The 121,505-nt window shown below is 53.6% G+C and overlaps 29 protein-coding genes across 29 annotated transcripts; 17 read left to right on the forward strand and 12 right to left on the reverse strand.

Annotated features, from left to right (window-relative positions):
* Positions 1 to 1,327: 1,327 nt before the first annotated feature.
* On the reverse strand, positions 1,328 to 2,977 carry BZA05DRAFT_412988 (uncharacterized protein). Its single transcript, XM_051485154.1, has one exon. The coding sequence runs from the start codon at positions 2,774 to 2,776 to the stop codon at positions 1,775 to 1,777; it is 1,002 nt and encodes a 333-aa protein (XP_051334794.1). The 5' UTR covers positions 2,777 to 2,977; the 3' UTR covers positions 1,328 to 1,774.
* A 533-nt stretch (positions 2,978 to 3,510) lies between these two features.
* Positions 3,511 to 3,946, reverse strand: BZA05DRAFT_422778 (uncharacterized protein; the record flags this gene model as incomplete). The annotated part of the gene is made up of 2 exons (XM_051485819.1): positions 3,511 to 3,788; positions 3,859 to 3,946. 2 exons carry the CDS (start codon positions 3,944 to 3,946, stop codon positions 3,511 to 3,513), a joined length of 366 nt encoding a protein of 121 aa, XP_051334795.1.
* A 338-nt stretch (positions 3,947 to 4,284) lies between these two features.
* On the reverse strand, positions 4,285 to 8,642 carry BZA05DRAFT_380346 (uncharacterized protein). Its single transcript, XM_051481910.1, has 8 exons — positions 8,067 to 8,642; positions 7,922 to 8,010; positions 7,693 to 7,863; positions 7,617 to 7,641; positions 6,974 to 7,558; positions 4,993 to 6,917; positions 4,629 to 4,937; positions 4,285 to 4,572 (listed from the first exon to the last, which is right to left on the reverse strand). The coding sequence occupies exons 1-8, from the start codon at positions 8,561 to 8,563 to the stop codon at positions 4,328 to 4,330; spliced, it is 3,846 nt and encodes a 1,281-aa protein (XP_051334796.1). The 5' UTR covers positions 8,564 to 8,642; the 3' UTR covers positions 4,285 to 4,327.
* A 1,133-nt stretch (positions 8,643 to 9,775) lies between these two features.
* Positions 9,776 to 10,294, reverse strand: BZA05DRAFT_211427 (uncharacterized protein). Its single transcript, XM_051479615.1, has one exon. It carries the CDS (start codon positions 10,192 to 10,194, stop codon positions 9,871 to 9,873), a length of 324 nt encoding a protein of 107 aa, XP_051334797.1. The 5' UTR covers positions 10,195 to 10,294; the 3' UTR covers positions 9,776 to 9,870.
* Positions 10,295 to 11,054: 760 nt separating this feature from the next.
* Positions 11,055 to 11,739, forward strand: BZA05DRAFT_412992 (acyl-CoA-binding protein). Its single transcript, XM_051485155.1, has 3 exons — positions 11,055 to 11,293; positions 11,377 to 11,448; positions 11,499 to 11,739. The coding sequence occupies exons 1-3, from the start codon at positions 11,207 to 11,209 to the stop codon at positions 11,604 to 11,606; spliced, it is 267 nt and encodes an 88-aa protein (XP_051334798.1). The 5' UTR covers positions 11,055 to 11,206; the 3' UTR covers positions 11,607 to 11,739.
* Positions 11,740 to 12,928: 1,189 nt separating this feature from the next.
* Positions 12,929 to 14,723, forward strand: BZA05DRAFT_412997 (uncharacterized protein). Its single transcript, XM_051485156.1, has 4 exons — positions 12,929 to 13,410; positions 13,472 to 13,560; positions 13,612 to 13,782; positions 13,836 to 14,723. The coding sequence occupies exons 1-4, from the start codon at positions 12,983 to 12,985 to the stop codon at positions 14,576 to 14,578; spliced, it is 1,431 nt and encodes a 476-aa protein (XP_051334799.1). The 5' UTR covers positions 12,929 to 12,982; the 3' UTR covers positions 14,579 to 14,723.
* A 1,370-nt stretch (positions 14,724 to 16,093) lies between these two features.
* BZA05DRAFT_380351 (uncharacterized protein) lies at positions 16,094 to 20,425 on the forward strand. Its single transcript, XM_051481911.1, has 5 exons — positions 16,094 to 16,820; positions 16,878 to 17,048; positions 17,099 to 19,585; positions 19,644 to 19,746; positions 19,803 to 20,425. Exons 1-5 carry the CDS (start codon positions 16,298 to 16,300, stop codon positions 20,263 to 20,265), a joined length of 3,747 nt encoding a protein of 1,248 aa, XP_051334800.1. The 5' UTR covers positions 16,094 to 16,297; the 3' UTR covers positions 20,266 to 20,425.
* Positions 20,426 to 21,043: 618 nt separating this feature from the next.
* Positions 21,044 to 23,066, forward strand: BZA05DRAFT_432142 (tyrosyl-DNA phosphodiesterase-domain-containing protein; the record flags this gene model as incomplete). The annotated part of the gene is made up of 3 exons (XM_051486216.1): positions 21,044 to 21,308; positions 21,366 to 21,744; positions 21,796 to 23,066. The coding sequence occupies 3 exons, from the start codon at positions 21,044 to 21,046 to the stop codon at positions 22,841 to 22,843; spliced, it is 1,692 nt and encodes a 563-aa protein (XP_051334801.1). The 3' UTR covers positions 22,844 to 23,066.
* Positions 23,067 to 34,461: 11,395 nt separating this feature from the next.
* BZA05DRAFT_449457 (cutinase) lies at positions 34,462 to 35,268 on the reverse strand (the record flags this gene model as incomplete). Its single annotated transcript, XM_051487361.1, has 3 exons — positions 34,462 to 34,718; positions 34,771 to 34,848; positions 34,899 to 35,268. The coding sequence occupies 3 exons, from the start codon at positions 35,266 to 35,268 to the stop codon at positions 34,462 to 34,464; spliced, it is 705 nt and encodes a 234-aa protein (XP_051334802.1).
* Positions 35,269 to 37,577: 2,309 nt separating this feature from the next.
* Positions 37,578 to 37,904, forward strand: BZA05DRAFT_449458 (uncharacterized protein; the record flags this gene model as incomplete). The annotated part of the gene is made up of 1 exon (XM_051487362.1): positions 37,578 to 37,904. One exon carries the CDS (start codon positions 37,578 to 37,580, stop codon positions 37,902 to 37,904), a length of 327 nt encoding a protein of 108 aa, XP_051334803.1.
* A 1,812-nt stretch (positions 37,905 to 39,716) lies between these two features.
* On the forward strand, positions 39,717 to 40,118 carry BZA05DRAFT_449460 (uncharacterized protein; the record flags this gene model as incomplete). The annotated part of the gene is made up of 1 exon (XM_051487363.1): positions 39,717 to 40,118. The coding sequence occupies one exon, from the start codon at positions 39,717 to 39,719 to the stop codon at positions 40,116 to 40,118; it is 402 nt and encodes a 133-aa protein (XP_051334804.1).
* Positions 40,119 to 40,861: 743 nt separating this feature from the next.
* On the forward strand, positions 40,862 to 41,167 carry BZA05DRAFT_422787 (uncharacterized protein; the record flags this gene model as incomplete). Its single annotated transcript, XM_051485820.1, has 1 exon — positions 40,862 to 41,167. One exon carries the CDS (start codon positions 40,862 to 40,864, stop codon positions 41,165 to 41,167), a length of 306 nt encoding a protein of 101 aa, XP_051334805.1.
* A 656-nt stretch (positions 41,168 to 41,823) lies between these two features.
* On the forward strand, positions 41,824 to 42,177 carry BZA05DRAFT_422788 (uncharacterized protein; the record flags this gene model as incomplete). The annotated part of the gene is made up of 1 exon (XM_051485821.1): positions 41,824 to 42,177. The coding sequence occupies one exon, from the start codon at positions 41,824 to 41,826 to the stop codon at positions 42,175 to 42,177; it is 354 nt and encodes a 117-aa protein (XP_051334806.1).
* Positions 42,178 to 44,817: 2,640 nt separating this feature from the next.
* On the reverse strand, positions 44,818 to 46,530 carry BZA05DRAFT_449464 (uncharacterized protein; the record flags this gene model as incomplete). Its single annotated transcript, XM_051487364.1, has 2 exons — positions 44,818 to 45,348; positions 45,667 to 46,530. 2 exons carry the CDS (start codon positions 46,528 to 46,530, stop codon positions 44,818 to 44,820), a joined length of 1,395 nt encoding a protein of 464 aa, XP_051334807.1.
* A 386-nt stretch (positions 46,531 to 46,916) lies between these two features.
* BZA05DRAFT_422790 (uncharacterized protein) lies at positions 46,917 to 47,951 on the forward strand (the record flags this gene model as incomplete). Its single annotated transcript, XM_051485822.1, has 2 exons — positions 46,917 to 46,967; positions 47,610 to 47,951. 2 exons carry the CDS (start codon positions 46,917 to 46,919, stop codon positions 47,949 to 47,951), a joined length of 393 nt encoding a protein of 130 aa, XP_051334808.1.
* A 776-nt stretch (positions 47,952 to 48,727) lies between these two features.
* Positions 48,728 to 49,138, forward strand: BZA05DRAFT_449466 (uncharacterized protein; the record flags this gene model as incomplete). Its single annotated transcript, XM_051487365.1, has 1 exon — positions 48,728 to 49,138. One exon carries the CDS (start codon positions 48,728 to 48,730, stop codon positions 49,136 to 49,138), a length of 411 nt encoding a protein of 136 aa, XP_051334809.1.
* Positions 49,139 to 49,751: 613 nt separating this feature from the next.
* On the forward strand, positions 49,752 to 50,111 carry BZA05DRAFT_422792 (uncharacterized protein; the record flags this gene model as incomplete). The annotated part of the gene is made up of 1 exon (XM_051485823.1): positions 49,752 to 50,111. The coding sequence occupies one exon, from the start codon at positions 49,752 to 49,754 to the stop codon at positions 50,109 to 50,111; it is 360 nt and encodes a 119-aa protein (XP_051334810.1).
* A 497-nt stretch (positions 50,112 to 50,608) lies between these two features.
* BZA05DRAFT_380357 (S-adenosyl-L-methionine-dependent methyltransferase) lies at positions 50,609 to 52,449 on the reverse strand. Its single transcript, XM_051481912.1, has 8 exons — positions 52,285 to 52,449; positions 52,171 to 52,223; positions 51,992 to 52,114; positions 51,676 to 51,925; positions 51,523 to 51,602; positions 51,257 to 51,455; positions 50,974 to 51,191; positions 50,609 to 50,899 (listed from the first exon to the last, which is right to left on the reverse strand). Exons 1-8 carry the CDS (start codon positions 52,318 to 52,320, stop codon positions 50,857 to 50,859), a joined length of 1,002 nt encoding a protein of 333 aa, XP_051334811.1. The 5' UTR covers positions 52,321 to 52,449; the 3' UTR covers positions 50,609 to 50,856.
* A 2,206-nt stretch (positions 52,450 to 54,655) lies between these two features.
* Positions 54,656 to 55,805, reverse strand: BZA05DRAFT_413003 (uncharacterized protein). The gene has a single exon (XM_051485157.1). It carries the CDS (start codon positions 55,789 to 55,791, stop codon positions 55,009 to 55,011), a length of 783 nt encoding a protein of 260 aa, XP_051334812.1. The 5' UTR covers positions 55,792 to 55,805; the 3' UTR covers positions 54,656 to 55,008.
* A 2,442-nt stretch (positions 55,806 to 58,247) lies between these two features.
* BZA05DRAFT_360362 (uncharacterized protein) lies at positions 58,248 to 59,936 on the forward strand (the record flags this gene model as incomplete). Its single annotated transcript, XM_051481490.1, has 8 exons — positions 58,248 to 58,303; positions 58,362 to 58,373; positions 58,444 to 58,547; positions 58,600 to 58,707; positions 58,769 to 59,218; positions 59,308 to 59,443; positions 59,510 to 59,728; positions 59,798 to 59,936. Coding segments are annotated over exons 3-8 (1,128 nt in total), but the record flags the coding sequence as incomplete, so codon positions are not given.
* Positions 59,937 to 62,104: 2,168 nt separating this feature from the next.
* BZA05DRAFT_344868 (ankyrin repeat-containing domain protein) lies at positions 62,105 to 63,289 on the forward strand (the record flags this gene model as incomplete). The annotated part of the gene is made up of 2 exons (XM_051481149.1): positions 62,105 to 62,860; positions 63,176 to 63,289. Coding segments are annotated over 2 exons (870 nt in total), but the record flags the coding sequence as incomplete, so codon positions are not given.
* A 1,655-nt stretch (positions 63,290 to 64,944) lies between these two features.
* BZA05DRAFT_344849 (uncharacterized protein) lies at positions 64,945 to 65,772 on the forward strand (the record flags this gene model as incomplete). The annotated part of the gene is made up of 2 exons (XM_051481148.1): positions 64,945 to 65,185; positions 65,243 to 65,772. Coding segments are annotated over 2 exons (771 nt in total), but the record flags the coding sequence as incomplete, so codon positions are not given.
* A 3,240-nt stretch (positions 65,773 to 69,012) lies between these two features.
* BZA05DRAFT_211619 (ankyrin repeat-containing domain protein) lies at positions 69,013 to 70,893 on the reverse strand. The gene is made up of 2 exons (XM_051479617.1): positions 70,459 to 70,893; positions 69,013 to 70,396 (listed from the first exon to the last, which is right to left on the reverse strand). Exons 1-2 carry the CDS (start codon positions 70,737 to 70,739, stop codon positions 69,055 to 69,057), a joined length of 1,623 nt encoding a protein of 540 aa, XP_051334816.1. The 5' UTR covers positions 70,740 to 70,893; the 3' UTR covers positions 69,013 to 69,054.
* Positions 70,894 to 71,409: 516 nt separating this feature from the next.
* Positions 71,410 to 72,405, reverse strand: BZA05DRAFT_211611 (uncharacterized protein). Its single transcript, XM_051479616.1, has 4 exons — positions 72,047 to 72,405; positions 71,705 to 71,906; positions 71,546 to 71,646; positions 71,410 to 71,488 (listed from the first exon to the last, which is right to left on the reverse strand). The coding sequence occupies exons 1-3, from the start codon at positions 72,281 to 72,283 to the stop codon at positions 71,597 to 71,599; spliced, it is 489 nt and encodes a 162-aa protein (XP_051334817.1). The 5' UTR covers positions 72,284 to 72,405; the 3' UTR covers positions 71,410 to 71,488; positions 71,546 to 71,596.
* A 3,135-nt stretch (positions 72,406 to 75,540) lies between these two features.
* BZA05DRAFT_344843 (uncharacterized protein) lies at positions 75,541 to 77,959 on the reverse strand (the record flags this gene model as incomplete). The annotated part of the gene is made up of 6 exons (XM_051481147.1): positions 75,541 to 75,922; positions 75,983 to 76,604; positions 76,665 to 76,838; positions 76,906 to 76,998; positions 77,061 to 77,421; positions 77,489 to 77,959. Coding segments are annotated over 6 exons (2,103 nt in total), but the record flags the coding sequence as incomplete, so codon positions are not given.
* Positions 77,960 to 82,203: 4,244 nt separating this feature from the next.
* BZA05DRAFT_413020 (uncharacterized protein) lies at positions 82,204 to 83,415 on the forward strand. Its single transcript, XM_051485158.1, has 2 exons — positions 82,204 to 82,651; positions 82,710 to 83,415. Exons 1-2 carry the CDS (start codon positions 82,464 to 82,466, stop codon positions 83,245 to 83,247), a joined length of 726 nt encoding a protein of 241 aa, XP_051334819.1. The 5' UTR covers positions 82,204 to 82,463; the 3' UTR covers positions 83,248 to 83,415.
* Positions 83,416 to 85,362: 1,947 nt separating this feature from the next.
* BZA05DRAFT_360374 (uncharacterized protein) lies at positions 85,363 to 88,014 on the forward strand (the record flags this gene model as incomplete). Its single annotated transcript, XM_051481491.1, has 7 exons — positions 85,363 to 85,413; positions 85,471 to 85,766; positions 85,835 to 85,842; positions 85,900 to 86,073; positions 86,123 to 86,753; positions 86,802 to 87,443; positions 87,558 to 88,014. Coding segments are annotated over exons 2-7 (2,007 nt in total), but the record flags the coding sequence as incomplete, so codon positions are not given.
* An 8,892-nt stretch (positions 88,015 to 96,906) lies between these two features.
* BZA05DRAFT_449477 (uncharacterized protein) lies at positions 96,907 to 97,356 on the reverse strand (the record flags this gene model as incomplete). The annotated part of the gene is made up of 1 exon (XM_051487366.1): positions 96,907 to 97,356. One exon carries the CDS (start codon positions 97,354 to 97,356, stop codon positions 96,907 to 96,909), a length of 450 nt encoding a protein of 149 aa, XP_051334821.1.
* Positions 97,357 to 101,501: 4,145 nt separating this feature from the next.
* On the forward strand, positions 101,502 to 102,385 carry BZA05DRAFT_439730 (uncharacterized protein; the record flags this gene model as incomplete). The annotated part of the gene is made up of 4 exons (XM_051486546.1): positions 101,502 to 101,556; positions 101,806 to 101,946; positions 101,982 to 102,115; positions 102,187 to 102,385. 4 exons carry the CDS (start codon positions 101,502 to 101,504, stop codon positions 102,370 to 102,372), a joined length of 516 nt encoding a protein of 171 aa, XP_051334822.1. The 3' UTR covers positions 102,373 to 102,385.
* Between the last annotated feature and the right edge of the window lie 19,120 nt (positions 102,386 to 121,505).

Consider the following 121,505-nt stretch of genomic DNA (forward strand, 5'->3'; position numbering starts at 1 on the left):
GGTAGTCCCCGAATCATGGAAACGAAATGCGAATGAGAGACGGAGAGAGAAAGAGAGAGAGAGAGAGAGAGAGAGAGAGAGAGAGGAAGGTGGTTGGGGAGGAGAGAACGACTGGTGGCGACGCAAAAACTCACCTGGTGCTGAAGCTGAATCGCCTTTGAGTCACTATTGAGGCTTGTCGCTGCCGCAATCGAGGCATGTGATGTCACTCGAGGCGAGTGATGCATAGTGACGTACCATCGGAGAAGTGCGGCACTCTAGCCGCATAGACCAGCTGACACTTCCGGTGGGTATGGAGACTCTCCTGTTAACTTACGACGATGAATAGACTCGAGGACTAGATTTTTTTTCCCGCACAGGGAACTCGGAGTATAACACTACGATCAACGGGATAACACAGGTCGAGCCCGTGATCCAGTCCCCTCCTCAAGTAGGCAAGCAGTGCAGGAAGCCTACTCGGTCCGTCACGTGTCGACTGCCCAATACCCAATGCCCATATACCGGTATTGAAATCATGGCGATGTACTATAGAGCGACGATCGGCGCTTTACTCAGTCGAAGAAGCTCCTTGCCGGTACTGTGACTCAAGAGTAAAGCCACGTATCGGCATCAGCCTGTCGTATCCAACTACCCCTTCCTCCAGGTTTCTCCAGCTCTTGGCTTAGTTACTGTTTATCTCGCTCGCGGTTCCACTAGTAGTTCATTAATTCACTACTATGATCCATCCCTCCGGTCCTACCTACCTATCCATGCTGTATACGCCGTTGATTCCCTCAGAACTACCCATGGACTGGCGCCCCATGCAATTACTTACATAGTCACAAACCACCGCAGCGGAACGGGCCGTCCATACCTAGTCGCTCGTTTTGCGCCGCTAGATGCAGATCCTCCAGCACGCGGCGCGGGATCTCCGCCTAGGTAGAGAAAGCACGGTACTCTGCTTGGCAGGATTCGGCCTATCGTCCGGAAAAAAAAAGCTCGGATTTTCACCGGTACGCTATATTTGGTTTGTAACTTTGTCACGCGCTGGTGGTTACGCCGTAGCAGTGTGATGGTTGTCTATGTTTCCGCACGCGTGTGTGTGAGTTGAACTACGGAATTGTAAACAGCGAAATGAGACACCAGGAGAAAGGAAATATGAGATGCCAGAAGAACTAGCCGACACGCCCGCCCGCCATCTAGTCGTGATACCACTTTTCAATACTCCATTACCCCATACCAGATACAATTGTTCGTTTTTATAGGAGATAGCTGAATGTCCAATTCAAGTAATGTACATCGACATAAAGAATCATGAAGCGCACACTCGACTAGAAAACAAAAAAAAACGGGTTTAAGTAAACAAGTAAAAAAAATATTGATTATAAAGCAAAAAAAAATAATGTCAGGCCACAAAAAAGCAAAGACATGCGCACTCAGAACGGATTAAAAACTCCCGAGAAAAGAAACCCCGAGAAAATCAAACACCCTTGCGGGCCTGACGTTCCTCGTACTTGTCCGTCAACCTGCGGACCTCGTCTCCATGCTTGACCGTGCCAAGTATGACAGCAGGATTATTGCCCGCGACCTCATTGTACCAGTTGCTCCTCATATCCGCGTATTCCTCCCTCACTAGTATGAGACCAATGGCGGCTCTATTGTCGCGCTCCATTCTGCGCCACTTTCTCTTTGCCTCCTTGGCGTGAAAGGCCTTCCAGAAAGCCGCCTCGGTTAGGTCCAGCTGCTCGTCGGTGGGCCGCTTAAGCATCAACCCCGTTTGCGTGAGCACCACACCCTAGTCCTGACGCATGTCGGCCCAGAACGTCCTGGCCGCCTGCTCGCGGCTTTGAGCAGAATTGTTCTCATCCATGGGAACCGGCCTGGCCAGTATATAGGCGCTCCTGGCCGCACAGATGAGATCGGCGTCGAACCCGAACTTCTGCTCGACGTAGGCACGCACCAGGGATCTCCTCATATCGCCGTGAGGGCCGTGAGGGAGATACACGAGCAGCTCGCTGTCTCGCAACCCCCACATCTCCTTAGCCGAGCCAACGTCAATGATGTCGTACAGCTCGTGCAGCTTCTCATCGCAGGGGCGGTAGCAGCGGATGCTCTCGTCCATCGCTGCGAGCCGCGACGACGGCATGAGGCAGTATCTGCACCGTCGTGCGAGCCACCGGATGAGTACATTCCGGAAACAGTTATCTCGAGCCGTCCTAAATGGTGGCAATATAGGTTTACGGACCCTGGGATCTTCGGCTGCATTGTTGAGGATGCGGAAACAGCGAGTCTCTATTAAGTGGTATAGGAGCCGGCACGAGCTGGAGAGAGCTACGAATGGATGCGAGCGGATGTTTTCGACGTGGACTGGAACGAGGAACTCGAGGATATTATAGAGGATCTCATTAGGGAATGCGAGGAGCGTCAGGGTTGGTTTCGGCGGAGCTCTGGTGAAGCGCAGGGGTGATGTCGAACGTCGTATGGCGTCGGTCGAGAGTGGCACTGGGGCTGGTGCGGTGAAGTCACTGATGGAGGGTAGTGAAGTGGAGGGCCAGGCCGATGTCGAGGGCACTCCGGTAAAGGTCATGGTTGACGTCGAGGTCATTCCGATGAAAGAAATGGCTGACGCCGAGGGCGTTCCGGTTGAGGAGATGCCGGACATCGGAGTGAGTGCGGGGACGAGCTGGCAGAGGTCGGCGGTTCTTGGGATGGTTCGGTCAAGGGTGCGGCTGGGGCCGAGGGAAGTGGGGGGTTCGACATGGCTGATATCGGGGGAAGGCGTGGCTGATCCTAGCATTAGCGAGCAATGGTGACGGGAGATTTAGCGGTGAGAAGCGGCTTGGTGGTGTCGTAATATCGATGGTGTAATATCGATGGTGAGGTCGATGTGAGAGGATCGATGATGGGAAATGAATAAGAAACAGGATAACGGTAGGAGTGGTAGGAGTGGTAGGAGTGGTAGGAGTGGTAGGAGTGGTAGGAGTGGTAGGAGTGGTAGGAGTGGTAGGAGTGGTAGGAGTGGTAGGAGTGCTAGAAGTGGTAGAAGTGGTAGAAGTGGTCGAAGCGCTAGCGTGTGGAGCAGGTTGAATGACCGTTGGCAGGTGGATGAGGTTGAATGGCGTTGAGCGGGAGACTAGAGCGGGCTTCATCATAGATGCTTCAAAGTTTACCTCTTTCTGACTTTCGCAGCACTGATCACACACAACCACCATCTCTTCGGCGGCAACTTCCGACCCATCGAGAATAACACCTATCACATGATGACTGGGAATAATATCGGCACACACACATTTTATGCGGTGGTGGGCATACATGGACGGCGTGGATAACATCCTGCGAGTCGAGTCTGGTGGCGATCGTGGATTTGTCTTTGTGCACCTTCTGCACGCGAGATATGTAATAAGTAAATAGGCATCTAGTGCATAACTGAGATGCGTCGCGACGAGCTCGAAAACATACAAAATCATCGAGGATGGAGTTACTCGCGATACATTTGAAAAACGAAGCAAAAAGATAACAGCTCCTGAAGACCTAGGCATCGTCCTCTATGTCCCCATCCTCTTCCATGTCCTCATCCATGCCGGAACCCACCGCTCTGTCCGCGTCCTCATCCTTGTCCTCTCCCATGTCCTCGTCCTCGTCCATGTCCTCCTCACCACCTCCTTTGCACTTCTCCTGTTCCTCCATTTTTATATCCATACCCCAATCCATCTTTACCGTCATCGGTATTTCAATGTCGATTTCCGTCTTAATCTCTATATTCATCTCCATCTTGATGTTGAGTCTTAAGTCGTTTTTGAGGCTTGCCGCTGCGAGCGTCGAGGCATACAATGTTGTAATACCTCAGTCATCTGCTTAGTTACGGTAGAAGGTACGGACCTTCACCCCTACTTCCTACACTGTCGAGACCCTCCTTCTTGCATAGACACAATACGATACATCTCTTAACCATCATATTCTTCACCATTTCCAACACACAACATCACACGGACTACGAATGACTTTGTGTGATGTGATGCCCGAGATCCACAGAGCAGCGGGTGATTACGACAGCTTGGATTTCGTACATATACTCTATTAGGAGGCACCCTAAGTTTCATTTCTACGGGAGGTCATGTTGCCTATCGCTAACCCGAGCGGCGAGCCGTAGCCGACAAGTACAGGGTCAGTAGAGCTGGCTACAGTGTTCTACATAATCCAGTCCCGTCATGAGGGGCCGAGGGCTGCTCAGGATACGGGGCAATGCACCACCGGATTCTTAGTTCCAATTCTTATCGATTGCCGAATCGAGCCAGGATATATTACAGCTCCATCGGGTATAAATAAAAAACACAATCCCTCCACACAATCATCCAACAAACCTCTCCCAACTACCATCACCACAGAAAAGGCCTAGCCCGTTTTTTTTATTCCCCCTATCCGAAAACTTGCAGACACGGCCATCCTCCTCGGTCACATCTGCCGCTAGTCTCGTCTCTATATAGACGGCGTCGCATAGAAAAGGCCTCTCTCCAAAGTTCGACCGAATTCTAACCCCCGGATTCATCCGAAACTGGCAACACACCATTCCTTTCACGCCCGTGACCGTGGCATCTATTTCGACGTCAGTCATAAGCTGTGTCACGTAACTCGAGTGAAACCGGACTTACCGAGAACCTTTCCGTCGCAGGTAAAGAACGCGATGTGGTTGATGAGATCCACAGCACAGCCGACGACGCTTCCCTTTCCGAACGTAGGCCAGGTATGTTTCGAACGATTCTTCTTGGCCGCGATGGTACCGTTGGCGGAGTAGCAGACGGCGCGGGAGTTCTTGTTGTAATCGGTGCACGCACTGGACACATCCAGACCGACATCCTCAGTGTCCTGAGGGTCCATCTCCTCGATTATGGTTTCGAAATAGAAATAGGGAGCTTGGGGTGGAACTGGGTGGTTGAATCTGACTATACACCAGGGTTCGTCTAGGAATGTGGAATTAGTAAGCCCACTCGTAAAGCGATGGTCAGGAGAACTAACCCGGCGGAAGATATGCGCTGGACCCTTCAAACACCACGCTCGACCGCACACACCCCATATGTTCCCGGATAGGTCGCAACTTCCAGCCTGAAGGCTTCTTCACGAGTGGTTCGATGCCTAATCTTGTGTCGGCAAAGAGGGTGAGATCCATCGGTTTGTTGAGAGAAGTGAGCCGCGTGACAAGATCTACCGTCCAGCCGTGTTGATCGGTGGACTGCGCCGGAACACCGCGTTTTATGAGTTCGTTTACCACCTCGAAATTATCGCGGCCCGCTGCCAAAACCATGAGATCGCGCAGCATTTTGTCCTCCGGAGAAGGCTTGTAGACGTCCAGAAGCACCCCAAGTGTCTTCGGATGTCCGCGAACTGCTGCTAGCTTGATACATTCGGGGAGCGCACCAAAGGAGTTATCTGCATAAGCCATCATCGGCTCGAGAAACTTGTAGTAGCCCATTCGAGCTGCGATGCAGGAGACACCGAGCAGTATATTACGGGCCCCCGGCTCTTTGAAGAGTATCTCTCCATCTTTCTGTAGAGTGTTCTTGGCGCTTTCATGAAAATTAGAAGCCACAGCATAAAAAAGCTCATACGCGGCGGTACGGGCTCTTAGTGACCCCGAACAATCGAAACCCTCTTGCATGTACTGTCCCCCTCCGTGTTGTCTCAGGAGTTCAAAAATCTTGCTTTGGCAAGCCACTCCCGCCGATTCGAACGGAGTGAGTTCGATGGAGCTGCGCATGCTCTGGTCGGCCCCAGCCTCGAGGCAGAGCCTGACTCCTTCAATGCTGGTGATGGGTGTGTCTGCTGCAAATTTCAATGGCCAGTTGCCGTCTGGTGTGACGCGGTTCACATCGGCGCCGTGCTCAATCAGGAATTCCACGAGGCGGAAGTCAGGCGGACCATTGCGCTCGGTACAAACCTTCACTGCCACATTCAGCGCCAGCCAGTGCTGGCCAGCCATGGCGTTAACATCCGCTCCTGCGTCAACGATCAGCCGGGCAACCTCGAGGCTACCAGCTGTACATGCAGCGCTCAGGGCATTCCCATAGCCCGTAGCTGCCGTTTTCTCGCTCGTATTCTGTGCCCGGACATCGCCGACACCTTTCGAAAGAAAGTACTTTGTGACAGAGTAAAGACCCAAGGCGCAAGCATAGACCAGGGGCTTTTTTTCGCGCCGCTGATCTTGGGAAAGATAGGCGTTTATTCCTTCTGTAATGCGGTTGTCGGAATAAAATCTCAGGGCTTCGTAGGCTTCCATCCATGCGTCAAAGTTGCCCTCCATGTCCTCGTCTAGGAAGAAACGTTCGACAATGGAGAGAAATGACATGTCGTCGGCGTCCGTATGCCCCTGCGCGTGCGGACCCCAGTATTTGGATGCGTACTTGTAGAGAGCCCATGTATCACATCGGCGTGCCAGCTCTTCCTTTTCGCTGCAAGGACCGTCGCGAAAGAGATCGAGACAGAGATATGTTAGGCACAGCTTTGCCAACTGGATGTTCGATTCCTGCGTGTCAATGAAGTAGTCCGAGTAGGGTCCTGTCTTCAATTCGCGAGCGACGAAGAACTCCTTGACCGAAAAGTGACCCAATGTCACCGTGTCAGCATTGATGTCCAGTTGCACAAGACTGCCGCATATCTCGATGACGTCTTCGGGATCGTTGAGGAATGTTTCCGGATCGAGTTCCGTATCCCCAAGCTCGATGGCAATCCCTTCAACCAGCTCACTCACACTTAAAGGACGAAGCGAGCAGGTCAGCCATCGGAGTATCCGTAATGCGAGGTCTTTGTCATCGTCCGATATCCCCCCTACAATCCTCTCGTAGGTTTCGTTGAGACCTGATGGGAGGCTTGTGAGAGCCTTCTTGATAGCCTTATCGTTCCGGAGGCCGGCGATCTGATCCAACTGACACTTTGCCCAGCGAAACCTGCACTGAGTGATAAGCAATGATTACCGCAAGTGAGCTAAGACAGGATCACGTACATGCCATCCGCCTGTGAAGAAATGGCAGCAATAACTTCCTGCTTCGTCGCTCCCTTGAGTTTTCTTCTCAACTTGTTGTTTCGCTCGCATTCGTCCATCACAAACGAGGTGATATCCTGTGAGTTGACAGACGCGTCGATGCGTAACTTGGGAACCTCAGCGAGCTCTGACTTGATGTCGACCTCGTCTCGGCTGGTGATCAGGAGACTGATACCTGCCAAGCGATTAAACTCCATCATGGTCTGCAAGATCTTCGTACGAGCAGCAGGCTCACACTCATCGAGACCATCAATAACAACACGTGTCCGGCCGAACGCCACTTTGGAGGCTGAATTCAACAAATATTCCTTGAGAAAACCTTCAAGCGGTGGACTCATATTGCTTTTCATGAAGACATCCTGAAGATCGGGTGGCATGTGATCCGGGGAATAGGTCTCGACGATCTGCGCGAGGAGTGAACCATAGATCCCCGCTGGTGTTTGCTTCTGGACGTCTCGATAATCGCAGTAGAAGTAAATGGTCCTGGTTGGGCACTTATTTCCCATCTTTTGCTCTTCCTCCAGGAGGTGATCGAGGATTATGGAGCTGTGAATGTCAGCATCACGGAGACTTATCAGCGGTGGGTTCGCAGCTCGGTACGTACGATAGTATACTCTTTCCGGTCCCAGCTACGGTTTGTCAGATAGAACTCGGTAACCAGCGGATGAGGCCAATCCTACCAGACCCATGCAACCACATCACCGGGTTTCTCTCGGTCTTCCAGAGTTCAAAGGCTTTCGAAGTAAGGAACCACAGTCCCGTTCCACGTTGCTGAAGCTCGCGCGCAGCTAGATGATTCTCTCGTGGATTCGCGGGAGAAAGCCATGCAATGACCGATCGGAAAGTTTTGCCTTTGGACAGACAGTTGTTATCAATCTGAACTTTTGGGTAGAATAAGGAGCCACCAACTCATTTGCTCTTGTTGCTTTGCGATGCGCTCAGATTCATGAGCAAGCCGCATCACTCGTACCTCTTCGATTGCCTGCTTCAATGCGATGCTGATACGAGCACAGTCAGTATTCCGCATCCCGACGGTAGAGAGTGGATAACTTGCTTGTTCTCTCGCTGCATCGCCAACGAAAAAGTATTCTTATATCTCTCCATTCGAGCAATCCAATCCCGGGTGTCCTGCTCTTTCAGCGGCCATTTCAAAGCTCTCCCCAACTTCCTTAGCCTGCTCCCGGAGGAATCCTGTTGTTTGACCAGGAAGGCATAAAGCTCTTCCAGCTTGCCGTTGCACTCTTCCAACGTGCCTATCAAGCCACCAGCGATGGTCGAAGCTTGCCTCCCGGATTGCAGCGAGGAACACAGCGCCGTGAAAACTCCGCTTAGCAACGTGATCTCGGAGACGAGCAGCTGTACCTCCTCCGGGACACTGCTGACAGCCTGCCCGTATGCAATACCGAACTGGATGATTTTGCTGGCGATCTGGCAGATGCTGAAGCCGCCGAGCGCGATGGAAAGGGGGTCCATGATCCGGGTGGTTCGATGGTTCTGGAATTCGGTTATGGACTGGCATTTTTTTGGGCTGTGCCCCAGGTCATATATCATTGCCGGCCAGTATGCCGTGTATAACAAAAGGATGAGAGGGGTATCCAGTACAAGCCAGCTGCGGGGGTATCTGGAGTGGATGTTTCACACCGGGTGGTGTGCGCCTGTAGCCGCCCACTCTAGCTGCATGTCCTCTGTGGCCTGGCGGCAGTTTGCTGCATGCGCGAACACGGACACTCATTAGCGCAATCGAGGCGACCTGGCGACGCCGCGACAGGGGCGCCACCTTATGGTCTATGATAGGCTTCCTTCCTTCCTGATTATTTTACTGCCAGCGAAGCGGACAATCACTACTGGATAAATGCCCTCCGATTGGCGGTGGACAGCATGAATTCCAGACTAAAATTACATATTTCGTGGTCATGCTGTGCTCGCAAAGCTCAACTTGCACTGCAAAAACTGGCGACGATCCCACGTAATCGCGACCGTGAGTGGATAGCTGTAATCCATCGCATGTTTCGGCGTCTGCGAGTGGCCTTGGCCTGCATACCAAGAGTGGCTAGTCCCACACCCTGAACTTTCGGGCAGACGCGAGGATCCACCCGGCCACTATGAGCGAGTCGACAGGCATAGTCATAAACTTCCATCTCACCCATCAAATTATCCACCAGCTCGACCACTATCAAGCGTTCGTTCCGAAACACAGCTAACTTGATAACTACCTATTCCTATTGGGTCTCTTCTTTGCTACCTATCGATCCAATGGCACCGCCTCAGTCATCATCACGAATAGACTTCGACAATAAAGTTTTTGATCGACAGGGCCACCCCACCCCACAAAGTGAGCTCGTACGCGTCCTCATCGAAAACCATTCCCAGAGTGTTGGCATCGACACCCATCAAAGGCGAAAAGAACCCCGCTTTCATTCTGCACGCCCCCACCCCCGGATTTGGCTAAACCATGATCGCCGAGGGAACCACCAACTATATACACCCGGGATCCCTCTACCGTCCATCGCCGCCTCCGGCGAACCCTGCGACATTCCCGGCACGCCACAGAGCTCCAGCACGTGCTTGAATAAGAACAGTCATTCGCGCCGTTGTCCGCCTCGGAGAAGCCGGCTTCCTCCTCACGTAGCCCTCCGCCATTCCCAGCGCGCAACACTCTCCTGTTAAACAAGCAGTCGATGACGAATGGGAGACGGTGCCGGTGGGATCTGGGAGGAGTATATCTTGATGATTTTCACAACTAGCTAGCTCTGAGTGTCTACAATACCCAGAAGCGGTGCTCATCCTACTGGAAAAGGGAGTGGCGGCTACACATTCGGTGTTTTGCCAGTCGAAGCGAATCGTGTTAGCTGTGTGGACTATGACCCTATGCTCGAGTCGTTAGTACGGGGGATGGAATCGAATACACCAACAAACTGCGCTGTGTCGTCGCCCCTGAACAGCAACATGATCTTCGTATGATGCGTTCCGAAAGCTTCGGGCATGTAGGCGGCGACAATCCTCGCGTTCCGAAACACCTTTACTTGCTCATCCATTATCCATCCTCTTCCTCCACAGATCGTCCGACTCCAATTCCCATGCGCGAATACCGCCTTCACGTGCCTCGCGATATCCTCATCAAATTGCCCCATGACCCACGCGATATCATGCATGTAATTGAGCCGCCATACCTCGCGTAGCATCACGTCGCCGAGTATCGGAGTATGCCATTGATGCCGACGTAGCTTGTTTTCCGAGTCGGTCGATCGCGGATACGCGTGAGACGGAAGGGCGAAGAGACTGTCTGCGTCGACGACTCGGTGGCAGCTGCCTTCGTTTCGGTAGCAACAGTAGTGGTTGAAGACTTCGGTTCGCCGCGACGGAAGCCAGCGCTCGCGTCGGGTTAAGCGACACTGAGGTCAATCACTTGCTTCGACGCAGTCGTTTCGCCGGCTAACTGTGGACGAAGAAAGTCGCGAAGTCTGTCGCTCTCGTCGTCGAACGTGGCAGGATCCGTGGGCTTGTACACGTGTAGCCGTCGCCGAGCTCGTGCGGGGTGATTTTGCGATCGTACGAAGCGAGAGAATGGAGGCTGGAAGTGCCATTGACCTTGCGGGGCTTGTTGTTGGGGGAGATGGCATCGCGGCGTAGTTTGTGGATGGGTTAACGAATGAGGGCGTGAGAGTAGTTGCGCTGTTGAGGTTGAATGGGAGCGGGTGACCGGATGAATTCTCGGAGAAGCGTGGAAGAAAAGCGATGACGTCATTCGGTACCGTCAAAATTCATCAACACGCTTCTTCGCCAACCACAGCCAAGTCATCGCGCGTTCGGTGTTGCGACTGGCCGGGCGAAAAAGCGGCCCGTCTCCTGGAGAGGGCATATCTCAGCCCTCAGAATGTCCCAACCAGCAATATGTGTCCGAATATACATAGGAAAATCGATTGCGAGGGCCGAAGAAGCTCTTCACCTACATATTCCTAAGATTGGAGTAAGTCAAGCCAAGAGCTTTAGGATTGTCCACGGCCAACCATGTGATACGTGACCATGCCCAGCTCTGCACCTGGCCAAAAGCAGTTTAGTCCGGCGGCCAGCGTACGACTTTCCCCGCTTCTCCGCTGTCATCGTATAAGAACCCCAGCATCCCATCCCGTCAAGCTTCGCGTCTCCATCTCTCCGAACCCATCCCGAAAGCAAAACCTCACGACCTCTTACAACATGCCCAGTGGTTCCCCCGAATTCCAGCAAGCTTGCGCGGACGTCAAGACGCTAGGCTCGAAGCCTAAGGACGTGGTTCAGTTGGAGGTACGGATGTTTTGCTTCGTTCTGCTCAACCGTCTCGTCTCGTTGTTAGCATGTATCACGATCTGACGCGTCCTATATTATAGCTCTACGCCTTGTTCAAGCGAGTGACCGTGGGTGATGTCACGGGGAAGGAACCGAAGCCTGGGTTCACAGACGTACGTGTTCCACCGTCGCTCCTACCACGCATCCAGCTGACATGGCACAGTTTGAAGGCAAAGCCAAGTTGGCCGCTCGCCAGAAAATCGCCGGGATGTCCGAACAGGACGCAGAGAAGGCCTACATCGATCTCGTCAAGAACCTCCTCAGCGCTTAGAGTACCGTGTTCGCGTTTGTGCCCATGAGGCGTGCGATGGGGACATGTCTGTGTTAGTTATATAGGAAATACACGCTCGTGCGCGCTAATAATATGGCTTCTGGTCCTTTCCGCAGCTATACATGCTACCTATTCCCTTGTCCGGTAAGCCTTGGAGAAGTCGTCTTACTTATCGCACGAGTGTCGTCCCCGAGTGATGGCAAGGCTATCGTCATGTGATGCCCTGTTGCTCGTGGGGTGTACCCCACCGGTTCGAAGAGGCGATGCACTGTCCGTCCGTGGCGTCGACTGTTGCTCCGGTCTGTTTCGCTCCAAAGAACTCGGCGACATCGCGATCGCCAAACATGAACAATGAGATTTTCTTGGAAGAAACGTTCCTGACTCCTGGCATGTGATGGATTCTCGCAGGTGTCATTCATGTGAAGACCGATGACTTTTTGCCAGTAAGTCAACTGCGCCCTGCGGTACGACTGCAATGACGCTCCCACTCGGTTACCAGTACCACCGTCGCGCATTTGAGAACAGCAAAGTCTTGTCACTGTCATGTACATAGAATCGTAAAGTATACATCATAACCTAATGTACTCTATATACACTGCCGGTACCTGGGTTTTCCGGTACAAGCCTGGCTATGCGTCGTGGCGCCGTCCGCAGCGCCGCCAGCTGGCAGCGCTTTACTCTAACCCTGGTGGCGTGGCACGTTTCAAACAAGTTATCGTGTGGCTATGATTGGGGCGCAGGTTTATCCGGACCCCAGGAGTTGATCATCTAGATTAGATTCGTGGCTCAGCGAGTGTCTCGGCCACTAGAAATGTCTTCAGTTTAGCTCAGCCACAATCCGATCATGATAATCAGCTTAGACCATCCGGCCCTCGGGTACTCTAGTTACTGCCTTAGCGGTGTATGCAACCGATTTCGACTGTTTCTCGACTTTACAAACAACAAATTCGACGTCATACACTGTTCTCAGGCATCGGAAGCATGGCTCAGATGCACGCAAATGTGGGGTTCTCTCCGTGCCGATATATCTTCAAGCGGTTGTGGGTCGAGCCTTTCCTGTAATGCCCCCAGGAGCGCATTTTACCCTTGTTCGTCACCCCTGGCGCAACCCGCAACCGCTCTTATAAAGCCGATAGGAAGCTGCATTTACGACCGGCAAGACGGATACGGACAGTACACGTGCTGTATACTGGGTTTGCAGTGCCACCAGGAGAGTGGGGCTGCAGCTGTTGATACACATCCGGTTTTATATTGTGGTCATCAGCCACGGGGTACATATTAGTTAGGTATTGCCGGGAGCACTGCGGCGATTCTTATATAGAGGGGTGGACCTGACGGAGGAGATTTCTCGTCACGTATTGTCGTTAACTATCGCCATGGCGGAGACCTTCTCGCTCGTAGTCAACATCATTACCCTCGTCGATGTCGCCGCACGCATCGTGGCGGCCGGAAGCGCCTACTCCTCCAGCGCGCGCGGCCACACAGCACAAGTGCGACTGCTCGTTCAAGAAATAAACACCATGAGCGGGGTATTAACCGCCGTCAGCACGACACTGCAAAATAACGACGTCTCGCCGCACTCCACGAAATTAGCAGCCCTCATCGGAGGCCCGATAGAGGAGTGTACGACTCAGCTTAACGACCTGCATCTGTTGCTCATCAAACAGGTGACGGCGAGGCTCTGGTGGAAGCGCATGGGAAAGCAGTTGAAATGGCCGTTGAAGGAGAAGGAGACTATGGGGTTGATAGAGAGGATTGGGAGGCTGCAGAGGAGTATCTCGTTGGCGCTGCACGCCGATGATCTGTAAGTGACATCCTCCCGCTAACTCCGGCGGTACGGGTCGAGCTAAAATAGCATGTCTCAGAGGTTTTCGGGGGAGTATTTCGACACATTTGGTGGAAATCAGAAAGGAAGAGGAGATCGCGAGGCAGGAGAGGAACCAAGCGAGACAGCGTATGTTTAGCCGGCTCCACGGATCTGGCGCAGTAACTGATCCCCCGACAGGACGGAAAAGAACCGAGGTCCTCGCATGGCTATATCCTCAAAGCGAACCGCAAATCCACGATTCGGCGAAACGGCGGCATCTGCCTGGATCCGGAAAATGGTTCTTCGAGAGCGCCGCCTTTGCTACATGGAAATTAAGTCCACGATCCTTCCTGTGGCTCCACGGACATCGTAAGTTGACTTTCCACAGCCGACCCAACCATCTTGCTGACCTACCTCCGAAGCGGGCGCTGGAAAAACAATCCTCACCTCCATAGTAATCGATAACCTAACCCCCAACCTCCAACCGAACCAGCAACTAGCATACTTCTACTGCTCGCCCACCTCGGAGCCAGTCCATCTCTACGGCTCGCTGATCGCCCAGCTCCTCAGCTGCACGGACTCCCTCCCAACAACCATCGTGGAACATTACGACCGTAACTGGAACCACCGTCCCTGCGCCGACGACCTGAAAGACATGCTCCTGCGTCTCCTCGCCGAAGCCGGAACACAAGGGAAGGAGACAACACTAATAATCGACGGCCTCGACGTTTTTTCCCCACACCAGGACCTTCTATCGACGCTCTCGGACATTCCCGCCTCCTCTCCCACCTCCAACTGCCGCATTCTCGTTACCAGCCGCATCGAGGAAGAAATCGAGTACGCCTTCGAGACGCATACCCGAGTCGCCATCCAGCCACACATGGTCAACGACGAAGTCGGCGCCTTCGTCAAGAGCGAGGTCGAGCGCCGACCGACGCTGAAGCGGCTCAACGCCAGCCTGAAGCAGGAGGTGATCGCGGCGGTCTCCCGCGGCAACTTCGGCTGGGGATGGGCAGTCGAGAGCATAGATATGGTCGCCCGTATGAGAACGGATGGCGATGTGAAGAAGGCTATCAAGGACATTACTAGTCGGACGGGGTATAGGGATAATAGGGGGAATGGAGGCGGGAATGAACCGATTGGGGAGATACCGGCTATGGCGTAATTGGAGGATTGGATTATAGGCTTTGCATTGCTGGATTTGGGGAACCGGGGCGTTAAATATTTACATTCATGATATATATACCTATGTTTTTGTTTTTCTGAGGGTATCAGCCAGTGGAAATCTCTGCCAGTGTCTTACATCGGTAGTCCCGTCGTCCGTGTTTCACCACCAGACAGGACTGGACGGACTACTTCCAAGCAGTCCGCCGAAAACACTGGACTACACTCCGAACCGGACTATGTACTACACTTCCGTAGCCAGTGCTGCGCATGTTCTTGGACACACTGGTGGTGTTCCACCCTGTAGGATCTAGGGCGCCTCCCTGCTGTCCACCTGACCTCGATCCCATCGCCTGCTTCCCGGGGCCTCCCTTCGCCTCGTCCGTCCGTGTAACCGTGTTCCCACTTCCGTTGCGCGCAGAGCGATTTATAGGCCCTTGGTGTTCTTGCGCGGAGGCGTGCAGGAATGGTGGCGAAGAGGTCCGCCCCGCTATTCCTATGTAATACGCCGTGCCTCGTACTCCGGTATGTACATATTCCCCCAAACAACAACCTTGGGTTTCTCCACGGCTTCCTACAGATCATTACAAGGGTATTCGGACAGGCTGACTTTGTGGTTCCCCCCCGGCGGCGGGCTGAGGCATGGCTGATGAGAGTCCCGACTCCCCAGCACCGTGGTCAGCTCGCAACCACTAATAACCAAAACTGAGGATTGTCGCTGGTTATCCTGCTTAACAGAAAGAGTAACTGCTTGAGGTAAGAGGAGGAGTGACGGTCAGTGGTGGTGGCGGGTGGTGATAATTGAGAATTCATGCAGTTCCGATTTTTCATCAGGCTGAACCCCATGCAACGATCTACCGGTACCTAACAATTTTCGAATAGATACCTAGGGTTTCTGCTCATTCTTCCTAATCGCACCGCCAACACCATGTTGCCTATCCTTTTTCTTGGGCAAGATACCAGTACTGTAATGCGGAGTGGTGACTCAGATTAGACCTGATGCGGTCGGTCAACGTTGAACTGTTTTTCTATTGTTTCTATTCGTTCTATCTGTCTGTCTTGCTTCCTTCTTTTCATCATCATCATCATCATCAATGAGTACCCACACAATTGATCAACCTTTGTGTCTCATCCCGCAGACCAAAGTCCAAAGAAGCGCCGGAGCTATCCTTCAATCATAAGTAGTACGGAGGTGCTAATCGAACGACATGGTACACTTACGTGGATACAAATCCACGACCAACGACGCCAGCCAACCCACCACCACTGAAACGCCAGCAGCCCACCAGGGGCTGCAGGCTGCAGCTGCCGACCCACAACCTGAATCAGGCGTGGTTTCCGTCCTACCGAAGCGACATCCGCCAATCCAAAGGCGAGGCACATCTATTTTTGCTACCTGCCCGGCGCCTCGTCGTGAGCCATCTCGCTGACTGGCCAATGCCCGCATGCGCATACCACCATATAGGCCGATATGCAGGCGGCAATGCGCGTGCCCTCCCTCCCTCCCTACCAGCACCTCGCGCATGTAGTGCGACGCAAAGCGGTGCCGCGTGCGCGCAGACGAGCGGGCTTTTCCTTCGCTGCTTCAATTAAATTGCGCGCACAGAAACGCCGATATAAAGCAGGATGCCCGCGCACTGCCGTGGAAGCGTCGGCACAAATATCACCGAAATCGCCACCTCCACCGCGTCTGTCGTCGTCGTCGCTGTGCGAAACCATCATGGACCCGCTCTCCCTCGCCGTCTCGGCCATCACCGTCGTCCAGGTCGCCGCAAAGGTCATCTCGTTCGCCGTCGCGTACGGAAAGAGTGTCAGCGCCCTGCCGGAGGAGGTCCAGTCGCTCGTGTCCGAAATCGGGCTGGTCTCGAAGGTCTTGACGAATCTGCACGATACGCTGAAGGGCATTGCGGCGGACGAGAAGACGGGACTGGTGGTCTCCAAGACTGATTTCCTCAAGCCGCATATGGATGAGTGTCAGGAACAGCTGCTGGTGCTCGCATCGTTTTTGGAGAAGGGCCGCAGCAAGAAGGCTCGCCTGAAGAATTTTGGGAAGAGGTTGAAGTGGCCGATGCAGGTGGCGGAGACGCAGGAGTGGATTGTGAGAATGGAGAGGTTTAAGGGGAGTTTCTTGTTGGTTTTGGAGACGGAGAAGCTCGTCGTGAACAAGAAGATGTGCAGTGAGGTGGTGGATATTAAGGTCGCTCAGGAGCGTGAGAGGGCCGAGAGACGGAGGGAGAAACAAAGTAAGACTACTCATTTTGAATGCTTGATGCGACAATTTAATCCTAATACGCATCAAGTCCAGAACTATCGAGATGCCGTCGCATGGCTCTCGGCGGTGGATCCGAGAGAGAACCACGACGCCGCAAAGAAACTTCAGCAGAAAGGCACAGGGAAATGGCTTATAGAGTCCGCCTCGTTCTTCGAATGGAAGTCGGCCGACAGATCATTCATGTGGCTGAGTGGCGGTGGTATGTTGCCCTTCCGAATCGGCCTGTTCCTCAAGCTAACATAACTGCAGCGGGCACCGGCAAGACGATCTTGTCATCACTGATCATCGATGCCCTGATAGCCGAAGGGATCCATAAACCAATATATTTCTATTGCGATTTCAAGGACATCGAGAAAATGACCAGAGCCGGAATCTACGCATCTCTGACGGCACAGATCCTGGCGCAGAAGTGGACGGAGCTACCAGCCCACTTCGCCGAGTACTACGAGAACAACAAATCGAAGCCGTTCCACGACTGGAGTCTTCGGGAACAACTACTAATCTTGATCGGGATGATGGGACGGGGGAGGATTGTGGTGGACGCTCTCGACGAATGTGCGGTGGATGTGCGCAGGGACGTGTTGATGACACTGGGGGAAATTTACCAGAAGGGCCAGATCAACGTGCTCGTCACCAGTCGCGACGAAATCGACATCAAGCTTGGCGTCGAGATCATCGGGGGATCAAAGACGTGTATCAAGGTCAAAGCTTCGGCGACGCAGAGCGATCTGGCACTATTCGTCAACGGGGAAATCGAGAGGAATGGCACGAAGCTCGCGCGGCTCAAGGAATCGACGAAGCGAGAGATCGAGGCGACGCTCACCGGTCAGGCCGACGGGATGTTTCGGTGGGCGAAATGCTCCCTGGACTACATTTCGCGAATGCGGAACGATAAGTCCATCAAGCAGGCGTTGAATTCGCTACCGCCGGGGCTGAACGAGACGTACGACCGAATTTTGGCACGGATTTTGGACACGGACCGGGCGATAGCGATGCGAATCTTTAATTGGTTGACCTGCTCCCAACGACCATTGCTCGTCGCAGAGGTGGTGGAAGCAATCAGCATCGAGCTCGGTAGCAGAAGTCTAGATCGAGACACCCTCCTGAACGACCCCGAAGACTTGCTCGATGTTTGCGGCAGCCTGTTAGAGATCGACCATGATGCTGGGACCGTGGTCCTGGGTCACTTCTCGGTGAAAGAATATCTCACGTCTCTCGGATTACGCAATGGCAAATACTCGGAGTACTTTGTCGATGTCAGGCTCACAAACTTTTGTCTGGCGAAGCTGTGCGTAACCTACCTATGCTTTGAGGATTTCGCCTCTGGGCCCTGCGAGAAGACAGCCCAGTACGAGGAGCGCTGCCAAAGTCATTCCCTGTACCAATACGCGGCTCATTACTGGCCGGAGCATGCTAAGGAGCACGGTGATATCGACGACGAACCGTTCTTATCAATCATGGAACACTTTTTCCTGGGGCCGGGGATGGATGGGAATTTCGAGGCGTGGATGCAAGCGCATCATACCAGTTACCGTGAGCACACTCAGTACCTCACCAGTGACCGAGGTCCGGGCAATCGACTAGTGTATGCGGCACGCTTCGGTTTATATTCGACTGTCCTGATGATGCTCTCAAAAGGCCATGATCCGAATACAATCTGCGAGTACAAAGGTCGGAAGGAACGTGTCACCAGAGTCCGTGAAGGCCACTGCGGCACACCTTTAATTGCCGCGGTAGAGTCGGGGAATATTAAAGTAGTCGAGCTACTGTTATCGAGAGGCGCGGATGTCAACACGGTAGCCGGGAATCCCGGCTCAGCCATCAACATGGCCATCCGACATGGCCGACGGGATGACTATGCCTTGATGCGATATCTTCTGCAACACGGAGCAGACGTCAACCACAAGGCACCAAATGTGAAGACGCCGCTCAGCAGGGCCATCGAAACACCCTCGCTCGAAGCTACGAAGATCTGCCTCGAGGCTGGGGCGGATGTGAGCGTGCGCTCCAATGATACCGATGATCATTGCATGCTGGATCTTGCATGCTTCTACGGCGGTCCCCAGATCTTCGATTTGCTATGGGAACATGGTGCCGGAGAGTATTCTAGCCCTCCTACCGAAACCAAGCCCACACCCGGGATAGACGGTTGGTCCCTTTTTTACGCCTGCTGGCCGAATTTCTTCGAAACCGCACAAAAGATATTGGAAAAGAACGGAGACAAGCTGTTTAAGGACCCAACTTGGATGGAACCATTGCTGTTTGTGATTCGCTCATCTGCCGCCTATGGGTATTACAAGTTCTTGGAACAGTTGATGGCATATGCCGGCACGTCTTCAGATTCGTACACGATAGCCCTTCAAGAGGCAGCAAGAAATGGGCGCGAAAAAACGGTCGGCATGTTGCTCGATATCGGCACCAGCGAGAGCAATCGCGGCTGTCCTTTGGTTCTAGCCGCAGCAATCGGCAACCGCAAGACAGTCGGGCGGTTACTCGAGGCTGGAGAAGACCCTCTGGCGCTAAACGAACACGGGTGGTCAGCACTACTCGCTGCAACAATACACAAACAGCCCGAGATCGTCGAGTTGTTCAACAGCACCGGCAAGTACCTCGCAAGCGGGGAATCTTCAGCTCTACCGCCGACTTCATGGCAGATATCTACCAAAATGCTTGAATTTATCGAAGTACCCTATCCGAAAGTTGAATTCGAGGGCTGGGAGGCCCACTCACTACCTGGTTCGTTGCTCTCCCCACCCCGAACTAGGTGTAGCTGATTACTGACACGACGGTTTAGAAAACACGCACAAGTACGTGATCTACACCGACCACCCTCTTGCTCCCCGGACTGGCTATTGCTACTATGAGATTACAATTTTGGAGGCTGGCACAGATTTCTAGTAAAAATCTCTTCCCTGAATGCTGTATCCTCATTGCTTACATACCTGTCTCACAGTTTTCAAATCGGCCTCTTCAGCAACCTCGCCCATTACGAAATCCATGACCCAAGCGTGGAATCGCACATGCCACTCCGCTCTCCTTCCCGCGCACTGAGCTATAGCCATGAAGGCGAAATAAAGGCAAGGGATACCAGCAGTTCCGATAACCCCACGCTCTCGGCCGGCAGCGTCATCGGGTGTGCCGTGAACCTAGAGCTAGGACTCGCATACTTCACTTGCGACGGAAAGCTGGTGGATGTTCCCTGCGGCAATGTCATAGGAATGGTTCATCCCGCCATTTACATCAGCCCCGGGACAAAAATCAAGGCAAACTTTGGCGAAGAGAAGTTTCGGTTCGATACGAGTGTTTTGGAGACGCTGGACTACGGAGTTGAGCCGAAGGTGCGGTTTGAGATTGATGAGGACCCAGTGGAGCTTATGTACGACTTTAGGAGGCCGGTGAAGATGTACATTGGATGAATGGATGCGGATTTAGACCTTTTTTAGGCGGTGGATTTGGCGTTTGTATATTTGATGTTATGATACCTGTTGGGCTTTCGACGCGATTTGGATGGGAGGGGAGGGTGAGGGGGCACACTGACACGCCCGAGTTTGGACTTTGTATAATAATGAGGGATAGGTCTTTTAAATAGAGAACGTGTATGCACAATACACACATGCTTAGTGTTGACTCGTGGGAAGACCGGAGTGATGAAGACCTGAGAGGCCTGCATCCATTTCGCACCGACTGATAACAGCGCGTAAGAAGATAAGATCGATCCGATATGATTGACGCTCAGACGAGGCTGTGGCCGACACACGGATGGGGTTAGGCAAGAGTCATTGGCCTTAGGTCAGCATGTGCTCGCGATTCGCGAAGGGAGGATTTGGGTAGCTCGCTCCTGGTTGAAAATTGATCCTGAAGTCTTTCCGCTGAACAAGCATCCCTACCGGTATTAGCGCCGTGAAGACCCCGCACCCTGCAGGCCAAATTGTTTTTGTCTCCATTCTCTTTCCGGCGCTTTCAATGATGGTTTGGCCGCAGTCGTCGAGCTGCTGCAAGCTGCAAGCTGCGGTGATGGGCGTCGCTCGCAGCGCGTTCGCTACCCGACGTCATCGCATCGCTCGCGACTTCTCGACGCGACATTCGACCCTCGCTAGTCCCATTCACTGCGATCACCGTCACCCCCACTCAACACCATTGCAGACCCCACCACCGGCTCCACGTCCTATTCGCTTTTTTACCCACCACGCCGCAATGTCGTCTCCCTCCCGATCCAAGCGTCGCAAGGTCGACGGCACTCCCAACCCAAGCTCCCTCGCTTCGTTCGACCGCACAATCTCCCCACCCCCGCTCGACGACGATTACAACCCCACCGATCCGGCCACATTTGACGACAAGAACGACAAGCTTCGCGACTTCCTTCGTCCGCAGCCGGGTGGTGAGAAGAGTGCGCCGAAAGAAGTCATCGATCTCACTGTCGACGAGCCCGACGCGAGGGACGCAAATGGCGCTGGCTTCCGTCACGGCGTACCGGAGTCATCATCTGCTACCGTCACTGCCAACAACAGAGCCGCAGTCACCGCCGAGTCGTCGACGCAGACCGTCTCTTCACCCTTCCGTCTCACGCGTATCCGCGGTCTACCCAACTCGGAGAACAAAAACACGGTCGGCATCGATGACATCCTCGGCGACGTGATGCTGCGCGAAGTGTGGTTGTTCAACTATATGCACGACATCGAGTGGATGATGGAGCAGTTGGACGAGGATATTGTCGGACACGTCAAGGTGGTGTTCGTCCATGGGAACTGGAAGCTGGATGACCCGGGGAGGCACAGGATGGAGGAGCAGGTGAAGGCATTCCCGAACGCCAGACTCGTCGCTGCGTACATGCCGGAGCCTTTCGGAACGCATCACTCCAAGATCATGGTGCTGTTCAGAGGCGATGACACTGCGCAGTATGTCTCCCTTGCAAGCAGCCCCCGTGAACCCGCGTACTAACTGCACAGAGTCATCGTTTACACTGCCAACATGATATCCTTCGACTGGGAGAACATGACACAGGCCGCTTGGATATCACCTCTGCTACCCCTCGGAGAATCCAAACCGCCCTCGCCGATCGGCGATGCCTTCAAGACCGACGCTCTCGACTACTTCTCTGCGTATGGCAAAGCGCGTACCGGAGTATTAGTTGAACAACTCAAGAAATACTCCTTCTCCGCCGTCAAAGCCATCTTCGTCGGTTCGGTACCTGGTCGTCACAAGACATACGAGGCCAAATGGGGCTGGCCGAAGCTGCGCAAGGTCCTCTCCACCATCCCGAGCACCTCCGACGCCGACAAAACGTCCACGATCTTTGCGCAATGCTCCTCGATAGCCACGCTCGGCGTGAAGGACACCTGGCTCACTCCCGTCCTCTTCAAAGCCATGTCTGCGTCTGCCAACGTGGACACTCACCAACCGGATTACGGAATAATCTTCCCGACGGCGCAAGAAATCCGGGACTCGCTGAACGGCTACGGCTCCGGCAGCTCTATCCACCTGCGGCTCGGCTCTCCCGCGCAGGCAAAGCAGCTATCCTACCTCACCCCGCTACTGCACCACTGGTCCTCCCCGCCACTGCCGGGAACATCCGCCTCCCCCTCCACCCTGGCGGGACGCGACCTTGCGGCTCCGCACATAAAAACGTACATACGCTATGCCAACACCCCCCAGCCCGCGACAACGATCGACTGGGCCCTCCTCTCCTCCGCAAACCTGTCGACGCAGGCTTGGGGCGCCGCGGAGAAAGACGGCATGGTCCGTATTTGTAGTTACGAGGCTGGCGTGCTAGTGCACCCTGGCCTCTGGGGAGAGGGGTTTACGATGGTGCCTGCTTTTAGAGAGGATACGGTTAAGCGTGTGGGATGGAAGGGCAAGGTCGTCGCCCTCAGGATGCCGTATGGTCTGCCCGTGCAGAAGTATACCGAGAAGGATCAGCCGTGGTCGCCTGGCTTGCCGTATAAAGAGCCGGATTGGATGGGCAGGAGGTGGGGCGGCGAGTGGGGCGGTGAGTGAGAGGGGTGATTGTGGATTTGTGAAATTTGTGATGTGCCGATGGGATGTGCCGATGCGATGTTGCACGGCGTGTGGACAAGCCAGCGAGTGATAAGGTGGAGATGTGTTTTTTTTTTTTCTTTTCCGGAATAGTGCGGGGTATGTGCTTCTTTCGCCTGGTAATGTCTGGGCTGTAGTGGTTATTGTGGGGATGTGGGATGTGGGATGTGGGATGTGGGATGTGCCGGCCCTCTCTGCCGTGAAGTTCACCGCGAGGCAGCTTGCTTCCTTGGGAACATACTGTACAGTTCTCTGCACAGATCCACTAGACTCCAGTTCATACTTACGCGCTATCATCCCCAAAACCAATGTAGTGCAGACCATGATCGATTGAAAAGCCGCCTCCTACCACTCACGGGTCCCCATGAGCAGACTGCAGTTGCTGCAGGAGCAGGTTACCGGTACCGTGGATAGTGAAGACGACGTCCCGACCACCGCGCCAAGGCCGGAGGCCGAAGCACACCCGCACATGGCCGAGTCCTGATTACCGACCAGGAGTGAATCTCAACCGTAGCGGTAGTGTCTTGCAGTACCGGTAATGCCGAGAACCCATGGTACAATCACGTGAACGGTGCGACCGATGAGACCGGCCATGCTGAGAATTTGAGATGAAACAGTTGCGGCCGTGAAGGTGAAAGAAAGATTAACGGATACCGTACTTTAGGTAATCTGTATGTAGGAGAGCAGGAGAGCAGGAGAGCAGTCAGGGCAGGAGAACAGTGAGGGCAGGAGAACAGCGATGCGCATGCTTTCTCACTCGGAATTTCTTATTTTATCTACGTAGAAAGGTGTTCTGCCGCCGACTGCGGGACTCCACCAGATGGCCTACGAGTCTACGACGCGGAGTACGCAGCCATCTCATTGCTTCGGGTTTGGCTTGCACTTGCAGAAGGAAGGGGTCTGGGAATCTGGGAATCTGGGAATCTTAGGAACGAGAAGAGTGCTTAGAGTGGAAGTGGAAGTTGGTGGTTGGTTGGCGATTGGGTTAAGCACCGCTGCCACTACTAAGCAGCCTGCAGGGTGGTTGCGAAGATTAGGCTCTGCGCAGGTTATCAATTCTTCCAGGACTCTGAGGACACTGTGGATGGGGATGTATTATTCTCGACGGGCCGGACGTCGTCGCTACGAAAGTCTGTAAGAGGTGAAGCATATATCCCTTACATGTCCGGCGGTAATATATTTGTTCGACCTCACTAGCTTGGCCCGTTTTGGACTGGCGCACGAAGGTTGGCAATGAGTGATATCAAAAGAATTCGGCAAGTGGGCTCTTCCGCAAAGCCACATGTGTAAATTAGTGCAAACAGGCTCTCCAAAATTATGTATCTAGCCGCGTATATTCCCACTTCTCTTCTCCCGAAGCTTCTCTTAACATTTGAGCGTGTATGCATACCTAGTATCTGATAGAGTCCGCCGCCGCCCTCGGTGTAGCAGTAATCGCCGGTGGCCAGTTTGGAACATGGCTGCCTTTTTGTAACTCGAGTCCCGGCCCGATAGCCTCTGTATCAGCGCTGTTGCTCAGTTCTCCGATATTGGAACCGCGGTTGTTTGAAGTACCGTGGGTTAGAGGTGGGGACGGGGTAGTGTTCTACATAGACCAGACCGGTCGGCCAACCGGACGGGTCGGTCGGGATATATCTCGACCTGACCATGGCTTTGGCCGGTCGGGATGTAACCCGAACGACCAGACCTTGCCAGGCTCGGTCGGCCCAGGTCGGCCGACGTCGGGTTAACTGCTAATCCTATCAGCCGCAAAAAAATCCTTAGTTTCTAGCGGTTTTTAGAGCATTTCCGGCTTCAAATGTTGTTTCTTAGCCGGACCTATCCCGACCCGACCTGAAAATTTGTGCTCGGGATATAACCCGACCGACCAGACCAAATTTTTTTTTAGTCGGGATATATCCCTACCGACCAGACGAGAGTTTTTTTTAGTCAGGATATATCCTGACCGACCCGACCATACCCAAATTTGGTCGGGACTGGTCTATGTAGAACAACTGCTCTAGTCTCCCGCTCAACGCCGTTCAACCTCATCTACCCACTAGCGCTTCTACCCCTTCTACCGTTATCCTGCTTCTTCTTCCTTTCCCATCATCGATCCTCTCGTACCGACCTCACCATCGATATTTCGACACCATCGATATTACGACACCACCAAACCGCTTCTACCCCTTCTGTCACTTCTGTTTCCGGAACGTACTTATCCGCTGGCTCATAAGACGGTGCAGATACTGCCACATACCGTCGTCGCGGCCCGCGGCGATGGACCAGCGCATCCGCTGCTGCCGCCCCGGCGACAAGAAGCTGCACGAGCTGTACGCCATCATCGACATCCGCTCGGCCGAGGAGATTTGGGGGGTGCGAGACAGCGAGCTGCTCTCGAATCTTCCTCACAGCCCTCACGGCGACATGAGGAGATCCCTAGTGTGCGCCTACGTCGAGCAGAAGTTCGGGTTCGACGCCGATCTCATCCGTGCGGCCAGAAGGCCGGATATACTGGCGAGGGTCGCCATGGAGGCGAACAATTCGGCGCAGAGCCGCGAGTAGACGGCCAGGACGTTCTGGGTCGACATGTGCCAGGACTGGAATGTGGTGTACTCTCAAATGAGGTTGGTGCTTCAGCGGCCCACCGACGCGGAGCTGGAACTGACCGAGGCGAGGTGCTGGAAGGCCTTTCATGCCGAGGTGGAGAGGAGGAAGTGGCGCAGAATGAAGCGCGAGAATCGAGCCGCCATGGCCTCATACTGTGGATCGAGGAGGACGCGGAGATGAGGAGTAATTGGTAAAATGAGGTCGCGGGTAATAATCCCGCTGTCATGCTTGGCAGGGTCAAGCATGAAGACGAGGTCCGGAGGTTGACGGACAAGTACGAGGAACGCCAGGTACACAAGAGTGTTTGATATTCTCAGGGTTTTTTTTCGCGGGTTTTAATCCGTTGGGAGTGCTGATGTCTTTGCGGTTTTGTGGCCTGACATTATTTTTTTTGCTTTGTAATCTATGTCTTTTTACTTGTTTACTTAAACCCGTTGTTTTTGTTTAATGGCGGGCGGGCGTGTCGGCTGGTTCTTCTGGTATCTCATATTCAGGCCTGGAAGTCGTCCGTCCCGTCCGTCCTAGTATATGCCCGGACGAAACAGAATTTGTCGGGCCCGGAATACCAAGGACTATAGGGCTCCTGGCAAGCCGGAGGACGATTGGGGCCCATTTGGGCCTGGAAATTTTGGCGGTAGTACTAGCCTGCGGCAGTGGCGCAGTGGCGCAGTGGTGCAGCAGGCAGGAATGACGCAAAGGAGTTGGCAGCACGGCGAGAATTAAGGAGTTGGCAGCCCGGCGAGGAATAGAGGACTATATAGGAAGTAGACGGCCAAGGAGACACCTCTGCCGGCAGATCTTACACTATATGCATGTCCGTTGCTCGCTGCTCAATCCCGTGTCCGATCGGATCCAAAATTTTCACTGGCCAAAATTTTCCGGATAGCTGGCACCGTACACTTAGGCTCCGTTCATCTCACCATTATCTCATTATGTGGATGTGCCAAGCACGTAGCGCGACATAATGCTTTTAGCATTATGTCGCTTTATGTCGTTTCAGCGCCCAGACTTCTGGAGCACCGCCACATCTACTGAGGTGAACTATTATGTAATAGGTCCTGGAGCCTCAAATGCGATGGAAAAATGAAATGGATTACGCGTTTCCACTGGGAATCTCGCGGATTTACTCAGTCATTTCTGTTCGGTGACTGGAGTCATTCCTGTTCATTGACTACAGCCACTCCTCCCATTACTAGAGTCATTCTTTCGATGACTCTGACTGTATGAGTTGATTGACTCTGGCAATGCTTCCCGGATGACGCGTGTAATAAAAACCATTGCTTCCATAGTCTTCAGCTTCCAGAAGTTGCAAAATCTTCCGAAGAATCAAGTTTCCTGCCGAGACAGGAGTTTTTGCTGCTCTAGTTGTTGAAATATATGTACTCTCGTTGATTTTCGCGTCATGGTGGTGGTGATGGTAGTGGTTGAAGTTGTCGATGGAGACTCCCCCCCCCTTTTTTTTTGTGTGTGTGTGTATGTGGCGCAGCCCTACTTGACGCAATAGCGAGATAATGGGTTGAGATGAACACTTGTTACCTCAAATTTTTAGTGAAATAATGGTTGTCAACTTTGTGTGGTAGCAGGATGAGATAATGGTGAGATGAACGGAGCCTCAGTAGCAGCCGCTTCCGCACTAAGAATTTGCGGGCCCCATGGGGCCCCACTCGGTCCCCTGGCTTTTTGAACCTAGGACAGACCCGAGTCGTGCGGCCAAATTCTCGTCCCAGACGAGACAGCGCCGCTGGGCCCCAATAGTCTTCCGTCCTAACGGACTATTCCCAAGCCTGGAGATAAGTAACGAGAAGAGAAGAGTGGATGCGGGAGTTGGCCGTTAGTAATAGTGGTAAGCGCTGCTGTCCCTCCTACATTCACAGCAGCCTGCAGGGTGGTTGTGTATCTTAAGGTCTGCGCAACTTATCACTTCTTCCGGGACACTGGGGATACTGTCAATGGGGACCGTGCCGTAGATATGGTGGGAAGAGACTGTGGAAGGTGAAAGGGCTTAGGAAGCGAGCGGCATGTATGGATGGATCTATTACTGGTGTAAAGATACGTTGGTGGGTATCACTGTAATTGTCACTCGTCAGGTTCGCCACGCATTATCAGATTGGTCACCATCTATCGCTCGCAGAGCGGGTGATAAGTCATGCGTCACCCCCGGAAATACTGGGAGAAACTAAAATGGCTCAAAGAGATAGGGAGTAATATCTGCCGCTCAACGGGAGCCAGACTCTGTTAGTGGGATACCTACACCTACCTATATAGATTACCTAGTACGAAGCCTCGAAGTCAAACAGTCCGGCACATTCTGACCAGGCAGCAGGCCAAACTGCCTCCTCATCTGCGAACCTGGGATACACAACCGATATACCGAACTATCGAGCTCGACCTCGAGCCTGTCCTCTCCCCCTATTCATACATAGCACCGACTGCTCTCCTCTAGAGTCCAGAGTCTAGGGTGCCCGCCTCGGAGACTCGTCACTCGGAGGTAAGGTTTGCGCTCGACAGTGGAGATACAAACTGTAATCTGTGAATATAGGTAGGTATTTGCTGTTGGCAATCTCTTACTTACACCGGTGTATTGATGAATTAGGAATTGTTTTCGCGCGGGAGAGTGGGTCCAGTCCATCAGGAAGCAAAAATTCCTCCAGTAGGTACTAGGTAGTCGGCTGCGGATTTACTCAGTGTCGCGATGACGATGTGTGCGATGAGAACGGTAGTACGGCTATCCATACTACCTGCCATGTATGATGTTACGTGGGTAGTGGGTACGTCGTCAGATGCACGTTCGAACATTGTGTTTATGTATTCATTGATATCAGGTGGCCAATCTGCATAATGGAAATATCCACCCTGTTCATACAACCCATCCGCTCTCTCAACTTTTTCGTTTCTTGACTAAACCCCTCCCTCAACTCTTCCGGAGCCTTGGCCCTTCCGTTACTCAACGGGCTCCCTCATCTCTTCCATGCCGTTGCCCATCCCTGCCCCTCCCTGCCCCGCCCCCGCAGCTGGGTCGCCAGATATCCAGTCCGGGACAACCCTGCCCTATAGTCCATAGCTGGACTGTAGATCAGGCGGCCAATTGACTGCCCTGGGCGGGGCCAGCGGGGCCGGTGTGCTGTCCACGGAACTGCCGCGACGGCCCCGCTCCACAGTCCACAGGTGGACTGTAGTTCAGGCGGCCGATTGACTGCCCTGAGCGAGGCCGGCAGGGCCGGTGTACTGTCCACGGGACTTCCAGAACTTACGGGGCTACAGGCGGTCGCGACCGAGTCCTTGACGACCTCCTGCAAGGTGCGCTTAGTGTATGAGATCAGATGGGTGCGGGCGTGCGGTTGTACCTTGGCCTTTGGGCGAGGGGGGAACTGGCGACATTTGCTGACCGCGTTCCAAACGAGTTTTGAATCGTTGGGAATGGTTGACATTTGTCGCCGGGGGTTGACGATGGTCTGTTATTGCGCATTCGTAGTCACGCGCGGTGAAGGCGGTGGGGTTATCGGCGATGGTACATACCGTCTTTCAAGACCGACCGAGGTTTTGTTGGTGGGGTGTTGTTGAACTATTGCAAGTCAGTAATATAAACACGATGAAGGCGATGATGGTTGTCTTACGATTTGGAATGACCAAGTGGTGTTTGATATTTGTTGGCAACTTGGTTGTGAGTGAAGAGCAGAAGATAGATTCGGAAGATGAAGACGAGGAATTTATAACGGATTCGACGCCAAACCCCTCAACACCATCAACTTAGCCCTACAGCTTACATGCGGGGCTCAACTAGGGCGGTTACCCTCTCCGTATTTGAAATTGGAATGTGTGACAAACCGGGCATGTGGGCGAGTCATACCATAACAACCACCTTAGCCTTACCGCGATTCCTTGAAATCTTGGCCTTCCTGGCCAAACTCACTGCCAATTTCGCAATAGAGGACGATGTTAACGCTGACTCGGAGCAGGATGGAGAAAAGAACCACAAAGGAGGATAAGAGGAGCAGGACGGTATTCAAAACAAGGAGGCGGAGGAGCCTTAGTTCCGAGTGAGCCTTGCTTCTTTCTGTATTCCTTCAAATTTATCGAAAATAAAAGCGTCCGCAATGACTTTGTACTATTCTTGTATCCTTTGGAGCTCGTCGTACTGTGCACGACAGGTATGTAGCCTGACCAGATACCAGTAGTTGTCGCACGCTTGAAGCGGTTCGTTAGTGATACTCGGGAGTACTATAGATTACACCTCCGGCGGGCGACGGCCGCGGAACGGAAAGATGCCTACAATGTTGAGTATAGGGTACATACCACACACCGTGGCATGTGTGGGGTTCATATCTCGAGGGAGGGCAACCCGGGTCGAGTTGGGGTCCAGAAGTTGGGGTATATGAGGAACTCCTGTAGATAGACTTTCCTCTTCAGAAAACACCTTTACATCTAACAACCACCGCCGTCTCCTACAGCATGAGTGTGTACACTACTCATATACTACTACTAACACTACATAAACTTTGATAGTAGCAAGCGGAGGATGGCCTTTTTTGAATGAACGAATTCATCCCTGCCACGGGCGACGGGCGTGGGCATGCTGTGGCTACTCTATCACTATAGTAGCACGGATTCGGAAGGGATCCGGCGGGCGTGCAGCTGGCCTAGACTTCTTCGCTCCCGAATCTCGATGGGTACATACAAAATCCAAACCCAACCGGCAAGGCAATGCATGCGGGCCGTTTCGCCGTATGTAGATGTCTTGTCTTGCCTCCTCCGTAAACTCATTAAAATGGTTGGATCGTGGTCGGTAGTCAATAGTTAGGCGGTAATCCTGTGCCGACACCTCGCAGATCTGTGCTTTCACGGGCCTAAAAACGCAGTCGTAAAGCTTCACAGGTGTCAGATACTACGAAGTCGTCGCTAGATCGGCGGGTCTACCTATAAAATGTGAAGCCATGTCCGTATGTAATGGGCACGTAGTAGTACTACTCCTTCGTCGCTGTGTTAGCCCTTGGCAGAGCTCGAACGTGTTCATAACCGCGCGTAGAAATCGACAGCACGGAAAAAACCCGCGTGGCTTAACGGTCACGCACCGGGCGGAGTTTGCTGGACACCGGTCCAGCTATCGGGGTTTCCAAGCCAACCCCACCAGGGGTGGTGAAGGTTTTTTTTGCTCGTTTGGCGGCCGTGGTTCGAGCCCGGGTGAGGCACAGGTTTTTCACACGCCGTTGTTTTTTTGGGTTTGATTATCGTGAAATTAGGCCTTAATAGGGAACGACAGATTACAGGTCGGTTTCCACCCGACTGTCGCCGCCCTCTGGTCGCGAGCTCGGCTGTCTGGCAGGTGCTTAAGATTATGCGGGAGGGAAGGCGTGGCTGATGCTAGGAGTAGCGAGCAATGGTGACCGCAGATTTGGCGGTGAGAAGCGCTTTTGTAATATCGTGATATCGATGGTGTCGTAATATCGATGGTGTCGTAATATCGATGGTGTCGAAATATTGATGGTGATGTCAGTACGAGAGGAACAATGATGGATGGGAAAGGAAGAAAAAGCAGGATAACGGTAGGAGTGGTCAGCGTGGTTGAAGCGCTAGCGGGTGGATGAGGTTGAATGGCGTTGAGCGGGAGACTAGCCACACACAACCACCATCTCTTCTGCGTCGACGTCCGGCCCGTCGAGAATGATACATATCACATAGTGACCGGGCTTAATATCGGCACACACACATACAGTAGCAAAAAGTAGGGTGCGATTGATACGGAGTGAATACCGCAATCATTTGAATACCGAAGAACTACCAGGTTTCAACTTTCGAGTTGAATACGGAAGTAGACGGTTGCAGCGACAATAAACAGATCCAACCCTCGAGGCTGAGCTGGAAACGATCGGAGTTTTCTCTTGTGCTACCGGCACAAGTTCTTTCCCCCTTCCTCCGGGGGCCCAAGTCGGGTGAGAGCCGACTTGCTCTCGGTGGATGGTCTCTCCGAAACCGGGTGACAGACGGTTTCGTTTTGACAAGGAATAACAAAACAAAGAAAGCATAACTTCCGAGTTATTCGGCGCGTATAGCCCGGTCTACTATCCACCCAGGTTATACGTGGAGGTTTTCTTCTTTTGCTGCGCGAGAGCAAAGGTCTTTCCTCCTGGCCATGCATGTCATGTGTGAAACACATGCCACATGCGTGGCCAAGGCCCATGTCTCCGAAAACGGGCTACAGACGGTCTTGGACGAGCAAATAAATAACCAAAGAAGCATAACTTGGTCTACTACAGCCCCAAGTTATACGCGGATAACGTGGTTTACTGCCCTCCATGTTTTACGCGGAGATCGTCTTCCTTTCAGAGTAAAGGTCTTACCTCCTGGCCATGCATTAGTGAGATGCATGCGCCATTGGCCAAATGTTGTTGCTCTGGCCGCTGTGCGAAGGAACGACATTTGACTTGGGGTGCCAGTCGTTACGGGGCGGGGTAGCGGTGGGCGTATGGTGGATCCTTGCCTGAGAACTAAATCTACTCCGACAGCTGGCGCATCGTTTGCTGTCGGGGACGACGCGGTCACGATTCTTGAATGTCAATCGCTGCTCCCGTTGATACTTTCTTTTTTGGTTTATTCATTGATTCTGAGTGCGGAGTCATGAACTGATCTCATCAAGCAATTATCAAAATCCATTTTGTGTCCATTCTACCAATCATTCAAGAAGTAGTATCATGGCCAACTGTCGATGCTAACAGCTGGGAAGTGGAAGCGGATATGTACCTCATCTAATATGATCTACTAATATCGAATGCAATCCAATGATAATTAAACTTCACCCGTCTCCCTGGCGAAGCAAAAAAAGCCAGCAGCGCAGTCAAGGCGTGTCACGTGATGACCACTGCCGAGTGCTATCCTGTGCTCCGTAGCCACCCCCGGGGCCGGCGGGTGGCTTACAAATCTTCAAGAGCTTCAGTGAATACAAACAGTCTTCCATCCAGCCGTGTTTGAGCGAGGAGCTTTCCCTCCCTCATTTCCCCTCGCCGATTGCATGGCCTATATATAGTAGGAATATCAGGGTCAGTCAGACAGCGAAGGATGGCGAGGCCAGCACAGTGTACTATCAGTCCAATTCTGTTACAATCACCGACATAAGCTCGTTTACTAATATCCAAAACTTTATTACTTTGTGCAATTACTGTTAACTGTAAGTTCCTTTCTTCATCGGTGGCTACGAGGCCTGCGTGGTCGCTACGCCTGCGGCTCATGTTGGCGCGACGTGTTCATAACCGCGCATAGTAAATGTTCAGCACTGAAAATACCTCGCGTGGCCGAGTGGTCACGCACCCGGCGGAGTTAGCTAGACACCGGTCCAGCTTTCGGGGTTTCCAAGCCACCCAACCAGTGTTCTACATAGACTAGACCGGTGCGCCGACCGGACGGGTCGGTCGGGATATATCTCGACCCGACCAGACCTGATTTTTTTCTGGTCGGGATATACGCCGACCGACCAGACCTAGGCTTTAGTAGGTCGGGATATATCCCGGCCAACCAGACCGTGCCAGGCTTGGTCGGCCCAGGTCGGCCGACGTCGGGATAACAGAGAAGCTGATCAGCCGCAACATTTTCTGTCATAGTCGTGCGTCCGGAATGTGTCAATGACGACCACAGCAATGCTGGAAGTGTTGGGCGTCCGAAATGTTACTATAAATGTCGCAGAAATGCTGGCAGACAACAGGAATGCTGGCAGAGGGATGGGATGATTGCGGCGACTCAGGCGGATTTGAAGGAAATTGGGGAGATGTTGGCTACCCTATGCGAGGACGATCTAGTTTAGATAGGTGATTGGAAAGGGTACAAATTTCAATGTGTATACTTTCTTAGCCCGACTTATCCCAACCGACCAGACCAAGTTTTTTTTGGTCGGGATATATCCCGACCGACCCGACCATACCCAAATTTGGTCGGGACTGGTCTATGTAGAACACTGCACCCCACCGGGGGTGGTGAAGGTTTTTTTTCGTTGGGGGCTGTGGTTCAACCCACGGTTTCGGCATGGGTTAACTTAACGATGTACTACAGCGATCACTCGCCGCGTGAGATCGCGTGCGCTCAGCTTGTACCCGGACTACTGTGATACGATCATGCGTTCGCAACGACTTGACCAAGAACTTGCCGTGAACGTAATCTTTTTTTTGCGAGAGAATAGCTTGGTTTGGGTTCCAGCTCGATTCCGTAATTGAGCAACTCTGGATTTGTGTGCTCGTAGGTTTTAGGTGCCTATGTTAGCCACGTAGGTATGATAGAGTATATACGCAAACTATGATTCGAGTGTGTAGCGGGAGTGGCCCGGGGCTCTCAGCTCTAGTGCCCTCCTCCTTCTCTCGCCTCCTCTCCGCCAGCCTTTGCAACGATAGCCCAGCGGCAGATAAGAAATAATCAGGTGCTGGGCGAAATCGAGTGACCTTGAAGGACCGCCACGTGACGATACGGAGTCCGGTCACCTAATAGCCCATGTTATCACTCGTTTTGACATAGGCTGACGAAGCAGAATATGTTTCAAAGTGGAACACCTTGATATTAGATTCGCCCGCTGTGGTTACTACGGAATATTCTTTATCCGGTAGGGAACTGGATAAGCCAATAAACACCCTGCAATCCTCCGGCCCCACGGATATGGAAATCGCCTGGGGCGATGCCTACCGGAGGAGCTGGAAGGGGCACCTCCTTGATACCGATAATTATTATCGTGCTCTTTGCAGGTCTTGCGATCCGGTAGTGCTGCTAAGTATGTTCCTGCTTCGCTGAAAGGTCAATGTTTCTGTTACCTCATCAAACCGATTTGCATCACAGCTATCTCACCACGTTTCAGTCGCCAGGTGGCAGTTTGTACGTTCCATCTAGGTAGGTATTCACAATCTTATCGTCGCCCGTATATACTGTTATACATATATCGAGGTAGCGCCACAGACCAGTCTGCAGCGATCCCACCCCACCCAAATCGACCCTACACCCACCACCCCCGGCTATCCACAGCCCTAACCTCCAATCTTCTCGACAACCCACCTCGCAGCAGCCGTGCCATAGACCGTAACATACATCAGATGTGCAAGGGTATTCAAACCCGAGTCGCAGAAGGTATCTCCAGAGTCGCAGTAAGAACGGAAGACGCTGGCGTACGACTCGCAGCTCTGGTCGCTCGTGCGAGGGAACAGCCCGCTGCCTGTCGACGTCCCCACGTGGTAGGTTTCGTCCTTGGTGTGGCGGGGGTCGCCCATTTGCAGGACTGCTACGACTGCGGGAGGTTAGCGGGGAAGAGTGAGGAAGGGAAGGGAAGGGGGACATACCCTTCGACGTGAGACTGGAAGCCATCGGCTCGGTCTTCGCGCCGATAAGCAATCCGCCGCCGCCGCACATAGCATCGCCTGCCATCTTGTTAGTCGTCTTCCCGACCGCATCCGCATTTACTACTTACCGATTATATGCGCCCCCTGCGAGTACCCCATGAGCACGATCTTCGCGTCTGGGCAGCTAGCCGCGTACGCCGCAAACTGCTTCTTTACCGCCGCGGTCCCCGCCTGCGAGGAGGTGTCATACGGTGACAAAAGCGCGGGGTAGTCGATTGCCTCCTGCGTCACCGTCTTGCTCGAGCTGCTAATCACTGCCGCTGCGACGCTGCCGATTACCCCATCGCCCGCCGCCTCGGTGGAAGCGCGCGCTACGAGGATGTGGATATCGCTGCAGGACGTATCTGCTCGTGATATGAGTGGTGAATGTGGCACTGCCACGGAAAGGGTCGAGAGCGCGAGGAGGAGGGGGAGGAGGGTGGGCGTGATGAGTGGCATCGTTGAGGTGGGCTAAAGGAATGAGTGAATGACGGTTGATGAGGTGGAATGGATATGCGCGGGATCCGTCTGGTATTTGTAGCTTTCCGTGAAGCTCCCGGTCTACTAGTAATGACTGCCCAGAGATGCTGCGATGCTGAGGAGATCGCGCGGTCCATTGTTTCAACTCCACGCCCTGAACCTACCGTTCCATAGCTTTGCCGGAATTCCGTGGACTTCCTCTGGAACAAACGGCATCCGTATGCATCGCCAGCATATTCCCCATTCCAACTTCCAACTTCTGGTATGTACCATTACCCCGCCTTAGAAAAAAAACCTAAGCCTCAACCTTGGCGCGACAGATATATTGCGCGATTACGTCCTACAGGCTACACCTCATCTATTGCACGCTCGATCGATTGCACGCGGGGTACCTGCAGGCTGCAAGGAAAAATAAGCCTTTTCGCCCGCCAGCCCGCACCACCGGAGATGGTGCGACATCCGGTGGGCAGGGGCATCTCTCGGTAGCGGGGCCGAGACTAAGACAGAGACCAGTGGCACTTCGCCGAGGCATAATTATTGCGCTAGCGGTAAGCCGCGGCTGCGGAGGTTCACGTAGAGTGCGGATGACGACTCGCGAGCCAGAGGTCATACATATACGGGAAATGAGGCGAATCTGACTCGCCAGTGGATGCGTATCCCGGTGTCCGAGCCGCTGGGATTTATTCCCCGCTGATGGAAAGGGCCCGATACCTATCGTATGTACAGTATCTGCCATGATCTATACATAGTAAGGTCGAATGCAATGATGATTAGACGAAGGAAACAAATACTTCCCCGGGTAAATGTTATCCGGTGATCGGGCAGGGTGGTCTCATCATTCCTGTCTCATCTCATGGGTCACGGTGGAGTCGGGATCCGAACAGGGGTCGACTATCGGGACGGGGATCATCGGTGATGCATAATCCAACGTCACCGTAACCAACCCAACCATAACCGTAGGGTGGGGGACGAGAGATAGAGAGTGAATCACGCGTACCACGGGTGAAGGGATGCAATCATGCAAATATAACAGTAGAGTAGATGACCGGAACGGCGGGAAGGAGCGAGACAGGATGCTACTATCGAGTCACGTTGCTGAGGTTGCGAACGTGGCCGGCATCCGGAAGAAGCGGAGCAAAGCGAATGAACGTTGCTGACATATGCTATTGCAGTTTATCTGTTTCGCCGCGATGTCATGGCATGTTCCGCACTTCCGATTGCGAGGTACATATAGTTACATGCATATCTGCAGGCTCTTCACGGCGATACTATCTACGCCTACTAAACGATTGCAAGTGCGAGTGACGGCGTTCCTGCAACGCATCATGATGGATCACCGATGAACCCTCCATCACGAAGAACAAGAAACGCTTTCGTTCATCACGACGCAGATGGTATTAAATACAGCCGAGTGAGCCCGACTCGGCGGAAAGGCGGACGAGAGCCTCTGTCCCGACAGGAAGCCGGTACTTAGCAATAACCTTATCCAAACCCCGGGTTCCGTATTTCCGACACGTGCCTCACGAGTCTTTCTCGCTCCCCCGACATGTCACGGGTGATGGCCGGACAGAACGTACTGGAGTCAACTGCAGTTTACTGCCGGACTGCAGGACCCCGTTCAGCAAAACCACAAACGGGACGGATTACGCTTTTCCCCTCCAACAGGCGAAGGAGACTGGAATGTTCCGGTCCAGTCCATCCGGACCGAAATAAAGTATGTGTTCTAGCCTGCCGGGCAAAATGGGTTTTTTATAAATAGACCGGCCCGCGGGGCAAGCGACTTGTAGAACACCGCACATAGCCAGCCCTACTAGGTTACCAAGGGCTTGGTGGCTGTGGCTCGCGGCAGCGATACGCAAAAAAGTAACATGCGTTCACGTAGAATATAAAATTTAGTTTTATCCTACATACTGGAGTCCATGGACATAAAGAATCAGAGCTATCGTACGGAACTACCCGCGGCTCCGCGGTTCTCCGGCGTCACCCCAGCAGCCATCACTCGGGATAGCGAGTGATGCTAGATGCTTCACCGGCAGCGACAAGCGTTAATAACGACTATCAACGGCGATTCAACTTCAGCACCAGAACCGCGTGGGTTATCTAATCTCCACGCGAGATCTCTCCTCCTCAACTTCGTCCCCCTCTTTCTCTCCCTCTCTCTCTCTTCTTCCTACAGGTAACACAACGAATCCCACGGTCGACAACCCCCCACCGATCAACAAATTACAATTATCTACTACAAACCGTTCGAATCAACAACCTCTACAATTTCCCCAACGCCAGATACAATGGCTACCCCTACCAGCCCCACCATCGAGACCGCCAGCCCCGCCTCTGCCTCGAACCACAAGGTCCTCGAGTTCTTCGCTTCACCAGCCGAGCTCGTGGATAGTTTGGTCGGCGTCGCAGCCGAGGCTGCCGACACCGACGATCGGATGGAGATGGACGTGGAGATTGAGATCGAGAAGGGTATCCAGATCGACATCGAGATGAACATGGAGGTGGAGATGGGGATGGAGGAGAAGATGGAGGATATGGACGAGGACGAGGACATGGGGGAGGATGAAGACGAGTATGAGGATATAGAGGCGGATTCGAACATGGGCGAGTACTAGGAGGAGGACGAGAATATGGAGGAGGCATAGGCCTGAGGGAGCGTTTTTTTCTCTTTTTTTCTCTCAATATTACCCCAAATACCCCTGTCAAACATATCGAATCGGTTACTTGACATGTCTATAAACAGGGCGGTAGGCCTCTATATATACACCTCCGTACGTTGCCGCTAGCGGCCCCTCGTCCGGTGGCGCCGCCCCGGCCAATGTTCTACATAAACCAAACCGGTCGGGCCGACTGGACGGGTCGGTCGGGATATAACCCGACCCGACCAGACCTGATTTTTTTCTGCTCGGGATATATCCCGACCGACCAGACCATACCAAATTTGGTCGGGACTGGTCTATGTAGAACACTGGCCCCGGCGCCCCATCGGGAGCGGCACTACCCAACGGCCACATCTCTGAACATGGGGGAGGACGAGGACGAGGACGCGGACATGTAGGTGGGTTCCGGCATGGACGAGGACAGGGAAGAGGATGAGGACATAGAGGACGATGCCTGGGTCTTCAGGAGCTGTTATCTTTTTATTTCGTTTTCAAATGTATCGCGAAAACTCCATCCTCGATGATTTTGTATGTTTTCGAGCACGCCACGACGCATCTCTAGTGTGCAGAAAGTGCAGAAAGATAAATCAAGGATCCCCACCAGACTCGACTCACAGGATGTTATTCACGCCGTGCATGTATGCCCGCCACCGCATAATATGTGTGTGTGCCGATAATATGCCCGGTCACTGTGTGATATGTATTATTCTCGAGGGGCCGGACGTCGTCGCCGAAAAGATGGTGGTTGCGCGTGGCCAGTGCTGGAAGAGTCAGTAAGAGGTAAACCATCTGTCAAGCCGTCGACGTCTAAAACATCCGCTCGCATCCATTCGTCGCTCTCATTTATTAGTCATTACATACAGAGGTATCGTAGGGCCGTATCCAGCTCTACTAACCCTTGGCATGTCGTCCGCAACTTGAGGCACCGATACGCCACATGCGTTCGTGTAGAGGCATATAATGAGTACCTCGATATCTTGGCCTTACTGGCGGAACCATGGGCTAGTTTGGCGAGCGAGAGCGCCGACGCTGCCGCCACCGATGAGGAAATGATGAATGGCGAGACGAGCCACATGGGAGGCGGAGAGAAGGGACAGATGATGAAAGTTAAGGCTCACAACAGGGCGGAGAAAATGGAGGAGGACGTGGACATGGAGGAGGGTGAGGAAGAAGATGAGGCCTAGTAGGGCGCCGGGAGCAGTTATCTTTTTCTTTCTTTCTTTCAAATTAATCGCGGACTACTACATCCTTAATGATTTTGTCTTCTTTCGAGCTCGTCTCGATGCACCCCAGTTATGTACCAGATAGTTGTAGGGTCGTAGCTAGCTCTACTCACTATGTACCTACTTGCAGGCTGTGTGTTCGAGACGGCTTTACACAACATGCGTTGCTGTAGATATGAAACTCTTGGCCTCTGCTTACAAACCTGAAAAGGCTTACACACGGCAGGCAAGCTGTCGTAACTACCTGCTGCATCGTGGGTCCTAGGGCGGCGCTGCATGCGCATCACTCGCCTCGGGTGACATCTGATGCCGCCACGGTAGCGAAAAGTTTCAATTACGACTCAACGGCGATTCAGCTTCAGCACCTCGTAAGATTACGCTTCGCTACTACTAAATCTCTCCCCCCCAAATTCTTATCTCTGTCTCTCTCTCTTTTCTTCCTCCTACAATCCATCCGACGATCAATAACACCAACCGATCAACAATTGTCTACTCCAAACCATCCGAACCAATAACCTCTGCAATTCCCTCGCCGAGAGAAACCATGGCCACCCCTACCACCCCCACCATGGATACCGCGAGCCCCGCCTCCGCCGACAACGACAAGGCCCTCGAGTTCTTGGCCGGACTGGCTGAGCTCATGGATAGTATGGCGAGCGGGAACGGAGCCGAGGCTGCCGACGCCGATGAGCAGATGGACATGGACATGGACATGGAAGTGGCGATGCAGCTGGACTTTTGGATGGGGATGAAGATGGATACAGATGTGGAGATGGGGATGGAGGAGAAGATGAAGAAGATGGAGGTCACGGCGGACGACGAGGACGAGGAAATGGGGGAGCAAGAGGACGAGTACGAGGACACTGAGAGGGGCGCGGGCATGGACGAGGATGGGGACATGGAGATGTGTGCGCACATGATGATCAAGGACATGGAGATAGCATAGGGCTTCGGGAATTGTTGTCTTTTTTTTTCTTCTTCCAATATTACCATAAATACCCGCATCTTCAATGACTTTTTTTATATCCTTTCAATCTCGTCAAGAGTGGCGACGCCGCGATAGTTATTTACCAGATACATGTAGTAGTTACCATAGGCTTGTAGCCAGGTATAAATATTGAGATGCCGACCGCGGTCCGGCACCGATATGCAACATGCGCTCCTGTAAAAATGGAAATTTTGGTTTCTCCGTGCTGGAGTATTTGTCCGAATGGAGGCTATCGTACTTACCCGCTGCTCCGTGCTTCAAAAGACAGAGATCATCAATTTATTTCGCATACCTCCTATCTACTTAGCCACTATGCGCTTTGTTTTTTCTTTTTGTTCTTTAATTAGGTACACCGCGCTTCTCCGGCAGCGCTTCACAATATATCACTTACAGCGAGTGACATCAAACGCCTCGACGGTGGTAGCGGCAAGGCTCACTAACGACTGAACGGCGATTCAGCTCGAGCACCGAGTGATTTGTCTTTTCTGCACGCGAGAGCTCTCCACTCCAACTATCTCTCTCTTCCTCTCTCTCTCTCTCTCTCTTCTTCCTCCTACACCATCCATCCGACGATCAATAACCCTCGACGATCAATAACCCTCGACGATCAATAACCCTCGACGATCTATAACCCCCAACGATCAATAACCTAACGATCATCAAATCTCTACTCCAAACCGTCCGAACCAACGACCGTAACAATGGCCACCCCTACGACCCCCACAATGACGACTTTCGCCTCCACCTCCGCCTCGCCCTGCAACGACAAGGCCCGCGAGTTCCTGGCCGGAATGGCTGACATGATGGATAGTTTGGTCAGCATCGGAGCCGAGGCTGCCGACGCTGATGAGATGGACATCGACGTGGACATTGAGATCAATATCAACATGGGGATGGACATGTGGGTGGACGAGAAGATGGATGATATGGAGGTCACCGCGGAGGACGAGAACGAGGACATGGGGGAGGGCGAGTACCAGGACGGAAACATGGAAGTGGAAGCGTGAATGGATGGGGACGAGGATATGGAGGTGGATGCGGACATGGACGAGGTCATGGAAGAGGCATAGGCCGGAGGGAGCTACTTTTGTTACGTTTTCAATATTACCATAAATATCCGCATCTTCAATGACTTTTTTGTATCCTCTCGATATCATCACCTGTCGCAACGCTGCGACAGGTATTTACGAGATTTACAGTTGTCGTAGGCTCATAGCCAGCCATAGTAGTGACCATAGATATGCGGGCTGCGGATCGAGACAGCGATACGATACATACGCAATACGTATTCCGTAAAATTGGCATTTTTGACTTCCTGTCCTGGAGCACTGGTGCTGAGTCCAAGCTGTAGTAACTACCTGCTGCATGGATGTGGTTCTCCGAGGGCGCTGCATGCGGCATCACTCGTAGCGAGTGACATCACATGTCTCATCCCAGCTGCAAGCCTCAATAGCGACTCAACGGCGATTCATCTCTAGTACCGAGTGGGCTTTCGCTTCGCCACCACTAGATTACTCCCTTGCAACTTTAGTTCTCTCTCTCTCTCCCTCCTACACCATCCATCTGACGATCAATAACCCCCCACCGCCACAACAAAATTACAATTCTCTACTACCAACCATCCAAACCCGCAACCTAGACAATTCCCACAACGGCAGACACAATGGCCACCCCTCCCTCCTCCGCCATCCAGACTATCGCCCCCTTCTCCGCCTCCAACGACAAGGCCCTCGATTTCTTGGCCGAGCTCATGGATAGCTTGGTTGGCGTCGCAGCCAAGGCTGCTGACGAAGATGAGATGGAGTTGGACATGGAGAATGAGATAGGCATGGGTATGGACATCGAAATCGAAATGAACATGGAGATGGGGGTGGGAATGGAGGAGAACATGGAGGATATCCAGGTCAGGTCGGGGGACGAGGACGAGGACATGGGGGAGGACAACAACGACGACGAGGACAAGGACATGGAGGAGGAGGAGGTCATGCAGAAGGGCGAGATAATGAATGAGGCATAGGCCCGTGGGAGCGTTTTTTTCTCTTCTTTTTTCAGTATTACCATAAATAACCGTATATTCAATGACGTTTTTGTATCCTTTTGATCTTATGATGAGTCGCAACGCCGTGTCAGTTATGTACCACATACATACTAGTTAGTTGTTATCATGGGCTCGTAGTCAGCTCTGCTCTACTCTTGTAGATATCCTATTCTGTCGGCACTCTAGTCTCGGTTCCCCTGCGCTGGCGGTGTGTGCTTGCGCGGCGGGATATTGGGCAGTGTGGCCGGGATCTGGTGTTCTCTCTCTCTCTTTCTCTCTCTCTCGTTCTCTCGTATTTCATTCCCATTATCCGCGGGCTACCGCCGCCCCGGCTACGTTCCATTCGATCGGCCTAGTTTAGCCGACTTCAACATCAATCGCGGCGGCGGTGTACACCCCTTCACTCTTCCGCCGCCGATAAATAACTCGTGGCGATTGCGATTGCGAGATACATCTTCAGTTTATATCGCATGTAGCCCTTCTAGCCTATGACGGACTGGCACTCCTTCCCTGCCCACTCTGGCCGGCCGGGAGTTGAGACCCCGCCACCAGCCAGCACGATGTGGCGACGCTGCATGCCAAACCAAAAACACCATACGGAGCTGCACCCAGGAGATTTAGGTACCTACGTACTTTTCTTTATTTCTTACTTCCTCGTAACGAGCGCAGACACAGTACTGTACTGCTCCGCGCGTCTCCGGCGTCACCTCACACTACAGCACTTGATGCGAGTGACATCACATGCCTTTTGGCAGCGACAAGGTTCTATAACGACTGTCAATGGCGATTCAGCTCTAGCTCCGAGCGTTTTGTCCTTTGGCTACTCGCGATCCCTCCTCCCAAACCCCCCCCCTCTCTCTCTTTCTATCTATCTCTTTTTCTTCCTCCTACAACATCCATCCGACGATCAATAACCCCCACCATATAACAATTCTGTACTCCAAACCGTCCGAGCCAACACCCTCAACAATAAAATCAGCGAACTACACAATGGCCGGCACCATCGCCCTCAGCATCAAGACCGCCAGCCCGGACGCCGCCGACGCCGACAACCAGATGGACGTTGGCATGAAGACGGACATGGACATAGAGATGGGCATGGAGATGCACATCCGGATGGGGATGAAGATGGATAATCGATATGGAGATGGGGATGGAGGAGAAGATGGAGAAGATGGAGGTCATAGCGGTCGACGAGGACGAGGACATGGGGGAAGAAGAGGACGAGTACGAGGTCATGGACGAGGGCGAGGCCATGGAGGAGGGTGTGGGCATAGACGAGGGCGAGGCCATGGAGGAGAGTGTGGGCATGGACGAGGAGATGAAAGAGGTATAGGCCTCAGGGAGCATTTTTCTTTTTCAATATTACCATAAATACCCGCATTTTCAACGAAATTTTTGTATCCATTCGATCTCGTCAGGAGTTGCGACGCCGCGGCAGTTATGCAGCAAACAGGGCTGTCAACCGTCCGTCCGGACTACAGTCCACTAGTGGACTATAGTCCCATCCCGTCCCGGGCAGGCTATCCAGAGAACTGATCCATTCCGCCCGGAGGATGGAATGCCTGGATACCCGCCAGGTACCTATAAGTACCTAATAGCACTAGCGTGCTATGCTGACTACTAGTTTGCGAAGTAGTATGACCACCAACAGAATTTTCAGACTCGAGCAGAATTTTCAACGTCGTCAAACAATCGACCTCAGAGGATAGAAACTGCTGTTAGTAGGAATAGGGATGACGTGAAAGTTCTGTACCGTGAGAGACACTTCGAAATGGAGCCGCACAGCCACACATCCCCACACCGGCGCCACTGTGTAGCGCCACGCCGCTTGCATTGTCCTAGTGTTCCAGTCAATTCCGGGCCCTGTAGGGTATCCGTCCTCATTTCTCCAACCCGGAAGACTGTAGTCCCCGGTCTCCTTAGCCCGACTAATTCCGTCCCGGGCCGGGCAACCTCAAACACGGACGGGACGGACGGTTTACAGCCCTGCGGCCGATGCGAGGAAGTTGGTGAGGAGGATAAGCAGTGATTGGGTGTGGAGCGGAAGCAGAACACAGTGGAGAGACGCCACCGGGGCTTTCACCTTGACTGGCCAGGGCGGGCAGGAAACGGAGTTCGTGGGTTCGCCATAGTCTAGATACGCGGCATGCGGAATAAAACAGAAAGATCTCACTCTCGATCACAACCAGCAGTTTCGACCCACGACGAATTCGCGCCGGATAGTCAAGCCCCCAGCCACGACTGCCTAGAACTACAAGCAATCACGAAGAACGGCACGGTTTTTTTACTTTTTTACTTTTTTTCTGGATTTCTATTTAAAAAAAAAGATGACAGACATTACACCCTTCCATAGTCTCCTTGTCCCACCATTGGAAAACCTGGATCCGCCGGTCACTAGGAAAAGGTATGGACTCAATTGCAACTACACTCGAGCCTGGAAAATACTCGAGGCAGAGGGGAAGGGGGGAAAGGAATTATCGAGGAAGCAACGTAGAAACAAAAGGAAAATGAGGACCTACCTTACAAGGAGGCCATATAGACCTCCTCGAGCCGCTGTCTGACCTCTTGCAGCCACACACGCCCCTCTTCCAGCGTTGCCAACATGTACACCTCCGCCTAGTGTCGCAGTTGCTCCAGCTGCTGCCATCGCTGCTCGCAGAGCCAGATGAAAGACACCCCACCCATACGAAGCAACTCAGGCTGCTGCTGAGCCCACAAGACCAACCTCTGGTACGTCTCCAGCAGGCCGGCCTCGCTCTGCGTGTTGGCCACAGCTAGTGCCTCTGACAGGTAGTCGTATTGAAAAGAGACAATACGCTCGTACTCACGCTCATGGAGCTGGTACTCCTGCAGAAGTTGCTGCCGCAGCGTCATCAGAGGGGCGCTGCTAGGTTCCGGCTGCTGTTGCGACTGCCGCTGCAGCTCTTCGTACCGTCGCAGCGCTTGGACCTGCCGCTCCCCGTAGATCATCAGACCCGTCTCGAACTGCTGCTGTTGCTCGGTCTGGGTGAGGAACGTCGGAGGCGCGGACGAGATCACTTGCTCAGGTACCGGTGACTGTTCCCTCTGAGATTGAGCCTTCAGCGGCTGTGGCTGGACGGGGGTAGAGGCTGGCCCGGGAGCAGAAGTAATCGGCGCAAATTGCACCTAAGCCTGGGCCAGAGCTTCGGCCTTCGCTTGCGCGATAGCGTCAGCTGTTGCCCGCTTCTTTGCCAGAAGCCGGGCCTTCTTCTGCTCCGCCTGGACTCTGGCTTGCGCCCGAGCCTGAGCGTCAGCATTTGCTTTCGCAATTCCCTCAGCTGTGGCGTTTGCCAGCCTCTGCTCGTCCGCATCACGGGCAGGTTCCCGAGCTTTGGCATCCGCTTATGCTTGGGCTTGGGCAGAAGCCCTCGCCTTTGCATCAGCTTCCGCCTGAGCTCGATCACGAGCCTCAGCTTCCACCTATGCCTACTTCTGGCGGGCCACCTTATCAGCCTGTGCGCGAGCACGAGCCTCAGTGGCCGCCTGAGCCTTGGCTGCCGCCTCTTTCTGGAGGTCCATTTCACGGGCCCATGCCCGAGCCTTGGCCTCTGCTTCTGCTTGGGCTTGGGCAACAGCCTTCGCCCGCACATCCGCTTCCGCCTGTGCCCTAGCACGATTGGTCTCAATTTCCTCCATTGCCTGACGCTGGAGCTCAGCATCACGAGCCCGCGCTTGAGCCTGAGCATCCGTTTCCACCAGAGCTTGGCCAAAAGGCCCTGCCCTCGCATCCGCTTCCACCTGCTGCCTAGCACGAGCCTCAGCATCGGCCCTGCCCATGATCACCGCTTCCGCGAAGTTTCTTGGCTTGGACCTTGGATTGATCTCCCAAGTCAAGATCTGTCTGAAGGCTCCGAGGACTTTCGTCTTCGTCGGCTTCGACAGATCCGTCCGCGTATCGGCCATCTTCTTCATCTGCCGAATCTCATCTGCTAGCAGTGCGACAGCCACAGTGTTCCCCTTCTTCCAACAATCTTGGGCGGCCACCACGAGCTCTTCAGCCCGCTTTACCAGGCCCCTGTCGCGCAATTCGGTCAAGGCCGGAGGTGGGGAAAACCCAGAGACCGGCCGACGCGAATTCTCCGCGTGCGGTAACTTGGCGCCGTCTGGATCCTCGGTCGCCCGTCTCTTCGACCCGGTGCTAGCACCAGGGTGGACGGCGTGACCGGGACCAGGAACGGACGCAGGTGTTGCTGGGGGGGCAGAGGGGGGAGGAGGAAGAGGAGGGGCTGGGTGTTGACTTGCCGTCCGGGACGTCCACTTTGCGGGTGGATCCCCTTCAGGTTCGTCCGTCGCAGTTCTTTTGAACATGGTGGGGGTGGGGGAAATGTGTGGAAAAGTGAAGATTGTAGATGGTGGGGGGGGGGAAAGTGGTCAAATGGGTGTGCGATGTAGAGAAAAAAAGAAGAGGAGAGGAGGGGTGGGGATGGGGCTTTTTATAGTTGAATCTGCTATCGGCGAAAACCTGTTTTCGACCTCAACTAGCCGTTGCAGCCCTTCATGTGCTGTCACTCGACACCTGAAAAACTATTTGGCCGACAGTCAGATGACTGAGGCCACGTGGAGCAAGATCTCCATGCCCTAGAGAGGTAGTAAGAAATGCATCAATGTTCACATTGATGGCAGCAATATTCTCCCGCTATTTGTGGACAGTATCATGATAATGCCTGCCGTGGCTGGAGGCACCGATACGCAACATGTCAAACTTTGGATCGGCGGCCAAGCTTAGGCGGCGCCTCAGTTTTGAAGTGAGGTCTCGCCGCGGATGATATTACGTTCTTCTTTTTCTCGGTATCAAATAAGGTATCTCCTCCTGTCTACCGAGATCATCCAACGCAACATGCGCTCCTGTAGAAATGGAATTCTTGATATCTCCGTAATGGAGCATTTGTACCGAATGGCGGCTATCGTACCTACCCGCTGCTCGGTGCTTCAAAAAGTAAAGATCATCCATTTATCTCGCATACAGCCTAACTCCTTAGCCACTATCCGCCACTTTTTTTTTCTTCTTCTTTCATTGGGTGCTCCGCGCTTTTCCGGCAACGCTTCATAATGCATCAGTCAATGCGAGTGACATCACATGCCTCGCCATAGCGACCAGCGTCAATAACGACTCTCAACGGTGATTCATCTTCGACACATGGTGAGCTTTTGCTTCACCGCCACTAGACTTCTCCTCCCCAGCTTCCTCTCTCTCTTTCTCCCTTTCTCTCTCTCCTCCTCCTCCTACAGCATCCATCCGACTTTCAATAACCCCCCACCGCAACAACACAATTACAATTATCTACTACCAACCATCCAAACACACAACCTCCACATTTCACCAAACGCCAGACACAATGGCCACCGCTACCACCACTACCACCCACACCATCAAGACTTTCGCCTAGGCCTATCCCTCCAACAACAAGGCCGTCGATATCTTCGCCGAGCTCATGGATACCTTGGTTGGCGTCGGAGTCAAGGCTGCCGACGCAGACGAGATGGAAATTGACGTGGAAGTTGAGATTTATATGGGAATGGTGATGGAGATTGATATGAACATGGAGATGGTGATGCGGATGGACGAGAAAATGGAGGATATGCTGGTCAAGGCGGAGGACGAGGACGAGGACATGGCGGAGGATGAAGAAGAGGACGAGGATATGGTCGCGGGTGCGACTATCGACGAGGATGAGGACATGGATGAGGGTGATGATATGCACGAGGGCGAGATCATGGATGAGGTATAGGCCTGAGGGAGCGTTTTTTTCTCTTCTTTCTCAATATCACGATAAATACCCGCATCTTCAACAATTTGTTTTGTATCCATTCGATCTCGTCACGAGTCGCGACGCCCCGCCAGTTATCTGTCAGATACATACTAGTGTTATCGTGGGCTCGTAGCCAGCTTTAATCTACTCTATATATCCTGATTCCTGGCTGGTCGGATCTCGAGTCTCGGTTGGATCTCCAGTGCGAGCGAGCGAGCGAGCGTGCGTGCGTGCGTGGGGGAGCCCGTCGCGCCTGGCGCGACAGGCGTGTAGAATACGAGGTACTTACAAAGTAGTTATTGTAGCGCCGCATGCTTTCCCGTAAAAATTGAAATAGAACTTTTGGTTTCTCCAATATATAGGAAGGTATGAACATACGGAATCCAAGCTGCCGTACAGAACTACCCACTGCTCCGCGCTTCTCCGGCGGTGCTTCACAATGCATCACTCCAGTCGAGTGACATCACAAGCTCCTTCGCCGCGACAAGCCTCACTAACGACTTTCAACGGCGATTCAGCACCAGCACCGATTGATTTGTCTTTTTTCTAAGCCCGATCTCTCTTCCCCAACTTCCTCCCTCCCTCCCTCTCTCCTCTTCCTCCTACATCGTCCATTGCACGATAAATACCCCCGACGATCAATATCCCCCAACGATCGATAACCGCCAACGATCAACAACCCCCGACGATCAACAATTCTGTATCTCAAACCTTCCAAACCCACCACCTCTGCATTACAATCCGCGACCGAAACAATGGCCACCCCTAACAACACTACCATTCCCACCGTCAAGACTTTCGCCTCCGCCTCTGCCTCGCCCTCCAACCACAAGGCCCGCGAGTACCTGGCTGGACTGGCCGACATGACGGATAGTTTGGTCGGCGTCGGAGGAGAGGCTGCCGATGCCGACGATTGGATGGAAATCGACCTGGAGATCGAGATGGCCGTAGGTATGGAAATTGACATCGCGATGGATATGGAGATACAGATGGGGAGGGAGGAGAAGATGGCGGATATGCAGGTCACGGCGGACGGCGAGGACGAGGATATGCGGGAGGACGACAACGGCGACGAAGACGAGAACATGGAGGTAGTTGCGGGAATCAACGAGGATGAGGACATGGAGGTGGATGCGGGCATGGATGAGGTCATGGAGGAGGCATAGGCCGGATGGAGCCACTGTATGTTACTTTTTCAATATTACCATAAATGTCCGCATCTTCAATGACTTTTTTTTTTCCTTTCGAGCTCGGCGCACTGGCCGCGAAAGTTATGTAAAATAACAGATCCTTACGAATTAGTTATTGTAGGCTCGTAACTAGCTCTACTAACGATCGACTGATCGGCAGCGGCTGGAGGCACCGATAGGTGCGCAACATGCGTTCCAGGTGAAGAATATATAGAACCTCTGCTTTCTCCGAACATACACGAAACTATGTACATACGGGACCCAAGAGACGTACAGAACTGCCCGCTGCTCCGCGCTTCTCTGGCAGCGCTCCACGATAGATCACTCCGCCCGAGTGACCTCACATGCCCCCACGGTGGCAGCAGCTAGTGTGAATAACCATTTTCACTGGCGATTCAGCTTCAGCACCGGGTGGACTTTCGCTTCGCCGCCACTAGACTTCGGCTCCCCAACTTCTTTCCTCTCTCTCTTTCTTCTTCCTCCTTCACCATCCACCAGAAGATCGATAACCCTCCACCGCCACAAAATAATTCTCTACTCCAAACCGTCACAACCCACACCCTCAATAATACAATCAGCGAACTACACAATGGCCAACATCACAGCCCCCACAACCAAGACTTTGGCCTCCGCCTCCGCTGCCAAAGACAAGGCCTTCGATTTCTTGGCCGTGCTCATGGATAGCTTGGTTGGCGTCGCAGCCGAAGCTGCCGACCCTGACGAGATGGAGTTGGACAAGGAGACTGGCATCAATATGGAGATGGGGATGGAGATGCGGATGCAACAGAAGATGGAGGATATGCAGGTCGCTGCGGTGGAGGAGGACGAGGACATAGGGGAGGATGAAGACGAGGACGAGGATATGGAGCTCGGTGCCCGCGTGGACGAGAATCAGGATATGGCGGTGGGTGAGTACATGCAGGATGGCGAGGACATGGAGATGGTCTAGGGCTTCGGGAGTCGTGATCTTCTCTTCTCTCTTACAATAACATTACCATAACTGTAATCTCAATGACTTTCTTTGTATGCTTTCGATCTCGTCACCAGTCGCGACGCCGCGACAGTTATGTACCGGTACATTTACTACCTGTGTAGTAATCCCATGCTCGTAGCCAGCTCTACTCTAATCTGGATATCCTAGATATCCGGTCGGAACTAGACCGTCGAGTCCCGGTTCCCCAGTGCGTGAGTGCGTGTGCGAATTTTACGCCGTGCGATTGGGATCCGCTGATCTCTCTCTCGTATTTCGTTCCCATAGTTCGCTGACTACCGCCATCGCGGCTGCGTTCCGTTCGATCGGCTCCACTCCAGCCGCTTTCAACCGCACATCCCACCACCTCCGCCGCCGACCAATGACTCCTGGAGCAAGCCGGTTCCCCGCCGGCCAACGAGATCGAGAGAAAGCGAGTGATATTCCCGGAGTTACACTGTTATAAATCGCAATAAGCGCCATACAGGTAACAGCTTCATGTTCCGATTACAGCTATACTACCCAGCCCAACGAGGTAGCCAGCCACTGCAGCCTATATACTAAACGCACGGACAACCGGTTCGTATATACAGTCTCCCGCCAGCGCAAAACTGGGCAGCGCAAGAATAACAACCGATGGGAAACTATCCATTGTACAAAAAACGATCCACCCAATTGCCCACCGACGCACCACCGGAATCGGTAGTGGTCGCTGCCTACCAAGCTACGTGCCGCCTGTCTCCGGTTTCCGGCCGATGACGTGCCACCTGTGTCGTACGGTTAGTCTACGCGTAGTAGTTTGGTGATGCGGATGGGGGCGGGGGCGGGGGAGGATGCATACATAACCTGATAAGCGTGAACCTTCCTACTCTCGACATCCGCCTGGGCGTTCTTGCACATGTTCATGACCGTATCCGCGCTGAGGCCCAAGAAGCGGGTCATTGGCGCCATTCCGTAGGACTCAAAGCCGGTTGCACTGTTGAGCGCACCAATGAAGCCGGCCCGTTTCATCTGCGGGTTTTTCGGCCAGCCGCCCCATGGCTGTTTAAACTGTTTTACCTGGAGACACGGGATGTGTCAGCTCGGTGGATAGGTAGCCACGGGGGTGGCTGGTGCAAGCTTACGGTGACGTCGACGAACCCCGCCTCCTCGACCATACGCTTCAGCCCGTCGCCGGTCGGCTGCATCAAGTTCGCGATCGAGATCGCCTTGACGAAGTTCGTCATGTACGTTTCCAGCGCCGAGCCTTTGTACGAGTCGTCGTCGCAGTACGTGTGCGTGCCTATCTCGGCTAGCTCGACGTATCCGCCTCGCTTGGTATGACTGGCGCGCACCCGGTCAGCAGGGGGGGGGGGGGGGGGAGGGGGGGGGGGTGGAAGTGACGACGAACAGGTACATCTGCTCAAGATATTTCCGCCAGTCCCGGATGCTCTGCGCGACGTTGCGCGAGTGGATGAGGTCGAAGTAATCCTGTTGGAGTTAGTCAGTCGGTTGTCGGGGGCGTGATTGGCAGCACGCTGCTGCGGTCATGTGTAGTAAATACCTTGCGGAAGGTCCACTCCCCCTCGAGATCGTCGACTTCGAACCGGACGTTGGGTACCACCCACTCGGGCTGGATGGGGCTCAGATCCACACCGACAACTTCCGCCATTGGGAAGAACTCTCCGGCATCCAGCGCCCAGATACCCGTGCCGGTGCCGCAGTCGAGGATGTGCTGGGGATTGTCGCCGATGGGCGCCACGAAGAGCGAGCCCTTGAGCAAGAGCAGCTGCAGATGGTGGTACATATCGAGACTTCACCAGCACAGATTTAGCTGTGCACTACTGACGACGGGGCGCCAACGCACTGGGGGTACCGACCGGTCTTGCTCCGTCTCGTCGTTGGGCAGCAGGTACTTGCCCTCCTGCAAGCGGTGGTAACGGCGGCCATTCTCGTAGACGTAGTCGACTATGGACGAGGTTATGCTGTGTGTGGAACTCTCGCTACGGTGCGTGTCAGTCGTCGGATTGTGCGGCTCTGGAGTTAGGTGAGAACGTACAGGGTGGAGGAGTAGTCCGAAGACGAGAATTCCGGATCGGTGTCGACTTCCAACTAGACACCGTCAGCGCCACGGACAGCACGGGTACCTCACGTTCGCGACAGGTGGACATACCGGTAGGTGATCGGCGACGTCTGCTGCTGCTGCCATATTTGAGAGAGGTGGTGGAGGTTTGGCGGATTGTAGGGTGGGGGGAGGGAGGGCTTCGGGTATCCGGCGGCTAACAAGGGATAGAGACCGATAAGTGAGGACAGAGATGAACGGCACGGCGGCAACAGCGTACTTATATATATATCGGGGGGGGGGGTGGGGGGGGGGGGGGGGGGTAAGCGCAGCCTACCTTCCTGGGAGGGATGCGCAGGACTACGCCAATTCCGATCCACGACGGTGCCGTGTCGTGCAGCATGCAGCATTGATAGTGGTTCCCGGCTTGGCGGTCCAGATACCGGGGCAGCGCCACACACCTGCATATGACGGCGATGGGGGCGTGGAACAGACTTTTTGGAGCGTCCTCCGCGTGTCCCCGTGGTACTCTATATACAGGCCAGCCGTTTCGGTGCGTGTCTCGACCGAATGCCTTTGTCTCCAGTCCACAGTCTTCCCAGATCGGCGTGAGCTGGAGTAAAAGCAACTGTCTTGGTGACTGCACGTATGGGGACCAGTGCAGCAGAGAAATTCCGGCTGCAGTGCTGGTAGCGGGTGAATTTTCGCATCGGATGTTCTGCCGCGGTTTTCAGGCAGTGCCTCACACAACATCACTCGCAACGAGTGATGAAATATGCCTCGACGCCGGCGACAAGGCTCAATAACGACTAGACGGCAATTGAGTTCCTGGCATCGCATGATCTTCACACCCCCCTTTGTCTCTCTGTCTTTCCGTGTTTTTCTTCTTAATCACCACCGCCAAACGCTCCAGACACTAAGTAAACACCACACCGAGAATGAAAAAAGCGAAAACCACCACTGCGAGTCTACGGCAATTGTCACAATCTCAAAGAAGGCTATTGCTTCCATTCCTACCACCTCCACCCCCACGCCCACACCCACTACCGGCAATAACGCCACCCTTGAGGCAAGCAGAAGCTCCCTCGACATCTTTGATTTCTTGGCCGAGTTGAAGACCTGCTTCAACTCTCGAGGACGACGAAGATGACGTCGCGTCAACGAGGACCAACAGGAGGACAACTGTGTAAATATATTACCATGATTTATTTGGGTCGCAAGCAATTACTGATTAAACAAAAAACGTATGATCCGTGGGCTGTGAGCGATAAAGTGCTACATAGTGGAACGGACTGCACAGTGCACCGTGCGCATGGACGGCGCAGTGCGGCCGAAAGAAGCTTAACGTAGGTAGGCGGTTGACCCTTGCTCGGCAGTGACCACATCACTCCATACCGGTACTTCGGTACGGTCTTCCCCGCGGATCGGCGTACACTGGAGAGCGGTCGGTAGATACATCATACATCATAATTCTTTACCCAACTCAATCTTATCCTTGCCACGTGGGTGCCACACGGCGGTGACGGGATGAACAGATACCAAGATCCTCATGCAGCACAGCGTAGTAAACGTAGGTACTGCACCCGTCGGAAATCTTTTCATCCACCCCGTTCTTCTAGACGTTCGTTCCCAGCACTGCGCAGTCTTCAGTCTCCCTACTAGATACCACGCTTCTCAGCTACAGGCCTGGTAATCGTCCGTCCCGTCCGTCCGAGGCTGTGCCCCGGGCGAGACGGAATTTGTCGGGCCCGGAATGTCAAGGACTATAGGTCTCCGGGCAAGCCGGAGGACGACCGGGCCCCATTCGGGCCCGGAAACTCTGGCGCTAGTACTAGCCTTGGGCAGTGGTGTAGTGGCGCAGCAAACAGGAATGAAGCCAAGGAGTTGGCAGCACGGCGAGAATTAAGGAGTTGGCAATGGGTACTCCCGTATGCGATCTGATGCAACATTTTCACCTGCCAAAGTTTTCCAGATAGCCGGCACCGTACACTCAGTAGCCGGCTGCTTCCGCACTAACAATTTCCGGGCCCCAATAGTCTTCCGTCCGGACGGACTATTCCCAGGCTTGCTCAGCTATGCGGTGACCGGTGCGAACCAGCGCTACATACCAACGCCAGCGGCTCGCTAAGTGGTTCGCCAGCGAGGTGTTAACTAGGACAAACCCTATGTCGATGCTCCACCGTGCAGAAGCGAAGCAACGACTCCGAGGCGCGGCGCGGCCCTGAATGAGGATTGGCAGATGGGGGCTAGGGCTGCGTACTAGCAGTGGGCATGGCCGTGGATAGGGACTACTACCATACGCCACGGGGCGTGCCGAAGAATTTTCGGCGAAGGAATGTTTGATTTCGTCGAGCAACGAGCACCGAGTGACGTCAATGATCGATCTCTCTCTCTCTCGCGCGCACATGCGCTGTGACAAAATAAATGCCATCTCTAAACGGAAATCGCAAGGTCACATCGAGCTGAATCCAACCGCCCGAAAGCTCCCCTTTTATTCCCTCACTCCTTGCGTAAATATGTTCCACCGAACAAAAAATGCAGACAACAACCAGTTTTCCATCCATAGCATATCACATCCCCAGCCACCGCAGCCACTCGGGCTTTGCCGTTCCTACCTCCTGATACCGCAGAAAGTACACAGAGAACGACCATGCCAGAGTCAGAATCTCAAACGCCGCCCTCCAAGTTGAAAATGCTTCGTTTAATTCCCATCTCTGATATATCGTGTCCACCTTCGGCAGCGGTACGTTGTCGTACACCTTTGTAAAATCCAGCGCCGGCCTCATAAAAAGACACATACCAACTATATTCGGGCTCATGTATCTCTGGAAGCCATCAAAGTCCAGAAAAGATAGATGACTTACCGCCATCCACCCCCATGGGACCACGACCGATTTCAACGTAGGGACATCCCAGTCCCGAAAGTTTATGGCGATCCCACAGAAACACCAGGCGACCATCAAAGGAAAAGGTACTAGCGCCCCTTGCTCCAGCGGATATCGGATGGCACTTTCTACACCGATGCTGACGGCGATAATCGCGAGCCACCAGAGAACATCCAACAAGATGCAGTCCGCAATTGTCGACACACGCCGGAGGCACTCGTGCACCTCCTCTTAGTGTATGGAGCTTGGACCGTCTTCCACAGGAACCAACACCAGCAGGCCCTGAATCGCCATCCAGGGGAAGATATACATGAACCCGCAAGCGACGAACGCTGGCGACCCCGAAACGACGCATATTTTGGCGAATATGAAGGCCACCGGGATGAACGCGAGGGCCTCGGTGCGGCGGACCTTGCAAGTGACGAACTCGTAGTCGATGTCGCCGCAGGAGCCGTCGGAGTCGGTGTAGTTTCCGCTGCGGATGAGGAGCAGGGCGCCGGCCGTTGACTGATAGGGGCGTAGGGCCCGGCGGAATCGCGAGTCGCGGCGGTGGGCCGATCTTGCTAGTTGCTGACGTCGTTTGTGTCGTCCGCTGCGCCAAGGTGGAGAGCGAACATCGCTGCTGCGGGGTGGAAGGGTTGCCAAGGGCGTAGGGAAGGTGATTCCTCGCGTCGGCAAAATATTCTCCGCGGAATCCAGACGAGGCAGCAGATGATGATCGCCAGGTCATCATCGGCGAGATGGGCGACAGCGCCAGCAGCCAAGCTCGATTTCCCGGATACAGAACCGACCCGTGCGGCTGAGTCAAGGAATAGGACTAGAGCGCCAAGAAGGTCGAGAACACATTGGCCTTGGAGAGGACCGGGGGTGTGCGAGGTTCGTCGGGTTGCGGGACGGCTATTCGATTCGAGGCGGGATCGACTGGGCGTCCCATAATCACCGTTTCTTCCGTGAGGACGATCGATAGAAGAATGGCACAGCATAAGAGAGGCCGAATGTGCTCCCGCATTGTGAATGTTGTCCGTGCAGTTGATGAGGAGAATAAAGGGGACCCTTGGGTGCGGAGTGGGCGAGGCGAGTGAAGGTTTCCTTTACTTCACGACAATGGAAAGCAAAGGGCTGATAAAGCGGCTGAAAGCGACTGAGCCTGAAGAAACATGGTGTAGATGAATCATGATAGTTGATTGGGTTTGCTCCCCCCTACGGAAGCACTGGAGCTGCCCCAGCCACCAAGCTAAGTCTGTATTGGCTCCCCTGACAATGACACTGCCGGCAACGATGTGTTTCCATTCAAACCGAATAGACTTGACAGACAGACAGGCATCGTCGTGTACAGTCCCAAAGAGCACAGACTTTCACTCTTCACTTTGAGGTTATGATTCTGTGGTATACTATGGTACATATTACTTTCTATTCTGTGGCTGCGGTGTTCGAGAGGTCTACATGTGTGGTGTGGTGGTATCGTAAGGGCGAGTGGCGATAACTTTTGACCTGGTATTTTAGTATAAAAGATTATGGGACATTAGAAGGGCTCCTAAGCTAGGTGGAGAACCTTGATTGAAATCGACACACAATTCTAACTCGTTGTGGTTGAATACCTAACACCGTATGGGAAAAAAGCAGTTGGTGTTGACACTGGTTGTCACGCAATAATTTTATATGAGGGCCCCATACTTTTTTGAAACACTCGATTTTTTTTCCGCCTCGTGAAGGGTGGGTTTTGGTTACTTGAAACTGGGCATTTTTGGTGTAAAATGGCCCCTATTCAAAAACGTTTGACCCAGGTTGTACTTTGTTGGATGGAAAAGGCAAGATGCGGTAGATAAGATAAAGAACAATGAAATTGGGCTCTGGAACAAGATGTGCAGGCCCTGGAGAGAATAAGGCTGCGGGGTTTGGCGCCAACATCCAAGGAGTGAGCGGCCCCGACTTGCAGGCGACGGAGAACTGGAAGTCGATGAAAGCTGCAACCGAACAGCATACTGTAGTACTAGGACAGAAAGGATTGGACAGAGCCCATTTGACACCAAAAATGGACATTTCCAACCCCCGATACAACAGCCCGAACGTATCGGAAGAAAATTAGAAACCATCGAGAGATCTCCACAAATACACTTACAACAATGTGAGAGCTCGGCATTCAGTTTTGAATTGTCGGTGTTGAGAAATACCATGTCGCGGAAAAGCTAATGGTCGGCAGGTAGCTTTTTGTATGGGAGCCCCATGCAAAATGTAATGTCACTTTCCAACTCCGGCACAATACAACTTCATAGAGCCCCAACACGTGATGAAAGCCGTCAAAGTTTTACGGATGAAGAAGCTTGTGATTCTTCATCACTGGGTTTTCCGAACAGGTGAAGGGCACGCTTAGGTTGCATGAAAATGGGCATTCGTGGTGTGAAACTGGCCCTGTCCAATTGTTTTTGTTATGGTACTATAGCCACTTCCCGGTTGCAGATTGTTGATCCGACGCCAATTGAGTCTAGAATGGGTAGGGTTAAGCTTACCGAGAGCCGCAGGTCGACACTGTTTGTGGAGAAAACACAATGTGGCAGGATTTATTGCACATCAGCGTACAGTGCTGGCCGCCATAGTATAGGTACCTAGACACATGAGTAGACGAATCTGCGGTTCTGCATCTGCGAGATTACGGATTTCATCCGCGACCAAACTGACTCGCATATTGTGTCTCAGCTGCACGGACAACAGACCTAGCACAGGCGTCCGAGGGGCCCCGCAGTGAAGAATTTGAGGGATGGTGCGTCTGTCAAAAGAGTCCCATTGGCGGGCTAGGTATTTGTTGTTTGCTTCCGAAGACTCGCGTCCACGCCTCCACAGGTTGCCGGTGTCGTGACAATTACAGCTTTACTGTGCTTCTAGACATCCATGTTGTGTTTCAGTATGGCTCCCATATCCGTAGCGTCGGGCAGATATAGTGATAGCGTCCGCCGCGAGCCTGATTATGCACGATATCTGTGAGCGATCCGGCCTGGCGAAGGAACCCTGAACCGCAGAACTTATTCGTCCCCCCTCACAACTAGCACAATGAGCACAATACAGCATCTCAGCGTGATCGTCACACTGGGGTTTATCGGATTGATCATGGCAATATCGGTGGTCCTGGCTTTCGTTGATGCTTCGGAATCAGCAGCTACATCGACCGCCGCAATCGCTCCACGCTCCGAGGAACAAAGGTTCCAGAGTGGTGTCGAGTTCAATAATAACCTGGCTTCCGATCTCTCGCCGTGAGTTTCGCGACGAGTCCAGATCTTTGCGCCCGTGCTAACATAAATTTTCGCGCAGACTGCTCGCGCTGTAACATCTCTCACATCCACACACTCGCGTGGTGTGTTACTACTATTTTTACTGACAAGATTGCGTGTAGCTTCGGTGAGCGGTTTGCCCAGCAGTTCATGAGCTTCTCAATCGGTTGGCTCGACAGTTTGGTTTTCTCGATGGCCCCGTTGGGTGTCATCACCGCCATCGTCGGTATTTTTGACCGCCGAAATCCCCGGGAATCGACTCGGCTCACATTTGCAAGGCGCGATTAGGCTCGGTGGTCCATCGTCCCTGCGCGGACTCATCGGCCGCGCGAGGGAAACTCGTGCAGCGGCGGAGGTCGAACTGATGTCTTCAACGTCTCACGAAGGTCGGTCGGCAAGAAAGCGATGAGTGAGGGCGAGTTCGATGACTGACACCGGGACGAATAGTCTGCGAACTATGGAACGGCGACGCTATCGTTCGCGTGATGGGATCGCCCCGAATCCAGCAGTTCTTCTTCTTCGAGAATCTTCCCGACAACTATCGCGACGGAAAGCTTACCCAGAATCCAACCGAGACCAAACTTCCAATATTCACTATGTCGGGGGCCCTAGGGAACGTCATCGTCAAGAGACCGAAGCGGAGGTCGCTGTTCAATTGGCACATCACTAAATCAAAGGCGAACGACGACGAAGCAGGGGTCACCGAGCCCACGAAAAATATAGCTCCGAATATTTCCTTGAATCTTAACGTCGAGCAGAAGGCGTGGGAGCTCTACGCAGCCGTCGTGGTTGGCATCCTGACACAGGTTGCCGTGATCGGGATCGCAACCTATACCTCCTACTCACCCGCATTACAGTTCAACAAGGCCGGCCTCATGATCCAAAGCCACTCGTACCGTGAGTATCCAGTCTCATCGAAAATGAGCCTTCTGTGCCATTGCAGATTCCCCCAGAACGATCAAAAAAATGCTGATTCACTCTGATAGCAATGGCTTGCATTGGAACTTTGTTACTCATGACCGGAATGTTTGTAGCCGCCTCGGTTGTGCAGCAGAGTACCGACGAAGAGAAATACGAATTGCACCCCGATCTGCCGAAGAATGTAAAGCTTTTTGTCTTCTGGTAAGCCCCAACAAGAACTACTCGCTCCATGCCACCCGCCTGGACTCCGTACTCACCAGATAACAGGATACAGAAGGGTCGAGTGATCAACGATCAGAATTTCGATTCTTACGCGATCTTCGTCAATGACGCTGTCGATGTCGTCCGCACGTCAAGGCGGCATTCGCTCGAGGATAATTCGGACAGAAATGCAATCCAACACATACAAATTTTCACTGTCTTCGGAACCGTGGCGGCGATCGCCGGGTTTGTTTTGCAGTTCATTGGTCTGCGTGGCCTGCATTGGTGAGTGCCATCGCATCCACTCTTCGCCGAAAGGCCTGGAGGCTGAAATTGATGGGTTTTTAAATTTAGGTCGGCTTCGACGGCACAACTGGCGGCAACCATTCTCATGACGGTAGTGAGAGCATTACTCCGTCGTGAAATCACCACGCGACCTGCCGCTGTAAAGCTGGAAAAAGGCTTCGAGTTGGAGTGGCTCGCAACAAAGCTGTCTGAGCACGAGGGTAGCTTCAAGAAGCACTTTTGCGACCATCATATTGCGAAAGACTTCAGGGACGGCTCCTGGTGTCAATCCAAACAGAAGGTCGCAGATCACAGCACGCCGACCGGCCACCTGTCCGAGCCCCCTGGGGATCGCGTAGTACCGGACGCCCAGGAAGAGACCTCCGATACGATGCAATCGAACCCCGAGGGAACCGCTCTGGCCATCATCCCACGGCACGGCATCCTAGTGCCACCCGCAGTACCACCGGAACCGGCGCCAGTCGCACCCGCTGCACCGCCCTTCGTATCCGCGGCAACAAAATTGGTCGCACTCCGGAAGCATGTCGGCCAACTTAGCAAATGGCCCGGGCCGGCACCCGAGAAGGCGGTCGCTGTGGCCGATGCGATCGAATTCGTTCTGAGCACGCTTTTCCCATCGAGTCCATCGCATAAGTTTACCTGGGATCTGGACGTGCCGGTTGGACGTCACCGTGGAGAAGCAGTTGGTGGACCGGACCCTCCCGAAAACGAGCCCTTATCGCCCGGTAACAATCGCATTCGCCTCACCGCCGATGCGGTTGAAAACAACAAAAACACGGTTTGGAAAGTCAATGCCGACCATATCGAGGCGTTGCTGTCGCTCTGGTTGCGCCATGCTCACAATTCGAACGAAGGACCGCAAGAGCCTGATACGGACCCCAGCAAGTCAGATAAGGAGACGGACTGGCTTCGGAATAAACCGCGAAAACAGAGCATGTTACTTTTGGGTGCTGACACACTCCCTCTTCGGAGAGATCTGAAGTGGTGGGTACCAGGTGGTGCTCCGGAACTCCTGGAAGTGCGCAGAAACACGGAAGTGGCGACCCCGGACGCACAATCCCCGCGAACGGACGGAAATCCGGGTACCACGGCCCCTGACGTAGAACCTAATAGCTACCGGATCGATAGCCATAGGATCACAGGGTTCTCGGGCTTACCGCAGCCCAGTCAGGATAGCGACAGCTGCAAGGACGGTCCGAAAACGATCGACTTCGAATGCCGGGCAGTTTCCCTTGACGATCTGTGGTGTACTTCAGCTCAGAATTCCAATGCGGCTAGTACTGCGGCCTCACTAGGGATCGTGACGACAGCCGGGAAAGAGCTGTTGTACGCGCAACACATCTTTACTGTCTTCATGCTGGCCGTCGCGAAGAAGGCGGAGATAGGCGGGAAGTCCGAAGCTTCTCAAGAAACAGCAACGAATCGTCTCACTGCGTGGCGGAATTTTCGGCTTCAAAACTCCGTGGTTGCTAAGCTGGCACTAGGGATCCAGAATACCGGCCTCGCCAGAAGCCTAGATGAAGCATATCTCTTCGTCATTCCTCCGTTGAGCGTGGAGTCCAAACTGCCAATCGACGCAGCTGTCGACTTAGTTGTCCGGAACCTAGAGCAGCACGAGCACTTGCGTAACTGGGAGAAAGCCAACGAGGCGTATCGCGATATGCTTCAGGTAGCAAAAAAGTTCGGCACCGCTTCGTGTCCATTCCAGCTCAAGGCTATAATCGCCACGGCGGAATATCTCGGCAGGAGAGACAGTCACAGGAAGCACCTAGGATCGCAGGAGGAATTCGATGTGGCGACGAGCTTGACGGAGCTTTTTAGTGATGCGGCTAGATCTTCGTTGCGCATGTTGTATCAGCGCCAAAACAGAGCGACGCATTACGATAAACTCATCGCGAAGGCCGGTAACACCGAAATGTTAAATAATACGATCGATCTTGATAGCAAGACCACGAAGAAAAAGAAAAATTTAGAGGAGGCCGATCTCTCGGATGTGTACTACGGAGCTGGCCGCCACCACGACGAAATCAACCATTCACCGATCCCGGCTCCGGATGATACCGCAAGAATCGGTGAGGAAAAGGACGCGATCCTTGTGGGTGTCGGGTTTAAAGAGTTGTGTGAGATGCTCTCCACCAGGAAAGAGTGCAAGCAGAACGACCTCCAGAGACACGGGAACGGGCAGGATCTTGTTGGGTGGTCGTTGATGCACTATGCGATAGTGCGAAACGATGCTTGCGTTACGTATGAGCTACCATTCATCCACAAATTGTACTGTGCTTACGTGTATTTCTTAGCGAGTTGATAGATGCCAATGCACACCTAAACCTTCAGGACATATCGGGGTTTTCACCGATGCACTTTGCGGTGCAGCAGAAGCTGTCCGACGGTCGAACTTTACTCGCAAGAGAAGCAGATGTTGAGACTTGCGCACGAGACGGCACTTATCCGCTACACTGGGCAACGAAAAGCGAAGATCGATGGGTGGAGGAGTTGCTGAAACATAAAGCACGGGTTGAGGTCCGCGACAACACCAAACGAACGCCGCTCCATTGGGCAGCTTTGGGGGGAAAAAAGGACGCCGTTGTTCGATTGCTGCTGGCTGGTGCTTCACCGAAAGCACAGGATGAACAGCAAATGACACCTCTGCATCTCGCGGCCATTGCCGGTGACTGTGACTGCATCGAATCATTATCCGAAGGTTCCGACGTGGAGGCGAAGGAAAAAAGTCAGAGAACACCACTCATGCTGGCTGTATTGAACGACAATGAAAACGATGGCGCCGTGGAACTTCTCCTGAAGAAGAAGAAAGCTAACATAAAGGCCACGGACGCCGATGGTAGGACTGCCCTCCATCTCGCAGCCTGGAAGGGCCACAATTCACGGGTGGCACTTCTACTCAACGCCCTGCAGAGCCAAGGGAGCGCCGGTAAAGAGGAGGCGCAAGAGGAAACAACCGAAACCCGCAGGATGACCCCACTCCACATCGCGGCGTCTCGTGGCCACAAATCCACAGTAAAACTGCTGTTGGATAGAAAAGCGAACAGCCAAGCAAAGGATAGCGGGGGAAACACAGCTTTATCTATTGCGCTATCGGAAGGACACTCAACGGTGGCAAGGGTGTTGCTGGACGCGATTTTCGGCATTCCCGGCAGGGACGAAGATTTACCGCCCCCATTTGGTTCGGAGACATTTCACCTACCAGAGGTCGCTAATGGCCCACTGCTAAGTGCTGACATGTTGCGGAGCTACAACATCGACATCTTGGCCAAGAACCATGACGGCCAGACGGCACTCCATCTAGCGTCCGCCTGCGGGCAGAAAGGAGTTGTAGCTACGTTACTGGACTGTGGGGTAGATCAGAACGAAACGGATTCTCAAGGGCGAACAGCGTTACATCTAGCAACGTTGAAAGGCCGCGAAGAGGTCGTTAAACTGTTACTTGAACAAGGAGCCAACTTGTATGGCGTGGATACGCACGGGGAAACGGCGCTCCACATTGCGAGCGAGTGCGGACACGTCCCCATCGTACAGCTGCTCCTCGAGAAGGATCAACTAGAGGCGGATAAACTAGAGGCGGATAAACTAGAGGCGGATACGGGAAGAAGTCCGCCGAAAAACCGTGTCTCGTTTATCGACATCCAGAATTCCAGCGGGTCGACGGCCTTGCACCTAGCTGTCCGGACCGGAAACGAAGAGCTTACAAAGCTTCTACTGGATTGGAAAGCCTCGGCCACAATCTCGAACGGTTCGGGAAACACCCCACTACTTATTGTCATCAAGCACACCATTAATGATGTTCCCTTGGTCAAAATATTGCTTGAAACCGGCAAAGCGAACACAGAAGCGAAAGATGGAGACGGATACACGGCACTTCACCACGCCATACGCATCAAAAACATGGATATCTTCAACCTCCTCATCTCGAACGGTGCCGACGTGAACGTCCTGGACAGGTCACGAAATTCGATGTTGCACTTCGCAGTTCAGCGATCCTTTCTAGACGCTGTTAAACCACTTATAGACTCCCGGGTAAGTATTACTTCGCGGAACGAAGCCGGCGAAACAGCTCTACATCTCGCCGTCGAGGGATCCGATGCAGCCATCCTCACCGCCTTACTCGAAGCGGCACCCTGTGCCTCCAGCGAATGCAATCATGACCAATTCTGTGCAATACCCAGCGTTGATGGAAGCACGCCCATGCATTACGCCTTTAATCAAGATTTCTGGTCTCCAACCATAGCCAGGCTTCTCATTGCGCACGGTTCCCCTCTCGAACTCGAAAACCAGTTTGGAAAGACACCAATTGACTATTTAATGAAACAGGATCCAGCAATTTTGGTCGAAGCCATGACTGTGATGCTTGAGGTAGACGGCACAGCGGCAACAGTTCTACGTCTAGCTTCTGCTACTGGTATAGATACGATGGTCGCAAGAGCATTATCGAAAGATGCGTCGATCATCAGCAGCCCAGACAGGCGCGGCAACACTCCTCTGCACTATGCGCTGACGAACGACCGCCACACAACATCTATCAGATTAAAAGTTGAGCACCAAGCCGCAGTGGACAAGCCAAACAACAATGGAGTCACACCGCTACACGTTGCGTGCGATCGAGGGTGCGGTGAATGTATCAAGGAGCTACTTGATTCTAAAGCTCAAGCAGATGCCAAGGACAAATCCGGAAGAACACCTCTTTTCATGGCGTTAACTCAAGGCTTTCGAAATATGAGAGATGGAGCGATCGAGGAGCTTGTGAAGTTATTCTTGGAACACAAAGTCGATATCTCCGCGATAGACAATCACGGTTGGTCAACACGCGACCAAGCCCAGAACCGTGTCCCGGGGCTTCGCCTGGAGCCCACGGTCGACTCTGCCGTATCGCCTCAAACACCGAGCACTTGGAGCACAGAATACAGTCACCCTAATCTGCGAGTGGAAGTCATTGGCCCTGAGATCAACCTGTCAATTGAACCTCAGAATCCCCAAACGTTCAGCTGCGTTGCATGTCGAGCCGATCATCCATTTCCGCCCCAATTCTCCTCAGTTCCGGTGGACGGCGATTCTTCGGAAAACCGTCAGTATTCTAATGCCCCAGCGTACTTCGAAATAAGCGTGGTTCGTATCAGTGGTGACGGGTAGGTTGGTCGGTACCTAGTGCGCCACAAAAGATCGAGGCTAACAGGCTCAGTCTCGTTGGTATAGGACTCTGCCACACGCCATTCCCGTGTTTCACAATGATGCCTGGTTGGTTCCGCGATTCGTGGGGATACCATGGCGATGGAGGTCGTTTTTTTTTAAAGTCGGGGTCTCCTGAAGAGCCACCTGTAGTCTGCAGACTGAAGTATGGTATTGGTGACACGGTGGGCTGTGGTGTGGATGAAGAAGGAAATCTATTCTTTACCAGGAATGGTGAACATCTAGGTAAGCTCGCTAGTAACTGGGATTTCCTGTCGGTTTCGATCTGCATACACTGACCGTGTTTCTATGTAGGTATTGCGAAACGTGGAATGACCGGCCAATTATTTCCGCTTGTCGGTATAACAGCGCGTGGCGGCCAAATCACGGCGAACTTTGGAGCAAAACCATTCAGATACACACCAGACACCACGGGTGGAGAGAAGGCAGAAAAGTTGAGGGATACGGTGCTGAAGGAGGCAACTACCGAAGACATACAAACGCTACCCACTCAAGACGGGAGCCAGTCCGGGGGTGGTTTCCGGCCGATAGAAAGTCCCACCGACAAAAACGTCCTAGTCCTTTCGGCGAATGCTCCTACTGTCGGCCGGTCGGACCCTGAGCGAAACTCCGAGACCAAAGGTGATGGAGGTCGCAATGGTTTGGACGTCGCTGACGGTATTGCAGAAGAACCTGCAAATACCCCGGGCCAGGAAGACGACTTCGCCGAAAACGAACAGCCGAAGCTTTCTTCCAACACTATCAGCCGTCCATCCCCTGTTGGAGGCTCGCCTGAGCAGGATACGCCAGAGGTTGCAGGTGCTGACAGTGGAGGAAGTACATAGTGTATTGATCTCCGTTCCTTGATTGCATTTTTGTTTCTTATATTTCAGTCTTTTTTGCGGTTGATTATTTCTAATGTATACGCTCACCCACTTTTATCGGTCATGTATGTAGGAATCTTTCTTAGCGGGGATCCTCAAGTTTTTGCTTTCGCTCGTCTCTTTCTATTGTTATCGTAAGCACCTGGTATTCAAGACGTAGCTCAGAATGGAATTTATGCGCCGCCGGAAGTCCTCTAAAATTCGCCTAGGTATCTCCTCATGAACTCGCCGTTTGTTTCCCGCAAGCCAATGCCACACTAATTGGAGGAACGGTGGCGCTTTGAGACACATCTCTTTGCCACAGTGACCAAGAAGATGTCGGCACGTCTGTTGTGTCTTGTCTACCAGCATAATCCGAGGAACTTTACGTACTCTACTCATGTAGGATAGAGATGGTGGATAACATCAAGGCGATTGATAAGATACAATAAGATAAGAGTGTGATGAGGCTCGTCTGATCAGCCGGATCGAGTGGTTCCGAACCGAATGGTAAGACACCGACGCTACGCATCTTTAGGTTAGGTAGATACCTAACTACTCCAGGTAACCGGTATGGACAGTTGCAGCGGAGGAACCATGTAAGATGAAACCCCGAAGTTGTATAGGCACTCTAGCACCTCATCTTCTCAATGTATCATCCTTTTTGTTTTCATCGTTCCCGTTCCCGTTTACCGGGCTACGTCAATTCTGGAAAGTGCCTACCTCCCGAAGTTACATCAGAGTACCTTCATAAGTGCCTATCTAGGTCCCTAGGGTACAAGCAATGCGTCAAATACGCATTGCGGGCAAATGCGTTTTTCGATGCATTTTTCGATGCGTTTTTCGATGCGTTTTTCGATGCGTCTGCAATGCGTCTGCAATACGTCTGCAATGCGTTTTGCAATGCGTTGGGTTGTAAAACACGTTCTTTTAGGTAATTTGCAGTGCTATCAAATGCGTTATATACATGAATCTGTGGTACCTACTATGCGCCTTGTCCTCCTAAGGATCCCTTCCTACAGTTGCCTCGCTGCATATCACACTCCCACCGCCACTGGCCCACTGGTAGCAGACCCTCCCCGCCATGGATACCCCACTCCCATCGCCGCGGATACTACATTCCCGTGCCTGGCTTCCTCGCTGTCCTCGCCGCTGTTCTTGGTGTCCTGTGCTCGCAGTCAGCCAAGTTGGTCTTCCCACACTCATTCTGATCCCGCCGGGGATACTACACAACTCCATCTAGCCGCGGATTGTACATTGTTGTAGCGGAGTGGTGATGGAGCTGTAGGCGAAAGGAGGATCTGTCAGCGAGAGGAAACGAATGTGGTAGTAGTGAACATCAACTTTGGTGGGCATTTCGGGGTCGGCCAAATGAGGAGAGGGGGACTTAGGCTGGCACCCACTGGTTTTCTTCTTCTTTCTTGATCATCATCTATCGAATAGACGGTTAACCTCCCAACTCCGCTCTCTCCTCTGTGTGTGCTCCCATCCTCGCCACGCCGGTCGACCTGGAGAAGATTGGCACAATATTGAGAGTGTGTACAAAAGTACACGTTGTGACAACGAGTTTAACTTCTTGGTGGCGAGGCCATAAACCTAGGTGACGAGGCCACAAACTTAGCCATGGTGGCCTACCGCCGCCGGTATTCACCATAAGAGCCTCACCGGTAGTGGATGTGGTGAAGATGATGGTGATGAGAGAGAGAGCAGAGCACGGTGGCAGTATACCTAGACAGGAGTACTGTAACATCACCGTGATGCGCATTACGAAGGCCAGCATCATCGCACTGTCAACATGAACTTCAGCAGACTGTCGAGGTCGGGTTTTTATTCGAGGCTGGCGGGCTTACTTAGTCATTCTTACTCGGTGACTGGAGTCATTCCTGATTATTGACTAGAGTCATTCCTTTAATTACTAGGGTAATTCCCTAACTGTGTGGATTGATTGACTCTTCCAATGCTTCCCGGATGACACTTGTACGTAATAAAGACAAATACAACAACTTTCCTTCTCAACTACTCCCCATCTACATATCTTTAAAGTTTAGAGCACACCTGAGAATAAAGCTTGGCAGAATTCACGCATTTTTTGGGCAATAACGCGATTTTCACGGTGGGTATCTGTCACTAAAACTGTGCAACGCATTTTACGACATTTCGGGTGCGTTAAACGCGTGATCAACGCATTGCTCGTACCCTAGGGGGTAGAACATATCGAGGGGAGATTTACTCGTAGCTGGCGTTATCGCTCTGGAAAACTCCTGCAGGATTTACTCATCGGTTGCTGCTTCAACCATCTCACGCCAGACGATGACGAATAGAGTAGGTACCAACTACTTCGATCGGATGTCGACGTTTCTGGAAGCCAGATCGCACACGTATAAACAGAGCAGAACTAAAGGGAGCAGGTGTTGTAGGTTTATCAAGGCAACGGAGATGTATGAATTTGATTGTTGGTTATGTTATGGTATGGGAAGAAGAGCTATAAAACTTTAATCTACCTAGACGGTGGGAGGTATGTACATAGGCGGACGAGCGCAACAGCGAGAGTACCAACCTAGTGGTCAGGCCCCACAGTTGCTGCTACGGACAATCGGAGGATGAGGAAGAAGAACTGTCTTCCAGGGTGTCCAGGAACTCACCTTCCGTCACGTATCCCCCATCCTCAGTAGCGAGCCGTTGCGCCCTCCAGTCATTCGCAATGGCCATGACGTCGGCTCCCTAGTCGAGCAGCAGCCGCGCCAATTTTCGGTCTCCTCGCTCCGAGGCGTAGTGTAGTGGCGTACATCCGTCGTTGTCGGCGGCCAAGACATCGGCTCCCTGGTCGAGCAGCCGCCATGCCGTCGCTCTGTGTCCTCCATGTTATTCCCGGGAGGCTACGTGCAGCGGCGTCGCCCCGTCATTATTGGCAGCCGAGATATCGGCTCCCAGGTCGATTAGGACCCGCACTATGCAATCGTCTCCTCACATAGAGGTGACGTGCAGCGACGTACTCCCGTCGTTGGCAATGGCCAGAATTTCGGCTCCCCCATCGATCAACAACCGCGCCATCCCCGGGTTTCCTGCATTCGAAACGCTGTGCAGCGGCGTCCACCGGTCGTTAGCAATGGCCATGATGTCGGCTCCCCGGTCGATCAGCAGCCGCGCCGTCCCTTCGTGTCCTCTCTCGGAGGCCATGTGAAGCGGCGTTGCCCCGTCGTTGGTGGCGGCCGCGATCTCGGCTCCTAGGTCGATCAACAGCAGAGCTATCGCCTCGTCACCTCCCTACGAGGCGAAGTGCAGCGCCGTCCTCCCCTTGTTATCGGCGGCCAAGACTTCGGCTCCCCGGTCGATCAGCAGCCGCACCGTCGCCGCCGGTCCTTTCTGTGAGGAGAGGTGCAGTAGGGTCCTTCCTTCGTGGTTTGCGGCCGTGAAATCGGCTCCCCGGTCGACCAGCAGCCGCGCCATGTTTCTGTGTCCTGCCGCCGTGGCGTCGTACAGCGCCATCCTCCCGCTGTTATCGGTTGCCAAGATGCCGGCTCCCCGGTCGATTAGCAGCAGCGCGATCGCCTCGTGTTCTCTCGCCGACGCGCGGTGCAGTGGCGTAAATCCTTCCTTGTCGGCGGCCAAGACGTCGGCTCGCCGGTCAATCAGCAGCCGCGCCGTTTCTTCGTGTCCTCTCTCCGAGGCGCAATGCAGTGGTGTCGGTCTCCGCTCATCGGTGGTCGTGACGTCGGCTCCCAGGTCGATCAGCAGCCTAGCAATCTCTAGATCTCCAAATCCGCACGCACACCGAAGTAACTCGCTCATGTAGGTCTTGTCTAAACTGAAGGGGATGAACTCGAATGTGCTTCGAAACTTCTTTGTTAACCCAGACCCACTGACGGCAGAGCGTTCGAAGTTTTCGTTTTGCTTCTGCACAGCGAGGACTCTACGCCAAAACACGTCGGCGTCATTGTAGCCGATGTTAGAATATACCGTCGTGCGACAATGTTGCAGCCATCGGGAATGATTCGTCACGGATGTGAATGCCGCCCAGAGGCCATCCAGAATCCGACAGGCTTCCGCATCATCGTCGTAACGCGACATGGGCCACGGCCAAAACACCGTCGCGTACATCAATAGGTTGCGGTCGCGGTACAGTCTTGGGTCGGTCACTGAGTTATCATAATCATTCCAAGCGGTTGGCGTGCACAGTAGTGAAAGGCAGAATTTCGATTTTTCTGTGTAGGAATCGACCTTGGACAGCCGGGTCTCCAGGAATTCATCCGCCGAAAAGTGTGCAAAACGTAAAACGTCGAAATGTTCGTCCAAAATCAGAAGATTTTGGCAAGCCTTCAACAGGTCGTTCGCCTTTACCGTAGGGTCGTGGAAGAATTCGTCCGAGCCGCCAAGCTTGACCGTGCTCGCAGCAAGTAGTGCTCTCGAATTCAGCGGTTCGTAAGAACATTTGATCCACTGGAACGCGTTTAGTGCTAGCTGAGGGGTGCTGCCTTTCTGTTCCGCGATACGGTCATAGATTTGGTCGTATGCGAGTGACAGGGTGTCCGGAAGGACACTGTACGTCACATCGTTCTGGGTGGGCATATTGCAGAGTAAGGTGATGTGAAGTGCGGCGAGTTGGAACCTGGCAGTTACCCGTCAACATTTGATATCCTTCGATTCCCGAAGTGGTGAGGGTCAGCCTACATTCCGTTGGATTGCTTGCGGAGGGTGCCGCATATTTTAGCTTTGAGGTCATCCGGCACATCACCATGAAGCAGTTGGCCATCATCGATGACGCTCTGAACCTTGCTTTGCACGAAGTGGTTGATGTCGCCTTCCTTGTCTTCGGGTCGCAATTCGATCCTCGGAAACTTCTCAAATTGCAGGAGAATGTCGGGGTCCATTCGAGTAGTCGCGAAGATTCTGACGAGATTCTGAGATCTCTCCATAACTAGGCACAGCGACTCCAGCAAAGCTATCCGCATCCGGTGTTCGACTTCATCCAGCGCATCAATGCATATTGTCGTCTGTGGATAAATATCCGTGAGCCGAACAAGGAGCTTCTGGCTTTCGGCAAGGCTCGGGGGTGAATACACATTACCCCTTTGTCGTTAGGCTTCGTATAGATCAATGACTGGCTTCAGGAGCTCTTCGGATCCAACCTGAGCAAGCTGCAGGATGAGCGTTTTCAGAATGCTCTCGGGATTTCGCCGGTCTTCCTCGGCGCGATTGCAATAGAAGTACGCGAACCCCTCGGTTGTCGGATTGGAAAGGAAAGAGTCGACAAAAGTCGATGCGACGTATGTTTTGCCGGCTCCAGCTAGTCGACCGCGCGGCCCAGTCAGACGAAAACTCGATCGTTCCCAGAAAGGAGTCATATCGAAACTTACAGGCTCCGTGTAGCAGTAAAAGCTTCGAGGCACTCGATGATCTCCATTCGCAGTATTCGTGCCTGCCAAACAGCCATTCGCAGGGGTTCTTTAGACGTCCTTCGCTTATGCGCTTATGATGCTGCGTGTAAGGGATTTCTGATATCCAGCTGAGGATCCCCGTCCTCGTGTACGATGACTATGGAACACGGTGAGTAAACCGACAGCGAGAAGACTTTGCGCGTGAACTTTCATACTCCATAGTTTTTTTCGCCGTACGTCCTTGATCAGAGGCTGAAAACTTGCATTTGCAGCCCCGATACTGTCCAGGTGCGTCTGAATCGCCTGCGATCCCGTCCGTGTAGCTGCACAGCTTTAGCAATGCACTTTCGCGTGGTAGCGGTAGTCGCATGATAGAGTACATTGATTTTCGGCGGTATCAGCCTAATAACCAACCGTTTTCTCCAATTCCGCTACCTCCTTGAAATCTTTCCCGTTGTGTATACCGCGTCGATGGGGTTATCTGAGATGGAGTTAGCGGTGGGATATCCGAGCCTAACTAGTCCGACGATAATGCGCACCTTTCGATCTCTGTATGGCTTTCGCGAAGAACCTCAAGATTGCTGTGTAAAGCCGCGATATGGATTTCTCCAGATTTTTGGAAGCCGCCGTTGCGTCACCGAGGTGCAGATGTTCGAGCACAGCGCAGCGATCTACGATGCCGGCAATCTTCTCAATTCCAAGTAGTATCGCATCCAATGTTCCCAGCCTGTCCAAACAGATCTATGGCCATCAGCATTAGCTGCAGTTCGGCTTCAATCGCAGGACGGAGCCACTCTCTGGCACCACCACCACAACCACCACTGTGATTCGGAAATGGCCAAGCGCGACACGATGAAAGAAAAAAGAAAGCTCGGCCTGACCTGCAGAAGAAAACGAAACCCCCCCCCCCATGGTAGCGTCGGATGCCGCGAATCGTATTGCATCATCATATCGGCTATCTGCTTGAACCTGTCTGCCCATCGTAGGATTTTCATCGCGATATATCTCATCACCAGTTGCTCGCCATCGAGTAGCATCTTCCAGTCCTTTCGTTTATGCGTTTTCATGACTCCTTCGATTAGGTCTTCCACGTCGGACACAACCTGGCGGGTGTCCATCGCGACGTCGATACCTGCAAGCAGTGTCTGCTCTTCCGAAGAGACCTCGGTGAAGGCCCTTCTCCACAGAGACTGACCGTCGGTACTCCCGGCAGTAGCCGTCGAAACAGGTTGTCCGTACCCTTCGTTCTGCACCTGGATGCGAATCGCAGCGTCTCCTGTCGTCGGAGCAGACGTCAGCACAGGCGGATCGGATCCGACAGCGACATCCCTAGCTGCACCGTGGAGTGGAGTATTCAGCGACGATGTTTTCGGTATCGACTGCTGCGGTGTGCGCGTGCTGGGAGCTCCAGTGGCTAAGGGCACTATCGTTTCACAGGGAGACTGGATCTGCGGCTGAGGTTTGTGTCGCTAACCTGCCGCCACTGCCTAATTGTAGGGGGCTAGCCGTCTCCTGGCGCGACGGCTTTGGGCTTTCCAGCTCACTGCGCGTTTCTGGAGCCATGGCGTCTCGGGGTGATCGGCAGCTCGGTACGTAGCCTGTTCCTCGGGGGTGCGGATAATCGCGATCGTCTGTCGAGTCGAACGGTCGGCACTCGGGCTATATGCAATGACGCGGGGGAAATGAAAGAATGGGCAAGTAGATGTGGATGGCGAGCGAGGGTCGCACTGCTCTACTATATACGTTCGTTGCTATCGACGTTTCGCGATGAGGACGAGAATTGAGGGGTTGGGATGCCCCGCGTGCGTCAGTAGTTCTCGGTGGCTAAGAATAAAGAGGGCACCAAACATTTAACAGGGTCGCAAACGGACCAGGTACCCATCATAAGACTTGAATGGAACAGAGCAGCCGAAGACTGTTCATCTTTGAGTAGTCACATTGGCCCTTGTTTCTCAACTGTGGCTGAACAATTGCGTGGGACTGGTGGTCTATGATCGTGGGTAACCATCATAATCCCGTATGAAATCAAGAAAAGTTGGCGTGTTTCATCACTTGAACTGTGTACATACTGGTAGCAATACCACCTTTAGGTACGCCGGTGGTGGATACGCAAGGAATATGAGGAGAATGAAGAGGTTGAGGTTCTACTCAAACTACATCTCAGAGCACCATCTCATCGCTGCTCCGCTCCTCCAAGGCTAACCCAATGACCTCTAGCGTACTTCGTCCCCATTGGATGTCATCCGATCCGGCTATCTTATCCATAACCACTTCAGATCTATCCTATCAGATCTGAGCACATCTGATCTTATCTTATCTTTTGCATCCCTTGCAGGAACCGATCCCAAGCCGACACAACCACGCCCGGTCGCGAGATTTCAACCGAAGACACGCGCAGCCATGGCTTACTACACCACTAATCACACGGATTGATGCCCGAGTCGCTGGAAGCTACGCATATCGAGCAATTAGAATTGGTATATATGGAGTATACCGCCTGGATTACTGTACACTGCGTCCTTGAGAAAATCACATCGGTAGTTGAGCACGATATCATCGCAGACCAGATAGATAGAAGCCTCCCACAGGGTAAACCAATACGTTGGAACTATTATGACAACGGATGATAGTGTAAGAGGGGAAATGGAAGGAAAGAACGTAAATGTTGGACCTCCAGTACCCGGCTGATATTCGCACGAATTTAGACGTTTCGGGAACCCGTCTCGCATACATGAAGAAATACGAATTAGAGAGGGGAGGGCTGGGCGGGTAAGGCGACATGTAAGTACCTAGCCGCGTAGGCTTCGAGAAGATGGATCACCACCTCGTGTCGGGACTCCCACGCGAGATTCACCGGCATCATCCCATATGCATCAGTGGTGAATAATTCCGCCCCACGGTCGACCAGCAATCGTACCACGACCGCGTGTCCCTCCTCCGAGGCGAGGTGCAGCGGTGTCCTTCCACGTGCGTCGACGGGGGCGACGTCGGCTCCCATGTCGATCAGCTTCTGTGCCACAAGCCCGTGCCCTCCCCCCGAGGCGAAGTGCAGCGCCGTCCGGCCGTATCTGTCGGTCGTGGAGAGGTCCACCCCCGAGTCGACCAGCATCAGTGCCAAAGCCTCGTAATTCCACTGCAAGGCGAGTTGCAGCGGCGTCGTAAGGGAGTCGTCGACGGGCAAGACGTTAGCTCCCCGGTCGACCAGCAGCTGGACCACCGCCTCGTGCTGCGCGGCCCAGGCGAGGTGCAGTGGCGTCCTCCCGGCTTCGTCGGGGGTGGAGAAGTCGGCTCCCTGGTCGAGCAGTAGAACTGCCACGGCCCCGTGCCCCCGTTGCGCGGCGAGATGAAGCGGCATCATCCCGTCGGCGTTGACGGGGGAGACGTCCGCTCCCCAGTCAATCAGCATCCGTACCAAGGCCTCCTGCCCTTCCTGCGAGGCGAGATGCATTGGTGTCATCCCGTCCGCGTCAGAAATGGAGGCGTCGGCTCCTCGGTCGACCAGTAGCTGTGCCACGGCCTTGCGCCCCCACTGCGACGCGAAGTGAAGCGGCGTCATCCCGTTTACATTCTTGGTGGAGAGGTCAGCTCCCCGCTCGAGCATTAGTCGTGCAACAGCCTCGTGCCCTCCCTGCGAGGCGAGGTGAAGCGGCGTCATCTTGTATCCGTTCTCTGTGTAGACGCCGGCTCCCCGGTCGAGCAGCCGCCGTACCACAGCCTCGTGCCCTCCTCGCGCGGCTAGTTGAAGCGGCGTTATCCCGCGTGCGTTAACGGGGGAGACGTCGGCGCCCCGGTCGATCAACAACAGCGCCACAGCCTCGTGTCCCCCCTCCAGGGTGAGCTGTAGCAAAGTCATCAGGTCTCTGATGCGAACCAAGACGTTGGCTCCTACGTCCAGTAGTAACTGGACAATATCCAACTCTCCAAACGTGCATGCGCGGACCAACAAACTGTCGATACAGGCGGAGTCGACAGAACTGGAATCGAATACGGTTGCAAACTTTCGCGCCAAACCAAACACGCAGACCGATGAAAGGATGTCGCGGCCTTCCTGTTGCAGAGCGTACGACCGATACCAAAACTTGTCTTCAGTGAACGCCACGGTATCGACATGGCCGAAATGATAGTCGAGCCATCGATGGTAGTGACTCCCCGATAGGAATGTATCCCAGAGGCCTGTCAAGATGTCACAGTTTCCGTCGTCGCAACGAGAGAAGTGCCACGGCCAAAATACCGCCGCGTACAACAACAGGTGCCGCTCGCTGTAACTTGTTCGTTTAGTATCCATTTCGATGTCATATTCATCCCAAGAACCGGGAGTGCACAGCAAGGAAAGGCAAACTCTGGCGATTTCGGAATGCGAGTCGGCCTGCAGGAGCTGGGTCTCGAAATATTCGTCGACAGAAAGATGTGCGAAGCGGAACACGTCCAGACCTTCGTCCAGAATCAGGAGATTTTGACACGCCTTCAACACGTCATTCACCTGTATCTTGTCATGGGAGAATTCTCCCGAGCTGTCAAGTTCCACTGTGACCGCATCGAGTAAGGTTTCGGATGCCAACGGTTCGTACGAACACTGGATCCACCGGAACGCGTTGAGCGCAAGTCGGGGTGCGCTTCCTTTTTGGCTCAGTATCCGCTTGTATATTTCACCGTATGCAGCTGTCAGGGTCTCCGGAAGAACCTTGAGGCTGTTTATTACGTCTTTTCGCGTGGTCATATCGCAGAGAAATGTAACCTGAAGAGCGGCTAGTTGGAACCTAGCGTCGCACCCTCAGTTAATACGCTCATCCCAATTCAAGTGGTCACGGTTTGCTTACATTCCCTTGGATCGCTCGCAAAGGACGTCGCATATCTCGGCGTTGAGCGCGCGGTCGACAACACCATCGAGCAGCAGTCCGTCATCGATTGTGCCCCGAACCTTCGTTTCCACGAACCGGTTGATGTCGCCGACATTGTCATCAGGTTGCAAGTCGATCCTTGGAAACATCTCAAGCTGCCGGAGGATGTCGATGTCCATTCGGGTGGTGGCGAAAATCTTGACTCGGTTCTTGGATGTTTCAACAACATATTTGAGCGACTTTAGCAACTGTATTCGGGTTTCGTTTTCCACTTCATCCAACGCATCGATGCAAATCGTCGTCTGCGGATATATATCTGTGAGTTGCACGAGGAGCTCCTGGCTTTCTGTCAAGGTCAGATGCGAGGACTTTTGCCCTCTTTTTTCCCGTGCCTCGTAGATGCAGACGAGCGGCATTAAGAGTTTGTCATCGTCGGACTCGGTCTGGGCCAGCTGCTGGATAAGCGTATTCAAGATGCTCTCGGGCTGCCGGCGATTTTCCTCAGCTCGGTTACAGTAAAAGTACGCCAATTTCTCTGCATTCGGACTTGAAAGGAACGAGTCAATAACCCTCGATGCGATGAATGTTTTGCCGGCTCCAGCTGGAAGGAATGGGAAAACATTAAAATCTATTTCGGCGAAAGAGGTCTATGCAGACTTACGGATTCCCCTCAACAGCAACAATTTCGAAGCGCTCGATGATCTCCAATTGTGGTACTCCGTCTTCTTAAAGAGCCACTCGCCAGTTCCTTTTAGACGTACTTCACTAATTCGCTTGTGGTGGTTCGTGTACGGGATTTTTGATATCCATTCCAGGATATCGGACCTCCTAGACCCTAGATTAAGTGTGAGTGTTCCAACACCGGATATTTTTTAAAAGGGGGTGCAAGTGAGCTTTCGTACCTTCTAATCTTTGTTGTATCCCATCGATCTGAGGACTAAGACGTGACGTCAAAATATTGATATCGTCCAGTAGCGTTCGAAGGCTTTCGAAGCCTGCCCGTGTACCTAGGTGGAGTCAACACTGCACGAAGTTCCGCTATACGGCCGCAAGGTACATTGAGCTTCAGCGACAGCAGCATCCCGTTCGACCGTTTCCTCCAAGCTAGTGACATCCTCGAAGTACTCGACAATCTCTCCCGTTGTGAATACCGCCTCTACGCGGGTATCTGTGGAAGGATTAGCAGGGAACGCTTTGTCCGACGAGGAATACTCAACTTTCGATCTCTGGATAGCTTTTGCAAGGAACTTTAAGATCGCCACGTAAAGAGCAAGCATTGATAGCTCCAGGTTTTTCGATGCCCGGGTCGCTTCGGTAAAATAGAGAAGCTCGTAGATCGCGCACCGATGGATGAGGTAGGCAGTCTTCTCGAGTCCAACCAAGATGGCGTCCACTGTTTCCTGTTTATCCAGCAAGAGCTGTGGAGCAGCATCGTCAGCCGGTTGGGTAATTTTTTTCCGAATCGGTGCGGAAGCTTAGTTATACCTTCAGCAAAAACCGAAATCCCGCCCATGGCAGCGCAGAATGTCCAGGATCATACTGAACGATAATGTCGCCGATCTCCTTGAACCTGTTCACCCAGCGCAGGATTTTCATGCCAACATCTCGCATCACGATTTCGTCCCCCTTGAATCGAATCTTCCAATGCTTTCCCTTATTTCCGTCCACAATTCCTTCCGTTATGTTCCTCAAGGAGGATGCGAAATCACGGGTGTCCGTCTCGATAGCAAGCCCCGCAAGGGTTTCGCGCTCCGAAGCGGACAGCGCGTTGCCTCTATAGGCCCGGCTCCACAGGTGCGGACCTCTAGCCTTAGTATTATCCGCCGTTGCTGCAGTCTTCGTCGTCACCGTACCATCCGCGGTCGCTGTAGTATCTGTCGTCGTCACCGTATCGTCCGTGATCGATGTAGTATCCGTCGTCGTCACCGTATAATACACTGTCGCTATACCATCCATCGCCGTCACCGTATTATCCGCTATCGCACTCGCAGATGTTCCCACCACATTACTCGTTGGATTCGATTCGGTGGCTGCATCCTGGGTTTCCGCGGCGTGTGGGGATCCTACCGTCGATTCTAGTGATTTAGTAGAATGTTGTATTACGGGTGAAGAGCCACTTGGGACTGATGAGGCGATCGCTTCGCCGGAACTACCCGCGGCACTAAGCACCGAGGTGGGGGGTAGATTTGCCTTTCGATCACGTATACGCGATCCGACGGTAGTCGTTGAAGGCGAGCCAGTGTAAATTTGGGTCCGTGATTTTGCTCGGCCAAAGTAAGCAAGCAAACGATCTCGTTTCTTGGGCTTCTCGTCGGACATCTTGATATGATCGGGTGCTCTGTGCGTGAGGAAGTACCTATTCTGCCTCGCTGGCAAACGTAGGTCGGCAGGATTGTCTCTGTGCCGAACGGTCACTATTAGTCGGTCGGGTCGTTGAAATAAGTACAGTTCTGTTAACAAATCGCGTGGGTGGTCCTGACGCGACTTCATAAAACGTGGAAAGCGGGGTCGAGTGCGGCTGATTCTCTTGGCTACGAAAATAACATCTAGCAGGCTGCGGGCGCAGCAGCACGTCTCACGTTGACTAATCCAGGATTCCATAGCCCTTCTGAGTATCACGACTCACGAGCCACTTTTGGTGGTACTGAGAGGCCCATAAACGGGATGAGACAAAAATGGTGATGGATGGAAAATCGAGGTCTATGAGGAAGATGGACAGCAGAAAGCAAGACAAAAGAGCAACAACGAACACAGGTGGCAGTTCAACGTTTACAGACCGCATCGGGTGTGGTCTGGGTCTCACCTCCAGAACAAATACCTAGGTCCCACCAAGGTCTTTGCTCCCAAATTCAAGGTCTTAACACGGTCTGCTCTCTTCGGAGCTTCCCGATGGCACCAAGCCGCCTCGGCACAACGATCAGCCTATCTAACCGAGCACGCTTTGCGACCAAGATTCCCCGGATCGCTGCCGCGATTCTTGCGTATCGATGAGGCGTCATTCCTGTCTCTACACCCCGCTTATCCATAATGACGGACGTCGCCACTATTATGCAAGTCGGATCCCAGCCCGTCGTGAGTCCCGACCTCTGCCCCAGCTGTTCCGCCCGGCCCAAGTAACGCGACGCCCTCTCTGGATTGGTCCCATCCACGGGGCGTCGCGACGGACGTTATCCTTCGTGGTCGTATGGAGAGGCTGGTGATGCATCGGAACCGGAATTCGTGTTACGGACGCAGGCGAGACTGGAGCTGCGAGACTGGCTAGTACCTACCGGGATCCGATCGCCGGGCGGCAAATGGTGAAAATTCCGATATTTACGAGTCGTGAGGTCTCCTGTCGACGTCGCGATTGAAACGGTCCGCCGCAGAAGTCGTCTTTACAATAGGTACTGTAGTCTGTGGCAATCCTGAGAATCGCTGGTTTATTAATAGGTAGTTAGATATGCGATTCGTGTCGCGTAGCCCACGGATATCTCTGGCAAGCGCCAATTCGCATGCTCATGCAAAACGCGGCCGTAGGGTACGAATATCTGTGCGGGATCATGGCGCTGTACCGTGCTGACTTGGTCCTGCGCGCATAGTTGATGGCCGAGTAGTGTAGCAATACGCTATTTGTCGGAGGTAGACGTTCGGGGATGGCTGATGTCGGTTGGAGCATCAAAGTCTCGGAGAACCGGATCCGAGGTCTCGGAGCACCCGCAAGTGGATACAACCGGCCGACGGATCGGTAATTTGTCTGATTCCGGTTTCCATGGCCGAGCTAGGTAGCTACGATGGCATACTGTACGGAGACGTGATATAAGGAAGGCATACCGCCGAAGAAACCGTGTCGCAGCGATAGTATTATCAGTATCTATCTCGCTACATTCAACACCATTATCTCGCCACGCCATCGTTGTCACCGCTGACGGCCCGAGCACTCTCTGCCATCACCACCATCTCCTCCGCCGCCATCACCTCCCATACTACCATCATCCCACCTACCATTTTCATCTCCATCATCGCCATTCCCATCGCCATTCCCACGAACGTCCTCAATGACGGCACACAGCCATTCCCAGAACAACACACAAACAGCCGCCCCGGAGCGTACTCACAAACACGGCAAGTGTCAGCAGGATGCCGCGACCGAAACAGGCCGACGTTTCGCAGAAATCCTCCATGGAGCTATTCGCCCACCCTCAAGCTATGAAACAGAGGTGCGCTACAACAGCCTCGGCAGCATCAGCCGCGACCGTGCCGCGGAGGCTCGAAAAATTACTAGTGCTTGGTATTGCGCCCGGTGTGGCTTCGGTCCGCTGAACTCTAATATCGACGCCGCGTGCCCGAACTGTGGGTGGTATCCGGGGCAGCGCCGCGGTTAGTATAGTGTGATGTTATGTTTGGGAGGCGTGAGGTTCCGGGGGATTGGTCCGCCGTGCCCGCGGATGGGCGTCAGGTGGGGGGCGGTATGGGACGCGTGAGAGATAAACTTGGGTAGCGGTGGTAGTGTGGGCGTGGGATGGATATCGATGGTGGGGCGGTGCTGCTGGGGTAGAAAAGACGGTCGTGAAATGTGATTGTGCAGGATACCTTGGTATTTTACGGGGACGGATAATGTTTTGAGAGCGAATCCCGCAGGGAATGGATATTGGTCACCAGTAGGTGGTGAAGTATCATGTTTTCGAGTTGCCAAATTTTCAATGTTGCGTCAAATCCATCGGCACGAGTGACAACTACGATTCGAGGGAATCCACTAGCAACCGACCAACCGGAATGTCTGTACAGCAGAGTGATATCCTGTGTCAAGACATTTAGTCGCTCGCGCGAACGGGTTTCTGTGACTGAAATTGCAGGCTCTATAGATTCTAACCAACGAGCGGCGGATTTGCCAAATACCTCGGATAAGTGAGTCGCCAGCTTTAACCTCTCACTTTCATCACTAAAGCTCCTCGGTATGCTCGACATATTTCGCGCAGTCTGGTACTAGCATATTCCAGATGTTTGATATCTTCGCAAGACAAGATAGGAGAAGTGGCAAGCCGGGTCGCTGGATTCGAACGTTGTAGGAAGCGGAGGAAGCGATAGAAGATGGCTCCTCGAAGTTGAATACAACCTCAACGTCTCCATCATCCGTCATATTCGCCTTTCCCTTGTAGCAACACCTTCTCACCGACCGTGGGCACCCACTATACGAACAGGCGACCATTCCCTCATCAGCGAGTCAAAACACTTCCCTCTCTACCCGTCGGCCTCTGGTGATTGCTTCTTTGAAGGGTTCGCTTAACTACCCATTAGACACCAGATATTGCCGATACCATTCACGCCAACGCGAATCGGTAACTGCCGGCGAGGAATGCAGAAGCTAGAGACAAGGGACTGGAAGTCTGGAAGTGGTGGCATCTGCATAATCTCGTATCGTCTCGGGTATTCCCGCCGGGTGGCGGATTTGACGGCGTGCAGTGTTCCAACTTCCTAGGCCCGGGTGAAGCCTATCCAAACCTATGGATGCTGGGAATGCATGGTCTGCTCACCGCAGAGTACTCATTTCCCTGTTGCCTAAGCCCATTGGGCCGTGGCCAAGATTGCTTGCTCGCTTAACGAATCAGTTCACCAGTTTTTTCTACAAACGAGTCATGTGTTTTGTTTTGTTAGGCCGCCGCAACGCTGCTGTGATTTTCTCTCCACAGCTGTCACCCACGGGCCACGGCTTGCATGGCTCTGACGCCTGGCATCAATCGGCTGCGCGCCCGAGCCCCGCCAGGCGCTCACCCGACCCGAAACTCCTACTTCTCGGTTCTCCCGCGATGTGAACCTTGGCTTTGGATACGGTCGATCATCGGATAGCGGTAAATACGTGCCTCCTGTAGCTTGCAGGCAGGTGACGGGTATAAATTGACGTCAAGTCGCTAATATCAGCCAATGGGCAGCTTGTATGATGTACCAAGATATCTCATCGTAGGAAGCAAATCAGACCACTACCTGATAGTCACCAGAGCTCCCGCTTCCGTCCATTCTCTTTCAGAAGTTGGTAACTCCAGCATTCCGGCGATGTTGGAATACGATTTATTGCGCAAACGTCGATCCGCCGCTTGCCGGGAACCATTCCTCGGCTAAAGTGTGCAGGTGTAGGATTACTGCGGCATTCCCGTGGTCATGCACGACGACCGTATATGAGGAACATAGCCGACTGCGGACAGCGCCAGAGATAATCACCAGCCACAGAACTATCCGCAGCAGTATCTGTGGATCAGCCCGAGCGGCGTCGCATCTCGAAATCTCGCCAGTCCTTGGCGCGCGGAACGGTGTGGTCGTGCGCGTGCCCGATTCGTCGCAATTGGCGAGCACATGCGCTAATATAATCATGCATTCCGCATGCAATCGAGCCCGGAGACGGAAACCGAAGCCAGACATCGGAATGCAGTGATAATTTTGTGCCCGCCGTTTGCGGCCGCGGGTTAGTTCGCTCGACAACTGTCTTGTGATGAAAAGTCCAAGCCCGGCCGACTGTGGGGAGGTAAATAAGCTGGCCGTGTCGTCACCGGTATTTACTATTCCCCCAGACAACCAGCTAAACATCGCTCCCTCCGCTCTGTCGAAGCGCAAAGAAAAGAAAACACCTGTTGCCCCCGAATATCGTCACCTATCCTACCCCCACGTAAAAATCAACCGGTACTTCGCTGTCTGTCCCGTCCCTCTGCGCGAGCATGATCGCTGACGTCATCCACAGGACCATTCTGGCCTCGCCATGGGCGCAAGCCCGCGCCTCCATTGTCGTTCGCAGCAGCACCTTTCCGATGCGCAAGTCCGTGTCGTCGGACGGGCTCAACGACAAGACGCGCGAGGAGCTGACTTCCATCTGGCGCGACGGCCTCTCCTCGCAGCGCGCGGCAGTCGAGCAGCTGCGCCGGACGATCTGCGAGATGCTGCAGACGTCGGGCAAGACCGACGACGAGATGGCGCAGGGCGTCCGCGCCGCCACCGCCGCGCTCAATGCTGGCGCCGCGCAGGTCGCCGATGAGACTACCGCGAAGGCGTTTGAGTATATTGAGGGCATGAAGGGAGATCAGGAGGAGAGGGACCGTTCTGCGGCACACTGCGCCGCGATGTCGAAGATGCTGGCGGAGGCCCTCAGCCCGGCTGTCGATGCGATCTTTGATGGTGTTGCGCAGATCGCGGAGATGCTCGGTAAGGTGTGGGCGATGAGTAAGCGCATCGATACGGAGATTGGCAGTTCTTACGATGCGACGCTGGAACGGATGAAGTAGTCTTGTATGCTTTTGTTCGGTTGAGAGTTCCGGCATGGCGTACATATTATTTCGAATATCTTCTTCGTTTCAGTCATGATGTGGTCGGTCGTGATGTGGCGTCTGTATGGGTGAGTTTGACGTGAGCCTTTGACGAACGGTAGTGTCGACACCGAGGTGTGATCTCCGTGCTGAGTAGTCCAAAACCGAGTGGACGTTTCCGTGAACCAGGGTCGACCGACATCTGCCCGCAACACGCCATGCTTGACTTTAACCAGCCTCCAGCCCCAATCCATCATACCGTCGCGACTCCTATACCGCGGGTTCGATATGTATCAGAGCGTGACTTGAGTAGAAGCATCAACAGCGATCTTTTGCGATCGATTTCCTATGTAAAAATTACGATCTGTGATTCTACGGGCGACCTCGTGCTTTGGGTTCCGGTGAGCACCGCGTCTATGTAGGCCAGCCATTTCGCTGCGTGTGAAGACCGAAAGTCTTTGAAGAGAGTCGAGGCGAAGGGGTCGTTCATTAGCAAGGGGCCTGGTGAGTGTAAGTCTGGAGAAAGGGGGAGCAGTAGTCGACTAGGTAGCAGGGCGGCAAAGCGGGCGAATGTTCATTTCGACTGGCTAGCTGGGAGGCACGGGTATCGGATGCAAGCACGAAGGCGGTAATACTCTTACTCGCTGCTATGGCTGGGAGTCTGAGCCCGCTGTACTGGTAGGTACATGCCAGGGCGTCCACATAGGAGGTGTTTATCGGATGTTCCGCGACGTTTCTAGGGTGGCGTTCCACCGGTGTCACTCGCTACGAGTGACATCACAGGCAGGCTCGCCGCCAGTGAGAAGCCTGAGCTCAACAATGACTCTCAAAGGCGATTCACTTCCGTGAGCGGCTAACCTTTCACGTGACTAGCCTCTGCTTAGCGCATTCTAATGTTGGGACTTGGAACAGGCACCCACTCAAAGCGCGATGGACTCGACGTAACAAGTGGGACCTCCCTGCCCTTTGCCGTGCACAACTCAACGCCAAGTCGCGGGCGTCGACGGCTTACGGGCGGGCCATCTTGGATGATGGTATGTAGGACTTCACGGGAGGACGCGTGATGGCACGCGTGGGGTTGGGTGTGACATGACCCGTGTTGTTGTGCTCTGTGGTCACGGGTATATATTATGACCTATTTCGCGTTGCGGTACGCTACCAACTCGTGCGCGGTAGCACTGGCGGGGAGCGGCGCAGGCATCGCACGAGGTTCGGCCGGGATCGCCACCCACGCTACCTATACGGCAGGCCTTGCGGACGATGCGAATGATCGCACCTGTAGCACCGATCCTACAGCCATCGAGAGGCCTGGAGGACGAGGCCAGTTATCATCGTTGGTGATCACCGGAGAGAGGAGACTTCGCTGACACTTTGTGTTTGAGAGTGGGGACGTTGGTGAGACCAGGCGACTTTGTCGAGACTTTGCGGTTGAGAGAGGAGACCTTGTTGGGACCAGGCGAGACTGTGCTCAGACTTTGCGTTTTAGAGGAGAGACCTTGTTGGGAGCTGACCGGACCAATCTTTTGTGGAGGTGAGACCCGACGCTGGCCCGATGCAGTCGTTAAACATTGAACTGTTTTTGCTATCATTATTTCTGTTCTTCTTCTCCTTCTTGCTTTCTTCTCGTCATGATCATCATAGACCTCACGAATAATTGATCAACCCTTTTTGTTTTATCCCCTTCTTGGGTCTCTCACCATTCAATGCCAACTTCCAACACGACGGGATATCGCGAGCACTGCTTGGGGAATCAAGCCCCAAACCTACCAGTAGTAGCTCGCTACTGCACCCGCACTGCAAGAGCCTTTAATTCCACCTCCGAGTCACATCCATCCCACAAACCTCACAGATTCGGGTTTCTCCGCCACGAAGGTTCGGCGATCAAGAAACGCGTCGCTGCTCGCGGTGCTCGCGACGAATAAGCGCAACACTCTGCACACATGGCGGTAGGATATGGTGAGGGGACTACTACTAACAGTTCTCGCTAACTGGTTGCTGTCACCTCAGCCGCAGGATTGCTGGGGGGCAGTAGTTCCTGGCCAATGAAGGACTCGACCGGCAGGCACTTTTCACGCTCATGCATGCACCTATTGTATGTCGATGCCGTTGAGCTGAGGTAACCATCTCATGCGGGGACAAAGCGGGGTACGTGAATCATATGATATATCTATACCGTACGTTCGCCTCACACGCAGTGTACAGTCGTGCGATATTTTCGACGGATCCTGACAGCTATCGATCGCGGAAACCGGCCGCCGAGTGGTGCATGCCGATAACTCTTCCCCGAGCGCCTTGCACCTCGATTGACGTTCTCATCCATAGTAGCGGCAGCAGGGCCCACACCTAAGGAAAGGATCGAACACAAAAACGAACTGTCACCCGGAAGCTGCCACGAGCGACAACATGAATACCGACGCGCACCGAGTCTACCACGACACGACCCATTTCGAGTTTGCGGGAGGCGAGTTCCACGGCGGACAGACGTTTATCTCTGGCTCGCAAGTCTCCCTCGTCGCGGCGATCTTTCAGTCGCATATCTAGTGTGGCTAACCGGAAATCTCGGCAGGTCCAAAAGTGAGTCTCGACTCACCGTGTTTGTTCAAACTCCCACTCAATGTATTATGTAACCAGGAGCCAGGTCGTCCGAGATCTTGGAATGGATATCTACGATCCCCTACACGAGCCACCACAGGCGGATCAGTGAGCGGCGGCTGCAAGGAACAGGCGACTGGATCTTTCGGAAGGCGGAGTACTGCACGTGGAAGTCTTCGGGCGTTTCCATGTTGTTGCTGTTGCGAGGGATCCGTATGTCGCACACTGCATGCATAGCTCCGAGTCTGACCGGTTCGACCAGCGGGCGCCGGCAAAACGTTTCTTGCGTCACGGGTCATCGACTCTTTCCTTGCGAATCCGATTCCCAACTCGAAATTGGCGTTCTTTTATTGCGACCAAGGAGAAGATAATCGACGCGATCCCGAGATGATCATGCGCACACTGGTTCAGCAGCTCGCCTTGGCTCGGTCGGAGAATATCGAGCTCTTAAAGCCGGCTATCGCCATCTACGAAGACCGAGAAAAGAAAGGGCAGAGATCCTCACAGCTGAGTCTAACCGAGAGCCAGCAGCTGCTTATCGACCTCATCAACATGTACTCGCAGCAAACGATAATCATTTGCATCGATGCGTTGGATGAAGTCGATAGTGCGATACGGATACAACTTCTGAGCTCACTGAAGCATGTGATGGAAGGATCGAAGAATCCCGTCAAAATCTTTGCCACAACTCGAATGGACTTCGACATTCTGCGGCAGTTTGAGATGTTTCCCCGGATCGAGTTGCACCCTGACGACAATATCGACGACATCAGCCGATTCGTCAAAACGGAGGTTCGGAACAATATCGGTAAGAGACTGCTGCTCGATGGCGTTGTCGACGGCGGGCTCAAAGACGATATTTGCAACGTCCTCTGCCACCGATCCAAGGGAATGTAAGTATATTCGATCTCCCGAAACGCGTGTCTGACAGTTCGATAAAGGTTCCAACTCGCGGCGCTGCAAATCGATTTCCTTAGCGAGATGACCACCCAGGATGACGTGAGACGCGGTCTAAGGGCGCTACCAGACACACTAGCCCAGGCCTACGACGCGATCTACAAGCGAATTCTCCGGCAGAAAGGAAACGCGCCGCAACTAGCACTCAACGCCTTCCGGTGGATCCAATGTTCCAACGAGCCGCTGCGATCGGAAACGTTGCTAGACGCGATCGCGATCCAGATCGGTGGTCCGGAAGAACCGTTTCACAAGGACACGCCGATGAAGGCGAACGAACTGCTCAAGGCGTGCCAGAACCTCCTCATTCTGGACGAGCGTCTGAACGTGTTTCGCTTCGCACACCTCTCCGTCGACGAGTACCTGGAGACAAAACTGTGCAGGGGCGAGTGCCACACCGAGATCGCGAAGGTCTGCCTTTCGCTGCTGTGCACCTCGTGGGACGACTACGACACGGCGCTTCAAACGCAGGAAGGGGATTACAGCGATCGCCACCTCCTGCTGTACGCGGCGGTATTCTGGCCGTGGCACCTCTCCCGTGCGGATGACCGCTGCGACATTCTGCATGCCTCCTGGGCAAACTTCGTTTCCGACGGCAATCACGAGCGATGGTTCTTTTACCACTACCGGTACGTGCGAACGCGGTTCCCGAAAGACATGTATTGGCGAAGATCCGAGGCGCTGCAGGACGACCGAAACATTCTATGTACAGTCTGCATTTTTGACCTGGGGCGGTATTTTAGAGTCACCCCCGAGTTCCGAAAGAAGGCACGCATAGGCCGGCTACGAGCCAGGTTCGGTTCGCGACAGACGTTCACCGCGGTTTTCGGGTCCAGGTCGGCGGAGGGCGCCCGTGTGGACAGGCTGCTTCTGTGCGCGGCTCGGTTCGGAGATCCCGATATCGCCGGTAAACTCCTCGACGTTGGTGCGAATATTGCGGCCGTCGATAAAGGCAACTGGACATCGCTACATCTGGCATTCAAGGAAGGGCATGAGGCCGTTGCGCGACTATTGATTGACCGCGGGGCCGACATATCGACTGTCGGTGGTTACTCCGGGCGGACGCCGCTGCAGCTGGCGGCGCTAGGCGGGTACGAGGCTGTCGCACGAGTGCTGCTCGACCGTGGAGCCGACGTCTCGCTCGCCGACAGTGCTGGGAATACACCGCTGCACATCGCGTTGGAGACCGGACATGACGCAGTGGCCGTACTGCTCCTCGGGCGGGGGGCTGATGTCTCAACCGTGGGCGGTCATTCCGGGAAGACGCCGCTGCAGCTGGCCGCGAAAGGAGGCTATTTCACGGTCGTCCGGCTGCTCGTCGAGCGGGGCGCAGACGTCTCGGTTGCGGACGCTGATGGGAGTACGCCGCTGCACATCGCCTTGCTGAGAAGACACGAAACGGTTGCCCTACTGCTCATCGATCGGGGAGCCAATATCACAACCGCGGGCGGCTACTGCGGGCGGACGCCGCTGCAGCTGGCCTCACAGGGTGGATTCGAAAGAGTAGTGCAGCTGCTCAACGATCGGGGCGCCGATGTCTCGACCACCGCTGGTTATTCTGAACGCACGCCTCTGCAGCTGGCCACACAGGGAGGGTATGCGACAGTGGCACGGCTGCTCATCGATCGTGGAGCAAACGTATCGGCTGCCGACGGTGATGGAAACACCCCGCTACACATCGCCTTGCAGGGGGGCCATGATGGTTTGGCCCTACTACTCCTCGATCATGGCGCTGACATCTCGGCCATCGGCGGCTATTCCAGGCGAACGCCGCTACAGCTTGCCTCTCAGGGGGGTTACATGACGGTCGTCCAGCTACTCGTTGAACGGGGAGCCGATGTTTCAACCGGCGGGGGTTATTGCGGACAGACGCCGCTGCAGCTAGCCGCGCAAGGAGGGCACGAGGTGGTTGCGTGGCTGCTCATCAATGAAGGGGCCGATGTCTCAGCTGCCGACCGCTATGGATGGACGGCGCTGCACCAGGCATCGCAGGGAGGATATGAGGCCGTAGCGCATTTGCTCATCGACTGCGGAGCCGATGTCTCACCTCTCAATGGTGACGGGAACACACCACTGCACATCGTGCTGCAAAGAGAACACGAGATGGTAGACCTGCCACTAGCCATCGACCAGCAAGCTGATAGGTCGACCGCGGGCGGTTATTCCAGGCAGACGCCGGTGCGGCCGCCCTCACACGCAGGATACGAGGTGGTAGCACGGCTACTCGTCGACCGGGGATCCGACGTCTTGGCTGCCGACAGTTACGGTAAGACGCCTCTGCAACAAGCATCATGGAGAGGGTACGAGGCGGTGGTGCAGATGGTCGTCGATCGAGGAGCGGACGTCTCGGCTGCCGACAGTGACGGGAATACGCCACTCCACCTTGCCTTCCAGGGGGGGCACGAGTCGGTGGCGTTGCTGCTCATCGAACGGGGAGCTGATGTCTCGATCGCCTGCGGTTCTTCCAGGAAGACGCCGCTGCAGCTAGCCTCGCAGCGGGGGCACGATGTGGCGGCTCAGATGCTCATCGACCGGGGAGCGGACATCATGACGGCACAGGGCTATTCCGGGCTGACGCCACTGCAGCTAGCGGCAAGGGGAGGACACGTGTCGGTCGCCCGGCTGCTCATCGATCACGGAGCGGACGTCTTGGCTACAGACGCCGGTGGGAAAACGCCGCTGCACATCGCATTACAGGGAGGGCACGAAGCGGTAGCCCGGCTACTCGTTGATTGGGGTGCTGATGTCGCGATCGCCGACAGTCATGGGAATACCCCGCTCCACATGGCTTTGCAGGAAAGGCAGTGCGGGGTGGCCGTGTTGCTGATCGAGCGGGGAGCTGACGTATCGATTGCCGGCGGCGATTCAGGGCTCACGCCGCTGCAGCTCGCCTCGACGCGAGGCTACGAGGCGCTGGTCGGGCTACTCATGGACCGGGGAGCTGATGTCTTGGTTGCCGACAGCGAAGGGAAAACGCCGCTCCACATGGCCTTGGACGGCGGGTACAAGGCGGTCGCCTGGCTGCTGATCCATCGGGGAGCCGCCGTCTCGGCCGCCGACGGGACTGGGACCACACCGCTGCACTTGGCTCTGCATGGAGGACACAAGGCGGTGGCTAGGTTGCTGATCGATCGGGGAGCCGCTGTGTCGGCCGCAGACTGCAACGGAACGACGCCGCTGCACGTCGCCTCGCTCAGAGGACATGAGGTAGTGGCAGGACTCCTCCTCGACCGTGGAGCCGCCGCCTCGGCCGTCGACCATGTAGGCGGAACTGCTCTCCATCTGGCCTCGGGGGCAGGCTACGAATCGGTTGCACGGCTACTGATCGACCGTGGTGCCGATATCTCGGCTGCAAACAGATATGGGAAGACACCTCTCCACCTCGCCGTAGAGGGCGCGCACACTGGTACTATCATGCTACTACTCGAGCGGGGAGCCAACCCTTCCGCCGGCGACCGCGAGGGGAAAACGCCGCTAGATTCTATTGTGCCAAGACGGTACAAGTTGATCGCCCGCCTGCTGTTCCATCTAAACGGCTCGGTGATTTAGAATGCCACCTCATTTTCTCCCTCTCTTTTTTCCATCACCTTTCGGTTAACATCTATGCGCGTTCGCGCCTCTAATCGTGAACATGTGGAGAATCACTAGACATACCATGGGCTGACACGTTTTGCATGCGGTTCGGATATTCTGGGTTTTCATTTCATCCCTCTTCTGCTATTGCCACCAACTCTTTCATTGTTCACTACCGGCCCCCGTGCAAGTACTTGCCATCCGGGCCGCCCATACTCCAGTGCCAGATATTTCCGATGAGCGCATGCCGTGCCATCTCGAGCCCACCACAGCTTATAGGTTGTAGTGTACAGCACGCTGCACAATAGCGTGTCTCACTAAATCCCTCAACTCTACCGCCAGAGATGTCAGATGCCGCCCTGTGCTTTTGCGGTGAAATCGGTGATAGGGTAGAACTCTGAATACACATACCTCACGACACCTCACAGCAGTCTAGCCCTGCGTCGCCCATTATTGGCCATTAAAGCGGGGTAGCTTTCGGTAGCAGTATACCCATTGTGGCAATAGTGGGAACCACCGCGGCCATCGTAGCGGGGTAGCTCCCATATTACCCCTCATTGCAAACGGTGTGTCGTCCATTGGTTGGCTGCGTTTCAAGATTCAGGCCAGAACGCGCCCTGCCTAGAAGCACAATGCATGCACGTCCCAGAATACGACCAGCTGGATGCGACTCCGCAACGCAGACCCTCCAAGGCTCGCATATGGTAACATACCAACAGGTGTACGCCTGAATCGTCAGGTCCCTCCTCAGCTGCACGGAGAAGCCTTATAACCCCAGCACACGTCCCCTCTGCGGACTCCCGCTCGTCACCCAACTGCACCCGCTTCACTACCAAACCTCACCCGCTCCATCACCACCGCACAGCACCCCAGACCCACAGGTATCCCCCAACCCGCACTCCACACCCAGCCTCCCACCCTTCGCCACTCCTAACACCACCCAGCTCACAGCACCATGTCCACCGAGCAAGCCACCAACCTCACCACGCAGGAAAGCGTACCTGTCAGCACCCCTACCGAGGGGAACAAGAACACGATCTCAGTGGGCCGCGACATGACGAACCGCGACTTCGTCACCGGCGCCAAAAACAGCCACAACTCCACGAATAACAGCCGCACCTACAACGGCGGATCGAAGCATAACGAGTTCAATGGCGGGACTTTCAATGGTGGGCAGAACTGGTCGTGATTGTTGGCGTAAGTAGAGTAAACTCTGTCAGCGCTCGGGAAAGGCGGCGGCTGATTCGGGCGGCACTGCAGGGGGGGGCGTGCGTGTCCGGGGTGGTGAAACGCCAGCCCGAGCTTCACGTGATGAAGGCGATCGTGTCGAGTATCGGGATTTTTATGTAGACGATGAATATACTGCTCGTTGACCAGCTACCTTTGTCCGCAGATGACTGTGATAAAGTTGTGTTATCTGAAGAGTTCGTCGGTGATGATACCGGTACCGTCATACATACAAGCAATAGTCCACCCCCGGTAGTACTATGAAGCACATAGCCCCGGTAGTGTCACCTAGACCACAGTGTGTCAGGTCTTCTGTTTGTGTCCGGAAGAGTTGCGCAGTCGCGTGCTCGCTCCACCATAAGTAATAACGGTCTCGGATTCTCTGCTCCTCGCCAGTGGTTGACCGCACGTGCTCGGAGGCCGCCATGGGTGCCCTGGACTCTTAGCCGAGCTAGCCGCGAACTTGACGGTGGAGGTGGTCGGAGACTAGGAGGCGGTATAGCCGCAGCCGTTGCAGGCTCGCTGCTCGCTCCGTACCGCGTCAGTCTACACCTTAACCAGTGCTACCCCCAGTGCGAAACCACACCGCCACTCAGGCAGAGAGCGAATACCTGTACTCTACAGACAAACGACGAGAAGTATTTTGTAGATAACTATATCGCTCACCTGTGAGCAAGGCTGCTCTTTCCCAGCGTGCGCTAAGCGTGTACTGGGCGCAGCACTGCGAGATCCACAAACAGTCACTCGTTCGTCGTGTCGATGCCACAGCTTTTGATGGCGATTAAGGCGTCATAACCTACTTGGCGGGTAGGCAAATACCTTATAGGTGTCGGAGAGAATCGGTAATGGTCAGGGGTGGTGCGATGAATGGGTGGTGTAGAGTAGAGTTGGACGGAACTTCCTAGATCTAGGATGGATTGGATGGATTGGATACATACGAGGTTGCTTGAAACCATTTGTTTATGTGTGCAATAGAAATAAAATGCACCACCCCCAACCCCCGAGCCCCACACCCCTAGTTCACGCTTCCCGTGGCCTCGCCGTCGTCGCTGTTGTGATTCTCCTTACGTTCCTCGACGTCTTTCTCATCCTCGTCCTCTTCCTCCTCCTTCTCCTCCTCGTTCGTAATTTCGAAATTGTCCACCTGCCCGTGCTCGTCGGCGGCGATGCCGTTGTCGAAGCTGGACGTCAACTCAGCGAAGAATGCCAGGATATCGAGTAAGCTGCTCTCGAGGCTGACGTTGTTGCCGGTAGTGGGCGCGGGAGTCGAAGTGATAGTGGTAGTGGTTGTAGTAGTTGTAGTGGTGGTAGCTGGTGCCATTATTGATATTTGAGTCGTAGGGGGTGCGTTTTCACCGCTGTTTTCGTTTTTTGCGGAGGGTCATTGTCCGACTGATGATGTGGCAGAAAAGGGAGAGAGAGAGAGAGAGAGAGAGAGAGAGAGAGAGAGAGAGAGAGAGAGAGAGAAGGCTATGAGGAGACGCTACGTGGGTTAAAAAACACAGAACACAATCCGTACTGGAGCTGAATCGCCGTTGAAAGTCGTGATTGAGGCTGGTCGCTGCCGTCGAGGCATATGGTGATGCTCGCTATCGAGTCATGGCCTGTGAAGCGCCACCCGAGAAGGTGGTGAATCGTCCGTCCGGATGCCATGCCCCTTACCCATGTGCCCATTGATCTCGCAAATATAACCCTGCCGGCGGCGTACTGACACCGGCATATAAAAATGCAGATATCATATATGTTGTTGCGTGAATGGCCTCGTAACTGCAGATCGCCCACTGATGTGCAGCGGAGGACTCGATACCAGAGGCCGCGAAACCTGTACATAAGCCTCCGGTTCGTGCATGAAACCCATCAACTCATTTTCTAGCGCCGCGCCGCAACGATTCGGTACTTGGTATGCCAACTACCTTTACCAAATCAAGATCCCGCGTAGGCGCCAGACAGCTATGTATCATCGAGTGCTAACTAGTATCTAGAACCAATCGGTGGCACCGATAACCGAACCAACGTTGACTCGCCTCGCTTATCGGGCATGGGTTAGGAGGTACTAGTATGTAGCTGTAGGCGGACTTGAGCAATAAGCCGTGCAAGTGACTAGCCGGCAGGCAAGCTGGAAAATGAGCTATGAAAACGTCTCCGGGTTCGGTGATACGCAGAGGGACATGCGATGAGCAAAGGTGTAGAATGCCCGCTGTGGAGCTAACAAAGGTACCCGGTAGTTACCCTCGTACGCGATGCGCTCACCAGCCACAGCAAAGCTACTGACAAAAATCGGTAGTGCATATTGCGCGTCGACGCAACGGAGACAATGTAACTTGACAGAGAGTGGTGTATAAACGAATGCGCCCCGAAATATTGTAGCATTATCATCGCTCGTCACAGAGAACATATTTGCGCCTCATAATTGCGGAATGGTCAATTTGTTTCTAGTTGCACGTGGTGGATAGCGTAGACTAGATGAGTGGAGTTTGCGCTTGAGAAATAAAAGCTACTGAGTCGCTATGGGCGCACCTAGTGGCTGGTCGTTAAAATGAATTGACTCGTCACTAAAATGGATTGACTCATCATTGAATACCAACCAAACTTTTGTTCTCAACCGGTGGATCACATAACCCACGGAAAAATCGGTGTAAAAGTTACAAAGCAGTACCTCAGCGAGCTTCGGTGCTTCAATACAATAGAAAAACATTCTCTTTCTCTGTGTCGAACTCTCGTTGCCCAGTCGACTACATATCTCCAAATAATTTAGTTTTGTACGCAACGTTACTGTGGCGGTGCAGCGGGCATCGCGTACCTACTACCGACGAGGGTACCGGGTATCTTTTTAGCTCCACAGCGGGCATTCTATATCTTTTCTCGACAAGCGATATAGGTACGCGCAATGGCGACGTCTAATAAGACAGCGTAAATGATCTAGTGGAACGCGTACGATCCCGAGCGGACATTGATTGCCCGCGAATGGAACCATTTTGGTCTTGGAATGGATTGTGTTCGGGTGTTGGGGCCGGTCGATGGTTTCCACAGCGCGACGCCGGGATTCCGCCAATCCTCCTTGGGGGAAGGGAAGGTATCTTGAACCTTCACACGGCTGCAGTGTTCTGCATAGACCAGACCGGTCGGCCGACCGGTCTAAGTGGGTCTGCCAAGACGCCGACCAGACCTTCGATTTTCCAGTCGAGATAAAATGAAGCAGACCAGACCGTGGCTTTGGTCGGTCGGGATATCAGTGGACCGACCAGACAGCACTCGGCTAGGTCAGCCTAGGTTGGCCGACATCGGGTTAACTGTTAACTCTACAATCAGCCGCAAAGTTTCCTTAGTTTCCGGCGGTAGTCAGAGCATTGCCGACGTCAAATGTCGTTTCTTAGCCAGACAGTCTTCTCCCGAACTATGCGTGATCGGTCGGGATATATCCCGACCCGACCAGACCATACCCAAATTTGGTCGGGACTGGCTTATGTAGAACATTTAACTAAAAAGAAGCATACGTCCTTGATGCCAACCATGGTGTTACTATGCACATACTGAGATATCTGCGTGTGCATAGGCCGATATTCACGCGAACGATCGAGATGCGCGCATCGCTCGTTGTGAGCCAATACGTGTAGTCGTCATGTATACAAGCAGAACTATTAAAGGCCATAAACTCGGCGACTGGTGCGGTGCGTGGCCGCGAGGGGAGTGCGGCGCCGAGCTCTTTGCCGAAACACCATGTGGGAGGGGGAAAGGTGGGTAAATTTTCATAATCCAGATGGACTCCCTACGTGCAATACTGAACGAAAATAAACAAACAAGTACAGTCGGTAAGGTCACGTGTTTCTTGGCTGTGAAAGGTGCTGGCTATATACGTTTTATCAAGATCTCCTTTCAGCCAAAGTAGCTCACACAAAAACAATTTCGTGGTTGAGAGCCTACACCCTGTCCGGGCAGGTTGCTTGGCTTTTTGCACTCTTCGGCTGAGGTTCGATTTATGGCTGCCGTTTCTTCTTTTTCGGTTTACTATGTACCCACCCTCACCCTCCGCAAAAACATATCCGCAGCGACCTGTTGGTGCGCTTATTTGCTTAGTGAATTTGTGTCTCTCTGCTTCTCAAGCTCTTCCTCCGACCCTTCCCATCCGGCCACCTATTCCGCGGCGACCCGCGTTCCAAAACCTCTCTCCGACCGCCTCTACCAGCGGATCGTGAGACAGTGACATCCCCGTAGCGGTCTGCGGCGCAGCGATAGGCGTGCTCAGCATGCTCTCGATGGTATTGAGACGCGCCATTGCAAGGGCGCACGCATCGTATACCACGTGCCACCCGGTCTTCTCGTCCACACTCTAGCTAGGGTTTTAAGTCGGTGGCGTATAAACTGCTGACGCGCTGTCGTCGGCGGCCGTGCATTCTTCCCGCCGTATCATTGTGAGTCATCGTTGTTTCAAGTTGTGTTCTGGCGCAACATCCATTTTATCTGTGAGGAGGGCACCCATGTCTGGTAGTCCCTGTTGCTGTACTTGCAGTGTTAACGAAGGAGATAGGTAGGTAGGGGTCACGCGTTGCCTTAGAATTTCCAATAATTGACACTGGATTCACCATTCATCAACTTTTTTATTTTGTCGCGGCCAGCGATTTGTTACCCAGCTGGCAGGATGGTTAGCTTCTCGTAGTAGTTGGGCCGGTAATTGGCGGGGTGGGTGTTCATGCTCCGGGAAAACATTCCGATTAGCTGGATGATGGCCATACCGAGTGTATCACTCGCCCTAGCACCGTTGACTGTTCATAGAAATTTGATGGATGGATTTGCATCGGCCATACCAGCCAGCTATTAGTGGTTGGCCGATTCAATCTGAGCAGCACCTACTAATACCGAACGCGACCGGAATGGCGCCCCTGATACCACCAAGCGGGCGATTAACCTAACCTAGTGCCGAGTAGTGTACAGCTGTGCGAGATGCGGCGTACGCCAGGTGATAGGCAGAATGTTCGTGGTCACCTCTACCGGTCGAAGCACAAAGCGAGGCCTGCTCTGGATGGAGGATAGGTTGTAATCGATACCAATTTATTCACTCGAAGTCACTCTGCGCAAGTCACGCGGCGCAAAACGTCTCCTTCACTACTTTTATAACTCCTCATAAATGCAGTCCGTGCGCCTTCCACCCAAAACGCTATGCCTCCACCAGATTCACTCTCAAGATAGGAAAAAGAAACAAATCAATCAACCAAAACAATCGAATCGACGAGTTCCGCATCCAATCGCCGGAGTCAATAGCAGCGGCGGCTAGCTGATCTCCGAGACCGAAGACATCTAATCGCTGCTCTCAGCCGACTCTGCGACAAGATCGTCGGTGACAAGAACGTCGGCGACGCGCTTCGAGAAGTTCTCGCAGCAGAAGTTGCAGTCGTTGTCCCCGAAGCAATCGAAGCACTCGTTGTGCTCCCTGCAGCCGTAGTTGCAGGGCCTGTAGTTCCTGTAGCAGCAGTTGTCGCGGCAGCCATCGCGGCAGCCCTGGAAGCAGGGACGGTACTGCTCGTTGTCGCAGCAGAATTGGTTGCCGAACTCGCCGCGGCAGGGGTCGTTGTACTGGTCGCGGTTGCGGTAGCACGGGCGTTGCTGGTAGCACGGCTGCGCCTGGTAGTAGCGCGGTCCGTTACAACCGAAGCCGACACCGTTGCCGGGGGCGGCGATGGGAGCGGCGTTGGCAAAGCCGAAGGCGGCGACGATACCGACGATGCTGAGGATGGTGGAGGCGTGCATGTTGCTGGTTGGGGGTTGGTTGGTTGGTTTGGGTGGAAAGAGTGTGGAAAGTTCGAAAGAGTGAAAGGATGCGTGAATGAGTATGAATGAACGAGTAGATGAGTGAATGAGTTGATGCTGCTGAGATTGGAGGCCGGATTCCGTCGGTATTTATGTGAGCAGTGGTCCTCTAGGGAAACTAGGAGTCGACGCCCCGAAGGTTCATCACGCTCGTGAAGCTGGGGTTTCCGTCTTCCACAACCCAGAAACCTACATTACCGCTCTCAAAGTCCCTCCACCGTTGGTTAACCTACCTACGGTTCACTGCTATGTAAAGGACCACACGCCAAAGCTTGAGTTTGGAGGATACCTCTCACCAACCTAGGTAGTGCGGTTGCGAAAGACAGTTTTGAGAAGGAGGGTTATCCGGTCAGAGGATATTCTTCCGCGCTTTCTTTGCAAGGCGACCGCTCTGTAGCACTTGTAGATGGAGTCTAAGGTTCGTTAGCCAATGTTGAGGGCATTGCCTAATCCGTGCCCAGATTTTCGTGCATCGTCAACCAGTGTAATAATCCGCCTTCGCCCATCCCGAGTAGGTTCTCTATGGCTGTCCGCTGTCGGAAGATTCCCCACAGTGTCCGTTTGGTTCAATGGTCTCCGATAACGCACGAAACTCTCACCTGACGGATGGAGATGGCGCGGCGGGGCGGTAACGATGTGGATAGAGTTCGACAATTCTCCGCCACTCCAGCTGAGCGTACACGGGAAGTCCCATCTCCAAAGCTTAAATACCCTTCCACCATAGAGTGCGCTGCTGTACAGGCATGTTGGACATTTGGATTCCAGTACGAGCAGACACTGACCCATATTTAGCCATGCGAGCCTTGTTCTCACGGCATCTCTACCCCTCGTCTTCCCTGGAGGCTGTACTAGGTAAAGGTGCAATTTTGAGCTTGTATGTGTGGGAGGTATGTCATTCCGAGGAACCGTTCGAAAAACTTGCTCTATCAGCCGAAAAAAACGCTGCCGTTGGACTGCTGCTGCGAGATTTGGACGTAGGTTTCCAGGTACCGACATTGGGACGTCTCACCAAGTGCGGGGAGCGGAAGAGAGCGAGGGAGGGAGGGAGGGAGGGCACTAGGCTGAATGCGTATCTGTGATGGGAGGTGACATGTGACTGATCTCTGTCGTCACGTGGGATGTGGCCTCGTGACGACAGCCTCGGCTGTAAGGTTGTAGCCTCGGCTCTTAAAGCTGGATGACTTGGCGTCTTGGTAAGACGACCACGTCGAGAGCTGGGACGAGAGCTTTCTTCTCTCTCTTCTGTTCATCACTTTGCTTCTTCTTCTTCTTTCTGTTGATTGAGAAGGGCTCTACCAGCAGCACTTACGTAATATGCCTATTCCCGTTCTGCGCGGTATTCGATACGGCCTGGACACGCATCAGCAAGCTCGTAATGCGATTGTTGTTCGGCTCTTAGAGATGGCAGAGTTGATTCAAGAACTTGAGTTGGCGTACGCTTGCACTTCAATGGAGTCCATGTGTCGGGTCGTCTGGATAGCCACACTGTGTAAAAGTAAAGTTCATATGGAGATGATACGGATAATGTGTAATAACATCACCGACATCGGCTTCCCATTCGTTAAAACCGATTTCGATTTCTTCAGCACCTATCTTTCTAGGATTGCTACCTACTACCCCGCACGTGGTACATTTCACACGCTGGGGCCGAAATTCAACCTCTTCACCGGTAAAAGGGTCGTCATTACGGCTATTGATTCCCTCCAGCAAGAGACGACAGTTGATCCCTCCTCGTCCCAGGTTAGTACATTTGATGTCTTTAAGAGTGCGCTCCTATCCGCCGACGACCTTGCGAAGTTCCATGGCCGACACAGCAAACGCCTGGAAAACGAATATACCCGACGTCGTGAGAACCTGGAAATCCGCGAACATTGCGAAATGCGGCTATTATGCTTCCACGAAGAGAACCCCGACATGAAGCCTCTTCAAAACTACCTTGGCATCTCCGAGCACTCGTGCTTCAACTGCGACTTTGTCCTTCGGCTTCTCCAAGATGATGGATACCTCTGTCCGTTTGTCGTCTCGCAACCGGGCCGGAAGAAGAGACAGAAACCTGCGAGCCCGGCGGTCTACAACGTCGTACCGGGCTACCATACTAGAAAGGTATCCGCCGACTGGAAGTTCCCCGCGATCGACTACGGCAACGCGAAAGGCGCGGTGGCGAATAATGCTCGACTGCGACGTATAGAAGCGCAAGCCCGCTTACCTACTGCACTAGTAGGGGTAGGTGTTTGAACGAACGGAGCTCACCGGGAGTGGATCTCAGGTTTGTGGATTCGAGGAACGGCTAGATGGTGTTCGCAAAAGACGGAGGGTGAGATGAAGCAGCAAAGACGAGTGGTGCCGATGCTATAGTAGCTATACAGGCGGTCTTCAATGGTTGCCCAGGCCGCGAGGTGAGCCGCCGGGCTGTTTGACTCGGATTGATCCCGCTGCACACGCTTCAAGGTCAAGTCAAGTACGGAAACGAAAGTGGTTAGGGGTTTAGAGCAGGCTGAAGAACGCGCGAGAGGGCGGGGAACACAGGAAGACAATGATGGCGATGGGGAGGGCTGAACACCACCGGTATGTCAGCCTTGGCGCAGCAGGGGTGGCCTCCTCGCTGCCAATGCATGTGATCGGTTCAACACCTGCCTCGCTGTATGGTATAGTACATACCGGCGGGAAGCCACCCGCACCGGTTGCACAAAGAGAGCGAACCATACGACCGCCTCATGACGGAAACTGGCGGCTGTTAATCCCCCTCGACCGTTCTTTACCACCGTGGTAACAGCGACGCAATCAGCAGTCTTCCCCGGCAGCCTCCTCCCGGGACGGAAAAAAGGCGACTGCAGTCGTCACATAAGGCTAGTACAAATACCTTGAGGCGACACGAATCACAAGAAAGAAAGCTCCGCGGCGTATTATGCTGGTAGTGGTAGAGGGAAGTATGAGTTTAGTAGGCGCACTGGATGAAGATGGGGAAAACGTAGGACTATAAAGACTTGATCATTATCTCTTCTACAGCGGCAGTAGGTCCTCTATGTACCTGTCCCACGTAAATGGCCTCCCGGCTCGCCTAGCAGGCAGACTACTCGTAGGCCCCACCACGCTCGGGGCACCAAACATGATGCGAATGCCTGATGTCTGCACGGCTAAGATCCGGCACCAGGAGTCCTCCGGCGCCCTAGGTGTCGTCCGGAGCCATCGGACGTCTAGATTCGATAGAACATGACGACGCGGTGTCTCTGCCACTACAGGACAGCGATGCTATCGCGGGATTGCTAGGCCTCGACGGCGACGGGCTTTCGTGTTCGCTGGTCCTGGACGAAGATAGAGTCGCGGCATCGCTTGCACTAGACGACATTCAACACATGCTCATGCTGGGAAAGGTTTTCATTGTAATGTTTGGTGTGGTAAGTGCTGAAAGGAGTGGTACGTTTTTTCACCATGCCGGACTGCAGTCAAACCCCGTCCGGCAAATTGGCGGACGTGATGGACCAGTTTCATCCCGTCGTCCAAGACAAATCCGACGGGACCGTACTGATCCGGTGCAGTCCGTCCGGACTCTGGAGAAAACTCTCTGTCCATTTCTGAGGCGAGTGCGTGAACTGACTTCAAGCCGGAGGACTGAGGTTTTTCATTCAACGCCGGTGGGCAGCGTTCCTCAACTGCCACGGGCACTGGAAAGGTGTTTTCTTTTGTGCTGTATTTTTTTTGTTTGTGAGACTTAGGAGGTGCGTCATGATAGCTGGTAGGTTATTAGGAAGAAAACGGGAGGACGCGTCTAGTGAGGTTCACACCGCCTACGGAAGGAATCCCTTATTCACCAATTCGCAAATCCTGCAAATTGGCTCTGCAGGTTACAGCGGTTGTATCTGCCGTGAGTGATTCATTGGGCGACCGGCGATAAACCGTGTTTGCCATATGGGCGGTGGGCTCGTATGTGACTCGCGAACGTATTTTTCTTTATCCGTCACACGACTGCAGGCTCCCGAGGTTGCCCCCGCTCAACTGATACACAGACATGGGAGCTATGTACCTTCGAACATATTTTGCTATCCGAATACGGCAAATCCGCCGTTGAAACAACTACTCCGTTCACGATGGCCGCGAATCTCCTCCCCCGCTTCGCCGGCGACACTCTCGATGGCCACGCTGGTATACCACTCCGACAGCTCCGGATATTGTCAACTTTCTTGCGCCGTACACTGGTTCGCGGAGAGATCGGAAAACATCAGCTTTCCGTCGGCGGTCTCAGAGGAATCGCGGACGTTATCCGTCACTGCCCTCCGGTGGTATGCTCCCCTCCGTACCCAGTTCAAGAACCAAGATACATACATCTTTCATCGGGAGGTTTGCGGTGAAGCTCATGTGCCGCACAGCGTTCTTTCTGGCCAAAAAACTCAGAGAGAACAACATCCCACATCAGCGCGTGCTTCGCCGCCTATCCCGACTTCGACTACGGCCCAGGCCAGCCTGCCGCCGACGAGTACCAGCGCCTTCACGTGCACCTCCTCAAAACAGGCCAGTCCTGGCGATTCAAGGCGGGTTCGGATAGCACTGGCAAGAATGCGATAATACAGGCAACCCAATCCTGAATGCCTTCCGAGCCGCTTTCCAGGCCAACTTCAATGCGCTGTCTGGCATCGGCGGCAGCGCTAGCAGGAGATTGCTGTGCGAGGTTATCGGTTGCAAACCGCGGGAGCTGAAGCAAAGTGTATGCCATATATCTGCATTCCTTGACAACTACCACAGGTGTATGTACATCTCAGCTGAAAGTACCCATAGATGGTGCATGTCAATATTTGCGACGGCTACGATGTCGGTGTGGGAACTACAGAAGCGCCAGTGCAGCGCTTTCTAAGTTTTGCAAAATTGGCGGAGGACGCGAAACTCCGGCGCAGGATTATCCAAAGGACAATGCAACCGGCGCTTTGGCGCTCGTGTTGCGGCACAGGCATCAGCCCGGTATAGAAGACGCTTTGGGGATCGGTTCAGGCGAGAAATTGGGCGCTGTTTTGAGGCAAATCCAAGCGAGGGTGGTGCAAGAAAAGGGGAGCTGCGGAGGGATTGAAGACTAGCCAGCGTAATAGATGTCCTGATAATCAAGTCTAGATACTACAAATCAACATGGTCGTCGTGTTCCACTCGTAGCCATGTTCTCAGGAAACCTTCACTGCGTGCTTGGAGGCAAATGACCAACTCCCGCTGATAGCACGTTTGTGAACAGCGTTCACGAGATGTTCATTAGGAATGACCAGATATGTAGGGAGAACGAGGAGTGACTTCGAATTCGCGCGATTTATTTGTATCCCAGTGCGACGACAATTGTCCTAGTAGGTACCAGTGTTCTCCATAGTCCAGCCCGTCCGTCCTGGGCCTCGGACCGGACTGGACTGTATCTCGGTAGTCAGTCCGGGAGCGGTGTTCGGACCGACTAGTCCGAATCCAGCCGAGTGGCGGAAGTGCCCTGCCACAGGCCTACAAAGTCATCTCGCTGGTAGGTAGCGGTGCCTTCGCACAGTCCTGCAACCTCGTACTGTACCCCTCGTCCTGGCGCCCGCCCGGCGGCGGCAGTCACCTCCCACAGTCCTGCGTCCTTGTAGTCCCAGCCTGACGTCTCGCTCGGCGGTGGGAGTGACCTGCCACACTGCTGCGACCTCGTACTTCACTCATCGTCTCGCCCGGTGGTAACGGTGCCCTGAAACACTGCTCTGACCTGGTACTCCGCCCATATAGTCCAGCAGGCCCAAAAATAGCCATATCGCAATGCGTTTTCACCTGTTTATCTCGACTAGACACTAGCTAGCATCCCCACGATGTTTTTATTCATATCAACGTCTCGCTCTCTAGATCTGACGCAGTTTACTGGTCGCCCGTGGATGATTTGGTTGCTCAACAGTGGTGCTCTACGGCCGTGCAGGACCCACAACTGCTATTCGGTAGTCGGTTTTCACCAATTTCTCTCGGTTGGATACTCACAGGCATCACCAAGGTGTGTTAATACCAACCGCCGTCTCGTTCTGTAAGTCTGACGCAGTCTACTGCGCAGGCGATCTGGTTGCTTTGCAGCGTAGACAGAACCAAAAACTGCCATATCGCAGTTGGTTTTCACCTGTTTCTCTCGACCAGACACTCGTTGGGATCCTCAAGGTGCGGACATCCCACTTGACGTCTTAATACATGGGTCTGTCGCAGTGTACTGGCTGGCTGTGGGGGATCTGTTGCTGAGCGTGAGATATATGGTGACCACTCATTAGGGTGATGGTTCATGATGCCAGGTGGACAGCTTGATACTTTGTGATGTAGGATTATCACTAAATATGTTATGAAGGAGTATAATACAACTCTGTGACACCCCAATAGACTCTCGCGTCGTCAGAGCCAGATCGGTGAGTTCCGGAAGGGATTAGAATACAGGAAAAGATAGTTATAGCATTGAGACCAGTTAGGCAGAAGTGAGCAAACAGGATCTGTATATCACACGCCAATTGACTGTGGGCAAGTTACAGCAAGAGCAGTCCGTTTGGAAGTGCTCAGAACACAGAAATAGATAGTTATAGCATAGAGACGAGTTAGGCAGGAGTGCGCAAACGGGATCCAGAGTCCAGACAGGGTTCGGCAATACGGGCGATGCATGGTAAAGCTTGATACAGCTGAGACGGCCTGAGCAGGTGCATGATGGAACCCTGTAGAAAGAAAGCTGATCATGAAACCTGTTATCATGTGGGATTACCAATGTATCGACAAATGGAAGACTGTAGAGCCGGGCCGGTTATCAGTGCGGACATGAAGATGTGTACTGCTTACTCTGAGCTACCCTCGGGTAGGAAGTGGTAAGCACGTCTTGTCTAGTTGGAAACAGCTATCACTGCGACAGCTTACGGCGACTCTATGGCCTAGACTTTGGGGGTGACTCTTGGTAACGCTTATGTCAGAACATGACTCAAAGGGCGTTTGCAACGGAGTTCCCCACAACAGAGTTTTCTGATCACGCGTTTAGGTGTACGGGTAGACTATATAGTCAAGGGACTACCGTCACGGAAAACTCAACACCAGCACAACCAGAACACTGAATACTACCGCCTTTACCCCTTAACATTATTCCGCTGCGAATTATTCAAATCCCTGACTTTTATTCTATACTCGATATTTATCAAGACTCCAACGTCCTGGAACTGTTTCAGTCTCACACTATAATCCTACGAGTTATAAGTTACCGATTTTAAAAAAAGAAATTAGTATGCCATCCTCCAAGGTCAAGATGCTTCGCCTTGAATACCCACATACACCAGGCGCAGTGCTCTCAACCACAAACACGGCTGGCGCAACATTCGAAATTGCAAACACATTCCCTGGTTGCAAATGATACTGCCACAATACCACCTTGCGCACCGCCACCTCCGCCAGATGTACTCCACATGCGATCCGGTGTTCACCCGCAACGACAGCCAGATGCAAGAAATCGAACGCAACCACGACCAGCTATGCGAGGCCATGAAGCATCTTCACATACAACACACGGCAAAAAACAAAGCCGCTACTGAGTGGCTCCCCACAGAACTCCCAAACGCCGCTTATGCCTTCCAAGCCTTGAACAGCGACGTGTGGGCAGTAATTATGGAGCGTTGCATGAAGGACGAGATCAGCCAACAGAACACCAGTATAGCCCACGCCCGGTGTGAGACTGGAACGAGTTTGCGTTGCCGGAGTATATGGTAGTATCGAGTGTAGAATAAAAGTCAGGGATTTCGATAATTCACAACGGAATAATCTTAAGGGTGTTTCTTTGATGGTTTGTTCGGTGCGATGATTGTAGTTTGGTTCGGTTGCCCGCTCGGTTCGGCTTATAGTCGTTCTGATCCGCAGCACGTGATTACTCTAGAGTGCGGCCTAACGTAGCTGCGTTGCTTCCTTTGCGTCGGAGTTCCGCGGCCTAGCCTTGAGTCGTCGTCAGCTCTCTTCGGATAGTCTTCCCGACTAGGCAGGTGGTAAACACCACACGCCCAAGATAGATCCGAGTTTCCGAGCAATTATCTCCCTCATGCGCCGGCAGAGTTCTTCGCGCGAAGTTGTCTGCCCCCATCGGTCGATGTTCGATTCTCTCGCCATAACAGTTTTTCCCTGGATCGGAGTTACTACTACGGGGCCCTATGAACGGAGATCTCAAAGTCCTCTAGACTGTTATCCCGATCTCCCGCATCTCCGATCACTGTCTAGGCTCTGGAATCTGTTTGCTCCCTCCTTCCTATCTTGTCCTTGATCGCTTCTAACTATCCATTCGGCTCGCAACTCTATTCTAATCACCCAAACTATCTAATCACATCTCTTGCGACCGTCGTGACCTTCGATACCTATCGGGGTGTCACACCCGGCTCCAAAGCGCGATTATCTTCCTCCAAACCGTTCGGACCGAGCAGAGAAAGGCCAAGGAAAATTACAATTGCAGCATCTAAGTATGTGCGGAATAGCCGGTGAGAAGGTGCGACGAACTGCACAAGCAACAGTGAGAATTGAAGAGATTTGTGAAGGAAAAGGGAAAAGCATTGATGCAGGTGGAGATCCATGCAGGAAAACAGAAGGAGAAGGTTGCGGAATGGGCCCGCAGAGGCGCAGGAAAAAGATAAACATCTGAAGAATCGCGCGCATCGACTGCTGGTGTGACACCCCAATAGACTCTCGGGCACTCAGAGGAAGAGCGGAACGTTCGGAAGTGATCGGGACAAAGGAGTAGATAGTCATAGTATAGAGACGAGTTAGGCAGGAGTGAGCAAGCAGGATCCAGAGTCTAGACAGCGTTTGGCGATACAGGTGATGCGCAGTAAAGTCTGATGAGGTAGAGACTGCCTGAGGCAGTGCATCATCGAACCCCGTAGGAAAGAACGCCGATCATGGAACCTGTTATGACAGGAGATTACTGGCACGGCTTGCGACGAAATGACAAAGGGAGGGTCGGCGCAAGAATCGGGAGAGTTGGGAGGCAGTGCACAGGCAGTGCACCGGCAGTGCAAGGATGAGTAGCAGAGGATTGGGGGCTGTGTGCAGGGAGCAGAAATAGCGCAGTAATGAGTCCCAGGGGATTGGGTGTAACAGCACGGTCGGGCAAGGCTCCAGGTAGCGAAGTCAGGCGGGGAATTGGGTGCTGGGTTTGGCAGAGGCAAGAGAGGCTCAGAGGACAAGGTAAGGCAGGGCTCAGTGCAGACGGCAACTGTAACGGCACGGTCGGGCAAGGCTCCAGGTAGCGGAGCCGGGCTGAGGATCGGGTTCTGGGTTCGGTAGAGGCAAGACGGGTTCAGGGGACAAGGTGAGGCAGGGCTCAGTGCAGACGGCAACTGAGAACAGAGGCAGGGACAAGGACTACGGCGCAGACGGCAGCCGAGGCAAGGACAGAGGTAACAGTGATTGAATTAACAAGTTGTTGCGTGAAGAACTAAATACAGAGGGGCAACGGCCCGTTTATATAGAAAATCCTCCACTTCTTCCCGCAACCTGACAATGACCGTGGGCGTGTGCCAGACCCTGAGAAATCCACCTTGCCAGTACCCCACTTCCGTGACTCATACCCTGCGCAGCCGCACTACCCCTGCTTCCTGCACACAGCCCCAATCTCCTGCGACTCATTGCTGCGCTATCCCTGCTCCCTGCACACAGCCCCAAATCCTCTGCGACTCATCCTTGCACTGCCGGTGCACTGCCTCTGCACTGCCCCCCAACTCTCCCAATCCTTGTGCCGACCCTCCCTTCGTCATTCCATCGCGAGCCGTGACAGCAACTAAGGACGGAGGCAGGGACAAGGACTACAGCGCGGACGGCAGCCAAGGCAAGGACAGAGGTAACAGTGATTGAATTAACAAGTTGTTGCGTGAAGAAGTAATTACAGAGGGGCGCCGGCCCGTTTATATAGGAAATCCTCCACTTCTTCCCGCAACCTGACAATGACCGTGGGAATGTGCCTGACCCTGAGAAATCCTCCTCGCCGGTACCCCGCTCCAGTGACTCACAACCTGCACTGCCGCGCTACCCCTGCTACCAACACCCAGCCGTAATTCCTCCGGCTCATTCCTGCATTGCCGCCCGCGCAGCCCCTTGCACTGCCCCCGCGCTGCTTTCCCGCCCCTGTTCCGACTCTTCCTCGAACGTTCCGGCGCGAGCCGTGACAGGAGCCCCTCCTAAGGCTCGAGTTCCCACGAGAGTAAATTGGAGTGGTCCAGGCTTCATTTGGTACCGTTGGTGGAAGTCGTCCACTACCTGTACGTCCACAAGGTTCTCCTCAGGTTCCCACGTCGGAGCTGCGAAACCCCTCCACTTGACTAGGTACTGGAGTCTTCCCCTCAGCGTCTGCTGTCCAGCACTTTCTCCACCTCCAATTCATCTTGGCCGTTCACGATTACCGGCAACGGTGGTGGCAGGATCTGGCTGGTGAGGGTGGGTGACGTCTTGTCGGTGTTCATCCAGTGACTCGCTGTAGATAAAGACGTGATGTAGGAAGGCAGTACAGAAGACGTCCAGGAACAACCGTAAAACGTCGTTGATCAGGGCTTGGAATTCAGCTGGCGCATTGTTAGCCCGAAAGTCATTACCAATAATCCGAAAAGTCCGTAGCGGGTCCGGAAAGCCATTTTCCATTCCTCCCCTTCTGCCATTCGTACCAGGTTGTAAGCACCGCGGATATCCACTGTTGTAAAATACTTTGCATCGGACAGTCGCATCAAGGTTTCCTGGAGCAGAAGAAGTGGGTAGCAATTCTTGATTGTTCCTTCTTTCAGGCCTCAATAGTCCACACACAGTCGCAAGGAGCCGTCCGGTTTTTTGACAAACAGGATCGGTGATGCCCCTGGTGATGAGGACGCACAGATGAATTCCTTGCTCAGATTGTCGTCAAGCCGTTCCTTGAGGGCGATCAGCTCGGTTTTCGAGAGCGAATAGAGGGGTCCGTAAGGGGGCACAAATCCTGCCTTTAGTGGGATCTTGTAATCGTATTGCGGATGGGGTGGTATAACGGCACAGCCGGGCAAGGCTCCAGGTAGCGAAGCCGGGCTGGGGATCCGGTTCTGCCTTCGGTAGAGGCAAGACGGGTTCAGAGGACAGGGTAAGGCAGGGCTCAGTGCAGACGGCAACTAAGGACGGAGGCAGGGACAAGGACTACAGCGCGGACGGCAGCCGAGGCAAGGACAGAGGTAACAGTGATTGAATTAACAAGTTGTTGCGTGAAGAACTAATTACAGAGGGGCGCCGGCCCGTTTATATAGGAAATCCTCCACTTCTTCCCGCAACCTGACAATGACCGTGGGCATGTGTTAGACCCAGAGAAATTCTCCTCGCTGATACCCCGCTCCAGTGAGTCACAGCCTGCACTGCCGCGCTACCCCTGCTACCAACACACAGCCCCAATTCCCCCGACTCATTCTTGCATTGCCGCCCGCGCAGCCCCTTGCACTGCCCCCGCGCTGCCTTCCGATCCCTGTTCCGACTCTTCTGAGGATGTGCCGTCGCGAGCCGTGACAGGTGGTAGGTTCTGTGCCAAACTTTCAGAGAAGAGGTGGAGAAATACGTGGTATTTGGGGGAAATATGGGCAGTTGGGCAATGTTTTTCTTCAGATAGAACTTCATTGATCTCCGTCAGGGTCGTGGCAAAGATGGTGAACTTCTCCTTTTCAGCCATCTGCTGGAAAGGCTTCATTCGAAGAACTGAGATTCTGACCATGGGTTTTCTCTGGTTAGCATCCTGCTGGTGTTCTTTGATATGAGGAGACGTAATGCATCGGGCCGCGATGTCACCGGCCCCCGCGCTTACCGCTGGCTTCTCCAGAGCTACGTTTGGTGCGAGAGCGTAGGGTAGTTCTGGTTCGTCCGTGGTGATACTGTGGGCTACTGTAGGTACCGTATTGCAGTGTACAGTGCAATATTGGAAACCAAACTCCCGTTGGTAAGAAGTCGGACCCCCAAGCTGGGCCGGCTTCAACCCGGGTGCCGTACCATCTCCCTCTCCGATGCTTCCGTCCCGAAGTGTTCGGAGTTCTATCTAGTCTATATACGGTGAATGCAGTCCTCCAACCCCCGCATCCTATTATCGCTCGACTCAAGAGAAAAACCCAGTGAGAAAAAACTCTTAGTCTTCTGTGAGCCGATAGTCCCTCGGTGCGTCCGGATTCTTGCAGTGGAATTCTCACAGTTTCTCCCGACCACCTACTGAAACGTTGTTGAAAGGCTCATGAGTCCAATCCCGTTTGTTGGGGTATTTGAGCCATTTCACAATGTAGAGTACGCGCCGTCCTTTCTTGGTGCTACTCATAACCTCCTCGATATCGTATTCCTCATTGCTGTCGACGTCATCCGCTTCCCGGACTATTTTGCACGGGCCGGGAGATCTCGGTTGCCTGCTCGGTATGGATTGACAAGGGACACATGGAAGACATTATGTATTCTCCGTTTCCGAAGTAGCGTGAGCTTGACGGCGAGGGGGGAAACGAACCTCTTGATTTGGAACGGGCCATGACTTTTGTGGTCCAGTTTCCTCGAGGGGCGGCGAGTTTGGATGTTCCGTCCGCTGAGCATTACCAGGTCTCCTACCTGATAAGCGGGGGCCTCTTGGCGACGTTGGTAGGCGTAGCGGCGCATGCATTCCTGTGTTTGCTCAAGGGACTTGATGGTCTCTGTCACAGTTCAGAATCTTGGCCTTAAGTAGCTACTGGGATGATAGCCGTCAGCCATCAAAATACCTTTTGGTCAAGTGGTATAGTACTTTCCCAGTGTACTTGATTACAGTACTGTCTTGGCTCGCGACGGAATGACGAAGCGAGGGTGGGCACAAGGATCGGGAGAGTTGGGGGGCAGTGCAGAGGCAGTGCACCGGCAGTGCAAGGATGAATCGCAGAGGATTGGGGGCTGTGTGCAGGGAGCAGGGATAGCGCAGTAATGAGCCGTAGGAGATTGGGGCTGTGTGCAGGAAGCAGGGGTAGTGCGGCTGCGCAGGGTATGAGTCACGGAAGTGGGGTACTGGCAAGGTGGATTTCTCAGGGTCTGGCACACGCCCACGGTCATTGTCAGGTTGCGGGAAGAAGTGGAGGATTTTCTATATAAACGGGCCGTTGCCCCTCTGTATTTAGTTCTTCACGCAACAACTTGTTAATTCAACCACTGTTACCTCTGTCCTTGCTTCAGCTGCCGTCTGCGCCGTAGTCTTTGTCCCTGCCTCTGTTCTCAATTGCCGTCTGCACTGAGCCCTGCGTCACCTTGTCCCCTGAACCCGTCCTGCCTCTGCTGGACCCAGAACCCGATCACCAGCCCGACTTCGCTACCTGGAGCCTTGCCCGACCCTGTCGTTACACTTTGTTGCGTCCCCTATCTCTCCACCTAGCGAACTACCATCGCCACCAACACTCAGGTACCCGACGTCACCCAGCGGGACAAAGTACCACTGGCACCTCCCTTCTACCGAGAAATTCCTGCTGCCATCTATAAACAAGTCGAAATCATTGTCAATCATGATGCAGCCGCCGATGATGCAACTCTGATGGGGTTGTACAAAGGATTCAAAATCCTCGCCCGCGCAATCAACCTATCCCCAATAGCCGTACCGACCTGGCGATTCGACGATCTCGAAGAAAAACTTGCTGACGCTCGCCGCATCGCCAACCGCCTCGCCACCGTCGAAACCCAACCTCAAAGCTGCGCTGAGCGTGTCCCAGAACCAGCCATGTTTAACGGAACACGCGAGAAACTGGAAGGATTCGTTGCGCAACTTCGACTCGAGCTGTACAGCGACCCAGCCCGTTTCCCAACTCCAGCACTCCGAATGGCCTATGCCTTCAACCGCTTGGAAGGCCGCGCCCAAGCCCAGAACCTGCCGTACATCGAAAATCACAACATCACCCTCACCTACGCTGATGCAATCATCACACTCCTGAACAACGCATTTGGTGACCCTGACCCAGCGGCCACCGCTCGAGCCAAGCTACACCACCTGAAACAAGGCAATAAGGAGTCCACCTCCTACTTTGCGCAATTCCAGATGCTTGTCTCCAAGCTCAATTGGGACAAGCATGCGAAGCTTGACGCGCTGCGAGAAGGAGTATCCATCGAACTCCACCGGCAACTTGTCAGCCGTACTCAGGGCCTCAACTACGATGAGTTTGTGGCCACTCTGTCAACGCCTTGACTCCGAGCTGCGTGCCCTCCAACTTCGTGAGGGACGCTGCACCACCAACCCCCCTCGGCAGAGTAGCGCCCCACACCCCACGGCGCCGGCCAGGCGCACCACCCACAACACCATGCCCGCGACGACCACTGCCACAGGAATGGCCCCCAGAGCCATGGACTTGAGAGCCAACAGCTGCAGGATCCCAGACCAAGACCGTGCTGCCCGGCTCCGCGAAGGCCGCTGTCTGTACTGTGGGGGAAGTGGCCACATGGCCAGGCACTGTCCCAACAAGAACCGAAATCTGTTCCGAGCAGCCGTTGCCCGGCTGGAGTCAGCCCAGCCCACCAACACCACCCCGGCTGACACCTATCACACCTGCAACCAGGATTGTGGCGGGACCATCCAGCAGTCGGGAAAAGCCTAGACCAACAACCGCTTGATGGCACTGTTGTTGGACGTACCCAAGATAAGTCTTTGTCTCCTATGTCCCCTATTTTTCGTTTTCTAGTCTCTCGGTGTCAGGAATGATTGTGGAAGAATCATCAATGGAAGGAAAACATCATGTTGTATTGTGTAACCTTTCGTTTGGTGACAAAACGATTGCCACGCATGCGCTGATCGATTGTGGGGCAACCGGAATTGCATTTGTAGACACAGACTTCGCCGGCCATCACCACCTACCCCTCGTACCCCTGAAATCCCCGCGAAGTCTCGAAGTCATCGATGGCCGTCCCATCGAGTCAGGCGACATCACACATGTTGCCACCACCACCCTGTCCATACAGGAACACCACGAAGAAATCTCTATGTTTGTCACCAAACTAGGCCACTATCCCGTTGTACTCGGAATTCCCTGGATGGACCTCCACGATGTGGCCATCCGGTTCAGCTCCCGAACCCTCACCTTTGGCTCCCAATACTGTACAGCCAACTGCAATGCGGTGCCCTGAGTTGCACATGGAATCACCACCAACCCTCCTGACGTATCTACCTATGCTCTCTTGCAAAAGCAGCTCAGCAAGAGCCAGCGGTAAGCGCGGGGGCTGGCGACATCGTGGCCCGCTACATTACGTCTCCCCCAAGGAAGAATCACCAAGAATGCACTAACCTTTTGAGGCAAAGCACAGTCAGAATCTCAGCCTTACAGATGGAGTCATTCCAAGAACTGGTCAACAAGGAAAGCCTCACGATTTTCAACACCACGCTTGCCGAGGTCAACGGCGCACTGGAAGGAAACAAGGACCCCACGGCACATATCCCTCACGAATACCACGAGTTCCTACCGCTGTTCTCTGAAGCCCTTGCCCAGAACTTGCCTCCGCACCGACACTACGGCCATAAGATTCCACTCAAGGAGGGATTTACACCCCCATACGGACAACTGTACTCACTTTCGAAAACGGAGCTTGTCGCACTGAAGGAATGCCTTGACGACAACCTCAGCAAAGGTTTCGTCCGTGCCTCTTCCTCTCCAGCAGCATTGCCAATCCTGTCTGTCAAGAAATCGGACGGCTCCCTACGCCTGTGTGTGGATTACAAGGGCCTGAACGAAGGAACAATCAAGAACAGGTACCCACTCCCCTTCTCCAAGAAACTCGGATGCGGCTATCCGGGGCAAAATACTTCACCACCCTGGATATCCGCGGTGCCTACAACCTTGTGGGGATGGCGGAAGTAGAAGAGTGGAAAACTGCCTTCCGGACACGCTATGGGCTCTTCGAATCCCTCGTCATGCCCTTCGGTCTCACCAACGCCCCTGCCGACTTCCGAGCTCTGATTCACGATGTGCTACGCCCGTTCCTCGACCACTTCTGTACCGCATTCATCGATGACGTCTTCATTTACAGCGGATCCTTAGATGAACACCGGAAACATGTCAGGAAAGTACTTCAGACCTTATCAGCAGCCGGTCTACATCTCAAGCCCGAAAAATGTCATTTCCACCAGACGGAAGTCAAGTATTTGGGACTGATCATTACAACAAACGGGATCAAGATGGACTCAGCGAAAGTTTCCTGCATACTGGAATGGGAGGAGCCGAGTACCGTCACCGATGTGCAATTCTTTCTGGGATTTGCAAACTTCTATCGGCGATTCATGCATGACTATTCCAAGGTGGTATCCCCATTGACAGCATTGACCAAGAAGGAGGATGGAAAGTATGTTCCCTTCGTGTGGGGACCGGAACAGCAGAAAGGATTCGACGAATTAAAAACAGCATTCACCTCGGCCCCGATCCTCCGGCACTTTGAATACGATCGGCAGATAGTAGTGGAAACTGACGCCCCCGACTACGTCTCTGCCGGAGTCCTATCTCAGTACGGCGACGAGGGAATCTTGCACCCAGTGGCATTCTATTCCAAGAAACACTCCCCGGCAGAATGCAACTACGAGATCTATGACAAAGAACTCCTTGCAATCATCCGCGCCTTTGAGGAGTGGAGACCACATCTGGAGGGTGCTCCTCACCCCATCCAAGTCCTAAGCGGCCACAAGAATCTGGAGTATTTCATGACAACGAAACTACTCAACCGACAACAAGCGCGATGGTCAGAGTTCCTTTCCCGTTTCCATTTCAAGATTGTCTACCGACCAGGCAAAGCAGGAGGAAAACCGGAAGCACTGACCAGGAGGTCAGGAGACCTCCTTAAAGAAGGGGATGAAAGACTGCTTGCCAACCAGCAGGCAGTCTTGAAACCGGACAACCTACCGGAAGAGCTTCGGTTGGCAGCAAACAACACATCCGGACAAGACCGTCCCCTCTTCACGTCACTGATAACAGAAGGCTACGACATAGACCCCGTCCCTAATCGAATCCTCAAGCTACTCCGAAATGGTACACGCCACTCGAAGGAGATCTCCTTGGCCGAATGCCGCGGAGTCAACGGGCAACTGATCTACAGAGACGGCCTCTATGTTCCAGAGTACGACCGACTCCGACTACGACTGATCCAGGACCACCATGACCCACCGACCATGGGGCACCCAGGGCGCGCGAAAACCCTGGAACTACTTGCTCGGAGGTACTACTGGCCACAGATGCGAAAGAAAGTTGACCAGTTTGTCCGAAACTGCCACACCTGCCGGCGAACCAAGGCCACATGGCACGCACCCTATGGTTTCCTGCGCCCCCTCCCAGTACCCGAGAAGCCATGGCAACACATCTCAGTCGACTTTGTCACTGGCTTACCAGCCTCAAAGGGGTTTGACGCCATCTGTGTTTTTGTTGACCGACTGACCAAGCAACGCCATCTCCTACCATGTACCACGACCATCACCTCGGAAGGACTGGCCGAGCTGTTCTGCGACCGGATCTTCAGGTACCACGGGTTGCCAGAAACCATTATCTCGGATAGGGGTCACCAGTTTGCCTCGGGATTCTGGAAACACCTATGCTCATGCCTCAAGATCGAGCCACGCCTGTCGACTGCCTTCCACCCCCAGACCGACGGCCAAACCGAACGGATGAACGCCGTCAGGGAACAGCACCTCCGCGCGTACGTCAGCTACCTCCAGGATGACTGGGGCGACTACCTGTTCTTGGCCGTATTCGCTGGCAAAAACCAGGTCTCCGACACGGCTACCCTGTCCCCATTCTTCGCTAACCCAGGATACCACCCACGGTGTGACTTTGAGCTGGATATCCGTGTCGACACCAAGGAGGAACATCAAGCTCAGAGTGCAGCGAAACGGTTGCATCAAATTCACGATGTCGCCCGCAGCCAAATGCGGGATACCCAGGCACGGCAACAGGACGACTCCGACCGACACCGAACCCCTGCGCCAGCCTTCCAACCAGGCGATATGGTATGGGTGGATGGTTGGAACTGGCGCACAGAGAGACCCAGTCGCAAGCTGGAAAACAAACACCATGGTGCCTACCGTGTAATTCGGACAATCGAAACCCACGCCTACGAATTAGACATCCCAAACACCATTCAGAAGCACCGAACATTTCCTGTATTCCTCTTTCATGCCTCTGCTGATGATCCCTTCACTGGACAAATTCCACCGCCACCACTTCCAGTAATTGTGGACGACCAAGAAGAATGGGCGGTTGAAGAGGTCCTCGACAGCCGGAATCTCAGGGGCAAACTCCAGTACCTGGTGAAATGGAGAGGCTACGCAGCACCAACATGGGAACCAGAGGAGAACCTTACCGAGGTAGAAGCTGTGGACGACTTCCATCGACGATACCCCATGCAGCCTGGACCAGTCGAACTTGCTCTCGTGGGAACTCGAGCCATAGGAGGGACTACTGTTACGGCGCGTGAGGCAATGACGAAGGGAGGGTCAGCACAAGGATCGGGAGAGTTGGGGGGCAGTGCAGAGGCAGTGCACCCGCAGTGCAAGGATGAGCCGCAGAGGATTGGGGTGTGAGACTGGAACGAGCTTGCGTCGTCGGAGTCTATGGTAATATCGAATATAGAATAAAAGTCAGGGATTTCGATAATCCACAACGGAATAATCTTAAGGGTGTTTCTTCGATGGTTTGTTCGGTGCGATGATTGTAGTTTGGTTCGGTTGCCCGCTCGGTTCGGCTTATAGTCGTTCCGATCCTCAGCACGTGATATCTATAGAGTACGGCCTAACGTAGCTCCGTTGCTTCCTTTGCATCGGAGTTCCTCGGCCTAGCCTCAAGTCCTCGTCAGCTCTCCTCGGATAGTCTTCTCGACTAGGCAGGTGGTAAACAGCACGCGCCCAAGATAGATCGGAGTTTCTGAGCAATTATCTCCCTCATGCGCAGGCAGAGTTCTTCGCTCGAAGTTGTCTGCCCCCATCAGTCGATGTTCAATTCTCTCATCATAACAGTTTTTCCCTGGATCGGAGTTCCTACTGCGGGGCCCTATGAACGCAGATCTCAAAGTCCTCTGGACTGTTATCCCGATCTCCCGCATCTCCGATCACTGTCTAGACTCTGGAATCTGTTTGCTCCCTCCTTCCTATCTTGTCCTCGATCGCTTCTAACTGTCCTTTCGGCTCGCAATTCTATTTTGATCACCTGAACTATCTAATCACATCTCTTGCGACCGTCGTGACCTCCGATACCTATCGCGGTGTCACATGAGGGCTGTGTGCAGGGAGCAGGGATAGCGCAGCAATGAGTCGTAGGGGATTGGGGCTGTGTGCAGGAAGCAGGGGCCGTGCGGCTGCGCAGCGTATGAGTCACAGAAGTGGGGGTACTGGCAAAGTTGATTTCTCAGCGTCTGGCACACGCCCATGGTCATTGTCAGGTTGCGGGAAGAAGTGGAGGATTTTCTATATAAAAGGGCCGTTGCCCCTCTGTATTTAGTTCTTCACGCAACAACTTGTTAATTCAACCACTGTTACCTCTGTCCTTGCCTAGGCTGCTGTCTGCGCCGTAGTCCTTGTCTCTGCCTCTGTTCTCAGTTGCCGTCTGCATTGAGCCCTGCCTCACCTTGTCCCCTGAACCCGTCTCGCCTCTGCAGAACCCAGAACCCAGAACCCGATCCTCAGCCCGACTACGCTACCTGGAGCCTTGCCCGACCGTGCCGTTACAATCACATCACTTGCGACCGTCGTGACCTGCGATACCTATCGGGGAGTCACACTTCGCCAGCGACAGAGCCGCCATCCTTCCCATCATCAACGGGGGCAGCAACGTCTCCATCGACATTGTTCCCATCACCACAGCCGCCATCCTCCCTAGCTTCACCAGCGACATCGTCAACGACGAGGGACACTGCATGGACATCAGTAAAATCCCCAAGGGTGAAAAACAATATACATACTGGCATCAATAGTCTGCTGAATGGTCTGGTGCAGCTTGAGCTAACTGTGGACAGAGTCGATAAGATGGCACATAATACTGTCATGGCCGTCTTTCGTTCTGATTCGCCCAGCGTGCAACTTCGGGACGAGTGCCGCTCTCCTTCTCCAAGTCTTCTATCTCAGCAGAGGAGGATGCCGTTTGCCGGTTCGTCTTCCGCCACTCTGCCACTTCTTTTTCTGATGCGCATTAGATAAGATCGGTTTCTATTAGTCAAGGAAAGAAAACTCGCCCATATTGTGCGCCATTTGTCTCGTAGACGACCCAGCTTTGTCTTCTAACACCACCTTTAATACAACAGCTCCAATCACCAATGTAACGACAAAAGAGCAACAAAGTAATATATAAGCTAGGGTGGAAGAGTAGATCTTCTGGATGGGGGATACCAAAAACAAACACGCGGGGACAAGTCCTTATCACGTCTTCTGAAGCTGTTTTCCGGTTTCTGCGACCTGCGATCGCCCCTCCCCTCCCCCCTCCCCCTCCTCCCCGCTCTTCTGGGAGTTCAGAACGGTTCACCGCGCAGGTGCGAAACCGGTATCTGGCTGCCTGTCTTCTGAGCCCGGCTCTCCCAGTGCAGGGGGTTCTGAACACTCACTGCACAGGTGCAGGAGTTTACATATCTGTGCTATTCGGCTTCTCTATCTTCCAGCCCCGCTCTTCTGGGGGTTCAGAACAGTTCACCGCGCAGGTGCAGGGATTTGCATATCTAGCGCAAACCAGTCCAGCCCCGCTCTTCTATCCGCAGGTATGCACGGTTATTGCAAGCCTGGGGGCCAGACTGCAGAAAGCGGGGCCATGAGATAGGATTCAAACCTTGCACCTGGGTGCTGCGCATGTCCAATATCCGGCCATTTGCACTGGGCGCTGCGCATGGCCATTCTTAATCCCCCACAGCAGGGGTCAGACGACAGCAACCGGAAAACAAGGAAAAGTAGAAAACAGTACTCAAAAAACTGCAGCTGTGCGATCCCTTGCCATGTTCGGGGAGCAGGGCTCAGACGACAGGTTTCAGAAGGCGGATGGCAGATCGCAGCAATCGTAAAACAAAGAAAAGTAGAAAACAGGTTACGTGTGGAGGCTGGGTGCAAGGATTTGCAGAGACCAGCCGTGCAGCCAGCGTTTACAGCGCGTGGGAGGGGCGTTCAAATAGAGCCGCTCCCGCCGCCCTTGGAGAGCATACACTGCAGTACATCTCACATCCTACATCACATCCTACAGCCCTAAGCCAGAGTCAAATAACCGATAAAACATCTATCAGACCCTACAACATGGCCGTGACACACTCTTCGACATCTTCTTCGTCTCCTGTTACCCCTCCAATGACGCCAAAATAAAAACCCACGGGAGCTCGAACGACCGGCTCGGCGCATTCCATCCCGCCCAGCGCCCACCCCGGTCCTGCTCCAACGACTACCACATCCCCCGCCGATTCTGGTTCCGCTCCGACGATCAAACCCGGTCCCGCTCCAACAACTACCGCATCCACCGCCGATTCCGATCGAGCTCAAACGACTGCCACACCCGCTACCACCGCTGACCCTGATTCCGCCCCCAAAATGCCACAAGCATCGTCGATAGCGTTTTGCATACTGGTAATTATCGGAATCCTGATGATGATCTGGCGTTATTCATCATCTTCACCATCTTCACCATTTCGAGATTTCTCTGGTTCTTCCGTCTATAGAGCACCCAGGCCAACAATGGGAGCATATCCCAGGCGTTCCGGCCAGACAATCAACCTTCCACCGGCCACTCTTTGCACCCCCCTCCATACCCAGCTGTTCCTATGGGTCATGTCACTTATCCTACCCTACTTTGTGGCATGGCTGTTTAACCGGGCACCCAAAATGTACGTTGTGGACCCTTTGATATTTCACATTATCAGGGGAATTTTTCTTCATTTCACTTTCCATGAACTAACTTGTTTCGCCACGGTCACTTGTACTGCAAATGAAGTTAGTACACCGGAACTACCTCTTGTCACGGATGTCGTCTGTGTATTCTTCCCGTTCTGGGAGGTTTTGTTGAGAGGCAGCTGAGGGGCGGTAGAAGAGAGGAAGCCGCGGCGGATTATGCGGGGGTTTCATGGATTAGGTGGGGTGGCGAGTCTGGGATAGCGGCGGCATGGGGGATGGGGGGATGGGGGGATGGGGGGATGGGGGGATGGGAGGGCTTTGTTTATTGTTTATTGATTCAGAGTCGGGGATAGCGGCGGCGTGGGTGATGGGGTGATTGTAGCATATTGCAAGGAGTCAGGAAAATACAGATATATTTGACGGCCCATACTCGTCTCTCTTCATCCAGCCTATCCATTGTCAACTACTTTTCAACGCTCAACCTTCTATCCCATTAAGTTGTCATACTTGTCCCCGGCAATAAAGCACCCGAGCCCCCTCCTACGATGTTTGTTGACCCAGCCGAGCTCCCTCCTACGATGTTTGTTCACCCACCTGAACCTTCCATCATACTGATGGGGTTCCACATCCTTTTATTGATCCTTGGAGGGACACTATGTTTCTGGAGGCAACATACCGTGGCGACAACTCGAGCCATCATTCGTGAATTGCAAGCTGAACGCTCGCTGGAGCCATGTGAGCGATGTTCGCATCACGGTCCAAAAGCAAAGGAGGACGAGGACGATGAGCGATATTGGCACCAATCCCACCCACCCTCCTCCCAATACAGATCGCGGCCGGCGCGAAACGATTAGGACGATGACAATGACAATGACAATCGTCGACGAAGTTCCACGTCTGGGAGCGCACAGCGAAACAACAACCATAGTCCGCACCCATTGCAGAGCACACCTCGCGAAGGCTCGTATTTCCAATCAGTACAATCATCTTCACCCCGAAGTATTAACTTCAGCGAGCTTTTCTGCGATGGACACCCCACATGCCCCCCAAGAGCCGGTGCTCGACTTGTATCACGGCAGGTTGTCGCCGATTTTCACACCTCACAGGCATACGCAGATACAGACGCAGAATTCAATTATGGCTCCTTCCTGCCACGCTGAAATCCCAGACCCCAAGAGTATGGAGACACCGCGGATGGAGACCAAGCGGAGACGTTCGGGCCAGGGCCGGCGGGCACGGAGACGGCGATGCAGCCGGATAATAGGAAGCTTTGGAGGACTGGAAAGCTGTGGAGGACCATCCGCACTGGTATCGAAAACTCATGCAACACGGAGGACACCCTCACCTTGATCAAGTATTGTGTCCATCTCCGGGTGCTGAACCGGCTTCTGGCTATGGATGCCGATTTGGCTTTATTTGCACAAGCTATTGTGTTCCATTCCATACGCGGTTCCACCACTTCCAACTTCCTTCTGGTGTGCGTCGAAATTTACCTATTCATTTTTCCCTGGCCGCCGCCAGTATTGGTCTTGTTGCACTCGGTTTTGGTTGTATCCCTTTGTTTCCCCGTCACTTGGTTCAATTCTTTACGCCTCAGCCCGTCGGCGATATCGTCGTACCCCTACGATTCGGAGATACAACCACCCCCTTCTCCGTATAGGAGATAGGGCGAGTGGGGGGCCAGAACGAGGACGGGCATGTGGACGGGCATGTGGATGAGGATGAGGACGATGTTCGGGGAGGGAGAGGGCCCCAGGCTTCAAGAACTTTTAGCATATCCCTGCCATTCAAAGGCCCATTTTTTTTCGATTGGGTTTTAGGGATGTGCCGGTAACCGCGATGTGTCTCATGCACGGTCTCCGCTATCTCTTTCATTTCAAAATACATACCGGCCTTGTTGTACTAACTTAATGCAATGCTCGCGGCTTCGTCTCGGTCAGTTTCGAGCGCTATCATCAGTGATGTAACAGTTGTTCAACCAACAAGTTGTTGGGTGAGGGACCAACTACAGACAGGCCACGACAGTTTATATAGGAAATCCTCCAATTGTTCCCGCAACCTAACAATTGCCATGGGCGTGTGCCAGACCATGAGAATTCCACCTTGTCAGTACCCCGCTTTGGTGACTGATACCCTCGACAGCCGCGCTACCCTGCGTCTGTGACTCATACCCTGCGCAGCCGCGCTAACTCTGCTTGGAGCACACAGCCGAAATCCGCCGCTGCTCATCCTTGCGTTGCCGATGCACCCGTGTCACAGCCCGCGGCGCAATGACAACGGAAGGGCAGTTTCAAGGATCAAAATAGTTGGCATGCAG

This window comes from Tricharina praecox (assembly GCF_024521635.1).
Source record: "Tricharina praecox strain CBS 144465 chromosome Unknown BZA05scaffold_47, whole genome shotgun sequence".
Classification (NCBI taxonomy): domain Eukaryota; kingdom Fungi; phylum Ascomycota; class Pezizomycetes; order Pezizales; family Pyronemataceae; genus Tricharina; species Tricharina praecox.

What these genes read in the sequence shown, in the direction of transcription:
- BZA05DRAFT_412988 (XM_051485154.1), bottom strand. Translation starts at nt 2,776, where the DNA reads ATGCTAGGATCAGCCACGCCTTCCCCCGATATCAGCCATGTCGAACCC.
- BZA05DRAFT_380346 (XM_051481910.1), bottom strand. Translation starts at nt 8,563, where the DNA reads ATGATATATGACCTGGGGCACAGCCCAAAAAAATGCCAGTCCATAACC. An exon ending in ACCGGAAAGAGTATACTATC is followed by an intron (nt 7,559 to 7,616) that starts GTACGTACCGAG and finishes TGACATTCACAG; the next exon opens with CTCCATAATCCTCGATCACC. An exon ending in CAGCGCATATCTTCCGCCGG is followed by an intron (nt 4,938 to 4,992) that starts GTTAGTTCTCCT and finishes CCACATTCCTAG; the next exon opens with ACGAACCCTGGTGTATAGTC.
- BZA05DRAFT_211427 (XM_051479615.1), bottom strand. Translation starts at nt 10,194, where the DNA reads ATGCTACGCGAGGTATGGCGGCTCAATTACATGCATGATATCGCGTGG.
- BZA05DRAFT_412992 (XM_051485155.1), top strand. Translation starts at nt 11,207, where the DNA reads ATGCCCAGTGGTTCCCCCGAATTCCAGCAAGCTTGCGCGGACGTCAAG. An exon ending in AGGACGTGGTTCAGTTGGAG is followed by an intron (nt 11,294 to 11,376) that starts GTACGGATGTTT and finishes CCTATATTATAG; the next exon opens with CTCTACGCCTTGTTCAAGCG. An exon ending in CGAAGCCTGGGTTCACAGAC is followed by an intron (nt 11,449 to 11,498) that starts GTACGTGTTCCA and finishes GACATGGCACAG; the next exon opens with TTTGAAGGCAAAGCCAAGTT.
- BZA05DRAFT_412997 (XM_051485156.1), top strand. Translation starts at nt 12,983, where the DNA reads ATGGCGGAGACCTTCTCGCTCGTAGTCAACATCATTACCCTCGTCGAT. An exon ending in GAGGAACCAAGCGAGACAGC is followed by an intron (nt 13,561 to 13,611) that starts GTATGTTTAGCC and finishes ATCCCCCGACAG; the next exon opens with GACGGAAAAGAACCGAGGTC. An exon ending in CCTGTGGCTCCACGGACATC is followed by an intron (nt 13,783 to 13,835) that starts GTAAGTTGACTT and finishes CTACCTCCGAAG; the next exon opens with CGGGCGCTGGAAAAACAATC.
- BZA05DRAFT_380351 (XM_051481911.1), top strand. Translation starts at nt 16,298, where the DNA reads ATGGACCCGCTCTCCCTCGCCGTCTCGGCCATCACCGTCGTCCAGGTC. An exon ending in CATGTGGCTGAGTGGCGGTG is followed by an intron (nt 17,049 to 17,098) that starts GTATGTTGCCCT and finishes ACATAACTGCAG; the next exon opens with CGGGCACCGGCAAGACGATC. An exon ending in GAGGCTGGCACAGATTTCTA is followed by an intron (nt 19,747 to 19,802) that starts GTAAAAATCTCT and finishes CCTGTCTCACAG; the next exon opens with TTTTCAAATCGGCCTCTTCA.
- BZA05DRAFT_380357 (XM_051481912.1), bottom strand. Translation starts at nt 52,320, where the DNA reads ATGGCAGCAGCAGCAGACGTCGCCGATCACCTACCG. An exon ending in ACGTCGCCGATCACCTACCG is followed by an intron (nt 52,224 to 52,284) that starts GTATGTCCACCT and finishes GACGGTGTCTAG; the next exon opens with TTGGAAGTCGACACCGATCC. An exon ending in TATCTTGAGCAGATGTACCT is followed by an intron (nt 51,456 to 51,522) that starts GTTCGTCGTCAC and finishes GGTGCGCGCCAG; the next exon opens with TCATACCAAGCGAGGCGGAT.
- BZA05DRAFT_413003 (XM_051485157.1), bottom strand. Translation starts at nt 55,791, where the DNA reads ATGATGACCTGGCGATCATCATCTGCTGCCTCGTCTGGATTCCGCGGA.
- BZA05DRAFT_211619 (XM_051479617.1), bottom strand. Translation starts at nt 70,739, where the DNA reads ATGCGGATAGCTTTGCTGGAGTCGCTGTGCCTAGTTATGGAGAGATCT. An exon ending in CGCAAGCAATCCAACGGAAT is followed by an intron (nt 70,397 to 70,458) that starts GTAGGCTGACCC and finishes GGTAACTGCCAG; the next exon opens with GTTCCAACTCGCCGCACTTC.
- BZA05DRAFT_211611 (XM_051479616.1), bottom strand. Translation starts at nt 72,283, where the DNA reads ATGGACACCCGCCAGGTTGTGTCCGACGTGGAAGACCTAATCGAAGGA. An exon ending in GGTTTCGTTTTCTTCTGCAG is followed by an intron (nt 71,907 to 72,046) that starts GTCAGGCCGAGC and finishes TGATGGCCATAG; the next exon opens with ATCTGTTTGGACAGGCTGGG. An exon ending in AGCCATACAGAGATCGAAAG is followed by an intron (nt 71,647 to 71,704) that starts GTGCGCATTATC and finishes ACTCCATCTCAG; the next exon opens with ATAACCCCATCGACGCGGTA.
- BZA05DRAFT_413020 (XM_051485158.1), top strand. Translation starts at nt 82,464, where the DNA reads ATGAAAAGTCCAAGCCCGGCCGACTGTGGGGAGGTAAATAAGCTGGCC. An exon ending in CCCCACGTAAAAATCAACCG is followed by an intron (nt 82,652 to 82,709) that starts GTACTTCGCTGT and finishes CGTCATCCACAG; the next exon opens with GACCATTCTGGCCTCGCCAT.